The sequence below is a fragment of the Eschscholzia californica genome, unplaced genomic scaffold, assembly GCF_041429995.1.
Source record: "Eschscholzia californica isolate CP2 unplaced genomic scaffold, dmEscCali1.0.p SCAF_1, whole genome shotgun sequence".
Taxonomy (NCBI): Eukaryota; Viridiplantae; Streptophyta; class Magnoliopsida; order Ranunculales; family Papaveraceae; genus Eschscholzia; species Eschscholzia californica.
The window spans coordinates 84987561-85124041 of record NW_028238198.1 but is presented as its reverse complement, the minus strand read 5'-3'; the positions used below and the strand labels follow the sequence as shown (position 1 = coordinate 85124041).

Genomic DNA, 136481 nt, shown 5'->3' with positions numbered 1-136481 from the left:
TCAAGTTTTTGACCTACTTGATTTTATGTGTTGTTGAACATAAACACTAGCAATCATTCGATCTTGACCTTCCCACTTCTATTCTTCATTTATACTCTTTCTCATGTCTCCTTTTCTTTTGATCTTATAGAAAATATAATGGAACCAAGTAGCTTACTAAAGTAACGAACATTTGAGAGTTCTCATCTTGGATATAAGAAGTATGAGCAAATCAATTTAAGAGAATTAACTCTTTTGTCATAAAGGAACCCACAAACATGTTTTCAAAAACATCAAAAGAAAACCATCTTTGAGAATAAGCACGATTTCTTTGAAACATTCTATCAAACACTTCATGTGCATCATATTGTAAATCAAGATTTTGGACAACTATAAGTATAGCTTCAAGATAAAATTGGGGTATATAACTATTCTAATGAAGAAATCCATGAATTCTTTTCCCCCTCTCTAATAGCTTTCCAATTTCTCTCAAAATAAAACTTCATGGACCATTGATACACATAGATTTGATGTTGTGGAGAACTTGACATTTGAAATGCTTGAGATCATTGAAGAGTATATCATGTGATTTCTTCAACAAATCACTCTTGTTTGGATCTTTCATCTTCTTGTTAATCTTCATCATCTTCAAATACTATTGAGAAAAGTATTGAAGAATGATTAGATTTAAACAATAGAAGAGAACTACTCTTATTTGAAAAAAAAATACTAAACTTGAAGCATAAAAACTAAAAACCGATAAAAATCCGGCGGACGGTAGCCATTAATGGGACTACCGCCGCCGGCAAGCGGAAGACTCTATTGACTAACCCAAGAAAGAAACCTAGAAGCTCTGATACCATGAAAGAAAAGAGAATTGTAGTGATTTGTATTGATATTCATAGCTATTACATAAGATCATTATAAGGAGTAGTACAAGAGAAAAGTTTAAGCAATTGAACAATGTGGGACTATATTGGAATATATTTCTAATAAGGGCAATCACACACAAATGCTTAACACTCCAACCAAGGGTTCTCGGCACTGTGAGTTTAATTTTCTTTGCGACTAAAATTAAAATGTGTGAAAAAATACATACCTCGACTAAAATTAAAATGTGTGAAAAAATACATACCTCAGGTGGAGATAGTTGATACAGATTTGATGAAGTATAATTGGGGCCAAAAGTAAGAGTCGTGGGTGGATTATCTGGCCCATCATCAAATGTAAAGATACTGTCACCTCTCTGTCATTTTACAAAATCAATTTAAGAGTGATGGAATTATCATCTTACATAGACAAAATATTGGTGGATTAATACGCCAGACATTCTTCCTATGTAGTTTGCTGTGATTCGTGTTTTTTATGATTCTAATTCACTAGATAACGAATCACGGCAAGTCACATAAGATGTATGTCTAGCGTATGTCTGAATTTTCTTGTTCTCTATCGTTTCTCATAAGCAAAATATAAAGACCCCACTTGGTCCACTTGGTTTGGTGGCTCCAAATATAAGGACCCCCACTTGATTAGGTGGGCTAATACGCCAAAATATTGCATAGGTCTCTTTTGTACCTTTTGCACGTACACACCGTTTTATATATGAGTCCATGAAACTTTATGTATTATTATTAAGCATGTAATCCTAAAAATTATTTGCACATGACCCTTGACCCTAAAATTACCCTCTTTCGTTCTTTGGCCAGATAGAGAAGTCTTTTGTTCGTCGGGAACTTTTCTTCACCTAGCTTATAGCTGGAAGCTAAAAAATCCTCGTCAAGAGTATCGAATGGGACACTAATAGGATACGTTACATAAGACGGGTCGAAAATAAGAGATCTGGCGGTCAAGATAAGTTGCAGAAATAATATACGTGTGTAACACGTGTATGTACGTAACAGATCGAGATTACGAGATCCGACGATCAAGAAGAATTCAGAATATTGAAGATATATTGAAGATATGTGAAGTTTAGTTTCTTATATTCAGAATATCTCTTGTAACTATCTAATGGTAATATTAGGTAGATTTTGTATTATTCCCTAGTTTAGTAATCAGAAACTAGGAAACCCTAAACCCTAAGTCATCTATAAATAGGAGAAGGTTCTAGGAATCAAAATCATCGAGTTATGTATGACCAATCAACCCACATTTGTAAATGGTGATTATCAATAAAGAAATTATTCTCCGTGGATGTAGGTCTTGAGTATTCGACCGAACCACGTTAAATTATCGTGTCTTTATTTCATGTCCATATCTTCGATTATTTATATAATCATGAATTTAACAGACACTTTGTTCAGAGTCGTGATTGAAGGGGCGGACAGGGCATCCGCCCTGGCCCCCACTACAAAAGGGCCCATTTCCTCTAAGAGACTTTAAGTATTACATAACTAACAACATAACCTACAACGTGAAAAGTGAGTTAGCTCTATTAGTAGGCATGTAAACGGTAGTTTATCAGATCGGATAGGCATATCTGAATCCGAATCCAATAATTAACGGATATCGGATAATATCCGATATCCGAAACTTTAACACAATTTTTAACCATTATATCTAAATAATAAATCTCAAACATATATTTTATATATTATTATGAATAAATTTAATTTAATTTTTTTTTATATTACTTATCGAATACGGATATTTATCGGATCGAATATTAGTGTAGCCGATATCCGATAAGGAATATCCGATATCCGAAATTTCAGATATTTTGCTCGTAAACTTTTTTATTGTACCAATAGCCCAAAATCAAATTTCGTCCAGGGCCTTTAATTTGTCAGCCACGGCTCTTACTTTGTTGTCCCTGCCAAAAGGATTGTTGTCAATAGAAATAGAAGGAAAGAAGGCGATGTCAAGATGGTGGTGGTGGTGAAGAAGAAGAAGGAGACGACGAGGGAACTAAAAATCTCTGTAATGTAGAATGAGGAGAAAATTAATTAAGTTATGGTTTATTCTAGCCCTAGATAGAATTTTATTTACTAACTTCTTTGATCGGGACCTAACAACGAGCGGTGGTTTTGGGAAGTGAAGATATGACGTCCCGTGTAATAAGGGTAAAAGAGGTAATCAAGTCAAATATTCCTACCCAAGAAATTAAAAAGAAATATTCTCATATATATTTCCAAGATATGGATGCAATAGAATTAGGATTATTTCTATATTTACGTTATTTATTTTCATCCATTGTAATTCTTTTCTAGTATAAATAAATATGGAGGTATATGTTAGAGAGTCAATTCCACTCGGTCACAACCGAGTGGGTTGGTCTTCATTAATCCTAATTCTATTAGGATTACATTAGATAATCCTAATTCTATTAGGATTACATTAGATAAAGATAGAGTTTTAGTTTTTAGATTTTATAAGACTCCTAAGTTATAAACCTATAAATATGTATCTCCATAGACAATGTAATCAATCAAGTTGTAGTGTTAATAAACAAGGTATTTACCTAGCTCTCTCTCTCCCTCTCTCACGATCTACTGTTCACTAATCATCATCAATCATCCTCGGTTACAACCGAGAGCTCCATTCTTCTCTCTCTCGGTTATACCCGGGTATCCATACTATCACACTCGGCTTCACCCGAGAGTCGTCACATATCATCTCGGTTATACCCGAGACCATCATCCCTTCTCCATCTCTCTCGGTTATCAACGAGACGATCATCTTCTTCACCTCCACTCGGTTATATTCGAGTGTGTTTATCGTTCAAAGGTTTAACCTTTTCACATGGTATAAGAGCCATTATTTTTTTTTTTTTGAATCATGACTACTCCCGAAGCTTCCGAAACTTCTCAAGTTCACGATACCACTAAAGACCCCCACGTCAATCTTACAAGTAAGTACTATTCTTCTTTTCACCCTCCTTGGGTTATTGATTCCGGTGCCGCTAAACACATATGTTCCGTTTTATCACGGTTTTCTTCCTATTCTCTTGCTCCTCCGGATTTATTTGTTAGATTACCCGATGGATCAAGAGTTAAGGTTCTCCATATTGGTTCGGTCTATTTTTCCAATAGATTTTATTTACAAGATGTGCTTCATATTCCATCTTTTCAATTTAATCTCATATCTATATCTCAAATTTCTAAATCTCTTCGTTGTACCGTCTTATTTGACAATGACTTATGTCTTTTTCGGGACCGAACAACGAAGATGGAGATTGGGCATGGTAGTCTTCATGACGACCTTTACTTCCTTCGCACGGAGTGTCAAATTCTTTCCGTTTCCAATTTAGTTCGAGATACATCTAGTCATGAGTCTTTTTCTTTATGGCATTGCCGTTTAGGCCATCCATCTTTTTCTCGTTTTCGGTTTTTTAATTCTAGACTTCCATGTATGAATTTTAAATTCTTATCGAAAAAAGTGTCGTGCGATATATGCCCGCTTTCTAAGCAATGTCGATTGCCTTTTCCTACTAGCACTACTTCTTCCACTCATATATTTGAGTTAGTTCATGCCGATATATGGGGTCCTTTTCCGGTTCCCTCCACCTCCGGGTGTCGTTATTTTTTTACCCTTGTTGACGATTTTTCTCGTTGTACTTGGATATTCCTTCTAAGTTCTAAATCGGATTCTACTATGCTAATTAGGAATTTTTCTAATTACGTTCATACACAATTTAATTGTGTAATAAAAACAATTAGATCGGACAATGGTTCTGAGTTCATGAATCATTCTCTCCAAAGTTGGTTTCTTGAAAAAGGGATTACCCACCAACGTAGTTGCACTTATACGCCTCAACAAAACGGTGTTGTTGAGCGAAAACATCGCCACATTCTTGAAGTCGCTAGATCTTTACGACTTCAAGCTCACCTCCCTCTTTCCTTTTGGGGAGAATGCGTTTTAACCGCCGTCTATCTCATAAATAAATTACCCACACCAATTCTTGATGGGAAATCCCCTCATGAAATTCTCATGGGTGCTCCTCCGAATCTTTCACACTTACGTGTATTCGGATGCCTTTGCTATGCCCGTATCCCTTTGGTAAAAACCAAGATGGACGCCCGGTCCTCCGCCGGCATCTTTCTTGGTTATCCAAGTGGACAGAAGGGTTACCGTATCTACGATATCTCTACTCAACGTATCTTTATCTCACGAGATGTGTCATTCTTCGAGAACCGCTTTCCGATGGCCTCTCCGCCTCCGGCACAACCTCCTCTCACCGATCCATCCCCGTCCCTCTTTATCGATGACGACGGTAGTTTTAATTTTCCGGTGATTAACGAGTCTGCTCCTAACTCACTGTCCGACAGCAGCAGGTTCACCGATGAACCTACTGTTCCTGTCGTCCCTGCTACCGACTCTGTTTCAGGGGTGCCTCCAGACACCCCTGCTGACCCGTCTTCAGAAGCCCGGCCTCTTAATTCCCCTTCGGGGGTGCCGACAGAAAATTCTGACGGACTCCCCACTTCAGGGGTGCCGTCAGAACCTCCTGTCATCAATCCCAACTCGGTCCCTTCGCTGCCCCTGCCCGCGACCGATGTTCCCGCTTCCGACTCTTCCGTCGTTGATTCCGGCAGACCGGTTCGGTCACGCCATCCACCTAGTCACCTCAAAGACTATGTTTGCTCCAACACCACCACCGTCAAGTACCCACTTGAAAACTACTTTTCCATCAACTCTTTTTCTACTTCTCATCAACAATTTCTTTCCTCGGTCTTGTCCTCAACCGAACCCACTTCTTTCACCCAGGCAATGAAATCTTCTCATTGGAAGGATGCAATGGCCAAGGAAATTTCTGCCTTGGAAGAAAACAAAACATGGACTCTTACTAACTTACTACCCGCCAAGAAGCCTATCGGTTGTAAATGGGTGTATAAAATAAAATTCAAGCCCGATGGCTCCATAGAGCGCTATAAAGCTCGCTTAGTGGCTAAAGGCTACACCCAAATAGAGGGGTTAGATTACAATGACACTTTTGCTCCAGTTGCTAAACTAGTAACCGTTCGAGTTCTTCTTTCTCTCGCCGCCATTAAAGGCTGGTCTCTCCATCAGTTGGATGTTAATAATGCCTTCCTCCAAGGCGACCTACATGAGGAGGTTTACATGAAACTTCCCCCCGGATTTTCGTCTAAAGGGGAGTCTAAAGTATGCCGCCTTCATAAATCCCTTTATGGTCTCAAACAGGCTTCCCGTCAGTGGTTTTCCAAATTTTCCTCCGTTCTAATCGAACGTGGTTTCTCTCAATCTAAGAGCGATTATTCGCTTTTTACTTTTCGTTCCCACTCCACTCAGATTTATGTTTTAGTCTATGTGGATGATATCATTATCACAGGAAATAATGATCATGCTATTTCCCAGTTAAATTCATTCCTAAACAATGCTTTCTCACTAAAAGATTTAGGACGTCTCCAGTACTTTCTTGGTATTGAAGTATCTCGTTCTTCACAAGGCATTTTTCTATGTCAACGAAAATATGCACTTGACATTCTAAAAGATTCTGGACTGACCGCTGCACGTCCTTCGGAGTTTCCTATGGAACAAAAACTCCGCCTTCGTCCCACTGACGGTACACCATTGTCAGATCCGTCAGTTTACCGTCGCCTTATTGGCCGGCTTCTCTACTTAACAGTTACACGGCCAGATATCGCTTTTGCTGTGAATAACCTTAGTCAATTCATGCAAACACCTAGTCAGGTACACCTAGACGCCGCTCATCGCGTTCTACGATACTTGAAAGGTACCCTTGATAAAGGAGTATTTTTATCCGCAAACAGCTCTCTCCATATTACAGGTTACTGTGATTCAGACTGGGCTGGTTGTCCTTCGACCCGTAGATCAACTACAGGATATTTTACAATGTTGGGATCTAGCCCACTTTCATGGAAATCAAAGAAGCAACCCACCGTTGCCAAATCTTCGGCAGAAGCAGAATATCGAGCTTTAGCCATCCTCACATGCGAATTACAATGGCTCAAGTATTTATTACTTGATTTTGGAATCGATCACTCAGATCCGATGACAGTTTACTGCGACAACAAAGCCGCTCTCCACATTGCTGATAATCCCGTTTTTCACGAGCGTACCACACACATTGAGATCGATTGCCACATCGTTCGTGAGAAGATCAAAGATAACGTCATTGCCACGCGCTTTACAAGTTCAGATACTCAGCTAGCAGATATCTTCACAAAACCACTCGGGGCAGAACCGTTCAAGAACATTATTGGCAAGTTAGGCGTTACTTCCATTCCCGCTCTAACTTGAGGGGGAGTGTTAGAGAGTCAATTCCACTCGGTCACAACCGAGTGGGTTGGTCTTCATTAATCCTAATTCTATTAGGATTACATTAGATAATCCTAATTCTATTAGGATTACATTAGATAAAGATAGAGTTTTAGTTTTTAGATTTTATAAGACTCCTAAGTTATAAACCTATAAATATGTATCTCCATAGACAATGTAATCAATCAAGTTGTAGTGTTAATAAACAAGGTATTTACCTAGCTCTCTCTCTCCCTCTCTCACGATCTACTGTTCACTAATCATCATCAATCATCCTCGGTTACAACCGAGAGCTCCATTCTTCTCTCTCTCGGTTATACCCGGGTATCCATACTATCACACTCGGCTTCACCCGAGAGTCGTCACATATCATCTCGGTTATACCCGAGACCATCATCCCTTCTCCATCTCTCTCGGTTATCAACGAGACGATCATCTTCTTCACCTCCACTCGGTTATATTCGAGTGTGTTTATCGTTCAAAGGTTTAACCTTTTCACAGTATATGGTTTTCATCATCCAAAAAACCTAAATCTTTCACCGTGTTCCGAAATAGGCACGAACACGCCCCGAGCAATTCACAGACCAGACAGAAAATGATGGGCTAATGCTTGAGATGTCCGACTATCAATTGCCATAAGGAATATTAAGAGCAGAGAGGTAAGCTAACCTGTTGAAAGAGAAGAGGAATATTGAGAGCAGGGCCAGGCGTGATGGCAGTTAAGAAAACAGCAGCAGAGACCTTGTGAGGAAACTTGTCAATAACTTTAGAGATTGCCAATCCACCCAAACTATGACCTACAAGAATCACTTTCTCTTCTTCTTTAATTACTTCATCCATGAACTTCATTAATGGTTCAATATATTCAGAAATTGTTCCAATCTCTTTCGCTTGTTTCAAATTTATGCCTGAAGCTGCAAGATCTAGTGCCGTAACTTGATGACCATATGATTTTAACAGAGGTATCAGTTTATACCAACACCATGCCCCATGACAAGCTCCATGAACCAACACAAAATGCTTCTTTTTTGACTGATCATTCTTCTTCATCACTAGTTCTGTTTGATTTTCATCTTTCGTCTCCATCTTAAGTATTTTTCTTAACTAGTTCTCTTTAACGGAGAAGATGGGTGTATCTACTTAATCTTTTAGTTTTTATACTACTTTTAACCACAACAGACACTCACTATATCTATATTTGTCTCTTTTTCTATCTCATTTGTCATTACCTCTAATAGAAATTTTCACCTACTAGAAGTGGGCCGACTTTCAACTATTCACTCTTGGCGGAGCATAGAGAAATATTATTGGGTTTTTTCAATAATGATGGTGATGGTGGTGGAAGATATTAGATTTATAAAGTGATAAATGACAAACGATTTCTTCTTCTCCGTATATAAAACTAAAACATCATTAATAGTGGAAGTTGTTGGAAAGAAGAAGATATTGAAGGCATTAAAAAGACTAACAAATATAGTGAAATTCTATTTAGTTGAGCAAATGTGATTTCCATGTTGGAGCTAATTAGTATCGCATTAGTTAGAGGCATATGGCGGTGATCAATTCTTATCTAAGTGCCGGAAAAAAATTGACCTCTTGAGCTAACTTTTGGAGTGTGAAAGACACTGTACTCGCAAATGGTATTAGACCGAGATCCAAGATCACACCCACTAGGGTAATAGAAAGTGAATACACCATTAATGGAAGCTTTGCTATTTTTCATTAACTTAAGAAATGAAGAGAACTCAGCTATTTATAGAGCTATAGCTGAGTTGTTACAAAACAGAAAAATCTGTTACAAAGAGTTAGTTACAAATCAATATAGTTTAAGATTGTTAGAAAGTTTGTTGAGTTGATTATTATTCAAAAATCAGTTATGACTAAACCTAAGGGTGTGTTTGTTTCCCAATACCCTCCCTTAAGCTGAGGGGAGAGGAATGAACCGAAAGCTTAGCTCGAAGAATATTAAATCGAACAGAAGAGAGTCCCTTAGTAAACACATCAGCAACTTGATCTTGTGTGCACACATAGAGAATCTGAAGAAGTTTCGAAGTTACCAACTCTCTTACATAATGATAGTCTATCTCAACATGCTTTGTGCGAGCATGGAAAACAGGATTCGAGGCCAATGAGATAGCTGAAATGTTATCACATAAAATAGATGGAACATCATGGAGAAAAATTCGAAGGTCCTGCAGAAGATAAGTGAGCCAAGTAATCTCAGCGGCAGTGTGAGCCAATGATCTGTACTCAGATTCAGTAGAAGATCGAGCTACTGTAGATTGTTTCTTAGCACTCCAGGAAACTGGATTAGGACCCAAGTAAATTACATAACCCCCTGTTGATCTTCTATCATTATAATCACCAGCCCAATCAGCATCACTATAAGAATTTAGTGAAATGGGACCTTTAGTAAATTGAATTCCATGAGTGATTGTTCCCTTTAAGTACCTAAGAATTCTCTTAGCTGCAGTGAGATAAGGTACTCGAGGGCTATGCATGAATTGACAAACTTGGTTAACTGAAAAGGCTATATCTGGCCTTGTCCAAGTAAGATACTGAAGTGCACCAACCATGGATCGAAAAACTGTTGGGTCTTCAAGTAAAGAACCAGAATATGGATCAAGCTTCTCTGAGGTGGAAATGGGAGTATTACATGGTTTAGCCCCTTGCATATCTGTCTTTTTAAGAAGGTCCAGAACATACTTGGACTGAGACAGAAACATACCATTAGTATCTCTGAATACTTCCAGCCCCAAGAAGTAATGTAAAGAACCAAGGTCTTTCATGGCAAAAGATTGCTTAAGTTGATCAATGATATCTTGCTTAAGAGATAATGAACTACCAGTAATGAGTATGTCATCCACATAAACAAGAAGATAGACAATATCAGCCTTGGTTTTAAGAACAAAGAGGCTAGAATCCGATTTAGCTGTTTGAAAACCCAGGCCTAAGAGAGCTTGAACTAGTTCCTCATACCAGGCTCTTGGAGCTTGTTTTAAGCCATACAAAGACTTTTGAAGTTTGCAAATGTGATTAGGCTTATCGGGATCAATGAAACCTTGTGGCTGCATCATGAACACTTCTTCCTTGAGAGTTCCATGAAGGAAAGCATTGGTAACATCCAACTGTGTGATATCCCAATCAAAGTGAAGAGCAAGAGATAAAATAACTCTTATTGTTGATGGTTTAGCCACAGGACTAAAGGTATCATTGTAATCAATCCCAGATTGTTGATGGAAACCCTTTGCCACCAACCTAGCCTTATATCTCTCAATTGTACCATCTGCCCTTTGTTTTATCTTATAAACCCACTTGCAGCCCACAAGATTTTCATTACCAGTAGAAGGAACCAATGTCCAAGTCTTAGTTTGTAATAGAGCATTAAATTCAGTTGTCATAGCTGCTCTCCACTTCTCCTCTTTGGCAGCTTGAGTATAGCAAGAAGGTGTAATTTTAGAACATTGAGAAAGTAATGCCATTGGGAGAGGGTGTTTGGTTGCAGTAAATAGGTTGATTTTGGGTTTAAAGATCCCTCTCTTTGCTCTTGTTTGCATTGGATGAGTATTTTGTGGAAAAGAAGAATCAGGCTGAGAAGCAGAAGAGGACATATTAGGTGAGGAAGTAGTATTAGAACCAGGAGAGTTGCATTGGGTGTGGAGTTGAACATCAGTGGGAATAGGGGTGGATTGTTCTGAAGTAGGTAGATTAGGCTGAGAATTATCAGTTGTGGATAAAGGCAAAGAGGAATTTGATGTAGTAGGAATGGAGGGATTTGATGTAGTAGGAATGGAGGGATTTGATGTAGTAGGAATGGTTGAATTATCAACCAAAGAAGGAAGTGGAGTAGTTGTTGACTCAGAAAAATCTGAATAGAGTGAAGAGGGAATAGGAGAGACCACTGTATCTGAATTGACTTTGTGTGATGAGAATGGAAAGCACTGCTCATTGAAAGTAACATGTCTAGAGGTATAGACTCTTCCTGTTATTGGGTCAAGACATCTAAAACCCATGTGATTGAGACTGTAACCTATGAAAACACAAGGTATGCTCCTGGGTTCTAGCTTATTGTGAGTGTAAGGTCTTAACCAAGGAAAACAGAGACACCCATAAGCTCTAAGATAACTGTAATTGGGTGGACTCCCATATAGTTTCTCATAGGGAGAGATATTATTCAAAGTAGCAGTTGGCAGTCTATTGATAAGGAAGACAGAGGTCTGAAAAACTTCAACCCAATATGATGTAGGAACATGAGAATGAAAAAGAAGAGACCTACTTGTTTCCAAAATGTGTCTGTGTTTCCTTTCAACAGTGCCATTCTGTTCTGGTGTGTGAGGACACGAAAATTGGTGGGTAATGCCTTGAGAAATAAGAAATTCTTCAAGAGCATTACTAGTAAATTCCCCTCCTGAATCAGTTCTAATGAATCTGATTTTAGTTTTCAAGGCAATTTCTATTCTTTTACTGAAATTAACAAAAGAAAGATAGAAATCTGATTTATTAATGAGAGGTAATATCCAACAGTACTTGGTAAAATCATCAACAATAGTAGCAAAATATCTAAAACCACTTATTGAAGCAGTTGGTGAAGGACCCCAGAGGTCAATGTAAAGCAAATGCAATGCAGAAGTGGTCTTGCAAGAAGAGGGTTGAAAAGGAAGCTTCTTAGCTTTAGCTAATTGACATTCACTGCAGAAGAATGTGAAGTCTTTATTGTTGAGAGGAAGATTACTTGTGTTGATGATACTTTGAAGAGTTGAGAGAGAGGGATGTCCAAGCCTTTGATGCCAAAGTGATGGTGAAGTAGCTTGAGATACAAAGGCAACAGGATGTAGAGAGGCAGCCTTGTGAGTAGATGAAAAGGCAGCTTGATGAAGTGACAAGGGATAGGTTCCATCTTTAGGTTGCTCTTGGAAAAGAGTCTTCCCTGATTTCTTGTCCTTCACAGTGAGTTCAGTATCAGTAAAGGTAAGAGCACATTGATTATCTTTAGCAAATTGAAAAACAGATAAAAGATTTTCAGAAATATCAGGCACATGATGTATGTTATTAAATTTGAAGAGATGATCATGTGAAGTAAAACAAGAAGAACCTATGTTAGAGATAGGCAAACCTTGTCCATTACCAATGTGAACTCTGTCAGTTCCTTGATATTGAGTTGCAGACTGAATGTTAGAAAGATCAGCAGTCATATGAGTAGATGCACCTGTGTCAGCATACCAATAGCTAGGAGACTGATTAGAAGGAGCAGCATACTTAGCATGAAGCTTAGCAGGTGGTGTTTTCCCAATATAGCTGAGATTCATTCTATTAAAGCAATCAATAGCAAGATGCCCAATTTTCTGACATATTTGACAAATTGGTCTATCTGAAGATGATGAATCTTGAGAACTTTGTGAATGATGGCCAGATGAATACTGTGGTTTACCTCTACCCCTGCCTCTATTAGATTGATATCTTCCTCTGTTAGAAGATTGGGATGGAAAATGGGACACATTTTGAGCAGTATAGGCTTGTGGAGAAGAGGATGAACCTTGAGCCATATAAGCTTGATTTGGTGTCTCAGTAAGAAGAGAATTTTGAACATTTTGTGATTCAAGAATAGAAACTTCATGACTTAACAGAAGACTATGAAGTTCATCAATAGTAACAGGAGGAGTTCTTATAGAAACTGAAGTTTTAAAAGATTCATACTCTGATGTTAATCCTTTTAGAGTTAAAACCACAAGATGTTTATCAGGAAATGGAGCTCCTGCAGCAGCAAGTTGATCAGCAATTTCCTTGATTTGTTGGAGATAAACACTCATAGATGAAGAACCTTTCTTAAGTTGTTGTAGACGAGATTGTAATTGTAATACATGAGATGTTGAAAGCCATGAAAACTTGTGTTCAAGAGATAACCAGAGCTCACGAGAAGAAGATACTCCAACAACATAAGGAAGAAGTTTTTCAGAAAGTGAAGAGTTTAACCAGATTAGAAGTGTTTGATCTCGTTCGATCCATTCAAAATAAGCAGGATTGAGGATTTCCATGCCATTAGTATCAATAATAACCTTTTCTGGACAAGATGAAGATCCATCAACAAGGTTTAAGACACCATACCTTCGTAACACAGGTAGAAACAGAGATTTCCAAGTGATGTAGTTGTCAGATGTTAATCTAATTGGGACTAGATTCACGATCTGATGAGGCGCTGGAAGCGAAATAGAAGTAGGAGATGAAGAAGATGAACAAGAATTCGACATTGTTCTTGTTATTATCAGACAAAATGAGAAGAAAAAAAGAGATCTTATTTGAAGAAGATCGAATAACCAGAAGCTTAAGAGCTTTGGCTCATGATACCATAATAGAAAGTGAATACACCATTAATGGAAGCTTTGCTATTTTTCATTAACTTAAGAAATGAAGAGAACTCAGCTATTTATAGAGCTATAGCTGAGTTGTTACAAAACAGAAAAATCTGTTACAAAGAGTTAGTTACAAATCAATATAGTTTAAGATTGTTAGAAAGTTTGTTGAGTTGATTATTATTCAAAAATCAGTTATGACTAAACCTAAGGGTGTGTTTGTTTCCCAATATAGGGCATAACACAGTCTTTAAGGTCTTATTGTGGAGGAGGAAAATTGTCTTACACTGTTAATGCTAAAATGCTCAACCCCCAAACTAGGGCAGCAGCTCTGATTAAATAGAAGAAGAGATGCAAAATTACAGTTGAGTCCTTATAAGTGTAAAACCTAAAGAGGAGACCCTAACCGAACACAAAGTGAAAAACACACCCATAACTAACTATTATCTCTTTACATTAACACCCCCCCTCAAGCCGAACGGCCATTAACGAGTGAGAGCTTGAACTTCAGGTCGATAAACCTTGGGGATGACAAGCCTTTGGTGAAGATGTCTGCAACTTGTGATTCTCCTGGCAAATAATGAACTTTGATATTACCAGCTTTGACTTGTTCTCGAACAAAGAAGAAATCAATGGCAGCATGCTTGGTTTTCGAATGTAGAACAGGATTGAGAGAGAGATAGGTGGTGCTGATGTTATCACAATAGATCACTGGAGTTGATGAAGATTTAATCCCCAATTCGAGTAGCAAATTTGTCAACCATCGAATCTCAGCACAAGTATGAGAGACAGCACGAAATTCAGCCTCTGTTGAAGATCTCGCCACAGTTGGTTGAGTTTTGGATGTCCACATGATGAGATTGGGTCCAAGAAATACACAAGAACCAGTTGTGGATCGTCGATCATCCGGTGATCCAGCCCAATCAGCATCGGAAAAACCAAGAATCTGGTGACTTGTTGCTCGCCGGAAGCAGAGACCATCAGAAATAGTACCTTTTAGGTATCTAAGAATTCGTTTAGCTGCAATTAAGTGGATTGAAGAAGGTCGACTCATAAATTTAGATACCTGATTGACTGCATAAGCAATGTCTGGTCTTGTGATTGTTAAGTACTGAAGAGCACCTACTAGACTTCGAAAAGAATGGGGATCTTCCAATGGCTGTCCATCTGACTTAGAAAGCTTTGTACCAGTGATTGCAGGAGTCGATACTGGTTTTGAAGTTTGAAGCCCAAATCGATGAAGAAGATCATTGATATATTTTGTTTGAGTTAAGATAATTGAGTTGCTATCTCGAATTGCTTCCAAACCTAAGAAGTAGTGCAGATTACCCATATCAGTCATGTCGAATTGATTCATAAGTTGTCGAATTAGAATTCGAATTATTGAAGAAGACGACCCTGTGATGATTATATCATCAACATACAGAAGTAGTATAGTGATTGAATTCGAACTTCGAAGAAAGAACATCGAAGAATCAGAGATGGATTGAATGAACTTTAGCTGAAGAAGACAATCACTAAATCTCTTATGCCAAGCCCTAGGTGCTTGTTTAAGCCCATACAAGGCTTTATGTAGTTTACAGACATGAGTTGGTGATGATTGAGCGACAAATCCCTTCGGTTGACTCATGTAAACACTCTCTTCCAAATCCCCTTGCAGAAATGCATTCTTGACATCCATTTGATGGATTCCCCAATTTTCCGAAACAGCTAGAGAGAGAACAGTACGAATTGTCTCAGGTCTAACCACTGGACTAAACGTCTCAGCATAATCAATCCCAGGCTGTTGAGTGAATCCTCGAGCGACCAGGCGAGCTTTATAACGAAGAACAGATCCATCTGGTTTCTGTTTGACTTTGTAAATCCATTTTGAGTCAACAATATTCATAGAAGGATCTCTTGGAACAAGGGACCACGTTTGATTCTTATGTAGGGCTTGAATTTCTTCTGCCATTGCTTGATTCCAGTGAGGAATTTTTGATGCCTGATTAAAAGTAGAAGGTTCCTGAAACTTAAAATCCAAAGAAGAAGGGTCAGTAGTAAAAAGGATTTTGGGCTTTCGTGTTCCATCTCGACTTCTTGTGATCATGGGATGAGTAGAAGAAGTGGGTAAGGAAATAATTTGGGAATTAGGGTTTTCTGATTGATTCGGTGAAGGAATAGACGAAGAAGAAGACGAGGAAGAAGACGAAGTTGTAGTGCCAGGTGGCGGGACCACCACAGTAGGCGTGACAAATGGGACAGACTGGGAGTGAGTAGTGGAGACAACGGGAGCAGTCTGAGGTGGGTCGATTTGTCGAGGGACCACTGACACATGGGAAGCAGGAGGACGTTGAGGTGGAGAGACGGCTGATCCCGTACGATGTGGTCCAAAAGGAACCACGTTCTCAAAGCCAGGTGGAATACTAGGAGTGGTCGAAGGGACAGAACCGTTAGAAGATAACGACTGAGAAGGACGGTTCAGATTAAAAGATGGTGGATTGGGATCAACGGTCCAATTTAAAATTAGGGATTTAGAGGAATTGGGCGGAAATGTGGAATTGGGTGAAGAAGACGATGAACAGTGAGACGAGAAAGAACAGGGAAAGAGATTCTCGTCAAAGATTACATTTCTAGAAATGTAGATTCGAGAAGATTTCTCATCAAGACAAAGATAACCCTTGTTATTAGGGCTGTATCCTAAGAAGATACAAGGAAGAGTTTTGTTGTCGAGTTTAGAGGTTCGATAAGGACTTAATAGAGGATAGCATCTGCAGCCAAAGATTCGAAAAATTGAGTAATCAGGTTTAGAGTGAAATAAGACTTCATAAGGGGATTTGTAATTTAGTACCGAAGAAGGAAGTCTATTGATGGTAAACACAGAGGTCTGAAAAGCTGCAGGCCAGAAGGTTTTGGGAAGAGAAGAGTGATGGAGAAGACAGAGAGAGGTTTCGACAATATGCCTGATTTTGCGCTCAGCAACCCCATTTTGTTGTGGGGTGTGAGGACAAGATCTTCTGTGATGAATGCCATTATGAATAAGAAAATTCGAAAACTCTTTACTAATGTATTCTCCTCCACCATCTGATTGAAGTGTTTTAATAGGTTTGGAGAATTGATTTTCAACAAAGACTTTGAAATTCTTAAAGTGAGTGAAGACCTCTGACTTGTGTTTCATAAAATAAACCCAAGTGAATCTCGTATAATCATCTATTAACAATAACATAAAACGAAAACCAGAAGATGAAGAAACTGGTGATGGCCCCCAAACATCACTGTGAATAATTTCATTAGGGTGGGCAGAGGAATGAGAAACAGAACTAAAAGGAAGAGCATGATGCTTTCCTGAAATACATCCAATACAAATTGAGTTGTTTATCTTAGATGATTTTACAGGGATTACATCAGTACTAATTAGGTAATTTAAACATTTTTGATGAAGATGAGCTAATCTTTGATGCCAGACATCAGGAGATGCTTTAGGACTAGCAGACATTGTCTGAGCAAAGAGAGAGAGAGGTGAAACAGGGACTGAGGAAAGACGAAATAATCCGTCTTCAATCGTGCCTGCGAGCAGAGTCTTCCTTGTGAGAAGATCCTGGACATAAAAACCACGTCGATTAAAAACAACCTCACAGTTGAAATCACGTAAGAGACGAGAGATTGAGATTAGATTCTTTTTGAAGGAAGGAACAATTAGGACATTTTTAAGAGTTAAAGAAGGAGTAAGTTTAAAATTACCAACACCAGAGACAGATGCAGCTGAACCATTACCAACAAACACATTCTCAGGAGGATGAACATCAGATCTTGAGGAGAGAGAGGCCGTATCAGATGCTATGTGAGATGTAGCTCCTGAATCCACATACCAATGAGGATCAGGAGAGAGAGAATCGATCCCAAGAGCAGCAAAAGATGATGATAAGTCATTTTGTCGAGTCAAATGATAACATTGACGTGCCGAATGACCAACACGACCACAATATTGACAAACCAGAGGAGGACGATCTGGTGGTCGACCAAGAACTGATGAGGAATAGCCTCGACCACGACCAAAGTAGCTGCCTCGACCACGGTTGTTCTTAGGATATCCTCCTCGACCTCTACCTCGATAGTTGTTAGGGAAAGGAGAAGGAGAAGAAGAAGGAGAAGAAGATGGAGAAGGGGAAACATTGGTCTGAGAATATAGGACAGTAGGTTGAGTAACATTGGATTGAAGAAGTTGAAGACGAAACTCATGTGTTAGAAGTTGAGAGTGAAGTTCAGAGAAAGTTGGAGGTATCAACCTTGTGGTAATGGAGGTCACAAAACCCTCATATTCGGGACCAAGACCAGAAAGAACAATTAGGACCAGCTCCTCATCATTTACTGGATGACCTATAGCAGCAAGAGAGTCTGTAATTCCTTTCAAACGAAGAAGAAACTCAGAAACAGAGAGAGAGCCTTTCTTAGAGGTTTGGAGTTGAAGCTTGAGATTCATTAATCGAGCAGAGTTGAAAGAAGAAAAAGAACGTTCTAGTGAATCCCAAACAGCTCGAGAGGAGTTGAGTCCAAGAACTTGAGTGAGTATTGGCTCGGTGAGAGTTGCATTTAACCAAGAAAGGAGCATTTGATCAACTCTATACCAATAAGCATAGTCAGGATTTGGTAGAGAAACAGAGGTGCCTGAATCAGATGCTGAAGGAATGAACTCAGGTGGGGGAGGATAGCTACCATTAACGAATTTGTAGAGGTCCTGAGAATGTAAGATTGGAAGAAGCTGACTCTTCCAGAGAAGGTAATTAGTATTGTCCAATCGAATGGAAACAAGATTGGATATGTTGGTGAGGGTGGGAAGAGTTGAGACATTAGAGAAGGGTGATGAAGAAGAAGCAATAGGAGAAGAAGAAGCTTGAATAGGGGTTTCGGCCATTGAAGAAAAGAAAATGAAGAAGAAGAAGAGGATGAAACACAAGACCCAAAAAGGATTTAGAGGAAAGGCTCTGATACCATGTTAATGCTAAAATGCTCAACCCCCAAACTAGGGCAGCAGCTCTGATTAAATAGAAGAAGAGATGCAAAATTACAGTTGAGTCCTTATAAGTGTAAAACCTAAAGAGGAGACCCTAACCGAACACAAAGTGAAAAACACACCCATAACTAACTATTATCTCTTTACATTAACATACACAACACAATGAGTAATAGAAAATTTTTGGTCCGGGGTGGGGTGAGTGGTCACTTCAAATGTGAAGCTTGGGCTAGTTATTTTCAAGTGAGTGTGTGGTGGTTACTAACTTATTTTCCATTGTCAATGTCGTCTTTGTCAATACAAATAATCTAGTAAATCCACCTCCATGAACAGCCACTTGAACTGCTCCTCTCGCGTGTTTCGTCACATCTCATCACATGCCGTTAGTGCCGTTTACGTGTTTAGTCTTGTTCTTGTCAATGTTGACATCGTACTTAGTTTTGTAAGTGCCGGAGTTATTAAGTGTACAAGGGTTTTAGAATTTCAATGACTACTGACTCTCATCCGGATAAAAGAACAGTCTAGATCGTAATCAAACTCTAAAAGACTTTGTCTTTTAGTAAATTAAATAAAAATTCTATGTACTTGTGGTATTTCACTTTTTTGTTGTGCTTGCACAGCTTGACATACCTTGTGATCATTCTCGCGTTCCGCTTAAAATTTTTGTATCTTCTAAGTGATGGGGACAGGGATTACGTTATTGGTTGGAGATTTTAGTCATAATCGAGATGGGATCTTTCCACCGAGAGACTTACACGAAAGTTTGATTCATATTCGTACTACACATATCACTATATTTTAAGACTTCCAAGCCTTCAGATAATTTGAGGAAAAACTAACAATGAATGGCTTCTAAAAAGGCCTTTGATCACTAGAGGCTTATTTGTAATTAATTTGTATACAGTTACATTATATTATACAGTAAGAAAGAAAGAAAATCAATACAACAAATTCAAGAATTGAAGGAGGAGGTGGGAGAGAGAAATAGAGTGTTGTTTGTGTATGAAAATTTAAGAGATAGAATTAAGGGAAACTAGTGTTGCTTAATTAGTAGCCTGGGAACATTGGTGGAGGAGGTGATGAGTATTGGAATCCAATTTCTGGTGGGAGGATGACATCATCCACAGGTGGTGGTGCAGGGGTGGAGACAGGAGCAGGAGGTGGAGGAGGAATTGGAGATGGTGGTGGAGGAGAGTGTACTGGTGGTGGTGGAGAGTGTACTGGTGGTGGGGGAGAGAAGACTGGTGGAGGTGGCGGGGAGTGAACGGGCGGTGGTGGAGAATGAACTGGTGGTGGTGGGGAGTGAACGGGTGGTGGTGGGGAGTGAACGGGTGGTGGTGGGGAATGGACGGGTGGTGGTGGTGGAGAGTGAACTGGTGGAGGGGGAGAGAAGACTGGTGGTGGTGGGGAGTGAACTGGTGGAGGGGGAGAGAAGACTGGTGGTGGTGGAGAGTGAACTGGTGGTGGAGGAGAGTGTACTGGTGGAGGTGGTGAGTGGACAGGTGGAGGTGGTGAGTGGACTGGTGGAGGAGGTGAGTAAACAGGTGGTGGAGGAGGAGAATGTACTGGTGGAGGTGGTGAATGCACTGGTGGAGGTGGAGAATGCACCGGCGGGGGTGGTGAGTGAACAGGTGGGGGTGGTGAGTGCACTGGTGGGGGTGGTGAGTGAACCGGTGGAGGAGGTGATTCAACCGGTGGTGGAGGAGATCTTCGTCTATTAACTGGGGACAGTGTATATGGTGATGGAGCTTCTGCTTCAGGTACATCTGGTGATGAAACCGGAGACGAGGTTGGGGATGAAGGAGTTGGTTCAGACTCAGGTGAAGCACTAGGAACTGAAGACGAAGGTGAAGGCGATGAAGATCCACCACCACTACCACCACCATCACCCGCACCGGCACCACCACAATTGAACTTACTACAATCAACCTCTTTACTAACAGCAGACTCACAAACACTATCCTTCTTCTGTTTAGGCCTATCAGGCAAACAATTATCGGCATCATCGAAAAACACAGCTTCCGCCCCCTCCGAATTCGGCGGCAACAAACACTCATTTCCTTCTTCCTTGAAATAATTATCAGAAAATGTAAAATTCTGCAACGTTGGCAAAATACAAATATCACCTGAAACACAACCTGTAAACTTATTTCCTGACAAATCCAAAATTTCGACGCTTTTCAATCCTGAAAGAGAGCTAGGCAAATTCCCAACCAACATATTTGAACTAGCATCAAATACTGTCACATTTTTTAACAACCCAACTTCATTAGGTAAACAACCCGAAAGATTGTTGTTCAAGAACGAAATCTCGTTCAAAGTATTCCCCATTTTACCTATACTCTTAGGAATGCATCCACTAAACTTGTTATTAGCAATCACTATAGCCGAAACAGGTAGATTACCTAATGTTTCGGGTATTTTACCTTCGAATCTATTATTGTTTACGAATAAGGCGTCTAAATCTTTGTCGAATAGTTCGTCAGGTAAACAACCTTCGAAATCGTTGTATCTTATGTCTAAGAATTTTAGTTGAGGAATCGATAAGACAGGTTTCGGGAAGGAACCAACGAAACGATTGTTACTAGCATCGAATTCATGAAGTAGGACTAATCTTGAAATACTCTTAGGTATGATCCCACAAAATCGGTTCGTGTTAATGTGGAAGAGAGCTAAATCAGTTAAGAGGCCAATTTCAACAGGAAGGAAACCAGCTAGATCAGCACCATTAACATCAAAACCAGCTACAACATCAAGTTCTGGCTCATCCAATGCTGGTGCACAAAATACACCAGTATATGAACAAACATCAGGACCAACCCAATTCTTTGTTGTGTCAAAAGGATCCGAAATTATCGCGTCCTTCAAAGCTTGAAGACCGATGTAGGCTCTCCGAAGCCTCGAATTAGGAAAAGTTAGAGTTAGATTGACTAGGAATTCATAATCGTCGGGTAAGTCTCCATTCTCGGGGAGAGAAAGGATCTGTCGACGAGCTATACTAGAGACTTCATCGTGGGAAAGAGCAAGAGAGAACGAGGCGAAAGAAGATAAAAAGAGAAAGACAGAAATAATGAGGCAGCAGCCAGAGGCATGCATTTTTTTTTCAAATCACCACCACCAGAACCAAAACCACCACCACCACCACCTTGAAGGCCCAAAATTATAAAATGGGGTTTTTTTGGCTAGAGAATTGCAAGTGTTGTGTACTTCAAGAATTTGAATTTATTGGTTTGTGGTGATTCAAGTTTTTGTTGCACTTAAGATGGAGGGAATGAATTGTTTTTGAACCATCAAAAGTAAAACTTGCTTGAATTAGATGTGGTTTTGAATTCATGGGTGGGTTTCTTTAAAAACAATTGACTTGACTAAATTTAGACATAACTAACAATTATGACCAAGTCTTTTGTTTATTTTCAAAATTTCAACCATATGTCTTTAGAAAAAGACTTTGAATTCGATGGACATAAAGAGTAACTACCAAACTTTTAGTTGTTGTCGTTCAACTTGTTAGTCTTATCAAACGGAATTACTATAACTCGATGATGAAATCTTTTATGATCATTTGTGTAAATAAAAACGTCTCTTTACATAGAACAAATAAAAATACAATTTCAAATGGCAGAGTAGTGGAGCGGAGCACAAATATTTTGAGCTTATTTGTGATTACTTTTTGCTTAATATATGTTGTGACAAAATCAAGTAAACCAGAAAAAACAATAAGAAATTAACAATCACACAAAAACACAAGAGATATGTGTTTTGGATTGTGAGATTCACTCAAAGCGACAATGGGGCAATGATTTTCACTACGATAAACGAACAAGTCTCCAATCAGATATCGTTAGGATTTTAGTTTATATAACCACTAAAACTTTAATTTCACCGACACACCGCCTCACTGATTTTTATTTCTAATTTTCGAAATACACATGGATACGGCTAATTTTAATAACCGACATAAATAAGCCATGCTCCACGTACCAATTCTATATTGGAGTAATGTCTTAAACACCAGCTCTGCCTTGGTGTTCAGTCCTGCTAACAAGTCCAAAATTCCGCATCGAGGTCCTGTTAGCATATTGGCGGATCGCAACTCAGATTAGATACTAATCCATATTCAAGACACTTTCAACAATCTACATTAAAAAATCCACCAATATTTGAACTTTGTGATTTTTTTTTTTACTTAATCTACATAAAAGAGTTTTGGAAACTGAATTATAAAGTTACAAGACTAATTATGGCTCGTCGCGAGCTTCTAAGGCTAACAAAGATGTTTAGGTCGACAACATCTGAACGGGCCCTCTCTCGAGTAGTGTATCTGAGTCCAACTTACCTTTTTAGATAGTGTAAATTCGAGCATCGGAGTCCGAACTTCTCAATGCCTTTTTAGATAATGTAAATCTGAGCATCCCAATCTGAACTTCTCAATATCCTTCTAAATAATGTAAATCCGAGGTTGAACTTCTCCACACTAGGATTTTAAAACGAGTCCACCCAATTACAATGACTCTATCTCACCGAAAAAAATATTACAATGACTCTAAATGACATACGATCCAACCCAACCAGAGAGTGAGCCCGTGGCGCGACCTGACCCGAGCAAGCCCTAATGCCCCCACTACATAAATTCATTCTTACTTTAAAGGGTTATTTCCCTAGAGACCCCCTATTTCGTGACTAGCTTCTCGTGAAGCCTCTTACTTTATCAAAAGGCCAGCGCTTTGGGGAAAGCTAAATAGTTTCCGGGGTGTGAAATTTTAAAGGGAATATGCAAAATTTTGAAAAGTTTCCGGGGAAACATATTTTATGGGGAATATGGTTCAAAATAAAAATAAAAAACTCTCCACCTCACCTCTCTCCTCCATCTCATCTTCTATCTCTGCCACCTCACCATCTTCACCGACGAAGGTCGCCGGCCGGTCAATTTTCCGGCCGGCTACCTTCAAACATTAAAAAAAAAAGTTTTCTCTCTCCTCTCTCTCTCCAAAAAAAAAAAAAAAATTTTTTTTTTTTTTTTTTAAGACCTAGATCTGGTCTGTTCTTGAAGAACAGACCAGATCTAGGTCTGTTCTTCACGAACAGAACTGGTCTGTTCGTGAAGAACGACCAGATCTAGGTCTGTTCTTCACGAACAGACCAGGTCTGTTCGTGAAGAACAGACCAGACCTTGGTCTGTTCTTCAAGAACAGACCAAGGTCTGTTCGTGAGGAACAAATCTGTTCCTCACGAACAGATCTGTTCTGTTCGTGAGGAACAGATCTGTTCCTCACGAACAGAACAGACCTAGATCTGGTCTGTTCAGACCAGATCTAGGTCTTAAAGTAAAAAAAAAATTTTTTTTTTTTTTTGTTAGAGAGAGAGAGGAGAGAGAAATTTTTTTTTTTTTTTTAATGTTTTGAAGGTCGCCGGCCGGAAAATTGACCGGCCGGCGACCTTCGCCGGTGAAGATGATAAGGTGAGGTGGAGAGAGAGAGGTGAGGTGGAGATTTTTTATTTTTCCCCCTAACAATTTACAAAATAAAATTGTCAAACAAAATTGACCAATTTTTGACCAAGTCTTCACACCCCGGAAACTATTTAGCTTTCCCCAAAGCGCTGGCCTATCAAAAATACCGAGAAGGTTCATTTTTCTCCGTTAACGTTTAGGCCATGTTTGGCGCGCGGGAATGGAATGTCATTCCCGGGAATCACATTCCCGTAATGCGATTCCCAGGAATCAGATTATTTTGGTTTAATGTTTGGTTCAACCAGGAATAGGAATTCCATTCCCGATGGATTCCTAACTTGTTGTTTGGTTTGTGTAGGAATAGGAATGTAAATTTTACGAAAGTCCTGTTATATCCTTTTACTCAAACTACATAAATTATAGGTCAACTTTGTTATATATATTTTAAATAGTATTGTCTATTCAAATTTATAGATATGAAATAATAACGTAATACACTAATTTAAGTTGTATTTAAAGATTTATTTAAAGTAAATAAGGTCTCGACTAATTTTTTTAAACATTATGAAATCGATTTTTAACGAACAAAGAGCAAGAGAGAAGAAAAAAAACTAGAGATATGGAGAGAGAGTTACGTTTGAGCGAGAGAGGGGGTGGGAGAGAGAGTGTGTGTTGGTATGGTGGTAGTTGAAACCCTAGATTTTTAAATTTTTTTAGTAAAAATATTATGAGAATTCTAATATTTTATCAAGGATTATTTTGTCCAAAAATATTAAATGAAATCATTCCCGGGAATGGGAATCACAAACCCACCCCCGTCCCTGGGTTTGCTATTACTCCATTTCGGGGGAATCCCGTTCCTCCGGGAATAGGATTCCCCCTACATTCCCGCGAGCCAAACAATAGTCGGGAATGTGATTCCTGGGAATCACATTCCATTCTCACGCGATTCCCGCGTGCCAAACATGGCCTTAGTGTCTGTTACTCTCTCCTCCATCTCATCACCTTTCTCTTTCCGTCAACTCTCTCGTTACATCATCATCTTCTCCGATAGGGTCGCCTGCCGGTCAAAAATTCTGGCGACCGGTCGGCGACTCTGTCAGAGAAGATGATGTGACAAGAGAGTTGACGTGACAGAGAGAGGTGGTGAGATGGAGGAGAGAGAGTACCGGACACTTAACATTAACGGAAAAAAAAAAAACAAAAAAAAAAACAAAAAAAAAAACAAAAAAAAAAACCTTCTCGGTATTTTTGATAAAGTTAGAGGAGCCTGTCACAAAGTATGGGGCCTCTAGGGAAATAACCCTATTTTAAAAGGAAAGAAATAAGAAATGGTACAATCAATCAACTCTTAAGTTAATTATTGATAATTAAAATTGGTATTAAGCTAACAATATATATGTCCTTTTTATTGAAAATTACTACAAATAACCTAACCCAATATTTACAAGAATTACTTAACCTAAACACTACTTACTAATTGAACACAAGAACATATAATTAATCAAGGGAAGTTTTATAAGGCCTCCCCAATTTTGTTAAAAGGCCTCCCCATGAACCATTTTACTTGCTAAATTATCACTGAGGGGAGGCCTTTTAACAAAAATGAGGGGGCCCTATAAAATCTCCCATTAATCAATCAGTTTCATGATCTGGTGCTTCAGAAAACCAAGCTGGAAATTTTCCTTTACTTCTAAGAAGCTTAGTAAAAGAAGAATCAGGCATTTTATTTTTTTCTTCTTCTTCAATCTCTTCCTTTGTTCTTGGCAATCCATCTGGTACTGGAAATGGTTGTGACTCTTTTTTCTTTTCTTGATCATTTGATGATGATGTTTTTTCTAGGGTTTCGTTTTTCTTCTTCTGATTAATGGTTGTTGATATACCATGAACACAATCTATTAATGACTTCACTCCTCCTGTTTGAAGAATTAACATTTCCATATCTTCTTTTGATAAATCTTTCTGAAATTTGGGGAAAAAATCAACAAAATCTAGTAAGTATTAATTTAGGGTTATCAAAATTGAAGATTTAGAAAAAGTAAATCAAGAAAAGGAAATTACTTCAAGATCTTTAAGTTCAAAATAAGCTCTCCAACATCTATGAGCTTCATCTCCTTCAAGTGTTGAACAGTAATCTGAAACAAATCATCATAGCTGATGAGAGTTAGAGAGAGAAAGAGATCTATATATATATAGAGAGAGAGAGAGTAAAGTAAAGAAAGATACTACTGACCAGAGAGTTGTTGTTCTGATTTCTGAAGCAAAGGGAGTTCTTTAATAACTCGATCGATTTTACTTCTATTGCTAAAAGGTTCAAGTTTTGGAATAAAAGGATTATTACTTCTTGACGAACAAGAAATAGTTGAAGATGATAATTTCAAATTCTTTGATTGAATAACATCAAATGATTCAAAGATCATCATCGAAGATGAAGAAGAAGGAAGACGAATCGAACTGATCATGATTCTGGAGTTTTTTTTTTCTGATCGAGATTTTGTGAAAAACCGGAGGCGTTTGTCGCAATAATATCTGAAAATGAATAAAGTCCAAACTAAAGGATGATGATTTAGTAGTAGCTTCCTCGAGAGTCTAAATAACCAGATGGATGGATAAGGATCGAGAAACGAGGGCAATTAACATTAATATACTTGTAATTAATTAGTCTTAAAATAGTTTAATGAACTAATAATGGTGGTTTCAGTAATGGATAAGAACATAAAACCATGGTCCCACGTTCGACAAAACGGTGGGCTTGTTTACTTGGGCGCGTCAAAAGTGGTCCTAAAGGGTGACCCATGAAGCTGCCCACCAAAAATGACCAAACAAGCGTAGCCAAAAGTGACAAAATGGGTAGGAGAAAAAGCAACACTAGGAATAGTCCAGTGGTGAAAAGTGTGGTCGAACTGATACAAAAAGGTTTCGAAAGTGACATTTCAAGGCGACGTAAGAAGCGACAAAAAGAACTTCGCCGAAGTGACACAAAGCGATGCGAAAAGTGTGTTCCTAAAAGCAAAACTGAAAAAGTTATCAAAAGCGAACCAAGGTGTCCCTAAATGATAAATGAAAGTATCGTCAAAGTCACCACCCACATCATAAGTGTTACTAAGGTTAAGTGATACCACAAAACGTCAAGTGATCACAAGTTGTCGACAAAATGACCCTAAAAGACGTTGCCAAAAGTGACTTCAAAAACTTCACCGAAAAGGAAGCCAAGAGCACATTGTGGAAAAGTGACACCAAAAGGGGTCCTCATAAAGTTCTAGCAAGTGTTATTGGGTTGGTGGGGGGGGATGTTTTTGCCTATATTCATCAGACGGCTAAGCCCAAGCCTAATGACAGAGACGAAATAAGGGGGCAATCTCACCCTATATAGAAGACCAAATCCCCCCCATGCCCCATCTGTTAGGCCGTTAAACTCATCTCCTTATCAGCTGGAGAGATATGAACGGGAGTAAGTTTCACCCACGTTATTTGTAGGTCAAGGATACACAGACATGAGATTTAGCAACTGCCACGTGAAGTTATTACCACGTCACCGAAAGTAAACCAGTAAGATAATAATATATCATATTGAAAATTACCACTAGTAGTAGTGGAAGACTGATGATATCACTCTCTCTCTCTCTAAAAATGGTAGTGGTGGTGGCAGTGCTTCTTCTCCCCCCTTCTTGTATAGAATAAAGAAATGCCAGTTCCAGATGTAAATAGACATTGATGTAGTAGCTGATATAGTATTACTTCTCTCTCACTCTTTTTCTCATAAAAATGGTTTTCCACCACCACCACCATTTTCTCTCTCTTAATTAGTAGTTCCATTGATAGATAAAAAAAAAGGGAAAAATACAGACCCAAAGAGGAGGAGGAGGAGGGAGGAATGTGAAATAGGGTTTCTTAGTTAAATCAAGATTTAGGGGTTTTGATATTACTAATTGAGTTTCAAGTGACAAAAAATGGACAAGAGTAGTAGTAGATGGAAGAGCAATTCTGGAGGAGGAGGAGGAGGAGATATTATCTTTGACAAAATTCTGTTTGAAGGTTTTGAGAAGTGTCTGGTAATACTTATAACACTTTCTTTCTTTCTTTCTTTCATTGAAACCCCCATTTCTTAAAAATACTATCTATATATGTGCCTTCATTTTAATTTCTACCCCCCAAAAAAAAAAGAACATATGGGTGGGTTGTTCAATTTAATCACTATTTCTTGAATTTATTTATGTCAATCTGATTTCTTTGTTAGTGCATCAAGTGTTGTTGTTTATAAGTACTAGATTTAGGTCAAAATCACTTAGTATGAGTCACCAAATTCCATCTAATATTTTCAAAATCTTTCATTATTCATGTTTTTACTGTCTACTGATTACAGATGAAGTCAGGCAGTCATAGCCTTGTTAACATTGTGCTGCCCTTTTTTCCCTCACAGTCTGAATCTGATTCGTCTGAATCAAATGAACCGAAATGGGTCATCTAGTCTACTAAGACGAGTCGAGCATTTCAAAGTTTGAGAAAAAACATATAGCATCTAATTTGACTCGAATCAATCCTGACCTCAAGTCAGATTTCAGATCTGACTTACGAAAAAAACAAACACTACAGTAGACTTTGAAGTTGATTTGAGTAGTATCCGGAGACGAAGTTGAAATGATAATGTTTTAAAAAGTTTTGTTAGTCATGCTAATATTCAACTGTTAATTGATGTTTTGACGTAGCGGATACCTCGGTCCATATTTATCGAGAATTTATCGGAAGAATCATCTCAACTGGCATCACTGAAGGGTCCTAGTGGTAATTGTTGGCATGTCAAATTAGATGTAACTCCCCATGGCTTATATCTTCAAGATGGTTGGGCAACTTTCTCAATAGACCACTCTTTACATAAGTATGACTATCTATTGTTCAAATATGAAGGCAATATGCAATTTAGTGTAAAAATCTTCGACAAATTCGCCTGTAAACGAGAGGATGCTTTTAATGTCAAACCCTCCCAAGATTCGATTTTGAAAGGAAGACAGAACACTAGCAAACCTCTAACAGGTTTAGTGACAGAGAAACTTGGTACAACAAATTTGAGCCATCTCCCTCACCCTCTCCATGTTGAGAAGCCTCAAACGCCTTACGCTTTTGAAGCGAGAAGTCCTCATCGATCTGATCAGTTGAATTTACCTCGAGGTAATAGTAATCAGACTAATCTTTCTAATTTTACCCAAAAAACAGGAGTATTTTTCGTTTCTTTTTAATATGAGAATAGACTGATCTAATAGCTTTATACCAATCTATTTCTTGTATAGATTATGTGAATGCAGTTACAATATCGATTATGTTTCTTCTTTTTGAGCTCTCCGTTCCATGGATAAATTGTTATCTTTGCTTTGAGTTCGAAAAATGGGGATACAAATTTAAATCGTAAACATGTCTTTTTATACTTGTGCCTCTAAAATATTTCAAATAACTAAATTGTCTATATCGTACAGGTGAATTGCCATCGTCTTCAAAACTTCATAGGCAAATGATAACTTCAGAGATTTATGTGAAAGAAAAGTCTTACACTTTTACTTCTTACTTTCCACATTTTGTGACTGATATGAAGGCATCGTGCGTGGTTAGGCCATTTAATATGGTGAGTTTTTATAATTAACTTACAGTTTCCCACGTCATTATACCATAATGGGTCTATAAACGACGAAATTCTCTTACGAACTGAATTTTATGGTATGGAACTACAATAGCTTGAGAACTCTATATTGGTAAACTACCCACCTTTTTTCTTCTAATCGAGTTTCTTGATGCTTTGGTTTTGATTGTTTTTGTTCTTTTATACAGACAATACCAGCGGAATTTGGAAGACTACATCTCCCAAGCACATCGATGATGTTGGAGCTGCGAAATGGGAAGGGAAAGAGATGGAAAGTGTACTGCTCTATTTCAGATCGATATCGTCTCAGTGGAGGATTTAGATCGTTTGCTTGTGACAATCAGCTTAAGCAAGGAGATGTTTGTGTGTTTGAACTAGTTGATAAACTAGCCCTGAATGTGAATATCTATAGATGCTAGAACTCAGAGTTATCATTGTATATACACGAAAGGTATGAGATTTCAGTTACAGTATGTTTCGTTTTCACTTCCGTCTGTTAGATTATCAAGAGGGTTGGTTATATAATCTTTAAGATCGGAATAAACCTCATAAAGACAGTACTGTCGGAGATTTTTATCGCACAACATCGTTTTATCCGTGCGTGAGATAGCCCCTGAATCCTCCTGATTTATACAACAACTCGAGACTTCTATCGCACAATCCTGTTTGGTAAAGCAAACGAGAGATGATATCCCAATACATGAATCACAACTGTTAACAGTAGCTATTACATGAAGAAGGAGCTAGGGTTTCGAACAGAAGAGAAGGGAAGTTTCGCACAGACGAGAGGCTAGGGTTTCTAATAGATGAGAAATGAGTTAGGGTTTTCTAACTCATCCTTTTATATGTGGACCAGTCAAAGCATCTTGACTATAAGTCAAGTCCTGGTCAAGTCCTGGTCGTAGTCCTCTTGGTTCTCCTGGTCAAAGTCAGTCATGTCTGAAGGCAGCCACAAGTCAGCAAAGTCAGCAAATCCATTTATCTGAAAGCTCTCTCGAGTCAGCTAAGTTGAAATAATAAAACAACAAGATTAGTTACTAAACTGTTTTAGTTTGTTAAAACTAAATCTGTTATTATAACTAAATCAGTTATAATAACAGATCTTATTTCTTTCTCTCTTCTTCTTCTTCATTACTAGTATAAATAGAAGTTGTAATCACAATTTAGAATTGATTGAAATAAAATAGGGTTTGGAATTTCTTACATGGTATCAGCTTCAGGCTAGATCTTCATCAAAGTTTTCTTCCAAACTCAACAACAATCTCAACATTAAGATCAAACATCTCGCAAAATCAAACATTTCAAAGTTAAAATTCGTTACTACAACACAAAAATCATCAAAATCTCAGTGATTATCACAGAAAACTTACTGTTTTTTCAGGCCTTTTCATGGCTTCCGCAACTCAAAGTAATCTTCCTCCAATTTCAGCAGTAACCAGCTTCATTACTGAAAAATTGGATGACTCCAACTATATCATGTGGAGAGATCAAGTCGAGACAATGCTTAATACCTATGAACTCATAGGTTTTGTTAATGGTTCCATTGAAGAACCACCTCAGTTGAAAGTCATTCATGGAGTTGAGCAAGTGAATCCAGATTATCAGCAATGGAGGACAAAAGAGAGTTTTGTCAAATCTTATCTCAAAAGCACACTTTCAAAGTCAATCTATTTTGATATCTATGGTCTTCAATCAGCTCAAGAGATATGGAATTACCTTGATCTCACCAACAATGAAGGCTTAGAATCAAGGAAAGATCAACTTAGAAGAAAACTTCAAAACATTAAAAAAGGTGATGCTTCTATAGCTGAATATCTTAGAGAAATCAAGCTTATTTCTGATTCACTTTTGTCTGTTCATGATAGAGTAACTGAGTCTGAGCTAGTTAGAATAGCTATTCATGGTCTGTCTTCAGAGTATGACCAATTTGTTATAGCCTTAAGGGCTAATAATGAATCTCTTTCTTTGGCTCAACTTAAATCAAGGCTTGGTCAGCATGAACAATGGTTATCAACCAAAGATTCTGCTCATGAAGTCTATTATGTTAATAGATCAGGATATAGACAAGGGCAGAAACAAAAACCCTCTCCTACTTTCTATAAGAATCAAGCTATTATTAAAAAAGAAGGTACTGTTCTTAATAATTCAAACAATCAATATAGAAATCAAAAGGTAGAAGACTTTGATTTCTCTACAGTACCATGTGGGATATGTAAAAGATGGGGTCATGCTGCTGGAGTATGCTATTTTAGGTATAGACAACATAAAACTCAAAATGGATATCATACTGAAGACATTCAACAAATACCTCAAGATGCTGAAAATATACACCATGATTCTAAATCCTATCCATATGAGGAAGAATCATTGCTAGAATGTAACAATGCAACAGTTCAAAATCATACTTTTAGTGATGAAGATGATGAGTTTCAAGAGTGTCATACAGCTATAGTTTCTGATGAGAATGCAGATGAGTTTCATGATTGTGAAAACTTTCTTATAGATATGGAACTATCAACTGAAACATGCTATACAACTAGTAATCTGCCCAATACTACTGCTATCAAAGAACAGTCTTGGCTGGCTGACACAGGAGCCAGTAGTCATATGACTCATACTTCTGAAAATATATTATCTCCTCAACTTTATCAAGGAACTGAAGCAGTTATGGTGGGAAGTGGTAAATTTTTACCAATTGCAAGTACAGGTACATCAAAGTTATCCACTTCTAATTGTGTCTTTGATCTCAATAAGGTTCTTTGTGTGCCTAATCTCAAAAGAAATTTATTATCCATCTCAAAATTCACAAAGGATAACTCTGTTTCAGTTGAGTTTATGCCTTGGGGATATAGTATTAAGGATATTTGGTCCAAAAAGATCTTAGCTGAAGGGCCAGTTAAAAACAGTCTATATCCTATAGAAGTACAACAGAATATGATTCCACATAGATCAATAGAAGCACATATGACACAAACTGCTACAATTTTTGATACATGGCATGCTAGATTAGGTCATTCTCATCATGGTATTGTGAAACAACTTCATAAAGAAAACAAAATCCAGCTATCTACAAACAGTGACAAGTCATTTTGTAACTCATGTGAACTAGGAAAGAGTAAATGTTTGCCTTTTGACACATCTCATACAACCACTAATACACCCCTTCATTTAGTTCACTGTGATATATGGGGGCCTTCTCCTATTACTACTCCAAATGGTGCTAGATATTATATCTTATTCTTGGATGATTTCAGCAAGTATAGTTGGATTTATGCTATGAAGTTAAGGTCTGACAGCATCAAGTGCTTTCAACACTTCAAATCTACAAATGAGAATCTACTCAAGGTAAAGATTGTTTATTTTCAATCTGATGGAGCCCCTGAATTACAGAAAGGGGATTTCAGATCCTTTTTAGACTCTAATGGCATTATCTTTAGGAGTTCTTGCCCATACACTCCCCAACAGAATGGGAAAGCAGAAAGAAAACATAGACACATAACAGAGTTAGGAAATACTCTATCTTTTCATTGTTCTTTACCTAAGTCTCTTTGGTTTGATGCATTCAATACTGCTGTCTATATCATAAACAGACTGCCTACTCCAACTCTTCAAGGTATGTCACCATTTGAAGTATTGTTTCATGTTGTTCCTGATTATTCCAACTTGAGGATCTTTGGGTGTGCTTGTTATCCTCATCTAGGAGAGCTTAGAAAAGACAAGCTCAGTCCTAAGAGTGTGAAATGTGTCTTTTTGGGGTATAGTAATGAGCACAAGGGATATAGGTGCTTTGATCCTACCACCAAAAGACTATATATTTCTAGACATGTTACTTTTAATGAAGGTAGTTTTCCATACACCAACATCCATAAGAACAAGTCTAGTTGTGATCAGAGTTCAGAGCCTTTCATTTCATTACCTCTGCCCTCTCTTATCACTACTCAGTCCTTACAGCCTGAATTAGGTACATCTAGTCCTAGTACTAGTTCACCAGCTAATTCAAACTCAAGGGAGTTGTCTGCTCAAGAGATAGGGACACCTAACAATACTATTAGTACACCAGCTATCTCTCAAGTTCAACCACAAACTGAGCAAATAATAACTAGAGGTAGAAATGGTATTATCAAGCATAAAAACCTACCCACTGATTTTGTGGCTCACTACTCATCATCTCACACTCTCAATGTAGCCTATCTCTCCATTCTAAAACTACCCACTGAACCAACCACATATAAAGAGGCAGCCAAACAGAAAGAATGGTGTCAGGCTATGCAAGAAGAATACATGGCATTGCAGGAAAATAAAACTTGGTCATTAGTTCCATATCAAAGTACAATGAATGTATTAGGCTGCAAATGGGTATACAAGCTCAAACAGAAAAGTGATGGCACTATAGAAAGATATAAAGCAAGGTTAGTAGCAAAAGGATTTCATCAACAAGAAGGTGTGGATTTCTCAGAGACCTTTAGTCCTGTTGTCAAGGCTACCACTATAAGATTGATTCTCTCTTTGGCAGTAACAAAATCATGGCATATAAGACAATTAGATGTGTCAAATGCATTCCTTCATGGAATTTTGGATGAGGCAGTGTTTATGGTTCAGCCTCCTGGCTTTGTGCAACCAGATAAAGAGTCTCATGTTTGTCACCTTCATAAAGCCTTATATGGCCTTAAACAGGCTCCTAGGGCATGGTTTAATAGGTTTGCCACATTTCTCTACCATTATGGCTTTCACAAAAGCAGGACAGATCATTCCATGTTCATACTTCATAAAGATTCAGAGATGATAGTACTGTTATTGTATGTTGATGACATTATTCTCACAGGCAGCTCACTGCCTCTCATCAACAAGTTAATCAGTGATCTTAGTGGTACATTCAAGATGAAGGACTTAGGACCTCTAGCTTATTTTTTGGGTATTGAGGTCTCTCAAGGGTCTTCTAAACCAGGTATACTATTAACACAACAAAAATATACATTACAACTTCTTCAAAAGGCATCTTTACTAGATTGCAAGCCATCTAAGCTACCTGTTTCTAGTGGTCAGAGACTTTCAATTTCAGATGGTGATGAACTACCTAGTCCTACTGAGTATAGGAGCTTGGTTGGTGCTCTTCAGTATCTAACCTTAACAAGACCAGATATTTCATATGCAGTAAACTATACAGCTCAGTTTATGCATAAACCCACATCTTCTCATCTGGTTCTAGTCAAAAAGATTTTGATATACTTAAAAGGGTCTGTGGGTTCTGGTATTCGATTAGCCCCTAGCAATATTACTCAACTTACTGCTTACTCAGACTCAGACTGGGCTGGGTGTCCAGACTCTCGAAAGTCTACAGGTGGTTTTTGTGTTTTTCTAGGTTCTAACCTAATATCATGGAGTTCAAAGAAACAGGCAACTGTTGCGAAATCATCTACAGAAGCAGAATATAAATCTTTATCTACCACAGCCACAGAATTAGTTTGGGTTTCATACCTGATGAATGAACTCAAATGTTCATTACAAAAGCCCTTTCAGTTGTTCTGTGACAACATCAGTGCCAAATATCTCGCTTCGAATCCCATTTTCCATGCTCGCACCAAGCATATTGAGGTTGACTTTCATTATGTTCGAGATCTAGTGGCTGATGGATCAGTTCAAGTTCTTCATGTTTCCACAACAGAACAGCTTGCGGATATCTTTACAAAGGGGCTATCACTCGAAGTTTTTGCTCGTTTACGAAGCAAACTCATGGATCATCTTTCATCTTCACCATGAGTTTGAGGGGGGCTGTTAACAGTAGCTATTACATGAAGAAGGAGCTAGGGTTTCGAACAGAAGAGAAGGGAAGTTTCGCACAGACGAGAGGCTAGGGTTTCTAATAGATGAGAAATGAGTTAGGGTTTTCTAACTCATCCTTTTATATGTGGACCAGTCAAAGCATCTTGACTATAAGTCAAGTCCTGGTCAAGTCCTGGTCGTAGTCCTCTTGGTTCTCCTGGTCAAAGTCAGTCATGTCTGAAGGCAGCCACAAGTCAGCAAAGTCAGCAAATCCATTTATCTGAAAGCTCTCTCGAGTCAGCTAAGTTGAAATAATAAAACAACAAGATTAGTTACTAAACTGTTTTAGTTTGTTAAAACTAAATCTGTTATTATAACTAAATCAGTTATAATAACAGATCTTCTTTCTTTCTCTCTTCTTCTTCTTCATTACTAGTATAAATAGAAGTTGTAATCACAATTTAGAATTGATTGAAATAAAATAGGGGTTGGAATTTCTTACAACAACCATCACTCTTTCAAATAGGTTTGAAGTATACCCTTTCGAAATTCAAGTATATGTTCATTCATAAACAACACTTATTAGAATTTAGAGAATACTATGAGAGATCGAAATTCGAAGGTGATCTTGCTGCATATTTCATCCAACAAATGCTACCATATACCCTCGAGTCATACTCCAAGTGTTCAAGAGAATCAAATGAGACAGAATCGAAAAAAATCTTCAAGAATTTAACACCCAAATTGTCGATCAAAAAATAAACACCCAAAGCTTGTAAATGAATATGAGAGAGAATCCGAAAACAGGATGAATTACCAGGACGTACTGGGAAAATGGAGTTGATGCTGCTGTTAAGTGTGAGAAGAGAGATTTGATCAATTTTGAGTCTAAATACTGCAAGTTGAGCACCATTGCTTTAGAGGGGAAAGTCAAGTATCATCTATTATGTCTCTAAACTTTAGTATCCCATCTATTTTCGTTTTTTCCATTTGGAGTATAAAATGAGTACCTGCTGATATTCGGCTCTCACTGTTAATTCTATAACTGTCCAAATTACATTTCATGCACAATAAGAACGCCTATAATAACAGAAGTGACCGAAGAGTGTTACCGAAAGTGAAAGCTCCCTAAAGAGGCACCACAAAAGCTTTACAGAGGCGTTACAGAGAGTCAGCACCATAACATTGTCAAAACAGACATCAAAAGGGTGAGGAAAAGTTACATAAAAAACATTGCCAAAGCTGAGTCCAACAGGTCGCGAAAAGTGGGGCTCAAAACCGTCGCCGAAGTGATATTAGAATTGTTACTCTAAACAGCCAGAAGTGACATCAACATCTTTGTCCAGATTGATCAGAAAAGCACAACAAAATGCAACTGGGAAAGTGTTGCAAATGAGACCAAAAACGTTGAAATTGTTTATTTTTGCGGGTACAAATTTCTATTAACATCTAAGTATGAATCCTTCATTCAAATTGTAAAGGCTTAGGATCCCAATTAGCCTCATTTTTATATACCTAACAATGAATTACATAACCCTAATGGCATTAACAAAAAATGGTTACTCAATTTTCGATTTTTGAACATGTGATTTAGGCCCATATTTAACAGGACCAAAATTATTAATGGCAAGAATTACTAGTCAATAAGATTTCAGCTTTAAGTGACCTATTTAATATTTCAGTCATGCCCGGAGAATATGAGAGGTAGTTGTTAGGTAAGCATTTTCTTCTTCTTCTTCTTCTTGTTTATAAATACAGTAAAAACCAACCTCTAATCAGATTTACAGCCTTCTGAAACTATTTCAATACTCATTTTGAAGTAACAAAATGAGAGAATCTAGTAGTAGTACTAAAAATCCATCTTTCTTCAAAGTGCTAATAGCTTCAGATTTTGATAAGAAACTAGTAAGTAGTACTTCTAATTTACTCTTTCCAATAGTTCAAGTTTTTTTCTTATTTATATATTGATTTATGTTAGACTAAATTATTTATATCTTGTATAGCGAATACCATCGGCTTTTATGAAGCATTTCGATGGAAAGTTACCTTCTCAATTCATCCTCAAAAGTCCAAGTAAAAGATCTTGGAGAATACAAGTGAAAGTGGTTGACAAGGACTTGTTCCTGTGTGATGGTTGGGAAGACTTTGTGGATCAACATTCTTTAGAGTTAGGGGATTTTGTAGTTTTCAAGTACTACGCGTATTCAAAATTTAGAGTCAAAATATTTGGAAAAAATGCTTGTGAAAAAGAGTTGAATTTGAAAGACGAAGCACCAATCTCTCATGCCAAGAAAGGAAAAAGAGGTAATTATCTGAAAATTTAAACTCTAATCTTTTAAGTACTATTTTGATTCTGATTTTAGCCCTATGTTTGAGGAATGCAAATCTTAAGCTAACTACTGTGGGCATGGTAGGAAAAGTAGGAGAAGTTCCGAAAGATAACACAAAGCGTCTTCCAAATTTTAGTGGTAAATATACGGATTCGAGAAAAAATCGTATGGTGAGTTTTATTTTTGTTAATGTCAGATTTCTCCTTCTTGACTTGATGTTAGATTAATACTCGGGATTATTGAAATTTTTGTGATTTTGTTTGAATAAATGCAGACTATTCCAAGGGCTTTTGGTGAAGAGACTGGTCTTTTCACTAACAATTACAAATTGGTGCTTGAGGATCCCAAGGGGAACAGATGGCCTGTTAAATTAACAAAAAGAAGAGACAGACGTCTTGATATGACCATTGGATGGGTTCAATTTTGCAGAGGAAATAATGTAGAAACGGGCGATAAATTTCTTTTCGAATATAATGGAAGAAAAGGCAATACGGTTTACGTCTGTGTTAGCATCTTTCGAGTAAAAGGAACGGTGAAACCAACAGAAATGTTTACTAACAAGGATGAATGTAGTCAAGTCCATAAGAAGACCTCTACTCATGATAGTTGTCATGACAAAGATTTTGGTAAGAAAATTGAATCGCATCGAATTTCATCTAAAGGAGGAATAAATTTTACTACTTTTGACGATGAACTCAACGTAATTTCAATTCATTCTGATAGTGAAAGTTCTAATGAATATGGTAAGTTTTCTTCGACAATCTCGTCTCATGCTTATATTGTTTTGGTCACCGTCTTGCCGTTTGATTGAAGTATAAGAGAAGTGCAGGTAGAGATGGTTTTTTCAATCAAGAGAAGGAAACAAATGGAAGTGTTGGTGTTACTTGTGGAAAGATGAGGGAAGTCAAAGAAAGAGAATTTGAATCATCTAAAGCTTTTGTGTCCAAGTATCCTTTCTGCATGATTACCATGAGGCCTTCTTATGTGTCTAACAGATTTAGTCTGGTAAGCCTTTAACTTCAAAACCTAACCCCTTCCTCTACGAGAGTTGGGCCCAAGGGGCTTTGAATGGTTTAGAGCACGTTTTGTTAGGACCGTCGAGTTATCTTCAGCCTCGTGTGGTGGGGGTGCTAGTTTCGAACATTATATCTTGCTAAGTGTATGTCTCTTAGTTATGTGATAACGAAGTTAAATAATACCAACATATAGTTTATTAAAGAGGGAGATACAAGGATGGAGCCAGGATCCAAAGTTATGTCTGGCTCAGAGGCGTAGCCAGGATTTAGAGTAAACCCGGGCTGAAAATCAGTGTTCAAAAAAAAATATCTTTTGTATTAAGAATTCAAAAAAATATGAAAATGGTGACACATATCGACGAGATTACGACATCATTCAAACTAGACAAACTACATGGAAATATTAGATAGTTATAGCTGGAACTGAAATTGTATATCCGTAACAAGAGAAATTTTTAAATTTAGTATAAGAAAACTTAAAATAAGAAAAGTTGTCGGAAACCTCATTTTCGTGTAAACAAAAAAGTTCATATAATTACATTGGATATGTGTAAAAAGAAGAATTACTTTAGAAAAGATTTGTGTTAGCTTCAAATAAGATTTAATCTAATTTCTAAGAAAAAAATATATATTGTACATACATAAATCATCCCAAAACAAACGCACCCTTATATTCAATAAAATAATAAGTTTCTGATTCAAAGAAGAAGAATGGTGGGACCGAAACTCCTCAATGCTATTAGCAATGACAGTTGAGAGGTATTTGATCACTTCAACCAAACCAAACAAATGATATAAGGTAGGTTTTCTTTAGGATGTTAGTGGGTTGACCCGGGCTGCAGCCCGGCTCAGCCCACTAACAGCTCCGCCTCTGGTCTGGCTCTGGCTAGCTTGTAACGTGAGCATGAAAAAAAACTAGTGAGAAAACTCGAACTAGCAGTATCCTATTAGGACTAGGAGGACTACATAATGTTGGACCAGCTAAGCTACACAAATCTTATTAGCTCATGTTTGTGATATTGAATCTAACCATGCTAGAGCCATGATTAGTCTCCCTGTAAATATGCCCATGGGGAGATATGTTAGCCTATCTCTCGACTACAGTTTATCTTATAAACATATTTCCTTCTAGTAAATTTATGAAAAACATATTGTTTTGTTGGCAGCGAATACCTAGTCACTTCGCCAACCTCTACCTGTATCATAAGAACCCGTCCAGTCTCATTCTTCAGGTTCCTGATGGAAGAATGTGGTATGTCCGTACGAATTTTGCAATGTATGCTTGTCATCTAACAAGGGGCTGGACTCAATTTGTGCTAGACAATCATTTGGTTGAAGGCGATGTATGTATTTTGGAGATGGTTGATATCAAAAATTTCAAGATCAATGTTTCTATCATTCGAGTCTCAGAAGATGAAGAATTATAGCTTATATAATTGTAAAAGTATGTCAGCTTACTAGAAGATAGGATATAATTTCTAGCTCAATAGTTTGTTTTCGTAATTAAGCTTTTCTCGATAGATGTTGATGTAAACCTAAAGTTGACATAAAATAGTCATTACCTTAGGAAGTTATTTCTACGATTTTAGGTCGGATGACCAACTATGTTTTCAGATCGTCGAGGCATCAAACTATAATAGGGAGATATTCCACCCTCAAGTTAACTCGCATGTGCGACTTGATGCATCTAATTTTTGACAAAACAAAATGTCATCAAAAGTCACTCCAAAAGCGTTGCCAAAAGTGACCTAAACCATGTTGACAAAAGCGATGGCAAAAGCGTGGCTAAAAGTGGCCAAAACAATGTTAATTAACAAAAGTCACTACAAAAGTGTGCCCAAAAGTGCCCTAAACAATGTTAGCCAAAGTGATGGATAAATTGTCTAGAAATGAACCACTTGGCCCAAGCCCCAAGCCAAAAATCACTCCCAAAGTATAACCAAAGGGCTAAAGTTCATTAGTATACCATAATTAAGATATTAATAGAGACCAAATAGAACCTGATTTCTCGGGAATCAAGGTATTAAATAAGATAGTAATACCTTCTCAACAACTTTCATTCAGGTCGAGAAGAAGAAGAAGAGTCAAAAGATCACATCAAGAACCCAAAGTATATGAACTCATCATTGCCTTCATACCTAAAGTAAAACCCAACATCTCATCAGATTTACAGCCTCCTATAACTATTGTTCCAATTCTCATCTTGAAGTAACAAAATCTAGTAGTAGTAGTAAAACCCCATCTTTCTTCAAAGTGTTAATTGCTTCAGATTTTGATAAGAAACTAGTAAGTAATACTACTTTTAATTTACTCTTTCCAATAGTTCAAGTTTTTTCTTATTATCAGTTGATTAAACTACATATCTTGTATAGCGAATACCGTCGGGTTTTATGAAGCATTTCGACGGAAAGTTACCATCTCAATTCACCCTCGAAACTCCAACTAAAAAATCTTGGACAATACAAGTTAAGGAAGTTGACAAGGACTTGTTCTTTTGTGATGGTTGGGAAGACTTCGTGGATCCACATTCTTTAGAGTTTGGAGATTTCTTAGTTTTCAAGTACTACGCGTATTCGAAGTTTAGAGTCAAAATATTTGGAAGAAATGCTTGCGAAAAAGAGTTGAATTTGAACGACGAGACACCAATCTCTTGTGTCGAGAAAGAAAAAGGAGGTAATCTGAAATGTTAAACTCTAACCTATTAAGTAACTATTTTAATTTTCATTTTAGCTCTACATTTGAGGAATGAAAATCTTGAGCTAACTACTGTGGATAAAGAAGGAAAAGTAGGAGAACTTTCGAAAGATGAAACGAAACGTCATCCAAATTTTAGTGGTAAATCGAGGGATTGGAGAACATGTCGTATGGTGAGTTTAATTTTTGTTAATGTCCATTTCTCCTTCTTGACTTGTGTAAGATTAATACTAGGGACTATTGAAATTTGTGATTTTGTTTGAATAAATGCAGACTATTCCATGGGCTTTTGGTAAAAAGACTGGTCTTTTCACTAAGAAGTACAACTTGATGCTTGAGGATCCCAAGGGGAATCCATGGCCTGTTAAATTGATAAAAAGAAGAGACAGTCGTCTTGATATGTCCGATGGATGGGCTCAATTTTGCAAAGGAAATAATGTAAAAGCGGGCGATGAATTTCTTTTCGAATATGATGGAAGAAAGGGCAATATGGTTTATGTCCGTGTTAGCATCTTTCGAGACAAAGGAACAGCGAAATCATCAACAACAATGTTAACGGACGAGGATGAATGTAGTCAAGGCCTAAAGACAAGCTATACTCATGATAAGAAGAATGAATCGCATCAATTTGACTCTAAAGGAGTAATGAATTTTACTACTTTTGAAGATGAACTCGAAGTAATTTCAATTCATTCTGATGATGAAAGCTATAATGAATATGGTAAGTTTTCTTTGACGATCTCGTGCTTTAGTCGTTTTGGTTAACGTCTTGCCGTTTAATTAAAGTACAAGAAAACTGCAGGTAGAGATGGTTCTTTCAATGAAGAGAAGGAAACAAATGGAAGTGTTGGTGTTACTTGTGAAAAGATGAGGGGAGTCAAAGGAAGAGGATTTGAATCATCTAAAGCTTTTGTGTCCAAGTATCCTTTTTGCATGATTACTATGTGGCCATCTTATGTGTCTAAAAACTTTAATCTGGTAACTAGCTTTTAACTTCAAGACCCAACTTCTTGTGTGTGCTTCTTAGTTGTGTGATCTTGAGGTTAAATGATACCAAAATATAGTTTATACACGAGGGAGATAGGCTCGTCTGTGATAGCCTATCTCTATATTACAGTTCATCTTATACACATACTTCCTTCTAAAAATTTATGAAAAATATCTTTGTTTTGTTGGCAGCGTATACCTAGTCACTTCGTGAACTTGTACTTGTATCATAGAAGACCGTCCAGTCTCATTCTTCAGGTTCCTGATGGAAGAACTTGGTACATCTATATGAACTTTGCGAGGTATGCATGTTGTGTAACAAGGGGATGGAATAGTTTTGTGCTAGACAATCGTTTGGCTGAAGGCGATGTTTGTATATGGGAGCTGGTTGATATCAAGAACTTCAAGATCAATGTTTCTATCATTCGAGTCTCAGAAGATGAAGAAGTATAGCTTATATTAGTGTAAACATATGGAAGCTTACTAGAAGAAGACATGATGTAATTTCTAGCTTAATTGTTTGTATTTCGTATTTAAGCTTTCCTCAAGAGATGTTGGTTTAGAGCTGAAGTTGCATAAAAAAAATTACCTTAGGCTATTTCTAAATCTCTGTGTCCGATGGCCTACAATGATTTCAGACTAGTCAAATATCTAACTATAATAAGGAGATATCCCACCCTCAAGTTGTTGGTTTCGGTGTACCGATTCAACGAGTTGACTCAGCGAGTCTATAACCGAATCACTGGTGAAACTGGTTACTACTTTGATTTTATTTGTAAATTAATCAAAAACACTTTCTTTCCAAATTAATGGAGAAAAACTAAGGAATAAAACAACTCAATATCTTTCGTATTTCTAACCGATAATGTCTGTTATCCAGAACAGATGATTCGTAGTCGAATCTCACTATCGATTTAAGATCGGAAAGAGGAATTGTATCCTTTCTGTGTTTACTGATTTATTACTTTAAAAAATCAACACACTTCTGATTTGGAAAATCAGAATGTCTTTGATTAAGAAATCAGATAGACTAAAAAGAAAAAGAACATCGGAGGATTAGAAGAAGAATAATTTTTTTTTAATCGAGGCGAGGTATTCCTCTTTCCTTAAGACAATTGACGCCCTGTATAGTACCAAACAGTTACCGGCGTTTGTCTCCCAGGATACAACGATTAACCTTTCGATTCAATGGTACTTCGAATCAGAAAGCAGTCGAACTTGAAAGTATACTAACATCTGACTTATGCAAATGGACCAAACTTCTTGTCTTATGAAACTCCTTGAAAACTCTGCTAAATCTTTCTCTTAGATACTCTAATATGATCTTCTAACAATGCTTGACACTCTGGAAAAAACCGGATCGGAATTTGGAGTTGATTTGGGTCCTATAAATAGGTTTCGAATAGATGCATTCATAAGGGACACTTCTGTTGGGTTTTAGGGACGCATCTGTTGGAAAGTAAAGTGACGGGTTACTTCTTTAGCAACAGACGTGTCGGCTGGGATTTGGGCCCTCTGATCTGGACGTGTCCTCTTTGCGTAAATAGCCCGCAAACCAACTTTTCCTTATTGCGATTTAGTCCCTAAATCAACCAAAAATCGATCAAACTTTAAACTTGAATATCTCATTCATCCGGAATCGGATTTGAGTGATTCTTGAGTCTAAACTTAAGAGCTCGACAACACGAACGCAATGGTGTGCTTCGTTTCTGAGTTTGACGACTTGAACCGATCCAAAATCGGCTCCGATTCCAACAATCCCCCACATGAATGAATATTCGAGATTTCCTATCATGTAGACTTACTAGACTGACACACTGACATTGACAGAGGTTAGAGGCGCAATTTCGCTGCATCGGGATAGATAGCTTGCGGCTTTGAATCTTCCGTAGTGAGTAGCCATCGGGTTTACAAAGACCTTAGTGAACTATGTCTTGAACTGGGTCCCATGAGTTGTAAACCAACGAGTAACTATCACACAGCTAGTTCCTTACTTTCAAAAGTTCTCGGTTGTGTTCATTTCGGCCCTGAACAACCTGGTATTCATGTGTGCTCTAGAGAAGTCGGCCATTACGACCTTTTCATAGAACCGGCATCAGTTCGCACACATATAGGTTATCCATAATAAGGTATTCTGCTATACCTCACGTTAGACTCAAGTTCTAAATTTTCGGATTCATTAAAAGCTTAACGCTTAACCTCTCATTGCAGACAACACTGATGTCATCCTAGGAATGGGTAAGAGATAAATCTCTTTCAGTGTTCCGTTCGAGTCAGTATATAACTTCAGTTTTCCCGTTGAACCTACATCTTGGGATCTCCAGTCACATAGGTTGGGTTTCCGTTATGACTTTACTCATTTACTTTAGGCAAAAGTCCCATTCCCCTTGATGAAGCAATTACTAACTCTCTAGTAACCCTTTTGTAAATGGACCCGCTAGGTTATCCTTAGATTTGACATAATCTACTGTTATGACTCCTTTTGAGAGTAATTGCTTTACGGTGTTATGTCGTCGACGAATGTGTCGTGACTTACCGTTATACATTTTACTATGTGCTCTTGCAATAGCTGCCTGATTATCGCAGTGTATTTTTATTGCAGGCACCGGCTTAGTCCATATAGGAATGTCCTCCAGGAAGTGTCGCAGCCACTCTGCCTCTTCTCCTGCTTTATCCAGAGCAATGAATTCGGAATCCATTGTCGATCGAGCTATGCATGTTTGCTTTGAGGATTTCCATGATATGGCCGCCCCACCCAGTGTGAATATGTATCCACTAGTTGACTTGGTATCATCAGTATCTGAGATCCAGTTGGCATCCGCATATCCCTCTAATACTTCTGGATATTTGGTATATAATAGCCCATACTCTTTAGTCTGTCTCAAATACCTGAGTACCCTTACTATCGCCGTCCAATGTTCTTTACTTGGATTGCTAGTAAACCTACTCAATTTGCTAACAGAATAGGCTATGTCTGGACGTGTACAATTCATCAAGTACATTAGACTTCCAATAATCTTTGAGTACATTAACTGGTTTACTCCTTGACCACGATTTTCCATCAAATGCACGGTCGGATCTATCGGCGTCCGAGCTAAACTCATATCATTCTTGCTGAATTTTCCTAGAATTTTCTCAACGTAGTGAGTCTGAGATAATTTTATCCCAGAAGAGCTTCTAGATATTTTTATTCCGAGAATGACTTCAGCCCTACCTAAGTCTTTCATGTCGAAATTCTTCGACAACATTTGCTTAGTTGTTTTTATGACATCTATATTATCTCCCATAATAAGCATGTCATCTACGTACAGACATAGGATTACACATCCTTTAGCAGTGACCTTAGTGTAGACGCACTTGTCACACTCATTTATTTTGAACCCATTTGATAACATTGCTTGATCAAATTTCAAGTGCCACTGCTTAGGAGCCTGCTTTAAACCATAAAGCGACTTTACTAACTTACACACTTTATTCTCTTGGCCGGGTACCACAAACCCTTCTGGTTGAGTCATATAGATCTCTTCTTCCAGTTGTCCATTTAAGAAAGCTGTCTTTACATCCATCTGATGTATTTCTAGATTGTGGATAGATGCTATCGCGATTAGCAATCTTATTGACGTGATTCGAGTAACAGGAGAGTAAGTGTCGAAATAATCTAGACCTTCTCTCTGTCTGAATCCTTGAGCCACAAGTCTAGCTTTATACTTGTCGATTGATCCATCCGTCTTCAATTTCCTTTTGAAGATCCATTTGCAACCTAATGGTTTGCAACCTATCGGGAGATCTACTAACTCCCATGTGTGGTTATTCATAATGGACTCAATCTCACTGTTCACTGCCTCTTTCCAAAAAGGATCTTCTAGAGTTGACATAGCTTTTTTATATGTTAGAGGCTCACTTTCTAACATGTAGGTTAGAAAATCAGGACCAAAGGTTTTTTCTACCCTTGCCCTTTTACTCTTTCGAGGCTCTTCCGACTTGTCCTCTACTAGATTTTTATCTCTTTAAGAGATTTCTGTATTTTCTTCGTTTCTAACTCTTTTCAGAGATTTTTCCTCTGATATAGATTTACATGGAAATATATTTTCAAAGAATTCGGCGTCCCGTGATTCTAAGATTGTATTCACATGTATATCTTCTATATCAGACTTGTGAACCAAGAATCTGTATACACTACTGTTTTCTGCATATCCAACGAAAATACAGTCTATTGTCCTTGGTCCTATTTTGACCCGTTTAGGTAAAGGCACCAGGACTTTGGCTAGACACCCCCACACTTTAATGAATTTAAAGGATGGTTTTCTGCCGTTCCACAACTCATAAGGTATCTTACCTGTTTTCTTGTGAGGTAACTTATTTAATAAGTAGTTGGCCGACAATATTGCCTCCCCCCACAAGTTCTGAGGTAATCCAGAACTGAGTAATAATGCATTCATCATCTCCTTCAGAGTTCGATTCTTTCGCTCTGCTACACCATTTTGTTGAGGTGTATAAGGAGCAGTAGTCTGATGAATGATGCCGCTTTCGGCACAAATTTCAGCGAAAGGGGATTCATACTCTCCGCCTCTATCGCTTCTCAAAATCTTAATTTTTCGATTAAGTTGATTTTCAACTTCATTCTTATAGATTTTGAATTTCTCTACTGGTTCATCTTTACTTCTTAGCAAGTAAACGTGACAGTATCTTGTACTATCGTCTATGAAGGTGATAAAATACTTTTTACCTCCTCTAGTCTGAACCATTTTTAAATCACATGTCACTGTGAATTAACTCTAATGGTTCTGTATTTCTTTCCACAGAATGAAAAGGAGTCTTTGTCAATTTAGACTCTACACACGTTTGACATTTTTTCGAAGAATTAATATCAAACTTCGGTATTAAGTCCATGTGCATTAACTTTCTCAAAGAGTTATAATGAACATGACCTAGTCTCTCATGCCAAATATTACAAGAATCAACAACATAAGCTAATGCTTTTTCTTTATTAATAATATTTGGAGTTACAGTTGCAACATTCAATTTAAAGAACCCCCCACATAAGTACCCTTTTCCCACATACATTCCGTTTTTGGATAAAACAAAATTATCGGAAACAAATACAAGTTTGAATCCGTTCTTGCTAAGGAGCGATCCAGACACAAGATTCTTTCGAATGTCTGGTGCATGCAGGACGTCATTTAGGGTTACTTCTTTTCCTGAAGTGAACTTCAGGATTACTTTCCCTTTACCCTGAACTTGACTTGTTGCGGCGTTTCCCATAAACAGTGTCTCGCCTTCTTCAAGTTTGGTATAAGTGGAGAACATGGCTCTATCTGCACAAACGTGCCTCGTGGCTCCAGTGTCGATCCACCATTCTTTCGGATTTCCAACTAGGTTAACTTCAGAAATAACCGCACAGAGGTTCATATTCTGAAACTTTTCAGCCACATCTTCGATTCCAGTAACCATTGCACACAGGTTCTGGACATCTTCATCTTCAACAAGAGAAGCCTGATGCTTAGCTTTCTTTTTCTTGTTGATCTTGTCATTTTTAGAACGACAATCTTTGGCAAGATGCCCCTTCTTGCCACAGTTGAAGCAGTTGCCGTCGAAACTCTTCTTCGTCGGCTTTCCTGAGCCTACTTCACGGCCCGAGCGTTTCCGCTTTAGTTTTGGTCCCCCTTCGATGACGTTTACTTTTGGAGTATTTGAAGACTTCTCTGTCTTCTTCTCTGCAGTACGACTATCCTCTTCTATTCGAAGTTTGAGGATAAGTTCTTCAAGGCTCATATCTTTATTTTTATGACGAAGGTAATACATGAAGTCTTTCCAACCCGGAGGCAATTTTTCAATCATTGCTCGGACTTGAAAGGCTTCATTTGTTACCAATGATTCGGCCTTTAATTCGTGAAGAATTATTTGGAATTCTTGAACTTGGGTTATGACTGGTTTAGAGTCAACCATTTTAAAGTCCAGAAACCTTCCGACGATAAATTTCTTCACTCCTGCAGTTTCTGCTTTATATTTATTGTGTAGTGTGTTCCACAATTCTTTTGCACTATCAATAACACAATACACATTATAAAGCCCATCATCCAACGAATTCAGAATGTAATTCTTACATAAAAAATTACTATGCTTCCAGGCCTCTACGGCCGAAGTATGTTGGATATCTCTGTCTTCTCGAAGGACTGGTTGGTCTTCAGTCAGATATTTTACTAACCCTAAAGTGGTTAGATAAAACATCATCTTTTGTGCCCATCGCTTAAAATCGATGCCCTTAAACTTCTCCGGTTTTTCGGCATGGACAGGACCAACACTTTTCGTTATGGCTTCACCAGTTGTTGCCATCTCTATTTCTCTGACTTAGAAAATTAGTTCAGTATACCAAAGTATTCAATTGTCTTAAGATTGTTGGTTTCGGTGTACCGATTCAACGAGTTGACTCAGCGAGTCTATAACCGAATCACTGGTGAAACTGGTTACTACTTTGATTTTATTTGTAAATTAATCAAAAACACTTTCTTTCCAAATTAATGGAGAAAAACTAAGGAATAAAACAACTCAATATCTTTCGTATTTCTAACCGATAATGTCTGTTATCCAGAACAGATGATTCGTAGTCGAATCTCACTATCGATTTAAGATCGGAAAGAGGAATTGTATCCTTTCTGTGTTTACTGATTTATTACTTTAAAAAATCAACACACTTCTGATTTGGAAAATCAGAATGTCTTTGATTAAGAAATCAGATAGACCAAAAAGAAAAAGAACATCGGAGGATTAGAAGAAGAATAATTTTTTTTTAATCGAGGCGAGGTATTCCTCTTTCCTTAAGACAATTGACGCCCTGTATAGTACCAAACAGTTACCGGCGTTTGTCTCCCAGGATACAACGATTAACCTTTCGATTCAATGGTACTTCGAATCAGAAAGCAGTCGAACTTGAAAGTATACTAACCTCTGACTTATGCAAATGGACCAAACTTCTTGCTTATGAAACTCCTTGAAAACTCTGCTAAATCTTTCTCTTAGATACTCTAATATGATCTTCTAACAATGCTTGACACTCTAGAAAAAACCGGATCGGAATTTGGAGTTGATTTGGGTCCTATAAATAGGTTTCGAATAGATGCATTCATAAGGGACACTTCTGTTGGGTTTTAGGGACGCATCTGTTGGAAAGTAAAGTGACGGGTCACTTCTTTAGCAACAGACGTGTCGGCTGGGATTTGGGCCGTCTGATCTGGACGTGTTCTCTTTGCGTAAATAGCCCGCAAACCAACTTTTCCTTATTGCGATTTAGTCCCTAAATCAACCAAAAATCGATCAAACTTTAAACTTGAATATCTCATTCATCCGGAATCGGATTTGAGTGATTCTTGAGTCTAAACTTAAGAGCTCGACGACACGAACGCAATGGTGTGCTTCGTTTCTGAGTTTGACGACTTGAACCGATCCAAAATCGGCTCCGATTCCAACACAAGTCAATTGTGATTGTGCATGTTCGACGCTTCTGACTTTGGTGCACCTAAGTTTGACTCGTCAAAATGTCATCAAAAGTATGAACATAAGTGTCATCAAAAGTGACAGCATAAATCACTAAGTGTCGTCAAAAGTCACTACAAAAGCGTGGTCAAAAGTGACCTAAACAATGTTAGCTAAAGTGATGGATAAATTGTCGAGAAATGAACCCATTGGCCCAAGCCAAAAGTCACTCCCAAAGTATAGCCAAAAGGCCGGAGTTCATGTGGCGCCATATGTTACCTAAGAGAACCTTGTTAAAGTTTTCAATAAAAAGAATAATGGGTTGATGCTTCACTCTGTCCATTTTAAAAACTACTACTCAACAATCTCTGAATGAGTTAATGGTGTGGACAAGCAAAGAAATGGGTAGAGGTATAGCACATAAATTGAATGAATTAAAAATGGCGGCCTGATTTCTCGGGAATCAAGGTATTATAAATAAGATAGTAATACCTTCTCAACTACTTTCATTCAGGTCGAGAAGAAGAAGAGTCAAAACCCACAGATTAGATAGAGATAAAACCCAAAGTATATGAACTCATCATTGTCTTCATACCCAAAGTAAAACCTAACATCTCATCAGATTTGCAGCCTCCTATAACTATTTTTCCAATTCTCATTTTGAAGTAACAAAATGAGAAAATCTAGTAGTAGTACTAAAACCCCATCTTTCTTTAAAGTGTTAATTGCTTCAGATTTTGATAAGAAACTAGTAAGTGGTACTTATTACATTCTAATTTATTCAATTTTTTCCTTATTTATATATTGATTTTATGTATATATCTTGTATAGCGAATACCATCGGGTTTTATGAAGCATTTCGACGGAAAGTTACCTTCTCAATTCATCCTCAAAAGTCCAACTAAAAAATCTTGGACAATACAAGTGAAAGAAATTGACAAGGACTTGTTCTTATGTGATGGTTGGGAAGACTTTGTGGATCAACATTCTTTAGAGTTTGGGGATTTCGTAGTTTTCAAGTATTACGCTTATTCGAAGTTTAGAGTCCAAATATTTGGAAGAAATGCTTGCGAAAAAGAGTTGAATTTCAACGATGAACACGAAGTCATTTCAATTCATTCTGATGGTGAAAGTTACAATGAATATGGTAAGTTAACTTCAATGTGCTTCTGTCGTTTTGGTTACCGTCTTGCCTTTTAATTGAAGTATAAGAAAACTGCAGGTAAGGATGGTTCTTTCTATCAAGAGAAGGAAACAAATGAAAGTGTTGGTATTACTTGTGAAAAGATGAAGGAAGTCGAAGAAAGAGGTTTTGAACCATCTAAAGCTTTTGTGTCCAAGTATCCCTTTTGCATGATTACTATGTGGCCATCTTATGTGTCTAAAAACTTTTATCTGGTAAATTGAAAACCTAACTATGCTTTATAGTACTTACCCTCTCCTAGCAAGTTGCCCCAAGGGCCTTTATTAAGTGGTTTAGAGCACATTTTAAGCCTCCTATTGTCACATTGTATCTTCCTATCTGTATGCTTCTTAGTTGTGTGATCTCGGTTAAATATTACCAACGTATAGTTTATAAACGAGGGAGATAGGCTCGTCTGTAATAGCCTATATCTCTGTTACAGTGGTTTATCTTATAAACATACTCCCTTCAAGTAAATCTATGAAAATATCTTTGTTTTGTTGGCAGGGTATACCTAATCACTTCACCAACACGTATTTGTATCCCAAAAAACCGTCCAGACTTATTCTTCAGGTTCCTGATGGAAGAACGTGGTACGTCTATACGAACTTTTCAGCGTATGCATGTCGCATAACAAAGGGATGGAATACATTTGTGCTTGACAATCATTTGACTGAAGGCGATGTTTGTATTTTAGAGCTGGTAGATGTCAAGAATTTCAAGATAAATGTTTCTATCATTCGAGTCTCAGAAGATGAAGAAGTGTAGCTTGTATTTGTGTAACTAGAAGATAGAAGATAGGATGTAGTTTCTAGCTTAATAGTCTGTTTTGGTATTTAAGCTTTTGTCGAGAGATGTTGGTGTAAACCTAAAGTTGACATAAAATAGTCATTACCTGAAAAAGTTATTTCTACCATTTTATGTCCGATGGCCAACTATATTTTCAGATCGTCCAGATGCCAAACTCTTTTTTTTTTTTTTTTGTTGAACTTCCAGATACCAAACTTACAAACTATAAGAGGGAGATATTCCACCCTCAAGTCAATTGGCATGTGCCACTTGGTGCATCTAATTTTGACTAATCAAAATCAAAATGTCATCAAAAGTGGCAATAAAAGTGTCATCAAAAGTTACTGCAAAAGTGTTCCCAAAAGTGACCTATACAAAGTTGACAAAAGCAATTGCAAAAGCGTGCCTAAAGTAAAGGTGACCAAAACAATGTTAACCAGTCACTACAAAAGTGTGGGCAAAAGTGACCTAAACCATGTTAACAAAAGTAATGGATAAAGCGTCGCTAAATGAACCCCTTGGCCCAAACCAAAAGTCACTCGTTAAGTATAACCAAAGGGCCAAAGTATAGTCCCTTGGCCTAAATGTTCAATAAGAAGAAGAAGAATATGTTAGATGCTTCATTCTGTCCATTCTAAAAACTAACAACCTCTGAATGAGTTAATGGTGGACATGTAAAGAATTGGGTAGATATATAACATATTTAAGAAGGACATTAGTAAAATCCTCCCTCTCTCTCACTCTCTCTCTCTTCTTATTCAGTCATCTCTCTCCAACCGTTTTCTCAGATCTGAGTTTTTCCTCCGGTGAAGGGTCTTCCCTTCGCCGAAACCCTTTTACCTTTCTTTAGTAGTTTGTTATCTTTCTATATGTAGTTTCTAGGAGGCAGACCGTGAGAAACTGAAAAATCGTCCTGCAATTTCTTTATTATATACTAGATTACTAGGTATATGAAGTTTGTTGATTGTTCTTTCTGTGCTTGCCAATGAAACTTGGGTCTCTCTAAATGTGGTTTCATAGACAATGAAACCCTATATTATAACCTCTGGAAGTTTGATCGAAACCCCAACAAGATTCAAACAAACTCGGAATAGATCTAAACACTAAGGGTTAGGGTTTCCACTTACTTGGAGTTCAACCGAAACTACAAGAGATGTTGTGTTGCTTGCATTATAATCATAGTCCCTAAGGTTTCGATCTTCTCTAGGTCTGTTTCTAAGAAACAGTTTCAACAAATACAAGACGCATATGGGTATGGAAGGAGGATCGGATACTAATACTTTTTATTACTCAACCCAAGGTATTCGTAAAGGAGCATCCTTCTCTGAGATCAAATCCGCTTACCGGAAACTTGTGATTGAAATGTTATCCAGATAAGTGTGGAACAAATCCGTCGGTTACAAGAGATGCTAAGAAACGGGTTCAACTAATACAAGAGGCATATTCAGTTTTCTCTGATTAAGGAAAAGGATCAAATGTATGATGATGGATTATACGATTCGTTTGAAGAAGAAGAAGAGGGATTTGCTGAGTTCATGCAAGAGATGTTATCTATGATGAACAATGTCATGCTAGGAGAGAGAGTGTTTTCAGTTTTTCTATATACTTAGTACAATAAAGGTTATGCTTCTTTATTGGTCTTTTGGGCCTGTTTTGTTGGTCTTTAGGACCCTTTTGTTATTTTCGTTTTTAATCAGACCTAGTGTTTTGATCATGGACTACTAGTGGGAGTTTCTTCATCAACTTACAACTCTCTCTACCAATGTGTCTGATTCAGAGGCGCATATCGAAGATCTGCATGCCGACGGTTGACGGCGAGGTGAAAGAAACATCGGTGTTAAAACTACCATCAGATAATTAGAGGCGACTGCACCAGAAGTAGCCCACCAGTTAGATCAGACAGCTCTAGAGGCACCCCAAATAGGCATAACTTGTCTTGTTTGTCCGGTTTTGGTTGTGTCTTTGTTTTTCAACTTCATCATGTATATGTCATTAGCCTTTTGGCCTTTAAATGAAGTTTGATTTCCAAAAAAAAGGGTCTTTAGTAAAGGGACCTGTTTCTAGTGTTAAGAAACTGTTTGTTGAGTTTATCCCCTCAACCTATTAAATAGACCATTAGAAACCTAATACTACTCCCTAACTTGAATAACTAAAAAATGGCCGCTTCAATTCTCGGGAATCTAAGGCATTAATTAAGATAGTAATATCTTATAAACCACTTTCTTTCAGGTCGAGGAAGAAGAAGAGTCAAAATTCAAAAACCCATAGAATAGATAGACAATCAAAGATTACATCAAGAAACCAAAAGTACGTGAACTTTCTTACCTTCTTGGTTACTCTGTTCAAGAACCACCAACAGATGCTCTGATTTCCCAAGATGAACAAATCATCATCTTCATTACTTCATTTCTTCAAGATAATCCTCCCTTCCACCATTCAAGATAAAAGACTGGTTAGTCTCTCTCTCTCTCTCTCTCTCTCTCTCTCTCTCTCTCTCTCTCTCTCTCTTTCTCTCCCTCTCTCTCTTTCTTCAATCTATTTATGTTTCCTTTTGACAGGGGCTTCCAAGAAAATTTACTAACAAGTATGGAAGTGAATTGGGTGAGTTTGCCTTTCTCAAGGTTCCAATTCAAAGTGGTAAAGTCTGGCATGTGAAATTGATGAAAACCCATGATCAAATTTCATTTCAAAATGGTTGGAATCAATTCATGGAATACTACTCGATTCGTATTGGACACTTTTTGGTATTCAAATATGATGGTAACTCACACTTTCAAGTTTCTATTTTTGATATGAGTGGTTGTGAGATTGATTATCCTTATTACACCACCAAGCATTTAGAAAAACAACCTGATTACCCGAGCGAGAGTGGAACTCTTGCACAAGATGAAAATGGGTGTGGAGAAAATTCGAATGTCATTGATCAATGTGATCAAGGACAGAGGACAACTAAGAAACCTTATACAAAGAACGATTTGAATCGATTGAAATCGAAAGGAGGGATAAAAGTTAGTAGTTTCAATGATGACTCCAAAGTAATTTCAATTGATTCTGATAATGAAAGCTATGATGAATATGGTAAGCTTTCTTCGATAATCTTATGATATTAGACTTTCGTATCGGTTATTTTATTGCCCGTTTAATCGAATAAAATTTGCAGGTAAAGATGATGAAATGTCGATACAAGATGAGGAGGTGAAAGAAAGAGGAGTTGAATTATCTAAAGGTTTTAAGTCCAAATATCCTTTCTGCATGATCACTATGATGCCATCTTTTGTGTCTAAGAGATTTGGTCTGGTATGCTTTTAAATCTAAAATGTTAGTTTCATTATGTAGTTTCTTTGCATATGTAAATTAGATAAGCCTTGGACGATCATTTCCTTACAAGTCTAGTTTCAGTCGGAGTTAGATCCAATGGCCTTAACATTGTGTCAGAGGTTTTCTCAGGGGTTGATATCATCCCACATTCGGTCGGCACTTTATGTTCAGGAAGTGTATAACCCATTTGTCTTGGTTAAATTTTCTATTAAATTTATAAAAGAAATATTTTTTTGTTCGTGTAGGTTATACCTAGTAAATTTGCGAAGAGGTACTTGAATTCCTGCAAACCGAAAACTTTAATCCTTCAAGTTCCTGATGGAAGAGAGTGGCACGTAGGACCTTACTTTTCTAAGTATCAGAATCGTTGTTTCGTATCAAAGGGGTGGAAGCAATTTGTGTTAGACAATCATTTAGTTGAAGGCGATGTTTGTGCTTTGGAGCTCATTGATATCAAGAATTTCAAGATCAATGTTAACATTTTCCGAGTCTTAGAAAACGAAGCAAAATAGCTTGTATCAGTGGGAAATATGTCTTGCTTAATATTTTGTTCTTTTGTTTAAGCTTTCCTTAGAGATGTTGTATGGCTTCTCGCATATAGCTCGTGAAGAATGGATGTCTAGACATGAATGACTTTGCTATTTTGTCCGCCATTTCATTTCCTTCAATTTTGGATGCCCACGAATAACCTCATTGGGTCGTCTACATCTACTTTTCCTATTCTTAAACTTCGAATACTGAATTGGTTTTCGTGTTAGCGAGGAACGACCTCCTTTCATTTTGATTTCTTGAGCTGCATTTTCCTTTCTACTTTCACAAGGAGAGTAATCATCAAGATTAGGCTCTTCATGTTGTACACAATGTATAGATTTAGGGATTTCGACATCAAATACTGAATCACCGAAATAATGTATAGATTTACTCGTAGTCTTAACAATATTTGATGTTAAAATGTACCGGAAAAATAGTTGGGAACTAGATTTGCCACATTTTGAAATACCCATTCATGTGGAGAAGAAGAGAGAGTGTGTGTCTGACAGAGAAAGAGCACTTACAAGCTCATCGGTGAAATCAGAAAGCAAAACCTTGAGAAATGAAGGTTTATTGGTTTCCATGATAGATCTGCCCGTCTTCGCGAACAAATTTATCCGTCCTCACGATCATGTTTGTTAGTGAAGAAGCGAACATATCCAAATTTGGTTTCTTCGACTTTAGTCTATTTGTGAAGAACATGAACAAAAGTCGATTAAGGGTATTATTTTCTTCCATGGATCATCTGAAAGACTGAAATGCCAGGATTTTAGCTAATAAACTAAGAATCAATCATGTCCGGAGATGTAAAAAAAGATCTTTGATTTTCAAAAGACCCTTTAATTTAACTAATGATTCTTAATTCAGATTATTGTTCGATCTTCAGGTGCAAAATGTTGTGGGTTCCACAGCGTGTTGGTTGAAATTTCTAAAAAGTCTATACATTTGCATCAATAATGGAATGTAATAACAAATGACCTAAGCGCAACTCCAATGTGGGGCTCGGGCTCCCAATTTTGGGAGCCCTTGAATTTGGGAGTCCCGGGCTTTTCTCGATTCCAACGTCGGGCTCCCAACCGGGGCTCCCAAATCAAAATAATATACGCGTACGAAGTACGTGTGCGAAATTTTAATTTTAAATTTCGACTATAAATTATTAGATTTCGATTATGAATTAAAATGTGATATTATTCCGTCGAGATAAAAACAAAAATAAACACAAAAAAACAAAAAATTAGAAAAAAATACTTAAAGAAGTAGTTAAAATAATAACAAAATTAAAAAAATCAATTAAAACAAAAATTAAAAAAAATAAAACAAAGTGGGGTGGATTCCCTTTTTAGGGAATCCACCCCAAATGTGACCGTTGGGAACACCCCAACGGTCACATTAGGGGCAGGGAGCCCCCCAGCCCAGGGGCTCCCGGGTTGGAGTTATGGGGCTGGGGGGCTGGGGCTCCCAAATTTGAATTTGGGAGCCCCATCGCCTATACATTGGAGTTGCTCTAATACCAACTGACTTATGTACTTAATTGATTTGATGCTTATTAGTGAGTTCCTATTCTTGGTAACATGATAGGATGATGAAGATGCCCAATATGATGATTACAATGATGAATAAATGAAGATTGGCGGTGGAAGATCCTCTCACCGTCGCCAAAATTCGATTATCGAGTCCCATCTCCCTCTTTCTCTTTTTAATATTTCATTATCTTCTTTCTAACAAGTAAATTTTTATTAATTTTTGAGTCTATAGACCAAAAATAGGGTCCTAATAGGAGATTTAATCCTCTATAATCCTATAAAGGATTTCAAAACCTAAATAATAATTTTAATAGATATCTAGTCCTTTTGGTCTCATCTAGAGAGATTACACAAATCCATATAATACTTATTATATATTTAATACCTATATTAACCTTCTTTAATATCTAAACGTGATTCTCATTCTAAACCGTAATAGATTTTTTTTCCATATTTATCTCAACTTTCTCTCCCCAATCACGTTTGTTTTGTAACTAACTTCTCTCTCTCTAAAATTCCGTAACCGAAATCCAGTAAGTTTCCCTCTCTCTCTCTCTGAAAATGAAATCTTCATTAAACATACATTAAACTCTCCCCCAGCTGTAAAAAACTCCATTGATTAGTATTCAATCAAGAGTTATCATCAAAACCTCCATTGTTATTTAGGGTTTTTACTGATTATCTCTTTATTCTAGCCACAACTAATCAGGTTTAAAATCTTATCTCTATTGGTTTATAGGTTAACGATTCATATTGAAGATTTGATAAAAATCAAATGTTCTTCTTTTTCATTTCATTTACTCTGAATCTGTTTTGCTTTAATCTTCTATATCTAAAGTGTTCTTACATGTATTTGATATTTCTTTTTCATTTTCATTGAATCCATGTAATCTAGATTTGATGTTTTCATTCAATTATTTAGATGTTTCAGATCTTTGATTACCTTAAGATCAAATTGAACTGATAGTACAGATAATGATGGATGTTAGATTCCAGTATGTGATCTCAGAACTGTATGGAAAAAATTTGTAGTGTAATATACATTATGTATACTGTATGTTCCATATCTTTTACTTTTTCAATATTATGGTGTTGAAAAATATCTAAACATATTTAAAATTCATTACAAATTATACATACTTGTGACATTGTGTTGTAAAGAAATTTGTAATAGGCATAAATTAAAGTTTTACTTGCTACAAATTATGGGTACTTTTTTACACTTGACTGCTAATCTCATACATACACATAAAGTACGTAATTTGTTCTGTACATATTAAATTGTTTACATATTTGAACAATTGGTCTGTATTGAAATATATGCTTAATTATTAAATCAATATCAATTAATTTAATATTATGTTTTACACAACAGATGGAGATTCAAATAGATTCATCAATTCAAAGCAAGAAGACGATACTAAAATCGGATGGTTGGGATAAAATGTTTACTGAACCTGGTCAATTATTTCCCGGGGGTGCTAAAGCCTTTCGATTTGCTCTTCGGCAATATAGTATAAATATTGGTCATGATTTTAAATTTATTAAAAATCATTCGAAGCGGGTAACTGCTGTATGTCCTGTTGAAGATTGCAAATGGAGAGTACATGGATGTGCGCCATTGAAATGCGAATCTATGTTTATTTTGAAAGACATGGAAATGAAACATGACTGTGAAGATTTCATTAAGAAGACCAAGAAACCAAAAATAAACAGTTCATTTGTTGGGAAACTTATTTTAGATGAGGTTACAAGAAGCCCAGATCGTTCCACAGCAAGTCTGAAGAAAGATTTCTTGAAAGATTACACTGTCCAACTTCCATATTACTACACTTATGAGGGGAAGAAAGTAGCAATGAATGAAGCATTTGGTCAAGAAGGAGATTCCTATGCAAAACTTAGATGGTATGTTGATGCCTTTTCACGTACCAACCCAAACAGCATAGTACAACTTGAAGTTGACGATGTGTCTCGGAGATTTAAAAGAATTTTCATTGCACCACATGCTTGTATAGTTGGCTTTCAATATTGTCGACCAGTTATATATGTGGATGAGACATTTTGCAAAACTCGTTTTAACGGGTGCATACTCACTGCTGTGGCTAAAGACGGTAACAATGGTATTTTCTGAACATTATTAAATTTCTCATAATTAATTTTAAAAGTATTGCCTTTTTCAACATCATATTACATCTTTTTATGTACATGATTGTAAATTTACCATAAATTATGACAACTTTACAGACCATTTTATATACATTTTAAAGAAGTATGCCTGTTGAATGTTTAACTTTTCATACTTTCACTAAAATATTTTCAATTTACAGGTCTATTTCCGTTAGCATATTCTGTGGTTGATGTTGAGAATGACCAAAATTGGGACTGGTTTCTAAGGCATTTGCGCAATGCTCTGAATATGGAAAAGACGTATCTTTATTTCAGACCTTCACAATGGTATAATCAACGGTGTTAAGAACATTTGCCCGACAGCACACCATTCCTTTTGTGTTTGGCATCTAAGGAACAATCTGAATTTAAGATTGACAAATAGAGCTAGAAAATCAAAATTCTTCCAAACATTGATTTTCAAGGCTGCTAGAGCTCTTCCCGAGTCTGAGTATCACGCAACTATTAACCAGATGATACAGATGGGTGGTTCAAAAGTTGCTGCATTTTTTCAATCCTTAGACCCTGCTTCTTGGGCAGATGCTTTCTTTCCCGGTATAAGGTACGATCATACAATATTGTATTCATTTCATTATCTATGTTGATTTATTTTCTGAACATTATGTAGTTTACCTTATAAAGTTTTGATATTGTATTAAAAATAACATGTACTTTACACAGCATAATTAGGTTATTTACTGTACATTATCGATTTTTCTTAGAAAAAATTATCGATATTTTAACAAAATATAAAAAATTTATATACGATTTTTTTCATACAGATACACAACGATATCATCTCAACTATCAGAGTCCTTTAACAATCAGATTCGACATGCTCGTGGACTACCAATTACAACAATGTTGGAGGCAATTCGTATTCATATAATGAACAAAATGAACACAGCACGCGAATTGTCTAAAAAATGGACGACCTTCTTGTGTCCAACCATCACTGATCTGTTGAAAGCAAAATATGATAGTGCCGCAACTTGGAATATTGCCCAGGCAACCCCATTCATATTCGAGGTTTACTCGGAACCTTCTCATTGTGTTAATCTTCTTCTTATTTCTTGTACTTGTAGAAGGTGGCAAGTTGATGGTGTTCCTTGTGAGCATGCAATGTTGTGCATTAAAAGCTTGTCTGACGACCAACAAGATTGTTTTTACGATCCTATTTGGACAACTGAGTCTTATGTGAAGACTTACCAGGAACATATAATGCCTATATCCAATGTTGATGAACCAAGGACTTATGATGAAGCTACCAAAATTCTCCCACCGTTGATTCGTCGTAGACCAGGTCGTCCAAGAACAGTACGGATCGAGAGCTCGGGAAACATGCCAAGGAAATTAAGGATATGTGGTAGGTGTAAGCAACCTTCTTACCACAACCGCAAAACATGTAGGGCAAACATTTGATGTATTCACATATGTTACATTACAATTTCAATTCAAATAAATAAGAAATTTGCAATGTTTGAATTATACGTTTTGTTTGACTATTCTATTTTTATACTTTATCAAAAGTTCGTACTTTAGCGGTTATGGTATGAACCTTGCTTAACATATGTGAATATTGATAAAGAACACCAAATACCTCTAATACTGTATATCGTAATATTATATATTTTTTAGGATTTCATTGGAAATTTTTTTCAACATTAGCCATCATTTTTTTAACAAAGTAAATGTTTTGCACATTTAATTCATACTTTCATGTAAATTTCACAATTTTCATGTTGTTCATTTCATAATTGTATCAAAAAATAAAGGAAGAAACTTGATAAATTTCAGTAACTTTTTCAACAAATATGATATTTATAATTAAAAATTACATGTCCCATCCAAACATGTTTTACTTCAAACAGTCAAATAAAATTCATTACAACTACTTTCAAATCGAAAAAATAAAACCTTACTTAAATTAAAACTATATTAAAGTTTTTTTCCACAGATCTCTTGTTTCATACAATAGCTCGTACGTCACTTCCGCTCTTTTACGCTGAGCTAATTCAATCCAATCGTCCGCAAGATATTCATTTGGTACTCCCCATTTGTAATGTTTCATGAATACTAAATCCATATGAAGCATAACAAATAGTCCACAATCCGCACTGTCAATCATTGATATAATATTTATTATGAAACCACCAAATAATTTTTAAACTATAAAACTATCTGTATGTATTACAGTAATCACAAAAGTAATAAATATTTTGTACTTACTTTTCTCCTTGTTGATGATCATACGGCGTCTTCGAAACCTTACATTTTTTCTTAAATTCAGGACTCACATATTTAGTTTTGTGAAGCACATCTAATATGTATTGTCCATACTTTGCAGCATTTTCTTCACATTATTTACGGAGCTTTGTGTCAAAGAATAATGAGTTGTAATGGGTCCAAGACTGATCAAAGTAATCAAATACTAACAAAGTCCAATGAATACCCCTACTAACATCTGTAATCATCGAATGACACATTGGAGCAACTATATAAGATATTAGCCCTCTTTCAGCCTCATTTATTAACCGATTTGATAGGTGGGGGTCTATGTTTGCCTGAGCTGACTTGCAATTTATCATTGTCTGTCAAATAAAAACAACATATTGTACATTTCAGTATGAATACTTCTTAATAAAGTATATATAATTTTTGACAGACATATACATATATTGTATAATTTACTGGCTAAAAAGATACATTCAGTAAATTATACATACTTTACTACTCATTCTAAATCTTTCATCAATATAAAAAATGTAATGTATGACTTAAAAAAAGATCTATGGTGAAATTATGAATTCTTTAAATAGAACTTACCCATAATTCAGACGCGAGAACGAACACTTGTCCAGTTCCAACCAAAACTTGGGAAGATAGATGCTTTGACCACCAATTTATAATCTGAGCATCGGTTTCACAGTTCATCATAAGCCAATTCACCTCTCTTCCTCTAACATCACTCGTCAGATTGGATTCCCATACAATTGTTCTGCATGTTAATTGTTGTTAGTTTAAAAAACTGAATTTATAGCAAAATAGTTATATTATATTAGAAATAACAGATTATGTTTGTTACAATCATCATAATGTAACACAAACAACAAAACATTGCAAAACATAGACAACGACAAGGATTTAAACTTCTATTTCATTACTTCATCTTCACTCCTTGGTTAAACTCCTCAAGCAGACCTTTCTCATTATCTTTCACTTTCTTCCAAACTTTGCTTTTCTTCCAGTTGCTAAGTTTTTCATCATCCTCAATTGAAACTCCCTTCCCCTTTTTATCCACTTCTTCAACATTCACTACTTCCTTTTTCGCAATTTCCTTCTTTTTGTCTTTCTCAGCCTTTTCTTTTGGCTCGGCTTTTTCAGTTAGTTTCCTTGTTCTGGGAGCTTGTTTGATTCTCTTAATAAGAGAATTCTGTTTTGGTGTTTCAACAGGATCAACTGTTTTATCCGATCCACCCTTAACAGCTTTTGATTTTGTTCTCTTCTTCTTCACTGTTGTTGGAGTAGTCTGGACAAAGTCATCATCTATGATAGTGTATCTGTTTCAGCATTCTCTTGATAGGTTTTTGCATCTTGAACAACGTCGGAGAAGTCGGGTGGATTTGTGAAATCTATTCCCAAATCAAAATTGGGAGTTGAACTATAATTCTTCTCTTCCTCATTAGGCACCAACACAATAACTGTGCATGGCACGTTTCCATTTTCATCTGCCAACAACAATCATGTAATAAAATATCATTTATCATAACATTTACAAAAAATTATATATCATTTTTCCTGTAATAATAATAGTATCTATAAAGTATGTGTCATTTACCATAAATTGTACTTGAAAACAGTAAAAGTATTTATAATTACTAACCTTCCTGTTGTTGTTCTTGAACATTTTCTTCTTCCTGAACCTTATCATCAGGTTGTCCTCCATCAATCTTCTCATCATTGACATTATCTTTCTCCCCAACATTATTTTCCTCCTCATTCTGGTCCACATTAACTCCACCATTTCCTTCATTATAATCCTTATGAATCAATGATTCATCCCTCTGTTCAGACTTTAAAAGTATCTTCAGTTGTATTACTTCATTTCTCAAACTTTCAATTTCCTCGTCCTTTTTCTTCAATTCTTCTCTTTGTTTATTCACTTCTCTACTCAGGGCTTCCATCATCTCCATGTTATTCAACTGTTCATCAAAAGGTATTTCCACTACTACCTTTTCAGTAACCTTAACATTTCCTTCTCTTCTTCACTAACATCATCCACAACATCCTCAAAAACCTGTACATAAAAAGTTACATAAATTATAGAGTCTTCTGTACATGCATACAACAAACCTTCTGAAATTATATGTAATGTACGATAAATTACATATACTTTTCACAAAAATATAACATAGTTATAAAAAATTTAAACTTTCATTAATGAAAAAACACATAAAAAGTTAATTATACCTCCTCGGGTATCTTGTTGCATTCAGTGCATTTTTCGGATACAGATTAGTATGCATGCACACCCAGAACTGAAGAAAAAAAGAAATTGTAAACAACTCATACTTTATATGAAATAATATGTAATTTATATAAAAAGTGGTTCTAAAAAAGTTACTCACTGGCAAAAGTAACAAGCAACCAGATGCTTTGGTTGGGTCTTCTGAATGTTTGTCGATCGTGTCCATCATATATGAGTGTATGGCTCTTGGCCATGACACCCTGTTGATAACTCTTCTAGATTGGATGTTCTTATAAATGCTAGGCAATACAGTGAAACCGGCCAAAGTCGCAAACAGGAAGCTCGCCGATAACATCATTATTAGAAGACCAACAAATTCTATTGCTGGTTCACTATTCCTCACGCATTTCTGAAGTGCATTACCAACAACAGCACTAGAAAGACCCATATTTTTGTTCCTTGATGCTTCAAGTGTTTCCTTGAAATATTTGGTCAAGAACGCACACTTCAAAGGATCTATATCATTTTTCTTTGGGAATGTCTCATATTCAGAACCCTCCATGGGCATTCCCAACAACAAAGAGACATCTTCAGGTTTGAATTCGTCTCAACACCCCCAATAACAAATTTCTTAGTCGATTTTTTATATCGACAAAGAACATCCAAAATGGCAGTAGTTGGACGAGTAGTATAATTCTCCCTTAATATAGTACCTTCTGCCATAGCATCAAATAGTTGGCAGAAAGGAGTTTTGCTTATCTCCTCCTTCATTTCTTCAGTCATATAGCTATGGATGCTATTTATCAACTCTATTGGTTTACTAAGGGTGTATCAGAATAGAGCCGATGTCTTTTGCTCCGGAATTAGCTTCTGTTCCCCTACAATATCAACCCATTTACTCCCACTTCCTTTATCCTTCAACTTCAAACTTTTAGAACTCACACCAACCTGTACAATAACACAAAAAAACAAAATTGTACACTGTAACATAAATCATGTAAAGTACGCATAGTTTACTTAACATTATGAAACAATCTATATACAGAATGTACATTTTAATGTATATCCCAAATTTGTATATACAAGAAGGGAGAAACTCTTAAAATATTAACACAGATATGTAAATGATTTATAATTTATCAATATAGCTTTACAATATCAATAAATTATATCATCTTCCATACACATTACCTCAGAAATTGATGTTTCTTTACTTTTGGATTTCTTCTTACCAACAACTTCTTCAACAGTTGCTTTTCTTTTCATTGGACTCCTTCTTACTGATGTTGTTTCTTCCGTAACATTCGATTTAGATTTACCTTTAGGTGCCATCTTCAACCTTTTGCTGCAATAAACATCATTTTCATTAAACCCTAAACCAAAAACAAAATTTTCATTAAACCCTTAAACAAAAATAATGGTTTCATTTTCAAGAAATTATAGGTTTTTTTTAGGCCAGCGCTTTGGGGAAAGCTAAATAGTTTCCGGGGTGTGAAGACTTGGTCAAAAATTGATCAATTTTGTTTGACAATTTTATTTAGGGGGAAAGCAAAATAGCTTCTCCACCTCAGCTCTCTCTCTCTCTCCACCTCACTTCTCTCCCTCCACCTCATCTTCTCTCTCCACCTCATCTTCTCTCTCTTCTCCGATAGGTCGCCGGCCGAAAAATTTTCCGGCCGGCGACCATGAAAAAAAAAAAAAAAAATTTCTCTCACATCTCTCTCTCTCTAAACTTCGGCGAAGGGGGTTTCCCTTCGCCGGAGTTTAGAGAGAGAGAGATGCGAGAGAAAAAAAAAAAATTCATGGTCACCGGCCAGAAAAATTTTCCGGCCGGCGACCTATCGGAGAAGAGAGAGAAGATGAGGTGGAGGGAGGTGAGGTGAGGTGGAGGGAGGTGAGGGGAGAGTTTTTTATTTTGAACCATATTCCCCATAAAATATGTTTCCCCGGAAACTTTTCAAAAATTTGCATATTCCCTTTAAAATTTCACACCCCGGAAACTATTTAGCTTTCCCCAAAGCGCTGGCCTTTTTTTAACACAAAAGTATCTTATTTTTAGACAAAAATAAAAGTTTTAAAAGAAGAATTAGGTTTTTCAAGTAAAACTAAAATTTTAATGTCGAGATTAACTTCAAAAAAAACCAAAGATCTATTATTCATGAAACAAAACCGATTTTGTACCCTGTTTTGTTAAAAAAAATGAACGAAAAAACCCTAAACGATTTCAACATCCATTAAACCGAAAAGAAACTTCCTATTTACATAGAAATCTTTACCAAAATCAACAAATCCTCTTCAATAGAAAGTGAAAAGGACATGCAACAACAATTTATAATGATTTCAATGAAAAGAAACACACGTTTCGTTTTAAACCGTTTTGATAACGAAAAGGGGTTTATGAACCAGCTTACCTTTTCACCTGAACAGGTTCTTCAATGGAAAAGATGAATGGAGAAGATGAAAGGATGCAAACGTTTTGTTTCCAACGATCTCTTTAGGGTTTTTCTTCGACAAATCATAAAGATTTGGTGGAAAACCCAAATCGAGTAGGTTTAGAGAGAGAAAGTGTCTTTATGAAGAGTGAGATCCACAATCTGTTTCGGCTGCATAAAGATACTCCACAAATCACGCCCACGGGTTTTGGGAAAGTTTCCTAAAACCCTCGGAAATTCAAAAAACCCGGGGTTTTTTGAATTGGGATACATTTGGTATTACCCAATAAATTATCCATACTTTATACCCTTCCTGTAAAAGGACCAAAAATCCATAATCTGAGAAGAATGGTTTATAAACCTATTATCAAATTATTTTTGGTCTATATACCCATGGACTCTATTTTTATTGTCCATTAACTGATCAAATATCTAAATCCGACAAAAGAAGACAAAAAGAAAAGAGGGGGCAAATTTGGAAGTGAAAATACAAGAATATGACAAAGATGTTGTTCAAGGGAAGCTGGTCATCTTTAGGGGGCCAAAATAGAACTAACGCAAAATGTTATTCAATTACAACAAATGGGCCTCAAATAGGTTTTTTTTTTGTTGAACTAAGGCCTCAAATAGGTGATGAAGCAAAAAGATTATGTGAGGTCAGCAATTTTATCTTCTCGTGTTATTTGCGGGCCCTAAAATTTGGTTTGTTTTTGTCAAACTTTAATTTTGTGGGAGTAAATAAAAAAAACAGGGTCCTTTCATTCAACTGCTAGGGAACTAAGACAAAAAAAAATTGATCTTACACCAATTTGGTTTAAAATTTACTTTGAAAAAGGAACCTCTTTTTCTTTGTCTTTTGGTCAGTCAGTCAGCCTGATTTATTTTTCTTCTTGTGTAGTACTAGTAGATTTTCCTCTTTGGTGCAAAGAGCTATAATGTCATTGATATGTTGATTAAAAACTTGTATGAATAAAAGATGTCATTGTGAGTCCACCATCAACTTCATTGTGAGATGAGATCTACCCCTCAAATCCTCAATGACAAACTCAAGTACAATAACCAAAGGATGTTGGTATTTACAGCCAGGGCATTTAAGTGCAATTTACAAAGAGTTTTTAGACCATCCTTGAATTATTGATCAGTTACAAATGAGGGCTTAATTCTTGTTGAATTAATAACTCACAAACCCAAAAAACTTCCCACTGAAAAAAAAACCTAGAAACTTTGTCTCTTCTTCTCCGGGGCAGTCGCCTCCTCCCGTCACAATCTCTGGTGATCCCTCTCCCCTTTTCTTCCTTTCTCTTTTTCTCCCTCTTTATCTATTTCTATTCCTTTTCCCTCTTCTCTCAATGTGCTCTGTAAATACCAGCGGTCCTTTAACAATTCCAAATTAGAAGACCTAAACCTTCCCTTTCATTCTCTAAAGGGAAATGATAAGTGTACAAAGAATCTTTGACAAGATTCTTGACAAAATTCTAAAACAACGGTCCGTATCAAAGTCAAACTTTGAAAAACTTTGATCAGCTTTTGTCTTTTAATGAAAATGAGTCATTAATTCGAGAATTTTGTCAAAAAAATCTGTACATATAGCACTCCCGTTCTCTGAATAGAGGTTTTCGGTTGGAGAATACAGGCCGAGCCACTACATCCACGCGTAGTATCTTCCTAAAATCCAAGACCGTTAGTATTTGCCAACATCACATGTTTGTTAAATGTCTGCTCCATCAAGAATTGGGAGTTAATAGAAGTGGTTTGATTTTTTTTGTTTGAAATTGTCAACGGGTTGAAGGGCCCGACCGTTTACAAAGAAAGAATGAAAAAATTAACCAATGAAAAGTTCGAATCAACTAAAGTTAACCATATAAATTCAAAATCAAGATAAAAAAACAGAGAAACTAAGGATGACGGACTCTGATAACACCCCTTTTATCATCCCTCAAAATCTTTTTCAGGTCTTTTGTTAAATGTCTGCTCCATCAAGAATTGGGAGGTAATAGAAGTGGTTTGATTTTTTTTGTTTGAAATTGTCAACGGGTTGAAGGGCCCGACCGTTTACAAAGAAAGAATGAAAAAATTAACCAATGAAAAGTTCGAATCAACTAAAGTTAACCATATAAATTCAAAATCAAGATAAAAAAACAGAGAAACTAAGGATGACGGACTCTGATAACACCCCTTTTATCATCCCTCAAAATCTTTTGTAGGTCTTCCGGTAATTCTGTTGGTAACAACTCAATAGTCCCACTAGCAGGTCGCATCTTCGAGAGGTAGTCGGCTGCCTGATTTATCTCTCGAAAAACATGTGCAATGGAGCACTCCTCAAATCGTTCCCATAGCGTCCGGATCTCTCGAAATAGTCGCATAACATGCCATGGAGGATCTTTCCCAGTATTAGTTACGATAGTCACAGTTAATAGTGAATCAGTGGCTATTCGAACCCGAGACCTGCCCATTTTTAAGGCTAGTTGAAGACCCATTTTGACCCCCTGCATTTCATGTGCAAGGACCGAAATTCTTTTCCTCATGGAAGTTGCTGCTATTATTGTTTCCCCTCGCGAATCCTGCAAAATAGCTCCATATCCAGCAAAAGTGGGATCGTATGCTCCATTAGTGTAAAAGAAATACCATGTTTAGATGACTTTCACTTATAATGGTAGAACTTCTCGATTTTCGTTAAGTTCAAGTAATCTACTGGGCCTTTGCATTAATTCTAACTTGACGGATTTGGAGGGATTTTGGACACTAGGATTTTAAAAATAACGTGTCTGAGCCTGCCCGATAACTTTAATGTGTATAAAGTCTTAGAAACAGACTGACCCAACCCCATGAGGGACAACTTTAATGGGCATAAAATCCTAAAATCCCACATGTCCGACCGGATGGTGTATTAAGCAGGTGGCACCCGATCCGACCAGATGGGAGCATCTATAGGTGCCTCCCAAAATTGTTATAGGGGCCTTCCTTCTTTATCCGCCTCCCAAGCACCTTCTTCTTCTCCTTCTTCTTTATTGTTTCATTCTCTCTTTTTACTTTCTTTCTCTAATTTTAACCTGGAAATCAATTAAAAATTAAACCATCAAAAACCCGTAAAGAAAATAAAAAATCTATCAATAAATATTATCGTTAAACACCACGAAAGAAATCAAAAACATAGATTTGGTTTAAGGTCTTCAATCCTAAGGACATAAAAAAAAAACTCATTTATCTTCAAGCTTAAGATCTCCAGATTTTATTGATTTTCTTAGGAGAGATAGAGAGATGGGAGAGCCCGAGCTTGAAAAGAGACAAAGAAAGAACTCTAAGGGTCGAACATTCACGAAGGGCGCCTATAGCAATTTTGGAAAGTGCTTTTAAACTCTCCCCAACCTGATTGCCACACCTACAACACAAGTGTTGTCAAAAGTGAAACAAAAAAGCATGTCCGGAAACGATCCCAAAACATCGTCATTACCTGAAAAAGTTGACATAAACCTAAAGTTGACATAAAATAGTCATTACCTGAAAAAGTTATTTCTACCATTTTATGTCGGATGGCCAACTATGTTTTCAGATCATCCAGATACCAAACTCTTTTTTTTTTTTTTTGAACTTCGAGATACCAAACTTACAAACTATAAGAGGGAGATATTCCACCCTCAAGTCAATTGGCATGTGCCACTTGGTGCATCTAATTTTGACTAATCAAAATCAAAATGTCATCAAAAGTGGCAATAAAAGTGTCATCAAAAGTTACTGCAAAAGTGTTGCCAAAAGTGACCTATACAAAGTTGACAAAAGCAATTGCAAAAGCGTGGCTAAAAGTGACCAAAACAATGTTAACCAGTCACTACAAAAGTGTGGGCAAAAGTGACCTTAAACCATGTTAACAAAAGTAATGGATAAAGCGTCGCTAAATGAACCCCTTGGCCCAAACCAAAAGTCACTCCTTAAGTATAACCAAAGGGCCAAAGTATAATCCCTTGGCCTAAATGTTCAATAAGAAGAAGAATATGTTAGATGCTTCATGCTGTCCATATTAAAAACTAACAACCTCTGAATGAGTTAATGGTGGACAAGTAAAGAATTGGGTAGATAATATAACATATTTAAGAAGGTCTTTAGTAAAGGGACCTGTTTCTAGCGTTGAGAAACGGTTTTTTGAGTTTACCCTTTCAGTTATAATTAGTAATTGAGTTTACCCCCTCAACCTATTAAATAGACCATTAGAAAGTAACTAATACTACACCCTAACTTGATTAACTAAAAAATTGCCGCCTCAATTCTCGGGAATCTAAGGTATTAAATAAGATAGTAATATCTCATCAACCACTTTCATTCAGGTCGAGGAAGAAGAAGAGTCAAAAACCCATAGATTAGATAGACAATCAAAGATCACATCAAGAAACCAAAAGTACATGATCTTTCTTACCTTCTTGGTTACTCTGTTCAAGAACCACCAACAGATGCTCTGATTTCCCAAGATGAACAAATCATCATCTTCATTACTTCATTTCTTCAAGATAATCCTCCCTTCCACCATTCAAGATAAAAGACTGGTTAGTCTCTCTCTCTCTTTCTCTCCCTCTCCATCTTTCTTTCTTCAATCTATTTATGTTTCTTTTCGACAGGGGCTTCCAAGAAAATTTACTAACAAGTATGGAAGTGAATTGGGGGAGTTTGCCTTTCTCAAGGTTCCAATTCAAAGTAGTAAAGTGTGGCATGTGCAATTGATGAAAACCCATGATCAAATTTCATTTCAAAATGGTTGGAATCAATTCATGGAATACTACTCGATTCGTATTGGACATTTTTTGGTATTCAAATATGATGGTAACTCACACTTTCAAGTTTCTATTTTTGATATGAGTTGTTGTGAGATTGATTATTCTTACTACACCACCAAGCATTTAGAAAAACAACCTGATTACCCGAGCGAGAGTGGAATTCTTGCAAAAGATGGAAATGGGTGTGGAGAAAATTTGAATGTCATTGATCAATGTGAAGAACATAGGACAACTAAGAATCCTCATACGAAGAATGAATTGAATCGATTTAAATCGAAAAGATTAGGGCTAAAAGTGATTTCAATTGATTCTGATACTGAAAGTTACAACGAATATGGTAAGTTTTATTCGATAATCTTGTGCGCTTCTGTCGTTTTGGTTACCGTCTTGCCGCTTAATTGAAGTATTAGAAAACTGCAGGTAGAGGTGGTTCTTTCAATCAAGAGAAGGAAACAAATGAAAGTGTTGGTGTTACTTGTGAAAAGATGAGGGAAGTGAAAGAAAGAGGATTTGAATCATCTAAAGCTTTTGTGTCCAAATATCCTTTTTGCATGATTACTATGTGGCCATCTCATGTAACTAAAAACTTTAGTCTGGTAACTATATCTTAACTTCAAAACCTAACTGTGAATCTAGGGTTTTTACAGAGAAATAGAGAGAGGCCGAAATGAGGGATTAGGGCAAATCTTTGCCTTTTATATCTAGGTCATGTTCTGACCAAAGACTTAGTCAAGAAGACCAATGTCAAGTCAAGCTAAGAAGACCAATGTCAAGTCAAGTCAAGAAGACCAATGTCAAGTCAAGCCAAGATGCTCTCTGGTCAAACCGAGTCAAGGAAGTCTTCTGACTAAGTCAACCTGCAACAAGAATAACTAACTAAAGTTAGTTACAACTAAAATCTGTTTAGTTAACTAACTACTTTTCTAATCTTTCTTTCTCTTCTTCTTTAGATTCTCATTAGTATAAATAAACTTGTAATAAACCTTAAGAATGATTGATTGGAAAATAAAATAGAGTTCTTAGAATTTCTTACATGGTATCAGTCTAGGTCTTTTGTGATCCAAAAGCTAGGGTTCTTCGAGCTCAATAACAATCATCATCATCATCTCGCAACAAAGAAAACATTCAACATTCAGAAAATTCAACATTCAATATCAAAATTCAGAAAATTCAACATCAAAATTCAGAAGATTCAAGATTATAGTCAAGATTTCAAAGATTTTGATCAAAATTACAACAAATTACAACTATACTTACTGTTTTTCCGGGCTTTTCTTCAAGCTTTCTTCAGATGACTTCAATTTCAGGTAATCTGCCTCCAATTTCATCAGTTACTAGTTTCATAACTGAAAAGTTAGATGATTCTAACTTTCTCATGTGGAAAGATCAAATAGAAACCCTTCTTAGTACTTATGAGTTACTAGGGTTTGTCACTGGCACAATAGAAGCACCTCCACAGCTTACTTTCATTCATGGAGTTGAACAAATCAACCCAGATTTTATACAGTGGAGGAGTAAAGAGAACTTTGTGAAATCTTATCTCAAAAGTACTCTTTCCAAATCTATTTACTATGATACTTATGGCCTTCAAACTGCTAAGGAAATTTGGGATTATCTTGTTCTTACAAACAATGAAGGCCTTGAATCTCAAAAAGACCAATTGAGAAAAAAATTGCAAAATATAAAAAAGGGAAACTCTACTATATCTGTTTATCTCAGGGAATTGAAACAAATTTCTGATTCTTTACTATCTGTTAATGACAAAGTAAATGAATCAGAACTAGTAAGAGTTGCTATTCAAGGGCTAAGTGTTGATTATGATCAATTTACTATTGCTGTGAGGGCAAACAATGAGCACTTAACATTTGCTCAATTAAAGTCTAGGTTAATACAACATGAACAATGGTTATTATCAAGAGAAGTTGATCATGAAGCTTATTATGTAAGGAGATATAATCAACAACAACAAACTAGACAGAGTTATAAACCCTCTCCTTCTTATTATAAGAATCAACCCATGGTAAAAAAAGATGAGAATATATCATCCCCTCAAGTCTCAGGAGGATCAAATCAACACTATAAAGGAAAAAGGGCAGATGACTTTGATTTCTCAAAAGTCCCTTGTGGAATTTGTAAAAGATGGTGGCATTCAGCAGGTGTCTGTTATTTTAGATATCAACAAAACAAGAATCATATAGGCTACCACTCTGAATCACAAGATAAACAAGATAAACAAGATCTTCCCTTAGAAAATTCTACACATATGCAAGATTCACAGTCTTATCTTTATGAGGATGAAGTCTTATTAGAATGTAATAATGCAGAATTATATGATTCTAATGTGTTTCAAAGTTATCATAGTTCAAATGATGATGATATTTTTCAAGAGTGTCACACTGCTATTGTTCAAAATATGGAAGAAGATGTGTTCTTTGACTGTGAATCATCTGATATTACAGCAGAAGAGTGTCATGTTGTTACTACAACTACAACTGATCAAAATACAGCATGGTTAGCAGACACAGGAGCAAGCAGTCATATGACTCATAGTGCTTCTATATTAAAATCAATTCAGACCTATAAAGGGACAGAGGCTGTCATGGTAGGCAGTGGCAAATTTCTTCCTATTACTGACACTGGGTCTTCTGATTTATCCACTGCCACTCATTCTTTTGAACTAAACAAGGTGCTATGTGTTCCAAATCTCAAAAGGAACCTCTTATCTGTGTCAAAGTTTACAAGAGATAACTCATGCTCAATTGAGCTTCTACCTTGGGGCTATACTATAAAAGATTTATGCACAAAGAAGATATTGGCTGAGGGTCCTATGAAACAAAATCTATATCCCATAGAGGTTCATAACAAGATATTGAAAGATAGGATCATCTCAGCTCATATGGCTCTCACTGCAGTTCAATATGACATATGGCATGCAAGATTGGGTCATTCCCACAATGGTATTATTACTCAACTACACAATGAACAGAAGATAGCATTATCAACAACTCATGAGAAGACTTTGTGCAAGTCTTGTGCTTTAGGCAAGAGCAAATGTCTGCCATTTGAGGAGTCTACTACTACCACTAATACTCCCCTATACTTGGTTCACTGTGACATATGGGGACCAGCTCCTGTTTCAACCCCAAATGGAGCAAAGTATTATATTCTCTTTCTAGATGATTTCAGCAAGTTTAGTTGGATATATGCTATGAAAGCTAGATCTGACAGCACAAAATGTTTTATTCATTTCAAGGCTGCAGCTGAGAATCTATTAAAAGAAAAGATAGTATATTTTCAATCTGATGGGGCTCCAGAATTGAAACATGGAGATTTCAGAAAGTTTTTGGACACAAATGGGATAATATTCAGGTGTTCTTGTCCATATACTCCACAACAGAATGGCAAGGCAGAAAGAAAGCACAGACATATCACAGAATTAGGTAACACTATGTCTTTCCATTGTCATTTACCAAAATTTCTTTGGTTTGATGCTTTCAATACTGCAGTTTATATCATAAATAGAATACCCACAAAAACTCTTCAGGGTATTTCTCCTTATGAGTCACTATTCCATGTGCCTCCTGATTATACTCAATTTAGGATCTTTGGATGTGCCTGTTTTTCCAATTTAGGAATACTAAGACAAGATAAACTCAGTCCAAAGAGTATCTCTTGTGTATTTCTTGGTTATAGCAATGAACATAAGGGTTATAGATGTTATGATCCTTCTACCAAGAGACTTTATATATCTAGGCATGTAGTTTTTGATGAGCATAGTTTTCCTTTCATGCTCATCTCTCAAACCCAGCCTAGTAGTGATCAGCAAACATCACCACACATATCATTACCTTTTCCCTCTATGTTTCCTATCCAGTCTTCTACTGAATTAGGGACACCTAGTATTTCTACTAGTTCACCAGCCAATTCAGTACCTAGAACACAATCTCCAAGTGAGATGGGCATTGCTAATCCTAGAACTAGTACACCAGCATCTCAGCTTGGTTTGGTTCCTATCCAACAGCCTAGACAGGTCACTACTAGAGGGATGAATGGTATAATCAAAAGTAAAACTCTTCCTTCTGATTTTGTGGCACATTTTACATCACCTCACAATATCAATGTTGCATATTTGTCTATTCTACAATTACCCACTGAGCCAACTACTTACAAAGAGGCAGCCAAACACATTGAATGGACAAAAGCTATGCAAGATGAATACCAAGCTCTTTTGGACAATAAGACTTGGTCACTAGTACCATATCATAAAAGTATGAATGTTCTAGGCTGCAAGTGGGTTTTTAAACTCAAACAAAAGAGTGATGGTACAATAGAAAGATATAAAGCCAGACTTGTGGCTAAGGGTTTTCATCAACAAGAAGGAGTTGATTATGCAGAAACTTTCAGCCCAGTGGTCAAATCAAACACCATTAGAATAGTACTCACTATTGCAGTTACTAAATCATGGCACATCAAGCAGTTAGATGTCTCAAATGCTTTCCTTCATGGAACTCTTGATGAAGATGTTTTTATGGTCCAACCATCTGGTTTTATTCAGTCTGGAAAAGAATCTTATGTGTGTCATTTACACAAAGCCCTATATGGGCTAAAGCAAGCACCAAGAGCATGGTTTAACAAATTTGCTAACTTTCTATACACTTATGGTTTTCACAAGAGCAAAACAGATCACTCCATGTTTGTATATCACTCAAGTGCAGGCAACATGATCTTATTATTATATGTGGATGATATCATCCTAACAGGAAGCTCTGACTCCCAAATAAATTGTCTCATCAAGGAGTTGAGTTTGGTTTTCAAAATGAAGGATTTGGGGTCATTAGCTTACTTTCTGGGCATTGAGGTAACTAATTCTCCACAACAAGGGTCTATCATTCTCACACAGAACAAATATGCACTTCAATTACTTCAAAAAGCAGACTTATTGAATTCAAAACCATCAAGACTACCAGTATCAGATGGTAAAAGAATCTCACTTACAGATGGAGAAGAGCTACCAAGTCCAACAGAATACAGAAGTCTAGTGGGGGCTTTACAATACCTCACTTTGACTCGTCCTGATCTTTCATTTGCAGTGAATTGTGCCGCTCAGTTCATGCACAAACCAACAAATACTCATTTAGTATTGGTAAAGAAGATCTTGCGATATGTAAAAGGGACTTTGGGTTCAGGTCTGTTGATTTCTCCTACTGACTTAACAACATTAACAGCCTATTCAGACTCGGATTGGGCTGGTTGCCCTGATTCTCGTAAGTCAACAGGAGGCTATTGTGTGTTCTTGGGTAAAACCCTAATTTCTTGGTGCTCGAAAAAGCAAGCAACAGTAGCCAAATCCTCAACGGAAGCAGAATATAAAGCTTTATCGAACACTGCTACAGAAATGGTTTGGATTACGTACCTCATGGATGAACTTGGTTGTTCATTGAAGAAACCTTTGCTTCTCTACTGTGATAACATTAGTGCGAAATATTTGGCCTCAAATCCAATATTTCATGCTAGAACGAAGCATATAGAGGTCGATTTTCACTATGTCAGAGATCTAGTTTCGAATGGAACTTTGGTGATTCACCATCTCTCAACGAAGGAGCAACTCGCTGATATTTTTACCAAGGGGGTTTCATTTGATCTCTTCTCTTATTTTCGAAGCAAACTCATGCTTCATCGCAGCTCCTCACCATGAGTTTGAGGGGGGCTGTGAATCTAGGGTTTTTACAGAGAAATAGAGAGAGGCCGAAATGAGGGATTAGGGCAAATCTTTGCCTTTTATATCTAGGTCATGTTGACCAAAGACTTAGTCAAGAAGACCAATGTCAAGTCAAGCTAAGAAGACCAATGTCAAGTCAAGTCAAGAAGACCAATGTCAAGTCAAGCCAAGATGCTCTCTGGTCAAACCGAGTCAAGGAAGTCTTCTGACTAAGTCAACCTGCAACAAGAATAACTAACTAAAGTTAGTTACAACTAAAATCTGTTTAGTTAACTAACTACTTTTCTAATCTTTCTTTCTCTTCTTCTTTAGATTCTCATTAGTATAAATAAACTTGTAATAAACCTTAAGAATGATTGATTGGAAAATAAAATAGAGTTCTTAGAATTTCTTACACTAACTTCTTGTGTATGCTAGCTTCTTAGTTGTGTGATCTAGAGGTTAAGTGATACCAACATATAGTTTATAAAAGAGGGAGATAGGCTCGCCTGTGATAGCCTATCTTTATAGTATTACAGTTCATCTTATACGCGTACTTCCTTCTAGTAAATTTATGAAAAATATCTTTGTTTTGTTGGCAGTGTATACCAAGTCACTTCGCCAATACGTACTTGAATAAGAAACCGTCCAGTCTCATTCTTCAGGTTCCTGATGGAAGAACGTGGTATGTCTATACTAACTTTCAGACGAATGCATGTCGTGTAACAAAGGGATGGAATAGATTTGTACTAGACAATCGTTTGGCTGAAGGCGATGTTTGTATTTGGGAGCTGGTTGATATTAAGAACTTCAAGATCAATGTTTCTATCATTCGAGACTCAAAAGATGAAGAAGTATAGCTTATAGTAGTGTAAAAGTATGGAAGCTTACTAGAAGACATGATGTAGTATCTAGCTTAATAGTTTGTTTTTCACATTTAAGCTCTCGTCAAGAGATTTCCATTTAGAGCTAAAGAAGCATAAAAAAAATATTTCCTTTAAGCTATTTCTACAACTCTAAGTCCCACTATATATGTTTTCGGACTGTTCAAATATCAAACAATAATAGGGAGATATCCCGCCCTCGAGTCAATTGTGATTGTGCATGTGCGACACTTCTGACTTTGGTACACCTAAGTTTGACTCGTCAAAATTTCATCAAAAGTGACAGCATGAATCACTAAGTGTCGTCAAAAGTCACTACAAAAGTGTGGCCAAAATTGACTTAAACAATGTTAACAAAAGTGATGGATAAAGAGCTGCGAAACGATCCCCTTTGCCCAAGCCAAAAGTCACTCCTAAAGTTAAAAGTTTAACCAAAGGGCCAAAGTTCATGTGGCAAATGCTACCTAAGAGAACCTTGTTAAAGTGTTTAATAAGAACAAGAAAATGTTGATGCAATTCATTCTGGTCATTTGAAGAACTACTAACAATCTCTGAATGAGTTAATGGTGGACAAGCAGAAAATTGGGTAGGTATTGCACATAATTAAGATACTCCTTAAAGAGACTAATAACTTGCATGCATTAAAAATGGAGGTTTGATTTCTCGGGAATCAATGTATTAAATAAGATACTAGTAGTAATACCTTCTCAACTACTTTCATTGAGGTAGAGGAAGAAGAAGAAGAGTCAAAACCCATAGATTAGATAGACAACCAAAGATCACATCAATAACCCAAAGACATCATTGTTTTCTTACCTTCTTGCTTGGTAACTCTGTTCAAGAAACACCAACAGATGCTCTGATTTCCTAACATGAAGAAGATGAACATACCATTACTTCATTTCTTCAAGATAATCCTCCCTTCCACCATTCAAGATAAAAGACTGGTTAGTCTCTCTCTCTCTTTATCTCCCTCTCTCTCTTTCTTCAATCTAATTATGTCTACTTTTGACAGGGGCTTCCAAGAAAATTTACTAACAAGTATGGAAGTGAATTGGGTGAGTTTGCCTTTCTCATGGTTCCAATTCAAACTAGTAAAGTCTGGCATGTGAAATTGATGAAAACCCATGATCGTATTTCATTTCTAAATGGTTGGAATCAATTCATGGAATACTACTCAATTCGTATTGGACATTTTTTGGTATTCAAATATGATGGTAACTCACACTTTCAAGTTTCTATATTTGATATGAGTGGTTGTGAGATTGATTATCTTTACTACACCACCAAGTATTTAGAAGAGCAAACGGATTACCCGAGCGAGAGTCGAATTCTTGCAAATGAAGGAAATGGGTGTGGGGAAAATTTGAATGTCATTGATCAATGTAAGGAGCAGAGGACAACCAAGAATCCGGGTACGAAGAACGAATTGAATCATTTGAAATCGAAAGGAGGGATAAAAGTTAGTAGTAGTTTCAATGATGACTCCAAAGTAATTTCAATTGATTCTGATAATGAAAGCTATGATGAATATGGTAAGCTTTCTTCGATAATCTTATGATATTAGACTTTCGTATCGGTTATTTTAGTGCCCCTTTAATCGAAAAAAATTGCAGGTAAAGATGATATGTCCATACAACAAGATGAGGAGGTGAAAGAAAGAGGAGTTGAATTATCTAAAGGTTTTAAGTCCAAATATCCATTCTGCATGATCACTATGATGCCATCTTTTGTGTCTAAGAGATTTGGTCTGGTATGCTTTTAAATCTAAAATGTTAGTTTCATTATGCAATTTAGTATATGCCAGTACCTTTATAATATATCTCAGTATTGTCCCGTACATGTAGTTTCTTTGTATATGTAAATTGGAAAAGCCTTGGACGATCATTTCCTTACAAGTCTAGTTTCAGTCCGAGTTAGATCCAATGGCCTTAACATTGTGTCGGAGGTTTTCTCAGGGGTTGATATCATCCCACATTCGATCGGCACTTTATGTTCAGGAAGTGTATAACCCATTTGTCTTGGTTAAATTTTCTATTAAATTTATAAAAGAAATGTTTTTTTTTGTTCGTGTAGGTTATACCTAGTAAATTTGCGAAGAGGTACTTGAATTCCTGCAAACCGAAAACTTTAATCCTTCAAGTTCCTGATGGAAGAGAGTGGCACGTAGGACCTTACTTTTGTAAGTATCAGAATCATTGTTTCGTATCAAAGGGGTGGAAGCAATTTGTGTTAGACAATCATTTAGTTGAAGGCGATGTTTGTGCTTTGGAGCTCGTTGATAACAAGAATTTCAAGATCAATGTTAACATTTTCCGAGTCTTAGAAAACGAAGCAAAATAGCTTATATCAGTGGGAAATATTACTTGCTTAATATTTTGTTCTTTTGTTTAAGCTTTCCTTAGAGATGTTGTATGGCTTCTCGCATATAGCTCGTGAAGAATGGATGTCTAGACATGAATGACTTTGCTATTTTGTCCGCCATTTCATTTCCTTCAATTTTGGATGCCCACGAATAACCTCATTGGGTCGTCTACATCTACTTTTCCTATTCTTAAACTTCGAATACTGACCTGGTTTTCGTGTTAGCGAGGAACGACCACGTTTCATTTTGATTTCTTGAGCTGCATTTTCCTTTCTACTTTCACAAGGAGAGTAATCATCAAGATTAGGCTCTTCATGTTGTACACAATGTATAGATTTAGGGATTTCGACATCAAATACTGAACCACCGAAATAACGTACAGATTTACTCGTAGTCTTACATTATATGGGTAATTCAATATTTGATGTTAAAATGTACCGGAAAAATAGTTGTGAACTAGATTTGCCACATTTTGAAATACCCATTCATGTGGAGAAGAAGAGAGAGTGTGTGTCTGACAGAGAAAGAGCACTTACAAGCTCATCGGTGAAATCCGAAAGCAAAACCTTGAGAAATGAAGGTTTATTGGTTTCCATGATAGATCTGCCCGTCTTCGCGAACAAATTTATCCGTCCTCACGATCATGTTTGTTGGTGAAGAAGCGAACATATCCAAATTTGGTTTCTTCGACTTTAGTCTATTTGTGAAGAACATGAACAAAAGTCGATTAAGGGTATTATTTTCTTCCATGGATCATCTGAAAGACTGAAATGCCAGGATTTTAGCTAATAAACTAAGAATCAATCATGTCGGAAGATGTAAAAAAAGATCTTTGATTTTCAAAAGACCCTTTAATTTAACTAATGATTTTTAATTCAGATTATTGTTCGACCTTCAGGTGCAAAATGTTGTGGGTTCCACAGCGTGTATGGTTGAAATTTCTAAAAAGTCTATACATTTGCATCAATAATGGAATGTAATAACAAATGACCTAATACCAATGACTTGTGTACTTAATTGATTTGATGCTTATTAGTGAGTTCCGATTCTTTGTAACATGATAGGATGATGAAGATGTCTAATATGATGATTACAATGATGAATAAATGAAGATTGGCGGTGGAAGATCCTCTTACCGTGGCCAAAATTCGATTATTGAGTCCCATCTCCGTCTTTCTCTTTCTAATATTTCATTATCTTTTTTCTAGCAAGTATACTTTTATTGTCCATTAACTGATCAAATATCTAAATCCGACAAAAGAAATTAAAATGAAAAGAGGGGGCAAATTTGAAAGTGAAAATACAAGTCACTAAAAGAAATAGGACAAAGATGTAGTTCAAGGGAAGCTGGTCATCTTTAGGGGGGCAAAATAGAACTAACCCAAAATGTTATTCAATTACAACAAATGGGCCTGAAATAGGGGATGAAGCAAAAAGATTATATGAGGTCAGCAATTTTATCTTCTCGTGTTATTTATTCTCGGGCCCAATTCCATTCTCATTGTCAATAAACTCCCCAGTATATTTCATAAGGTCGATGTTTTGGAGAAATAAAAAAGTTTTTCGGGATACAAAATTTTGGGTGGTAACAAATATTTTTTGTTTCTTCCAAACAATATTTGGTGAAATAAAAAAAAAAATTTCTTCTTCCTCCCTCTTCCCTTCACACCACCATAAACTCCGGCGACCCTCCAACCCTAATTTCGGCCGACGACTCTCTTCCTCTTTATGTTTTCATTCCTTACTCTGATTCCCTCTCTCTTCTGTCTCTATCTTCTACGTCTCTCTCTTCTGTTTCTCTCTCTAAATTCCAGTGAAGGGAATTGTCCCTTCGCCGGAACCTTCGTCTGGTTTTTCAGACGAAGGTCGCCTGGATCTGAAATTGAGGGAGGGACCAAAATGGAGGGATGAATAGAATTTCTCAAAAACAAAAATTCTAAAAACATAGTTATCCAAAGCCCAACATTTTGCGGGCCCTAAAATTTGGTTTGTTTTTGTCAAACTTTAATTTTGTGAGAGTAAATAAGAAAAAACAGGATCCTTTCATTCAACAGCTAGGGTACTAACACAAAAAAGAGAGGATCTTACACCAATTTGGTTTAAAATTTACTTTGGAAAGGGAACCTCTTTTTCTTTGTCTTTTGGTCAGTCAGCCTGATTTATTTTTCTTCTTGTGTAGTACTAGTAGATTTTCCTCTTTGGTGCAAAGAGCTATAATGTCATTGATTTGTTGATTAAAAACTTGTATGAATAAAAGATGTCACTGTGAGTCCACCATCAACTTTATTGTGAGATGAGATCTACCCCTCAAATCCTCAATGACAAACTCAAGTACAATAACCAAAGGCTGATGGTATTGACAGCCAGGGCATTTAAGTGCAATTTACAAAGAGTTTTTAGACCATCCTTGAATTATTGATTAGTTACAAATGAGGGCTTGATTCTTGTTGAATTAAAAGATAACTCACAAACCCTAAAAACTTCTCACTGAAAAAAAAACCCTAGAAACTTTGTCTCTTCCTCTCCGGGGCAGTCACCTCCTCCAGTCACAATCTCTGGTGATCCCTCTCCCCTTTTCTTCCTTTCTCTTTTTCTCCCTCTTTATCTATTTGTATTCTTTTTCCCTCTTCTCTCAATGTGCTCTGTAAATACCAGCGGTCCTTTAACAATTCCAAATTAGAAGACCTAAACCTTCCCTTTCATTCTCTAAAGGGAAATGATAAGTGTACAAAGATTCACAAAGAATCTTTGACAAAATTCTTGACAAAATTCTAAAACAACGGTCCGCATCAAAGTCAAACTTTGATCAACTTTGGTCTTTTAATGAAAATGAGTCATTAATTCGAGTATTTTGTCAAAAAATCTGTACATGTAGCACTCCCGTTCTCAGAATAGAGGTTTTCGGTTGGAGAATACAGGCCGAGCCACTACATCCACGCGTAGTATCTTCTTGAAATCCAAGACCGTTAGTATTTGCCAACATCACATGTTTGTTAAATGTCTGCTCCATCAAGAATTGGGAGGTAATAGAAGTGGTTTGATTTTTTGTTTGAAATTGTCAACGGGTTGAAGGGCCCAACCCTTTACAAAGAAAGAATGAAAAAAATTAACCAATGAAAAGTTCGAATCAACTAAAGTAAACCGTATAAATTCAAGATAAAAATTAGAGAAACTAAAGATGACGGACTCTGATAACACCCCTTTTATCATCCCTCAAAATCTTTTGTAGGTCTTCCGGTAATTCTATTGGTAACAACTCAATAGTCCCACTAGCAGGTCGCATCTTCGAGAGGTAGTCGGCTGCCTGATTTATCTCTTGAAATACATGTGCAATGGAGCACTCCTCAAATTGTTCCCATAGCGTCCGGATCTCTCGAAATAGTCGCATAACATGTCATGGAGGATCTTTCCCAGTATTAGTTAAGATAGTCATAGTTAATAGTGAATCAGTGGCTATTCGAACCCGAGACCTACCCATTTTTAGGGCTAGTTGAAGACCCATTTTGACCCCCTGCATTTCATGTGCAAGGACCGAAATTCTTTCCGTCATGGAAGCTGCTGCTATTATTGTTTCCCCTCGCGAATCCCGCAAAAGTAGCTCCATATCCAGCAAAAGTGGGATCGTATGCTCCATCAGTGTAAAAGAAATAACATGTTTAGATGACTTTTACGTATAATGGTTGAACTGAAGGAGTTCAAGGAGATGTCCTTCGACCAAGGTGACAATGCGAACAATTTGTCGGATAGGATAATTGATGTGGAAGATCATCAAGTCCGATTGATTTAGGGATCGTAGAGTTGTAGCTAGAGACCAACTACGATCGTCGAATTACGAAGTAATTCGCGGCTAACTTCGATCGGATCCTACAACGGGTTACACATAAGAGTGACAAATTGATCTAGGATATGACTAGTGGGAGTGAGATATAATCATGGGAGTGTCCCATAAACATATCTCATAGGCCTAAAAAGGAATTAGGCAAAGATAGTACAAAAAGGCCAAAAACAGGGTTTTTGGGCCTTAGCCGATTCGGGCACTTCTAGGGCTCGGATTGGGCTGATTTTTGGAGGGACGTTTCCTTATGTTATGAACATTAAATCTGACAATTTTGGCTGGGTTTGGACGTCATATCCTTAGGGAATTGAGAAAATACCAATAGTTGCTATTTTCGACTATTTCCCTAAATCTTATTCTAAATGGTGTTTTGGGAAACCTAAAAGGAGGTGGATTCTTATTAGGGTTCTATATAAACACTCTTAGGGCAGAGAATAAGGTGTGGAATTTCTCTCTAAGCTTTCTTACTCTACCACATCAAGTAGAGAGGAGAAAGTGAGCTAATTCCCATTACTATCAATCTAGTCAAAGAAGAAGGTGTTCTTCTTTCCAATCACCATTGGTGTGCTAGCTATACAACAAGGTGGGAGATCAAATTGATTGCTCGTGTCCCAAGTAGAGGAGCTACACTTGAAGCTCTTGGTCTTCTTTAATCAATTCAACTAGTTCGAGGGAAAAGCGATTAAGGTAATCTACTATCTCCATTAGTTTAATTACTAGTTTTGCATGTGATCCTGGGGATACTAGTGTAGACATTAGATGTCTTATTTCCGCTATAAACACTAGTATAAGGGTTTAATTCCCAACACGAACTTCTCAATTTTTGTTAAGTTCAAGTAATCTACTGGGCCTTTGCATTAATTCTAACTTGACGGATTTGGAGGGACTTTGGACACTAGGATTTTAGAAATAACGTGCCTGAGCCAGCCCCATAACTCTAATGTGTATATAAACCTGAAAACAGACTGACCAACCTCCACGAGGGACAACTTTAATGGGTATAAAATCCTAAAACAGCACATGTCCGACCGGATGGTATAATAAGCACGTGGGACCTGATTCGATCAGATGGGAGCATTTATAAGCGCCTCCTAAAACTGTTATAGGGGCCTTCCCACTGTGTCCGCCTTCCAAACACCTTCTTCTCCCTCTTCGTTATTGTTTCTTTCTCTCTCTACTTTCTTTCTCAATTTTTAATCTGGAAATCAATAAAAAATTAAACCATCAAAAACCCGTAAAGGAAATAAAAAATCCATCAACAAATATTATCGTTAAACACCACGAAAGAAAGCAAAAACATAAATTTGGTTTAAGGTCTTCAATTATAAGGAAATAAAAAAAAACCCATTAGTCTTCAAGCATAAGATCTCCAGATTTTGTTGATTTTCTTAGGAGAGATAGAAAGATGGGAGAGCCCGAGCTTGAAAAGAGACAAAGAAATAACTCTAAGGGTCGAACACTCACGGAAGGCGCCTATAGCAATTTTGGGAAAGTGCTTTTAAACGCTCCTAAACCTGATTGCCACACCTACAACACAAGTGTTGTCAAAAGTGAAACAAAAAAGCGTGTCCGGAAACGATCCCAAAACATTGTCAAATTATCCCGAAAGTAATACTAAAGCGTCACCAAAAGTGGCTCCCAGAAGCTTCACAAAAAAGTGACCCCCACAATAGCCTGGTGAAAAATGGTTTCAAAAGCGTCGAAAAAAGTGATTTTGAAAAGCGTGGCCGTACTCACTAAAATTACAACGAGCATGGAAGTTGGGCTTAGTATGCGGGTAGGGTGCTCATAGGACTTCCCAAACCCAAAATCAACCGTTAGAAAGCGCGGGAAAACAAGCATCTTTCAATTGCTTGGAAACAACGCAAGAACATTAAAATAAAAGCATAATTCAAAGATTAAAGCGATTCTATTTTTTCAATAACAACTCTCTCTCTTCTCACATTTTCACGATTCCAAATCCAAACGAGGGTTTCTTAATCAAGTAAGTATCTCTCTTCTGTTAACAAATCCTACTAGCTAGGATTCATATTATAAAACCCTAGTTCTTCTTTATTGTTTTCTTCTCCAAAATTGGCAAATAAAATTGAAATACTCAAAATGGAAGTTCTTAAAGGATTTCTAGGTTTTCTCTGGAAATTTCTCATCTTTTTTCCTATTTTTATTCTTCTCTTATTTCTTGGAATCACTAAAGGTATTCAATTTCATTTTTTTAGGTTTTTTCTTTATCCTCAATTGCCCTAGATTTTTATGTTTCTTTTTGTTAACTTTGATCTGTGATTGTATGTGTAGCTGTTCTTACTGGTCCGATCGTATTTTTCGTGATCGTGTTGGGGAACTCTGCTGTTATTTTAGGGTTATGGCCGTTACATGTGATTTGGACTTACTATACTATACTCAAGTATGAATACTCATCACCCATTTCATATGTTAATTCTATCTCTTGTTTTAGTTTCATTAGCTAGATGAATGAGAAAACTAGGGTAAAAAGAAATGTGGGTCGTTTTATTTGATTGCAGGACGAAGAAATTTGGTATAATTTTGAAAGGACTTTTGTGTCTCAACCTACCCATCCCATTATTCCTATGGCCTCTGGTTGGATTCATAGGAAGTTTTCTTGTTGGTTTAGTCTATGGATTATTTTGGCCTCTGATGTCAACTTTCGAGACGATGGACGAAGAGGTTCGAAACAAGTTAGTCAGGCGCTTCACGGTATATACATATATATATATATGCATTTTCTTCTACTCTTCCTTCTTGTTGATTTTAAACAATCTTGTTTGTTATTCTCCATTTTGAAGAAAAACTTCAAATTTGTCTTAATGGAAAGATGGTTTAATGTTTACGATATAACGTTTGCAGAATGGTACTTGGAGCTCCGTTTTGGGTGGATGCACAATTGTACGTGACCTTGCAGATGTTTGCTTCCATTCTTATTTCTCCGTGATGGATGGCATGCTTGAGTTGAAAACTGATAAGCCTACTGAGATAAAGTATTTCCATGCTTATTTTTGTGATAGTTTTACTTTTATTACTCGTGATTCTTAAATCTAATAACGAGTTCATCTTCTTGTAGGATATCTCAGGTACCAGGGTGCGCATTAGCAGGCATATTAGGGGCTTTGATCGATGTGCCTATTATTACTGGAATAGTGATCATCAAATCTCCGATTTTGCTATTCAAAGGATGGAACCAGCTTGTAAAAGATCTTATAGGAAGATCAGGTCCCTTTCTTGAAACTCTTTGTGTCCCTTTTGCTGGGATCTCGATATTATTGTGGCCAATTGCAGTTGCTTTAGCTGCTTTAGTCGGAATCAGTTCAAGCATTTTTCTCGGGTTTTATGCCGCTGCTGTTGCATATCAGGTATAATTTTCAATCATTTGATCATCTCTTTAGTAGATTCTAGTGAGTTTACTTCCAAACTTTATGCTTTAAGAACTTTGCTATCATTAGGGTAGTAACCGTACGTTTATTTTTGTGTTTTCCTCGTTCTGCTAGGAGAACTCGACAAGGAGAGGATTGCTCTATATTATCGCCGTCTTGTCGTTGTTTGATGAGTACACAAATGATTTGCTAGACCTCCACGGCGGTTCCTGCTTTCCTAGGTAACTTTTATATTCTGCGAAGGTCCCATTTTGGACTTCCCCCAAAAAATGTTTAAGATCTTATCATAACATTTGTTAATACGATCTTCCAGGCCTAGATACCGGGAAGGAGTTGATTCCGATTTGCTCTTGGTGCCGGTCAAACAACCAGAGCAACCTGAATTTGTTCAGCCAAAACAACATCCAGTAAGAACACCTTCCATGAAAATGCAAGCACTGAAGGCCGTGGCAGTAAGTAAAATAGAACCAAAATTGATATCAAAATGAATTGGTATGAGTAGAAACTAACGGTCTGATTGAATATCAGATATGGGATAATCTCTTCAAAGCTTGCGAGTATACTGGTAAAGAGCTTGTTAATGCTGGAGCCATAAGTTTAGAAGACCTGGAGCAATGGCAATACTCGAAAAACGAAATAATTAACATCGGAATTCCTTCATGTATGTTTCTTCAATGCTTCTTCCGCTCTATCAGGAGTGGTTCCACTGGCTTTCTCATGCGTACGTATAATAGCAAGTTACTAAATTTTATATTATTTTCGGATCTCGCATCTCACTACATCTCTTCTTGACTTCTTTTTCTTCATTGATAATTTCCTATGAATGAACGAGTTGAATGTACTATCTCTAACGTCCACTTTTTTCATGCCAATTCAGGTGACAACGTTGAATTGACACTTGAGAATAGGCCAGAGGGTAGAGTATTTGACTTTCTTTACGAACCGATGTCTATCATGAAGGACCAAATAAAGCTTCTCGATTTACAAGAAACAGAGGAGCTCTATCTCTACAAATATTCTCTCTACTGTGGTGTTTCACAGAGAGTTGAAACCTGTAAGAATGGTGGATTTCCTCCGGACTATGGCATTCGAAAAAGCTCAAATAGAAGGCATAAGCAGAAGGTAATCTAATTGATGTCTACAACATTTCATTCGTTCAAGCTTATTCAAACTTGAATTTTTACCCTAACTTTGCTAAAGCTAAACAAGTAATTTTATGCCCATGACTTCTTTCATGCTCTGGGACTGATCATGCTTTGTGCTGGTCAGGTTGCAAGGGTTTTGCTTGACACTATCAAGACTTCCTACCTTTCGACGCCGATTTCATGAAGTTGTAAAAGCTTTAGTTCAAGAAGCAAACAGGAAAAGAAACCCAACGGAATCGGAAACCAGTATAGAGCCATAAACAATACTATTGGAATTGGAAACCAGTACCGAGCCATAAACATTACTACATATAAAGTCATTCACATACTAAAAGTTCTCACATTCATCTATATGTCTAAGATTAAGCTTGAAAAGAGTAGGAAATATCACATTAAGACCTTCTAATCCAATCATTCATTAAAGAACTTTTACGCATGAATGACGCTAACCTTCATGATTGCAATACTTTTCCTAATCTCAATCAACTCGAAGATACAGACATCGCCTTCTACCACGCCAATTTCTTGTTTGCATGTTGACCACCCTTTCGATAATTGAACTGCAAAAGCTCTTTCATGGTATCCCACTTGCCATGTTTTCTTGTTGGGTCCTTGGAGTGTGACCTTCTCTATGCCCTTGTTCTTTAGATATGTCTTTGCAAATTTGGCAGGAACGTGCTACACATCACAAGAAAAAGTTTTTGCATTTTAGAAACCAATTACATTAAAAAAAATGTTAAATTACATATTAAGTTTAAGAAAGAAAAAAGTGAGGTTTTAGATTGAAAATCGTCACCAGATATCCGCAACAATACGCTTCTCGCATATATAAAACAAAGTAAGGATGATTAGACTTGAATTTCTTAGCTTCTGCCTTCGCCTTTTTGTTTCCTTCACTTCTGGACGCATGCGAGTAAACTGGCCTACTTGATTTCTTCGTGTTCCCTTCATCTTCTTCTTCATCTTCTTCTTCTTCTTCTTCTTCTTCTTCTTCTTCTTCTTCTTTAATGGTGGGCTCTTGTGTTTCTGCATTGATATCAAGTTGTTAAAGACTAAGGAAACAGAAAATTTCATTTCATAGCCAAGGGCCATAGTTGTTAAGAATGTGACTGGGCCCAAAAATTAGTGGCCTACTGTCTTATAGGAATTTACAGTTCTGCTGGGTGGTTCTATTGGGCCTCAAGTAGAAATGTTTGTACACTAGACATCAAGGGCTGAAGTTTATGCCCATGTCCATGGCCAGGCATAGGCATTGCCCTAAAAAAGTGAAGAAAATATATAGGGAGTTCACCTTCATGATCAACTTTTTGTTTTCCATGAACATCTAATCTTGTACTTGTGCCAATATGATCCTCCTCCATAGTGGTTTTAAACTTCTTCCCTTGATCTGTGTTTATCTTGAATTGTTAAGATCATCAAGACTATGCATTTTGAAGATAGAGGGAGTGAGTGAGAGAGAGTGAGAGAGAGAGAGAAAACTTACATGTTTTCTTATGGGTATTTGAGTTGTTTTCAGGCAATGGCAACTCTAATCTTCCGGCATGAATACCGTATAACCCAACTTCAAACATAGAGGTATCCACATAGTAGAACACTAAAAGATCAGCAAATCTCAACGAGTGAGCTATAACAAATTCTGACCAACCACCACCTTGGAAAAACAGATCTTTGTTTTTCATCATTAGTTTTACGTTCCAAGATCTCCCTGATGGATTTCTAAAAGTTACTTTGGAAGGGAAGCTATCTTTGAAGTTCTCCTTAACAAAAACAGTTGGTATCCTCTGCACAAGAAATAAAATGTTTAGTAAGTAATTTAATTATGAGAGAAATAGAGAGAGAGAGAGAGAGAGATAGATAGGTAGATAGAGAGAGAGAGGGCTACAAGTTGATTCATGAAATCACCACACATGATCTTGAAAAAGGAAGGTACTTGATTGAGTATCATAGTCATCTTTCCACCAAAACCTCTAACTTGAAAAAACTCAAAGAAACTGTGGAGAGAGAGAGAGAGAGAGAAAGAGATGAAGAAAGCATAGAGAGAGAAGGTGGTGTGGGGGAGTGAGGAAGAAACTCTGAAGAGAGAGAAAGAGATGAAGAGAAGGTGGTGTGGAGGGAGTGAGGAATTGTAGTCAGTGACATCTCTCATGGGTGTTCTCAAATGTTTGCTTTAAAAGTCACAACTTAGTACTGTTCATTTGACCAAATTGCTAATGTATAGGATTATTCTTTCATTATTAAAATAAATTATATTGACAATGTGGTAGATAAAATTAATTACCAATTTGAGTTATACATCAGATGATGAAGTAATGGTACTAGTACTTGACTATGTTATTTTGTCATTGTCATCATGATATGTTATCAGAGTATATTGATGAATATATGATACAAATATCCCTTTTCATCAAAGAGGAAAAAAGAAAAATTGACCAACCAAAAGCATGGTTCATTTAATTCCATGTTGGTTGGCCTCAATTTTTTGAACAATTTAACAAATTTTATCCCTACATTTGTTCAAATTTTGTTTGCACATCCAAAATTGAAATCATCAATAGGAGATAGACTTTTTCTTATGACATAATTTAGATGAATTTGCAACAACACAAAACCCAGTGTTGATGAATAAATGAAACTATAGACTTTTTGGACCAAAGAGAGAAAATGAATCAAATAAAAAGGGGGAAGTGATGAGGTGGAATAAAATTCATGGATCAATGTTCTATACGCGTCCCACTGTTTTGCTTTAGGTTCGTCTTCTATAAGTGTACTAGCTTTTTTTAGGCACTCTGAGTACTCCTTGATTTCTTTTTCACCTTCTCTTCTTCCATTTCTATTTTGTTTTCTTCCAAAATCTTCACCAAAACTCTTAGATTTCTTTGTGTTTTTAGATGGTATCAGTTGTACTTCGTTCATTGGAGAATGAGACTGAAGAAAGATTTGAAAAGTCTCAATTTCTTAATTTTTCTTTATATGATTTATGTTTAATCTAGCGTTTGAAAAGTTTTTAAAGTGGTAAATCTTTGAAAAGTATTTGTCATCACTTTTGGATTGATTTTGAGAGGTTTTAGAACAATTTTAATTGATTTTCTCATGTCTGAATGGTCTCAGTTTCGTACCAATGCGAGAGATCTCAGACTACACAGTCAGAGAACCTAAGCCAAATCTTGGATTATAGCCGTTCCAATAGTATATCTACTCTCCCAAACTAGACAATCCGAGAGAAGTGCTCTCATAGAGTCATCGTTCTTGGAATAATCTTGTACATACCTTGTGCATACATAACTTTAAATCTTTCACTCATGAAGATAACTTCAAATCTCAATGCAAAAAACACTAACTCCAAATCTTTCTTTCATGGTTTTCTTTATGGGGATTTGAAAATATTTGTGTGTTAGACTGTGACAATGGGGGATGATCAATGGTGGAACAATAGTTATAATGGTGATGGGAGACTGTGGTGGTGAAGATGCCTACTAGGATAACTAGTCGAGGCACCTCTAATCTCACCCGGTCACTTTACCCTATTACTATTTTCTTTTTTGTTGTAACACCTTATCTATACCATCATTATACATACCTTTTTTTACTAGTCACGTCTGTGAACTTGGAAAATAGTGATTTGTTTGTAACTATTTTTGTGTGGGGATGGTAAAATAATCTCGTGGGCTTCTAAAATTTCCCTCTTTCATTTTATTTAGTGACATTTTGCAATTTGGGGGAAAGATAGAGCAAGGGTTTAGGAATCAGGACTTTAGGGTTTAAGCTATCTCATCCCCCAGTAGCTAGAGAAGCCTGAAATGGAGTTACAATCCGTTTGTAGTTGCCGTTACTTCAACAACCCATCTCGATTTTCCACTCTTAATCTCCCTTCTTACCCAATCGTAAGTCTCTCTCTCTTCAATCCCTCTCTAGAAATTCAATTGTTGTTGTTATGTTTTTAAATATTCTCTTTCTACTTTGGTCAAACAGAAGAAGATGATATCATCAGGAACCAGTAGTATCAGATGGAAGAGAAATGAGGGAGTTCAATTAGAGAGAAAAAGACCTAATTTTGGAATAAAAGCCAGTTCTCAGAAAACCAATTCATTTGATAAACCAGAACCATTTGCTGGTAAATCAGGTTCTATTTCATTTTATGGATTAACCCATCAAGTGATTGAAGAAGGGAAATTGGTTTCTTCTCCTTTTAAAGATGAAAATTCAACTTCTCTCATTTGGGTTTTAGCTCCTATTGCTCTTATTTCATCTTTGATTCTTCCACAGTTTTTTCTTAGTGGTGCCATTGATTCTATCATCAAGGATGATATCCTTTCAGGTAAATTATGTCTCTTTATACATGTCTAATCAATAGTTAAAGATAATCTAATCCATTATAATTTTTGCTTCATGCTTGTATAATACCTTAATTTCCAAATAAAATCTTCGATAACTTAATGCAAACATATTAGGATTTGGGCATGATGGCAATGCCATTCTCAAAATTGGGTCTGCCCAAAGTTGAACTCGGAGTCCTTTTCTTCGCGTAAGTACGAGCATTAGTGCACCGAATACCGAATGTTGGTTGTGAGACACTCTCTTCCTTTTTGACGTTTAGTAGGTAATGTTGGCTCACGTTAAAATTGTTTTCAAGTGTCACATATCCCCTATGCAACATTGAATAATGGACACTGATACGAGTATTGGTATGATGGTATTTGACAGCAGTATGAGATATCGGATATCGCGAGCGACAAAGGCCAAAAAGGGGATACATATATACGCGGTTTATTCTGTCATTTGTTTCATATGCTAGTAAAAACGATATGCACGTACAAATATCACGTTATACTCATTAAGATGAATGTAAGTAGTCGATAAGAGTAGGCGAGTATTTGATGTATCATAAGAAATAAAGAATGAATGACATATCCCAATTTTATAAAGATAACGACCACCATGCTCCAATGGAGTAATTTGCAAATTTACTCAGCCATTGTATATACTTACAAAGTATCGACGACAAAGTTTCTCTGCTTGTGGATGGTCTGGTTTAATCGACCTAGTAGTTTGAAGCAGTTTGGTACTTGTGCTAGATCCGTAATAGAAGTGAGTCTTGTATACGAAAATATTTAGATGTCATTATCCATAAGTTTTAGTATGATTTTTCTAACTAATTCACGATGTTGTCGTAAATTTGTAATGTGCATCGGACTGCTTTTAGCTTATTGATGTTTGATTGCATGAGTATTCAGAATCTGATTCTCTAAAGTAACTTGATACGTATCAATTTTCATGCCAATTGCAGAAATCGCGATATCGTTTTTGTCCGAGATCATGTTTTATTTTGGTCTAGCTACATTCCTCCGTGTAACAGATCAAGTGCAGAAACCATATCTGCAATTTAGTGCAAAACGATGGGGTCTCGTTACGGGTCTCAAAGGATACTTAACATCTGCCTTCTTCACTATGGGCGTGAAAGTCTCCGCCCCTCTTCTAGCTGTATTTATAACATGGCCAGTGCTCGGCTTGCCAGCTCTCGTTGCAGTACTTCCATTTCTAATCGGATGTGCTGCTCAATTCGCATTCGAAGTGAAGCTAGACAAGCGTGGATCATCTTCTTGGCCTCTGATTCCTATCATTTTTGAGGTACAGATTAAAGAATCCTTTCCCACAATGGTGGTTCTTTTTCAAATTTAGGTTTGAAATCTGACTTGGTATCTGAATGGACTCGAGTTAGATTTCAAAATGTTTTTTTTTTTTATTTGACTCGTCTAAATGCCCGGCCCAGAGTGATTTTTCGGTCCATTTGAGTCAGACACTAAAAAAGAAGATTCCATTGTCTCGAATAACCTGAAACAGCTATTGAGTTTCTGACAAATACCAGTCAGGTTTCCGTCATGTTAGATTGAGACGAGCAAACTCAGGCAAATAAGATTCAGATAAGTCGAGGTTCATTGACTTATTAGAGTTATTAATTTTTCAGGTTTACCGACTTTACCAATTGAGCAAAGCTGCAAATTTTGTCGAAAGATTGATGTTCTCGATGAGAGGAGCTGATGTATCTCCTCAACTAATGGAGAAAAGCGGAGCGTTGGTTTCGATGTTGGTGTGTTTTCAAATCCTTGGTTTGGTCTGCCTCTGGTCATTGGCTACGTTTCTTCTTCGGCTCTTCCCATCTAGACCTGTCTCTGAAAAATATTGAAATTTTGTAAGTTTTACTGTACATTTACCTTGCGTAGCACACAGTAGATTTTCGTGTTACCCATCTAACCGTTGAATTGGCACCAATTTTATTTTTTTATTTTTTTGCTTCATCAATTTCCTCATCATCATTCAAAAATCATTGTCCATAACAAAAATATCACCGAATTATATCTGTAAGTGGCCAACTAAAAGATAGTCCCTAGTATTAAAATGAAAAAGAAAATGTTTTGTGGTAGATTTGAAAGTTCAATTTAAAAAGACAAAATAACAATTAAAATTATTGAGAGTTGCAAAAAACTTTTGAAAATATGTAGTCAGAGAGAGAAAATACATTTCTAATGACTATGAAGAATCGGGCAACTTTTCAACAAAAAAAAATGAAGAATCGGGCAACCGTGATTACAAACTGTACTTAAATATCACGTTGGATAGAAGTCTTTTTTTTTTTTTTTATGAAAGGAGGTTGGATAGAATTTAAAACAATAAAATCTCAATAAAAATATAAGAAAAATAAATAAATAACTCTAAAAAAATTTACCTGCTACTCAAAACTTATAAGATTGAGTGTGTTATTGGGGTGATCTCAATATAAAGAGATATGTATCCTTGAATTTTGTAGTGTTCTTGATTTGGGTGTGTGAGTACCAATCTCAAAGATTTAAAGCCTTTTGTTGATCCATGTTTTAACCTAGCATGATAACCTCCTTTTTGCAAATTGATGAAATGTACCCTTTTATTAACTCACTAATTTGTAATTCCTGAAAAGAATGACTTAAGACAGAGAAGAAATAATTTGATGAATTGGTCATGTTAAGTAAGGCCACAATAGAATTAATTAATTAGTTTATTATTATTATTATTATTATTATATTATCCACCTTAGTTTACTTTAATCAAAATGTGATCTCTCCCCTAAACAACCCAATACAATAATAACAACGTGGACGAACGTGGCTGTATATAAATATATATGAACGGTGGATGGGTTGAGAAGTCATATTCTTGTTGTAACTCACGTAACGTTCACATTTATATTTATTATGTATTTTTCGTCTGGTCCATAATTTATTTTAGACATTTAAACAATATATTTCTTTATCTTTTCAATAGATTAATTAGAAAGTTAATTTTTCACTTTACAATAGTTTGCTTTTTTGACTCTTTTTGTTTTATTTTGTTCTTTTTGTTTCTTTCTCTTGCTTCTTTACAATCTTAAATGGAAATGGAAAATTTTCTTCCAATCAACATATTGTTGTTTAATCTTCTTTGAATGATCTTAGGCATTACATATGTAATTTCATTTTGTTCTTAATTATATTTTAAAGTAATTTAATTCAAATTTTTGAAAAGAAAGAATTTCACAATTTCAAATGGAAATATAAAGAGAACGGAAAAACGACACTTACTTTTTAGTGTACAAAATTTATATTTGATCAACATTCTAAAGGTGAATATAAACATATTCGCGATCTTGTTTCTTGTTTGATTTCTAAGGGGATTGACTATCTACAATCACGTTTTTTTTTTCAAAAAAGTTTTACATTTTATTTGATAAAAATTTAGTTACAATCTTATATAAATGAATAATCAAGCTACGTAATTAGTGTAACACTAAATACTTTAAAAAAATGTAAATGTAAATGTAATGCAAGAAAACAACAACCTTATCTTAAAGAGGAGACTGTAAGAAAAAATTAATTTACTCAAGGTTCACCAAGAAATTTAATTACAAAAGCACACACTGATATATATCATTTCACGTATGAAGAATGAGATTATAGCGAGGTCGGTACATTGGAGAAGTGACTTTCTCTTTAACAACTAGATGATGGGTTTCCAAAACAAACAAAAAATGGTGGACTTCTTGCAAAGAGATAAAAAAACGAAAAAAGAATAAAAATTAAAAAGTAGAGTAGATTTGATTTTGGAGTAATTTTAAGGAGAGGTCTTTAGAGCCTGCAAAATCACGTGCCCCACATGCCCTATACTAGCCTCGCCCTGAAAGGCGGGTAAAATGGCCTCACAGAGCAAAATTGATGATGCCACCTTGGGGCTTGGGCCAAGCATCATTTTTATATATTTTGTAGTACTTTTTTTGATATATAGAAGCAAGACTATCTATAGAGTAAGTAAGGCCAAAATAATCTCATCAAAAAAAAAAAAAGCCCAAAATAATTTCATCAAAAAGAAAATAAATAGGATTAACCTTCTTTTTTTATTATTATTATTAATATCCCCTTAAGTTTGCTTTCAATGGTGGTTGGATTCAGAAGTCATAGGTTTCCAGCAATTGAAACTTGAGCCCACTGGTATGGGGGGGGAAGCAAGACACTATCTATATATAGTAAGCCAGGTTCTTCTCCTTAAGCTCATTGTGGGTGCAATTCAAGATGGAGTTTCACTTTCTAGATCTCATGAAACAATTTCAACCAATTTCTATGTTTGCTCTTCTATTAGTTTCAATTTTCCTCTACAAACTCTATAATTATCGAAACCCAAACACCAAAAATGATAAGAGAAAAGCACCACAAGCATCTGGAGGAAGACCAATAATGGGTCATCTTCATTTGTTCAATGGAACTGAGTTAGCTCACAGAACACTCAGTTCTATGGCTGATAAATATGGTCCAGTTTTCAGCATTCAATACGGTTCGCATAAAACACTCGTGGTGAGTGGCTCGGAGATTATTAAAGAATGTTTCACTACAAGTGACAGATTCATTTCGAATCGGTCAGGTAGTTTAGGACTAAAACTCATGTTTTATGGTGTTGAGGCGGTTGGGTATGCGCCTTATGGACCGTATTGGAGAGAACTCCGTAAAATTTCAACTATTAAACTTCTTTCGAATCATCGTTTAGAAACTTTGAAACATTTGAGAAATTGTGAAGTTGAATCTTGGTTTAAACAACTCATGAATTATTGTGTACAAAATAGAAAAGGGGATTCTGATTTTGCTCTGGTGAGGATGGATGACTGGTTTGGGGATTTAACACTTAATGTTATAGCAAGAACGGTTACCGGAAAAAAGAATTTTGTGGGAGCAGCAGCTAGAGGTGACGTCGGAGCTCAAAGATATAAGTCAGTCATAAATGAAGCAATGAGGTTGATGACAGTGTTTGCATTTTCAGATGTGATTCCATTTCTTAGCTGGTTAGATAATTTGAGAGGATTAGTTGGAGATATGAAACGATGTCAGTCTGAAATCGACTCAGTAGTTGGGAATTGGATTGATGAACATCGATCGAAAAGGAAGAATGTCAAGGAAGGAATAGGAAGTGAAGTTGATGATGATATTGAACAGGATTTCATTGATGATTGTTTGGATATTATGGAACATTCTTCTACGCCTTTTGATGATCCTGAAACTGTCACCAAATCTACTTGCTTGGTATGTTCTTTTCTCTTTTAAGTTTATCTTACTCTCAAAAAACCATATTTCCAACTAGTAGATATGACCTAGGCATTATATATCTCGTTGTTCATTCTCACGCGCCCCTCACTTAGGAGTTTTTTTTTTCAAGTGACGTGGAGCATGTGTGGTTTGTAAACCAATCATGGTATTACTGTTCCGATACAATGTTAAATTTAGTTAAACTTGCAACATGTTGCGACAGTTCTGCAATAATTTTGCGACACTTTGCAAGACCTTGCGACAATTTTACGACACCTTGCAACAATTTTCAATAATTTTACAACACCTTGCAACAACTTTCCAAAAAATATTAAGTTTTAACTAAAAAAATAATAAAAAAAAGTTTGGATTTTAAATTAAAAGGAACGTAACTTGTCTTTTTAACTTAAAAAAAAAGTTTAAAAGGGATTTTCGACCAATTTTCTATTTAACTTTGTAAGTTTAATGATCTCTTTGGTTTTTGCCTTTCTATACTCTAATATTGCTATGTCACCTGACAGAGGTGGCATAGTAATAAAACCGACTCCACCTACAAGTGAAAGTAGAAGGGAAGTTTTATATAGGACCTCTACAATTTTGTTAAAAGACCTCCCCACCAACCAATAATAGTAACAAAAATGAGGGCCCTGTAAAATCTATCAAACATTCAAAAGTCACGTGCTCATGTGGGTGTGGTGGAAGAACTACGTAAAATTAAATATAAAATGAGGTCCAAATCTAAGCACTCTTACCAATAATAAAAATAAAGTGGAAGTGGGCTGGCATTTTGATTTTAAAATGTAATTTTTTTTCTTCTAATTCAACTGCACATAAAATAAAAATAATTAATGATTCATCTACTCTAGAGGTCCCAAATTCCATCTAATGACATTATCTATAATTTATTGAATTTAGGTTTTAAGAATATAAATAATACTAGTCTATAGGACAGTTTATATGATTTTTATGAGTCTAATTAAAATAGTCAACTATAGACATATTGCATCTCTGAATCTATTAAAGCCATAAATGAAATGTAATAACGTTAGGAGAAAGATAATTTGTTTCAACAAAAAAAAAAAAGAGAGAAAGATCATTTGATTAAAAGAAAAAAACAATTTCATTAGTAAATGGTGGAGGTGAACAAATTTCTAATTGGCTATGTCTTTTACGTAATATGGTAAGATCCAAATGTTGGTCTCTGACTTCACATATAGGGGTGAAGTAAAATAACTAATTAATAGTTTAGGAGTATACGAAGTTAATATGTAATTGTTGTAGAAATGTATTTTCATTTCATTTTCCCCATACATGTCCAACTATCTTTAATATATAAAAGAGTTAATTCCTATATGGCCTCCTACTTTGTGACCAGCTTCCTTTATGACCCCTTTTATTTTCGTAAATTCAAATATGACCCCCTATTTTCAAGTAAATGTCATTACTACCCTTCTTAATTCTAAATTTAAAACATTTAAAAAAAGTTATTTCCACCTCACCCCTCTCTCTCTCTCTCTCCACCTCATCTCTCTCTACAACTCACCCCTCTCTCTCTCTCTCCAATTCGCCTCTATCTCTCTCCAACTCACCTCTCTCTCTCTCTCCAACCCACCTCTCTCTTCTCTGGCAAGGTCGCCGGCCGAAAATTTTTCCGACCGGCAACCTTGCCGGAGAAGAGAGAGGTGAGTTGGAGAGAGAGAGAGAGGGGTGAGTTGTAAAGAGAGAGATGAGGTGGAGAGAGAGAGAGGGGTGAGGTGGAAATAATTTTTTTAATGTTTTAAATTTAGAATTAAGAAGGGTAGTAATGGCATTTACTTGAAAATAGGGGGCCATATTTGAATTTACGAAAAAAAAGGAGTTATAAAGGAAGCTGGTCACAAAGTAGGGGGTTATAAAGGAAGCTGGTCACAAAGTAGGGGGCCATATAGGAATTAACTCTATATAAAAACATTTTCACATAATGTGCTCAAAAACAAATAAATTTAGATCTTTAAACACTCGAAATTAAGTTTTAAAAGGAGAGTTCTTGCAATTTTCTGTTCATCTAAATGAGGCCAGTAAGTTTTTAAGTATTCAATTCAAAATCGATTGACAAAATAAATCACAGATAAAAGAAATATTTCTTTCGAAAAGATATTCTTATTTGTTTAAGGTTTTTAATCTTCGAAAATTTCCATAAACAAGACAATTTAATTGTTAAAAATTTATTGAACTTTTTACGGTGAGTATATGTTGTCTTCTATATATCTCATATTTTTCTAAGTTTTTTTGATGAGGCAAAATAGTATATTACTCATTAAAACACAACCATACAAGTTTGCAACCAACAATACAATCGAACAACACTTGCAAGTTGCAACATCTAATTAATAATTTTATAGTATCTATTTTTTTAAAGTATACATTACCGTTTATCTATATCAAACTTAAAAGATAGGTTTACCGTAGGGGTAAGAATCAGTTCGGACGGGCGGGAAACGAACACTAAGTCAACCGGTCCGGGCGGAACGGGCATAAGTCTTAAGTGTCCATTCAGACATCTGGACAAAACGGGCGGGCATTTCGGATTTTTTTCTAACAAAGTGCCCGTCCGTGACCGTTTTGATAGTCGGGCAAATCGGGTATCGGTCGGTCGGACACCGGTTACTAATGAACAAATAAAAAAAAATTTATCCGAAATTAAAAATGTTTAGTAACTAAATACAACTTTCTAAACTCCCACTTTACAATTCCAAAAAGTATATGAATACAAAATTAAAAGATAATCATTGAAATTTCTCATGGATTACGATCGGTTGTATTCTTCTTTACATGGATTACGATCGGTGCATTGTGAGTTCTACGGTGTATTGTGGGTTCAAGGGCTACTGATGAGATATTGAGATTTTGGTGGAGAGAGAGACTAGAGAAGTAGAGAGGTGAAGATAAGATTAAGAAAAGTGAGTTCTATGGTTATATATTTTTACTCTTGAAAACTAACGGTTGTAGCTAATCCTACAAATCTAAAGGCTTAAAATCAATCATATAGGCGGGCGGGTATAACGGGTAGGATAAACGAACGGGTATGGACGGATTCGGTCGGACGGACAATATAAGTGGGCGGATTCGGTCGGACCACCGGGTAAAGACCTATGCCCGCGTCCGTCCGCTTAAGCTCTTTCGGTCCGGCGGGTACGGACCGATTCAGGCAACGAACGGTCACAGACCCTTCGGACTCGGGCGGATTCCGGGTTTTCGGACCAAAATCCCACCCCTAGTTTACCGTCGAGACTCGAGAAGTACTGGCCTATCAAATAGGACAAAGGATGAAACAGTAATTTCACAGATTAAAAAAACCATTTTACCCCTCGTCGTTTTGATAATGTCAAGAAGATGTACCTCTTCACATTTAAAATTGATGAGTGTGTTTAAAATTTATTTACTTATTTGGTTCTTTACAATTTCTTGGTTCTGAAACATAAATACTGTTTAAGTTCTAAATCTCTTTAATTATCGATTACGTTTGATTACCTATTTGATGGTTTGGATAAAAATTATTGTTAGCTTGTGTTCTTGATCGACTATGTAACTTTTTTGTCCTCCTTTGAATGATGGGTTTTTGTTTGCAAGTGTAGGATATGATAATGGGTGCAAGTGACGGCCCAGCGGCAGCCCTAACATGGGTCCTATCCTTGGTTTTGAACCATCCCCAAGTGTTGAAGAGAGCCAAGGAAGAATTAGACAACCAAGTTGGAAAAGAAAGACAAGTAGAAGACTCTGATATGCCTAACCTTCCTTTCATCCAAGCCATTATCAAAGAAACAATGAGATTGTACCCTGCCAGCCCACTCATGGAACGACGAACAACGGATGATTGTAAGATAGGTGGGTTCCACGTACCGGCCGGCACTCATCTATTGGTCAACGTTTGGGAGACGCAGAGAGACAAGGAAGTATGGAAAGAGGAACCATTAGAGTTTAGACCAGAGAGATTCTTGTCAAACACCACAGAAGTTGATCTCAAAGGACAGCATTATGAGTTGATACCGTTCGGAGCAGGTAGAAGGATATGCCCTGGTGTTTCTTACTCACTGCAATTGATGCATTTGGTGCTGGCTCGTCTCCTTCATGGCTTTGAGATAAGGACACCAACGGGTGTGAAGGTCGATATGACAGAAAGTCCAGGATTTATTAGTCACAAACTTACGCCACTTGAAGTTCTTATTAGACCACGATACCCTAACACATAAGCTTCATGGGGTTGTTGTAAAATCGGGTTGCCTTTTGCTTGATTTCGTTCTTCACTTCTCATTCCTCGGTACCTTTTTATGTACCGCGTACCAGTATTTTGTTTTTCTTCCCAAAATCTAAGATGTTTTTGTCTCATCCACTCTTCTTGGAGGTGACAATTTACCTTCTCGAATAATACTCGCAATTTATGGTGCAAATAAAGTAAAAGCAGTATTCTTGGTTGCTAAATACTCATTCTCCTGTGGGACTATTCTCATACGCCCCCTCACGTATGGGGTTCTTTGAGCAACATGTGTATTTCTTTCGGGTGACGTGGAGCACATGTGATTTTTAAGCCTATCACATGTGGACTTAGTTTTGATACCATGTTAAGTTTGTGGTCATCCAACTCAAAACCAATTGGCAAGAAGTGGATAAGACTTATACCTTATATTCTTGGTTGCTAGATACCCATTCTCTCATGTGAGACTATTCTCATAGTATGTACGCTTTTTTTAGGCAATTTATGTAGTAGTAAAACGACATATGATTCTATGGTTTTTAAGGATCTAAGTACCAAAGTTATGGTTTTATTTATATGTGTGTATTCAGTCAAGTTGTATTCTCATAGTGTATCGACTCCATGTACATAATGGCTTGTTGGGCCATTGCAAAAATTAAGCAGAACAATGCTAGAAGAGGCTACAAGTCAAAACCCTACTCTAAACCTACACAAAATCAGCCGTCTCTCTTTTCGAGTCAGTGTTTTGATGGGTTGGGCATTTTCACTTTCGTTGGACGATTGATCCTATTTAGATCCGTAGAAAGTATACTTTTGTCGCTTCTTATATCGCTTTTCAAAAGAAATTGTTTCCTTCCACTCACTAAGCCTAAATGATGGGTCTGGGCTTCGGTCAACAAATCACAGTTAAGTAATACATGTGTCGCTAGAGCCTGCGGCCCATGACAAACCTACTCTTTCTTTATAGAGCCTGCGGCCCATGATTTAAGGCTGATTAATGTAACCGATTAAACTCACGAAATTAATATATTTTAATTGGTAATTTAAATGTCGCCGGGAATGAAATAATTGTAACTGGTAATTTAGTGTCTGGAACCCACGACACTCGTCTCAATGCCATTATTTCTCCCTCCCCAGACATCTCTCAAGGTCCAAGAATCAAGTGTTTAATAATTGATTCTAAATCAATCCCCATAATTCATCTCTACCAATCAGGTACTAACTATGAAAGATTACTTCTTTTATTACATTCGGTTCTTGATTTATTATTGTCTAATCATGTATTTCGATTAATTGCAGGAGAATAAACTACCCATTTGATGAATTAGGGGTTCAATCTTGAGATTCTGGGTTGATTGATTTGAGATCAGAAAAGATGAAGATGGTAAATTAGAAGATGAAGAAACAGAGGAAACCTTCATTAAAGGAGAGAAGAAAGGAGAGAAGAAAGGAGGGAGAGAAGAAAGGAGAGAGAGATTTATTTTTATGTTGAAGGTCGCCGGCCGGAAAATGTGTGGTGGAGAGACATGTGTGGTGGAGAGGGAAGTGAGGTGGAGAGAGATATTTACTAATTAAGTTTATTTTGAAAATATATTAATGGGAAGGGTAGTTGTGGCATTTACATGAAAATAGGGGGCCAAATTTGATTTTACAGAAAACAGGGGGCCATAAAGGAAGCTGGTCACAAAGTAGGGGGCCAAATAAGAATTAACTCAAACAATTATTTCTCTGTTGGTGTAGGCCGTGAGTATCCGACAGAACCACGTTATATTATCGTGTCGTTATTTCAATGTCTATCGCCGATTATTACATATTCGTGAATTTAAGAGTTTGACAAGTTAGATTGAGACTAGCAAACTCAAGCCAACAACATTCAAAGGGTCAATTCTGACCTTGATTAATTACCTGTAAATTAGAAAGTAATGAGAATCAGAGTTGGTATCAATTTTATTTCTTATTCAAAGGAAACTAGCGTTCAAGCGGAGCATTAATGAAATAAATCAACTACTTAAACACTTCATTCATCTTCGAGATGCGCATATGATCTCTCTCCACAAATTATTCAAATTTAGGTAAAAAACTTCATTTTTTCTTGAAGAGGATTTGAGAAAGCATCCATTCTTCACCTTCGTTGTATCCGAACATCTCAACCCCAAACATGCAGAAAATTCTCCAAAAATTAGTTAACCTTACTACTTCTTCCTCTGTCTTTGTTACAGATTTCAGTATTTCTTTCACTTCATCAATTTTTGCATCAATATTTTTTAACCATTCTTCACTGCAAAATGTCACCAATAGAAAAAGGTTAGGGGCTGAAATACATTCAAGCTTATTTTTGGACTCTTTATTGATCAAGTCTTTATTTCTCAAATACTATTTTAATTGCCCCAAATCCGCGACTTTTTTAAATCAAATTCTCAACAAGACTCTATTACAAAGAAGCATTTATAATGACAAGTTTGACAACAATCGTATTAAACAGTCCAGTTTGGGTGTCTATGATGTGAATCGGGTCAGTATGAAAGTTGTTAATATGCGTTGTTGGAATTTTTTCATGAGGAAGATAACATTCTCAAAGTTTAATAAAGAGGAGTATAAGCATAGGAACATTACTGTGTGCGAGAAAAATGTTTTTCACTCAAAGTCGAATGGTCAACGACTGATAAATCATCCTGCATATAAACAGATTAAGATACTAAACAAATTAATAATCTTCATTAATAATTTACTATATTGGTTATATTCAGAAGTGATAAGAGTCTGGGCTCACTTGGAAGTATAAAAGTGATGAAGCAGAGGGCATGGTTAGGGTTCCACCAGGGAAGATGTATTCACCTATCCAGTCTTCTTCATCAACAGGCTATGTATAGAATTCAATTATTAATCAAAAATTCAAATCTTTTAAACTTTTTTTAAAGTCAAAATGCAATTAATTAGATGTCAAAAATGAAAAGAAAAATGATTAATTAATTACCACAAGGGGGTAAGCCAAGGTTTTGTGACAGACATGTTGAATGAAAAGAAACCCATCATCTTTCAACCATTTTGATATCCTCCCAAGAAGCAGTCCATAGTTCTTCAAGTGCTGTGAAAAGAATTAAAACTTCAAACTAATTGAAAGATCAGTACGAATTGTTAATTTGTGGTTATTTAACTCAAAACTAATTGAAAATGATTGGAGATGATCTAGGCATTATATTCTTAGTTGGTGAATCGTTATTCTCCCACGTGGGACTACTCTCTCACGAACATAATAATCTTTTCAAATAACTTTATTTATGTACGGCTATATGTACCTCAATCAATCCAATAGCTAATATACGATCGAACCTTTCTTCCATTTCGTGAGTTGTGGCATCTCCTAGCACAATCTTAACGTTTGTCAACTCTTGTTCCCTGTGAAAATATCATAAAATAAGAACAATATACATTTCTATATCTATACGAAGGTGTTATGTGCACAAAGATTTTCACAAAATTCTTGACTTTCTGACTCACTTTCACTAGCAGACAAAGATTTTCCAGAAACACCACTTACTTGCATTTGCTTTCGATGAAGTCTTTATGCCATAGAGAAGCAGTAGTTCCAGTGACTTTGCAATTAGGATACTTATTGGCGACGTATAAAGTAAGAGAACCCAAACCACAACCAAGATCAAGTACACTTTGACCATCTTTTATTTGTGCCTTCTCTGTATATAATTCCATCATTGCAATCTCCCCCTCATCCAAGGTCGTTTCATCGTGCTTGTAGTAACAAGAACTATATACACATTATTTATGCCTTTAGAGTTATTAGTAATACGAAAAACCACCCGTTTGAGAGACAGAGTGAGAGAGAGAAAAAAAAAAATCGTAGTTGGGGAGTAAAAAAGGAGAAATTTAAAAAAGAAGTATTAAAAGTCGTCCGCAATGATAATTTTTCGAACGCCCATTAACTTTCGAAAAATGTCCTTTGTTTTCTAGATGGGGTGGCCATATGAAAATACACTTATACCTTCCTTTAAAAGTTCGGTACATAAATTTTGATGGATCCTATCGAGAATCACAGGCCTCATGTGCATCTTTAGTTCGTAACTCGAGTGGAGTAACGTTGGCTTCTCGAGCAATTGTGATTGAACCAATTTCTCCGATGAGAAGTGAAATCGCCGGCTTCGAATTAGGTTTAACCCTAGCTGAGGAGATGAATCTCTCCTCTTTTATAATAAAGGGAGAGGCTAGGATTTTGATCGACTTAATTGTGGCCGTGGATCCTGAGGTACCTTGGAGAATATCAGCCAAGATCAGCGGTATACGAGCGAGAATCAACGACAGGCCGTTGGATGTAAGATACTGCCCTAGAGTTCATAATAAGGACGCGCATTTATTGGCAGCATCAGTTATACCCAACCAAAATTAATGTTCCTAGTTTAGCCCTTCTGATGGTAAATTAGTTTCAATTTCGCCCCTTTTTTAACTTTGTTGTAATTTTGGGGTCTGAATATTATAACCTATTATTTATTATATTTGACTTTCAAAAAAAAAAAAAAAATTCGGTACATACATATCTAGGTCTAGGAGTAAGAAAGAGACAAGAGTTGACTTTTAATTTTTTATTTCCAAATTTACCCCTAATGTCTTTCTGTAATTTTTCGGAGCTGATACTATGCTCTATGCCTGGCCTGGCCAGATTTACTTTCTCTCTCCTCTATCCTCTGACCCTCCATATGAAGTTCAATTCTCTGTCACTCTCTCTAACTTAATTCATCTTTATTAACAACATTACTGTGAAAAAAAAAAGGACGAAATTGAAGCAGGTGTGGGGGGTCAAACGGGCGAATTGGCCAAATATATACTAACTTGAAAGTAGCTGGCCCTAAATTTTACCTTTCTTTGAGGGAGCTCCCAAGCTGGATTTTGTTGAAGGAAAATGGTGCTTCATACACCTTTATATTGAAACTTTCCACCTCATCTGCTGCTATTTTCATTCCCCTCAGAGCTGAAACACACAAATATCAAAAATATAAGTAGAAAGAATGAGATTACTATTAGTATTAACTATATTATAGTATACATACAGTGAACAAAGTGAAGAAGTTGAGCAAGTTGTTGTTCATGGTTGGATTTGTAACCCCATTTGAGTCTCTTTTCTAAATCATTTCTAATTAGTTCTCTTATCTCTTCAGCTCCAACTAACCCTAGTTCCATTTCATCTATAAGTTCCTTCTTATTATTCCATTTCTTTACTACCAAATCTGCCGCCATTATCTTAATTAATCACCTCAAGTTAATGTACTACTCAACACAAATATATATTGAGAAGATTGTAGTTTGTTAGAGATGATGAGAAGGAAAGGTAGCTCTCCTTTTGTATTTAAAGAGATATTTTACTACTATTACTACTACCCTTTAGGGGTTTACCAATCTACATATATATTTTTATTTTATTTTGATGGAGTGAATGGATCTCTCGGGTCGGGCCAAAAAACTTCATTCGTTGTCTGTGTGGGACTGTTCTCAACCTTACAAACATTTATTGATATACACGTGTGTCTCTAACACAAGTACTTTTTTTTTCTCTCTCTCTCTCCATGTAGTGTTTCCACAATTATCAAAAATTCTATTCGTCCTTCAATTTTGGTCCTTCTTTCAGCCTTCCACTGTTGCGGCGACATATCACTGGAGTATATTTTCTCACCATTCTATCTAATTGTTCCACACTCAAGTGATATATCGCCACATCAGCGGAAGTCCGGGGGAGAGACCAAAATAGAGGGATGAATATGCATATATCAATTAATTATGAAATTCACTTAAGTATAGTAAATTAGTAATAGTACATACATGCTTATTCAAATATTGTGTACGTGTGTATGTTAGCTTTCTTGGTCTAATATTAACATTGACACCATTTTCATGAGTTTGAAAACATAATCTTATATTTTATACTTATTTGAATTTTGGAGAGAAACTTACTACCTAATATGATTAGGTATCAATTTATATATTCATTAGACATGTGAATAATTGAAAGGACTCTATGAAAATAATTTTAAACTAATCTTCTTTGTAAAACGATCTTTTGGTAATCTCACAATAACTATTGTTTACATCAATTTTCTTATAGAAATGAATTTAATTTGCTACCTGTCCTTTTCATAAGTTGAAATCGAGTGTTTGGAGTAGTTAAAAATGACACGAAGCACTTTTTTTTGTCTAATTTTAACCGACAATAACAGATTCAAGAAATAAGAGTATGTTATTCTCTCTCTCTCTCCAAGCTAACTAACTTTCTCTTTGAAATATTGGTGAACCTTGTGTAACTAAAGATTGGGCTGATGTAATTAACCAACTAGTGATTTATCTTTTTCTTTTTTGCATAGAAAAACAATTTTGAATGATCATTGAAGTATTACCAAAATCGTCAAAAAATGTAACGCCATTACTAGATCCAATTAAACCAAAGGGCAGCGAAACTCAATACTCAACCAAACGTAATCGACCGCTTATTGGGTGAATTGTTCGTTGTTCAGCTTGGCTCAGTCAGAAAGATGACGAATTCAAATTAGTTCAGTATGGCTTGGCTCCAACTTGCGTTGTTAAAAACCATCCAAACCCAGTGATATATGTATATGAGTATTCATCCAGGGATCATTTTGGGAAGGTGCTCGTTTTTTTATGGCTATTACAGTAAGTTGGTCATTTTTAGGGGGGCAAGAATAAACAAAGTTAACCAAAAAAAGAATTTTGTTTTCAGTCTCTATTGCCTATAATTTCTCCATCATCTATCCTTTCTGCCGATGAAGATCTTCTGATGTCTTTGCTTAAATGAAAATGAACCACTGATTAAGAAAGAGATAAACCAAACTATTTTATTAGAGAGAAATAGTCGGCTCTTAGAAATAAACCAAACTAATTTATGATAAGACATCGTTTCTCTCTCAAACACAATCCACTAAAACTCTTGTCTCTGTCGAACACAATCCCCCAATTCGCCTCTTTTACTATGTATCTACTTTCTCGTTGGTTTTAAAAGAAAAAAAAAACATGAAAATGATATATGACCCTCACTGGACACTTGTACATTTTTATTTACTTAAGTGGTGAATGAGAGAATGAAAATTTTAGTCATTTCCACGTTGTGAAAACACCGAAATACTCCTTGTTTTGTTATGGACGTTGTACAAAAGAGAATACGAGAGAATCCTTGTATCAGTCTTTCCCGAAAAAAAAAAGAGAGTTTTGAGTGCGGCGACACCTGACAAGATAAAATGGAAGATTTTCTATAGCGCTCAGAAATCACACATGTGAAAGAGAAGTGGATTTTCACGCTCAAACAGTTGGTAGCTCAAGTGGTTCCAAGGTTCAAATCCCAGACAAGGTGGAATATTTGGTTATTTGATTTGAGATTATTAGGGTGTAAATAATGTAGTCGGGCTTTAGGCCATTGTCTTGTTGGGCTATAGGCCCGGTCTTGTTTCAGTTTGAATGGGCAGTTATTGACCGTATCACATCTTTGATGTATCAATGTCAAATGTAACGACACACGTAGTCGACTTCCAAAAAAAAAAAAAAAAAAAGAGATTGAGAAGATGACCGTATCTATAAAAGAGGTGCCTATAGAGAGCTTAATCGGCCGAATGTTGTAACACGTGGCCAACTCATAGTCGAAGTTTGTTTTGACAGGTGTCTTGTTCAATTACGAAAACGACGTCAAAGTAAAGGAAGAAGAAGAAGAAGTGGTGGATTAGCTAGCGTCGTTTTCTTTGGGGTTGTCAATCTCTCTCTCTCTCTCTAATAATTCTCCAAAATACTCCTCATCAATTCTCCACCTCCGTCTGTGTATACTGTATACAGATCTCTCACTCTTACTTAGAAGAATCAAATCAAAAAATGGTGAGGCCGGCAAATTACTTGGCGATGAAAACCGATCAGGCGATCGTCGTCGAATCGATTCATTCTGATATGAATGAGCTTCGAATTGCTGCTAAAAAGCTCCTCAACGATGCTATCAAACTTGGAGGCCACGGTTTTGTCACCACTTTCCTTCAATGGTTCGCTTCTTTCTCTGCTATGTAAGATCCCAACTAACATCCTCTCTCTCTCTCTCTCTAGATCTTTCCTTCAATTATATCTAACTTCGATCAAGGGAGTTAACTGATGATGGATGACCTTACTGATCTCCTGATTTTACGCTAATCTAGTAGATATATATTATATGTCCAATTACTTGAGACAACCAGATCTTCTGAATAAGAAATCCTTAACAGTCATGTATAGAACAAGAACTGACCTAATTTGTTTAGGATTTCAAAAAGATGGAGTAAATAAATTGACCTAATTTGGGGTTTCACAATGTAAAATTGATGCTCAATAAATTGACCTATTTGTTCCCTCCCATTTTTCATACCCATTCTTATTACTCTATGAAGGAATTGTGAAGAGTTTTATTCAATCACCTGAGAGGGCTAAATGGTTTCCGAGTTGGTTGTGCCATTCAACTAGCTTGGGAGTTTACCATGACCTGTACACATAGATTGGGTTAAACAAGAAGAACAAATGGAGAGACTGGTTTAAAGTAGTTATCCTCGGCCATTGATCTAACTTTCGAAGTTTTGATGAATGGTCTATTTATTCGGCGACAATTTAATGACACTTTCTTTAATCGACTAATATGAGTGGTCCTCTGATTCTCAGCTTAGTAAGTCAGAATCATCAAAAACACGAATCACAACAATCCACATAGGAGCCAAGAACTGGTAGTCCAGTTGGTCAGTGCATAAGCAATGCAGAGGTCCCAGGTTCGATCCCATGGAAGTGCAAATCCAGGAATATTGAACTTGTGTATAAATAGTGTAGTTTCTGTAGGCTTTAGGCCATTTCATTCGTCGACTATAGGCCAGTTAATTTCGTTAGGCTTTAGGCCAGTAGTAATTCGGCAGTTATCGTGCTCATCATATCATATTGATGTATTATTGCCTTTGTAATGACTATGTTGTCAATATTCAAAAAAAAAAAAAAACCCACATAGGATTCTGCCTAGAGTCTAGTTGGTTTTCTTGTTCCCTAGCATTTTTCTTACCTATTCTTATTACTCTACGAAGGAATTGTTGAGAGTTTTATTCAATCACCTAAGAGAGCTAAATGGTTTCCGAGTTGGTCGTGCCATTCAACTAGGTTAGTTGGGACACGATGACCCGTACACATAGATTGGGTTAAACAAGAAGAAAAAACGGGGAGCCTGGTTTAAAGTAGTTATCCTCATTCATCAATCTAACTTTCGAAGTTTTGATGAATAGTCTATTTATTCGGTAACTATTTAATGACACTTTCTTTAATCGCTTTGAGAACCTAAACTTATTTCTGCAAATGCTTGCTGCAGATATTTGTTGATCTTGGACCGAACAAACTGGAGGACAAATATGCTCACTTCACTTTTAGTGCCATATATCTTCTTTAGTTTTCCTTCAGTATTATTCAGCTTGCTAAGGTGATTTACTCTTAGTCGCTTCGTATTGTTTCCCTTCTTCGTTTTGCTCATTTTATATTAGTCACTAAGTTTATTAACTCGCCGAGCAGAGGAGAAGTTGGAAAATGGATTGCTTTTGTTGCAGTTGTATTGCGACTCTTTTTCCCAAAGCACTTCCCAGGTACGTAATTTAGCTTTTCTTCAAAATATCACACTCTCTAGGTTTTAATACTGATTACATGTATGCTGCCAAAGTTGTTGAAGTGAAACCCGTGTTTCGTGTAATCTAGGTAATGTTTATAGGTGTAGTCTTAGTTATTAGGTCCTTTTTCTTTACTTACTATAACTTTACCACCCATGAATCAAACCCCACCTTGACGCTTTAGACAACGATACACGTAACCATGGCTACCAAACAGGCTTCATTATTCCGCTTCGTTCTATCTATACTGTAATAGCTATTTAGGTGTTACTTTTCATCATTCCACTTCCGTTTACTTATCGACTAAAGTTTACCTAATAATATCAACGGCAACTGTGTGCAGACTGGTTGGAAATGCCAGGATCATTGATTCTTCTGCTGGTGGTGGCTCCTAGTTTTATTGCTCACACAGTAAGAGACGGCATAGCTGGTGTTATCATATGTCTTGTCATTGGATGCTACTTACTGCAAGAGCACATCCGGGCATCGGGCGGATTCAGAAACTCCTTCACCAAAAGCAATGGTATCTCCAATTCAATCGGTATCCTTGCTTTGATGGTTTACCCCGTGTGGTCCTTGGTACATTTCCTTTGATATCCTCTCGGCTCTCGTTTAATAGTAATCGATTGTTTGGTTGTGTATTTGTTAAGACCTTCAAATAAATTGTTGTGTGGTTGATTGATTTGCTTGCTTTGCTTGCTTTGCTATGAAACTGTACTCGGATTTCCAATTGAACAAGTGGCTAATGTCTGAACTTTTGAACTATATGAGTAAATGCATATATGAATTGGTCTTGTTGTTAAAGAGCGGGCTGGGTTTAGAAGAGGGCATCTTAAATGGTGAACAGGTTATATTGAAAATCTTAGTACTTTGTTATTTCAGCCCAATGATATATACTATACATAAGGGGATGCTTCTTAGACATTCTAAGCAATCGATGGAAGCAGAAAAAAAAAAAACAGATGTTATAGCCGTATATTTTTTACTATTGGATTGTTAAAAGACGGCTGAAACCGTTTAAGAAGAGTCCTAAGAAAATGAAAAGAATTTATAAATAGACCCAATAAGGTTGAGTAGAACAAATCATTGTTACAATATATGAGTAAAACAAATAATTATTACATAGATATATGCCTACTATATCACTTATATCAGTCTGGCCCATTAGCTCAGTTGGTTAGAGCGTCGTGCTAATAACGCGAAGGTCGCAGGTTCGAAACCTGCATGGGCCAAAAGAAAATTTAATATTTTGTGTGATCAAAATCAATCATATGCTAGTTTTCCGTTTGTATCCCTCAAGTATGATCATATTCTCCACCTTTTTGGACCTAGAAAAGAATTTCTTTTATATAATTATATGTATAGCGAGTTTCACGTTACTGCGTCGAAGGTATTAGAAGCCTAGATCTAAAAAGGTAAAAAGTAGAACTTCAAAAAAAAAGGAAGAAGCACATAAAGAATGAAGACTGTTGAATAGGCCACATATCCAAATTTCCTCTTATTATGAAGTCAAGTACATTATTCATCTTTTAGAGATTCTGAATTATTTGGACAAATCCATTGGTTATAAATGATGACACTCACTGATGAGTCATGCCTATGGGCAAAAGAATTTCCAAATTGTTGCTTTTAGAAATTCTTTGATGATCTTGTTCGATTCGAGTATCATAGTCTTTGATAATCACATTTAAGTTCTTCCCAGCCGAAGAGATTAATTGATAAACATTATTCAGTAATCAAATTATACTGCATTTGCGCTTGGAATAATTCTACCACATCATTATTCTTATCAAAGAAATATATCCCCCTTACCTTGCAAGCTCTTTAGTGGTGGCTCTTAGTGCTCATCCAAATATTCCCTTCTTTCGCTTTTTTTAGGTTATTTTAGTAGAGGAATAGATTCTGAAATTCTATGATCCAAATATTCCCTTCTTTCGCTTTTTTAGGTTATTTTAATAGAGGAATAGATTCTGAAATTCTATGATCCATATTATAGATTAGGAAATAAGAGCATCCATTTAAGTTTCCACATAATTAATTGATGTTTAGTAAGAAAGTCAAATTCAATATAAGATAAAGATTTCATGAAAAGTATATTACACCTCATATATGTTCTCCTATTTTTTTTATTTTATTCGCAATCATATTGATAGAAACTATAATAATATTCTCATTGAATTAGATTAGTATAACCATCCTAAACCATATTAATTAATACCTAATTAACCACTCAAATTTGAGTAATATTTATTAGCCATCTAACCTGAAATCTCCTCTGCAGTTTGTTTAATTTGTCTTGGTGCACTACATCACCATGTAAATTCATCTGCATTGCACATAGTTTATAGTTTAAGGACTCTTCAACTAATCAAGGAGTCCTAAAGTCTAACAACTCTGATACAGAGCCAAACCCATTTTCCAGTCGAATTTTGGTCGGGTGATGTGGTTGGACATGTTCTAGAGAGAAAGTTAATTCTACTCTTTCTAAATCTTGTTCCGACACATCAACCAACCGGGGTTCAGCCAAGAGATGGGCCGAGCATAACGTCATTTTCCATATCAACACAGTCGGATTGGTAGAGGGAACTTTTAGGTTATGTTATGACCTCATTGATGCTTAGGCCTCTTAAAGGAAGAAAAGACATATGATGCCCTAGCCCCTCTCAATAGCAACTACTATGAAGCACCCCACACACCCATTCTCTAAATATAGGCATCAATTCTTCCAACACCCATCAACTACAAGCCAAAACCCAACACCCTAATCCTTAAATGGTCAATCTTTCTAACTAATTATCTTATATAAACTTGTATGCTTCATCTTCTCATTCAATTCCCGTCTTATGAATTAATGAAGTTGGGAGAAATAGTCACTCACTTTAGCCACCCACACCACAAACTTCGATTCGAGTACTCTGAAATACCATTTAAATGTGATGGTTGCAAAGAAGTTGGTATTGGTTCGAGATACAAATGTACAAACCCTTCTTGTGATTTCGATTTACACACTCATTGTGCTCTTCCTCCGCTTTCCGTTTCTCACCCTTTTTACCCAAAATGTTTGTTTCAGTTTCACTCTCGTCCTCCAGGAAATACCCCGCGATATTGCAATGCTTGTGAAAAAGATGTTAGTGGATTTGTCTACCATTGCAAATTGTGTGGATTTGATCTTCACCCTTGTTGTGCTAAGCTTCCGCAAGTGTTAGACGATGGCGAAATTAAGTTGTACCTATATAGAAAGGTAAGTTCTCCATGTCATCGATGTGGGAGGAAAGGAAAGAGTTGGAGTTATCGTTCGTCGTGTAAGAAATATAATTTACATGTAGCTTGTGTTAGGGAAATGCTAGTAGAAAGTTGGCATGATATATATTGTGGGAATAGGAATGGAAGTAATACTACTACGACTAGTTCATCAATTACTACTACAACCACTACTGCCAAGAGGTTGGAAACTAGAATCCCTAGCTTGAAAGGAACACTTGAAAATCACCATAGAAGCAAGAGTAAAGTGAAGAAATGTTGTGAGATGGCAGGATTGGCAATTTCCTTTATCATATCAGCTGTTCTTGGAGATCCTACTGCTGTTATTGCTGGGGTAGTTGGGTCCTTAATATCTAAATAATAAACTTGATAAGATGGTTGAGTTATATATGCACACCCCCGAGGGACTCGATAAACCTTCAACAAATATTCACTATTCTACGATTATTTGGTTAATATGGAAAGCACGTTTCGACCATTGTTTCCAATATAAAATTTTTTTTCTCCCAAGGAAGCTATTAACCAGATTTAGCATAATCCAAAGAAGCAATTCCATTGGCACCTAAGGGTCAAATCCCAGGAGGTGCAGTTTTAACCTTGCAGATAATTTGTTTACTTTTTAGTCTACTTAACTACTCTAGCCGTTATTGTTGGACTAAGTTGTAACTTCCTTTATCAATGTATGACTTTCTCAAAAAAAAAATATCCTAGGAAATGGAGGACTTCTCAGTATATAAAAATTAATATTGATCCTTCGTTCATAAATGTTCAAACTAAATTAGGAATTAGCATTATTGTTCATGATCACTAACTTTATTTCAGCTTAATCACAAACATCGAGAGCTAGATCCATTGAAGAAAGTGAAACTAAAGCTATCATTTTGGAATTCAATGGGTTACCACCCATGATTATCAGTATATGTAAACATTGAAATAACTAGAAGATCATCCACCACCTACAGGATGATAATAACGAAGTTCGGGGGCAAGTTCTCCCACACATTTGGAAAATCAGAAGATATCTCAAACAATGTAGAAATATTATGTTTAAGTATATCAGCCGCTCTGAAAACCTTCCAACGGAGTCTCTGGCGAAATGATCTAAGAAGACCCAAAAATCGAACTCTTGGTAAAACGTTCTTCATTTGATTGCTACTTACTATTATAATAAAAACACTTATACCTCAAATATATCTTTCTATTCGACAAAAGAAAATGGTTGAGTTACGAAAATGTTAGTAAATAATATATCTTTTAACAATCAAAGCCCGGATAGTGCAAGTCTTTAAAAGAGCTTGTCGGGCCTATCGTCTCGAACTTTATCAAGGTCAAGGTTAAATAGTTCTGGCCTTATAAAGCAAAGGCAAACTTATTGCCCAACCGACTACAATCTAAGCTTGTCTTAAGTCTAGATGAGATTATTGCCCTCCTGACCTCAAGTGGGTTTGGCCTTGATAGTTGAGGCAGATTGACATCCCTGTCTTGACTTAACATGGGTGCCTGTATATTTGATAATTATACATAATTTATTATGCACTTTTTGTTAAGGCCCACGTAATGATTATTTGTGATATTTTGTGTTATGTTTTTAGCAAAGGGGAGGAGGAAGATGCACCATAGAATAGAAGAAAAAAACCTAATCTATCTAACAAGGAGAGGTAGAAGTTTCAATTATAATAATAATAATTGAATGCCACAGACACTCGGAGATTTGTAAATGTCTAGATTTGAATGCCTCAGACATTTCAAGATTTGAAAATGTCCGATTTGAATGCCTCAGACATTTCAAGATTCTCAAATATTTGGATTTGAATGCCCCACAATGTCTATAAATGTCTATAAATATTTGGACATTTCAATACTACTAATAATCCCGTCTTATGAATTAATGAAGTTGGGAGAAATAGTCACTCACTTTAGCCACCCACACCACAAACTTCGATTCGAGTACTCTGAGATACCATTTAAATGTGATGGTTGCAAAGAAGTTGGTATTGGTTCGAGATACAAATGTACAAACCCTTCTTGTGATTTCGATTTACACACTCATTGTGCTCTTCCTCCGCTTTCCGTTTCTCACCCTTTTTACCCAAAATGTTTGTTTCAGTTTCACTCTCGTCCTCCAGGAAATACCCCGCCATATTGCAATGCTTGTGAAAAAGATGTTAGTGGATTTGTCTACCATTGTAAATTGTGTGGATTTGATCTTCACCCTTGTTGTGCTAAGCTTCCGCAAGTGTTAGACGATGGCGAAATTAAGTTGTACCTATATAGAAAGGTAAGTTCTCCATGTCATCGATGTGGGAGGAAAGGAAAGAGTTGGAGTTATCGTTCGTCGTGTAAGAAATATAATTTACATGTAGCTTGTGTTAGGGAAATGCTAGTAGAAAGTTGGCATGATATATATTGTGGGAATAGGAATGGAAGTAATACTACTACTACTAGTTCATCAATTACTACTACAACCACTACTGCCAAGAGGTTGGAAACTAGAATCCCTAGCTTGAAAGGAACACTTGAAAATCACCATAGAAGCAAGAGTAAAGTGAAGAAATGTTGTGAGATGGCAGGATTGGCAATTTCCTTTATCATATCAGCTGTTCTTGGAGATCCTACTGCTGTTATTGCTGGGGGTGTTGGGTCCTTAATATCTAAATAATAAACTTGATAAGATGGTTGAGTTATATATGCACACCCCCGAGGGACTCGATAAAACTTCATCGAATACTCACTATTCTACGATTTTTTGGTTAATATGGAAAACTTCATCGAATACTCACTATTCTACGATTTTTTGGTTAATATGGAAAGCACGTTGCGACCATTGTTTCCAATATACATTTTTTTTCTCCCAAGGAAGCTATTAACCAGATTTAGCATAATCCAAAGAAGCAATTCCATTGGCACCTAAGGGTCAAATCCCAGGAGATGCAGTTTTAACCTAGCAGATAATTTGTTTACTTTTTAGTCTACTTAACTACTCTAGCCGTTATTGTTGGACTAAGTTCTAACTTCCTTTATCAATGTATGACTTTCTCAAAAAAAAAAAAAATCTTAGGAAATGGAGGACTTTCTCAGTATATAAAAATTAATATTGATGCTTGGTTCATAAATGTTCAAACTAAATTAAGAATTAGCATTATTGTTTTTTTTTTCTTTTTTGTAAATGTCAGCATGCTTGATGGGGTATGATTCCGTGTCTCGAACCCTTGACCTATAGGGTGGAAACCAACTTGGTGACCACTCCAACCAAAGGTTGTTGACGAATTAGCATTATTGTTCATGATCACTAACTGTATTTCAGCTTAATCTCAAACATAGAGAGCTAGATCCATTGAAGAAACCGAAACTAAAGCTATCATTTTGGAATTCAATGGGTTACCACCCATGACTATCAGTATATGTAAACATTGAAATAACTAGAAGATCATCCACCACATACAGGATGATAATAACGAAGTTCATCGGCAAGTTCTCCCTCACATTTGGAAAATCATAAGATATCTCGAACAATTTAGAAGTATTATGTTTGACTATATCAGCCGCTCTGAAAACCTTCAAACGGAGTCTCTGGCGAAATGATCTAAGAAGACCCAAAAATCGAACTCTTGGTAAAACTTCTTCATTTGATTGCTACTTGCTATTATAATAAAACATTTGTACCTCAAATATATCTTTCTGTTCGACAAAAGAAAATGGTTGAGTTACGAAAATGTTAAATGATATATCTTTTAACAATCAAAGCCTGGATAGTGCAAGTCTTTAAAAGAGCTTGTCGGGCCTATCGTCTCAAACTTTATCAAGGTCAAGGTTAAATAGTTCGGACCTTATAAAGCAAAGGCAAACTTATTGCCCAACCGACTACAATCTAAGCTTGTTTTAAGTCTAGATGAGATTATTGCCCTCCTGACCTCAAGTGGGTTTGGCCTTGATAGTTGAGGCAGATTGACATCCCTGTCTTGACTTAACATGGGTGACTGTATATTTGATAATTATACATAATTTATTATGCACTTTTTGTTAAGGCCCACGTAATGATTATTTGTGATATTTTGTGTTATGTTTTTAGCAAAAGGGGAGGAGGAAGATACACCATAGAATAGAAGAAAAAAACCTAATCTTTCTAACAAGGAGAGGTAGAAGTTTCAATTAATATAATAGATAGGATTTTTGAGTGGGAGACCCAAATTTTGGGAGGTTAAAAAGTTTTCCCTCCAACCAATACAAAAATTGAGAGGGAGGTCCAATATGCCAGAGAAGAGTACTTTTTTCTTTTCCCTTTTTTTTTTCTTTCCCATGTCACCCTTGCACGGTAAATTAGGCCTAAACTCATCCTTTTTTCAGTTTGCATTAAATAAGGGTCAAGTCATGGAAAGAAAAGCTGATATATTCCTCTTCTTTCTCTCTCTACAAGATCTTCTCTTCATCAACATACTCCGTCATGGCTGAATCTTTTTCATGGCTGGTGTGGTCTAAATTTTTTAAATTGTGAAGAAATACATGAGAGAGTAACATTAAAAAAAACTGGTATATCTCTTATGTTCTTCAAAGATCTATGTCTATTCTAATGGTGAAGAAATCAGATCTGGGATTATTGATTTTGTTAGGGTTTGATTTCTTGAACAAATTTGGTGAAAGTTTATTGGTAAGGAAATTAGACATGTTGGTCTTGTTGATTTGGGGAAGAAATATTGAGATTTTTGTTTATATTTTTGTTCTTCAACCTATTTTGCTTGCTTCTATTAGGAAGGTGTTTCGGTTCTCACATTTCCACGATTTAGATCCCTAAAATTGTGAATAAAATTAGATCTAAAATTGTGAATGAAATTAGATCTAAAATTGTAAATTTATCGGGATTTGACGAGATCTAAAACAACAAATCTGAATCTAAAATAACTTTTGGATTTGACGAGATCTCCAGTTCTCTTAGATATTGTACCCTTTTTGTTATATTTAACGTCATAGATGTACGTTTACGTGTTCAAATGTAGTGTACATTCATCTGTTCCCGCTACATTTTATCGCTCCTAATCAATTCCCACGTTTCCTTGTTATGTGGAAGTTTACTCTACATTTTTTAGTTTCCTTCGTCTTATATTTTTATATTTTTCCTTACTTTGTGAAGGTTGCAACGTGAAAGTTTTCTTCGAATATTTTACTGGTGTCTAATACATAACCAAATGGTCAGTACATAAAATAATTACTGATACACAAGAAAATTCTCAGCTCAAAAGTGTGCAGTATATAACCAAATGGCTAGTACACAAGATAATTCCCAATATACAAGATAATTCCCAGTACAAAAGTGTACAGTACAAAGAAAAATTTCTTATAAAATTTCCTTCAAAATAATTTACGTTTTGGCAGGAATGTCCTATAATTGCCCATCATATAAGGAGAAAATGTTTAAGAGAAGGAAAGAAGTTAGGATTGAAGAGAGAAAATATCTTTAAAAAGAAGAAGAAATACAGAGAATCAAATCAATGGGAAACTACCAAAAATATATGGAAATAAATCAATGAAAAACTACCAAAAATGAGGAAGATTTAACATTGACAAATTTGAACGATTTCTAAACTAAGCTAGGAGAAGTATCTTAACATTGAGAAATATACAGTACATAACCAAATGGTCAGTAAATAAAACAATACACAAGAAAATTCCCAGTTCAAAAGTGTCTACTACATAACCAGATGGCTAATACATAAAACAATTCCCGGTAAACAAGATAATTCCTCGTACAAAACCAAATGACAAATTTGAACGATTTCTAAACTAAGCTATGAGAAGTATCTTAACATTGAGAAATATACAGTACATAACCAAATGGTCAGTAAATAAAACAATTCCCGGTACACAAGAAAATTCTCAGTTCAAAAGTGTCTACTACATAACCAGATGGCTAATACATAAAACAATTCCCGGTAAACAAGATAATTCCTAGTACAAAAGTGTCCCGTACATAACCAAATAGATAGTACATAGAACAATTCCCGGTACAAAACAAAATTCCCAGTACAAAAGTGTCTGACACATAATCAAATGACCAGTACATAAAATAATTCCCGGTATACAAGAAAATTCCTAGTTCAAAATGGTCAGTACATATTTTCCAATGTATTGTTTATTTCCCAATGTTCTGCACATTTGCGAATGTACACTTTGAATGTTTTCTAAACTAAGTTACGAGATATTTCAAATTTTGCCCAAGAACCTACTGTTGAAGTTTCCCCAAAACATTATTATTCAGAAACATACATTCGTGTACTGTACATTACAGGTATGTTTTTGCATGAGCAAAAGTACATTAAATGTTACAAAAAGTGCTACTAAGCGAATGCGACTCGTGCATTTAAGACACTTCATCTTTAATTCTCATTCTCCATCTCTCTTGCGACTCGTGCATATCACGTTAGTCATACTGTTGTCGTGTTCTTTGGCTTACTCACGAAAGAGGTAGTGGACTCCTTATGTGCTTACTGTAAAAGAGGAAGATTTAGTGGTAAGTACATCTCTATTAGAACCATCCAATGAATTATGTACATTAAATACACCAAAAACTAACACACTTTCATTCATATTTCAAATATAACATACATAAAAATATTTCTCAGGAACAAACATGTGTACAGGGAAATAAACCTTTTAAAATCCTGTCCAGTGGACAAACTATGTACAAGGAACAAAAATATGTACATGAAACTGCCTAAAACACAATAGTTAGGCAGAAATTGTCAGGAAGAAAACAGTTTAACGGGAAGAAACCAGTTTACAGGACATGAAACAGTTTAACAGGAACGACTGGGTATATGTACATGAAACTGTTTACCGGAAAAAAAACAATTTACAGGACAGGAAACTAGGTACCGAAAAGATCTTACGAAAAATTTTTGTCGGATTTAGGTTTCTCCAATAAAAATGAAACAGAAAATTTTTGTCAGATTTAAGGTTCTTAAATTTAACGAGGACGAAAGTTTTTTCAGATTTAGGATTCTTAAAAATTCAAATTGAAATGTTTTTAAATTTAGGGTTCTTAAATAATAATCAATGATAAACTACTAGGAAATCAATGATAAAAACCGTAATGAAAATATAAAGTTAGTCATATTTACCTCTTTCTTCTTAGGATTTGTTCACTTTACCCTTTTGTTCTCCTAGGGTTTGTTATGAAACATGGAAACAAAGATTTCAATAAAAAAAAATTAGAGAGAGAGAGAAAGAAAAAAAAAATTTTGGTTTGATGTTGAGTCATTCAGATCTGTTATGAAATCTTGGTTTGAAGAAACAATAAAATTCTAGAGAGAGAGAGAGAAGAAGAAGAAAAGAAAAGTTGGAATTGAGAAGGAAAGTGATTTTGGGAAAGAACTTGCTTTTGGAAAGAGGGTGGTTGAGTGATTAATGGAGAATGGATGGTTTCCTTAATCAGTCACTTCCAAACTGAGTGGCATCAGACTTTAAAAAAAAAAATTGAATATTTTATGGGATTTTTCATTGGTATTTTTGTAAATACCGAAATTCAGAAGGTTGGTTTTGTCTTTTAAATGTGAAACCTGACACCATGGGCCTGCTCCTCATTTTTTTCCTGACCCGGATTTCGTTCTTATTTATGGGGTCATTTTGGGGCGTTTGCCCAACCCCTCTAATAGATATTGTATATTTTATAAAATGATATCCATCGATTGAATGAATGAATAAAGGGAGAGCTTGTTTTGTCCTGGTCGGGCTGGTGGGAAGGAGGTTGCTTGTTGGGGGGACCCTTTATTGAGAAATATAAGTGCCTATATAGTTCCACGTCTTCCTATCTTCCTGCATTATGACAATGGACCTGCATTTTCATCACCACTCACCATTTATTCAACCAATGTGTCTTTTTATTCTTTTTCATGTCACCACATATCCCTTTCTTTCAAATCAATTTCATTTACTTTTCAGGAGTGATGACATCATAATCTAATGATATTCAACAATGTTTAAAGAATGTTAATAAAACTCAAGTAAAGAAAATATTGACCATCTCATCAAAAGAAAAAAAAGTAAAGAGTTTCAATAGTTACCAAAATAAATCTACTATTTTGTAGGGTTGTGTTTGTACAAGTGAAACATGTTAGTTTGTAATTAATGAGGGCAAAGTGCCATCCATAGTCACAAAAATTCCAAATTCGACATTGAACTACATTTTAGACAACAAAAGTGTCAAAGTGTAACAATACTATAAATACGTCAATGGAAGACATTTTAGACAACAAAATGCAAAGTTTTTTTTTGCTACAAGTGTTTTTCAAAACTCAAATTTTATATGATTGGTGGATTCATTCATGTGAGATGGGGAGTACTTGTCAAGAAAATAACAAAAAGTATACTCAACCCGTCTCTTCGGACTCCTACTTGAACCGCCTGTGAGAGAAATAAGGATTTCTCGCTCCTCTCACATGCTCAGTCACGTATAGAGAAAAATTCTTGTTTCGTTCAAAGACGATTCAAGTGGAAACCGAGAGAGACGGATCGTGTAGATTGTTTGACAAAATAAATACAACAACAATAGTAAGTAATGGAACTTAAGAAAGTACAAATTGTAGTTACTACTACTTAGGGGTGGGAATTCTACCCGAAAGCCCGATACCCGTCACGTTTACCCGCGCCCGACAATGTTCATGGACGCCCGCGCCCGAAGATTGGTACTACCCGCCCAGCCCGATGATTTTTCGTGGGCGGGCTCGGGTGAAAAGCTCTGCCCGCCACCCCGCCCATACCCGAGCCCGATATGCTCACCCGACGGTTGCCTATAGATGCCAATCACTTTGAGTGTCGATTATACTTCACTATAAAGCCCAAAGTAGATTTAAGGTTTCTCCCAAGATATATAAACTACACATTGAAGCAACCCTAATAGTTTACCACATTGAATCTGAGAAATTCGGTAGCATAGAGAGAGAAAAAGAATCTACGTTGTCTCTCTAGCCGTTTCTCTCTTATTTACTAGACCTTCTTGTGCCAACCTTCTTCTCTATTAAATAAGTTATTGGGATCATCTTCCATCTCTATGTAGTGGTCAAATTTTAAGATTATTTTGATGCGAAGGAAGAACAAAGAAGAACTAATGAAACATACAAAGACAAGAAAAAAAAAGTGGAAGACAACCAAGTCTCATGTTTTGCATATATAGATCTATATCAGTTGTTGATTTCTTATGTTACGGAATCTGAGTATTTCTTTCATTCTTGATTTATAAGTTTTGTAAAGATTTGGTATCAATTTGTTTAGAGAAGCTTATTTGAACAATATCAAAATTCTATAGTTTCCTGATCTGGTAGAAAAATATCAGATAGAGAAACCCGATGCCCGATTTGCCCGATTTGCCCGAAGCCCGACTTGCCCGATGCTTTAGTGGGCATGGGCGGGCTTTGATCATAGGAGATTTCAGAAAAGCCCGCCCAAATCCGCCCGAGAACCCGAGTGGGCAGAGGAGAAACTTACCCGACCCGCCCGAGCCCGACTCAGAATTACCCGCGGGTGCCCATACCCGCCCGATTCCCACCCCTACTACTACTTGAAAAGCTTGGACCTCAAATACATATTACAACCTGTCGCCAACAAATTACAGGCTGGCATTTTCATGTCCAAATCTTCTCAAGTCCCAATAAACGACAAAATCACCAGTGGTAGTAGTAGTGGGGATCAAAAGTACCTCGATTCATACTATCATTCCCCCACCCACACACCTTTCTCACCTCTCTCTCTCTCTCTCTCTCTATATATATATATATATATATATAATAGTTAGTGCCCTCCATCCATTACTTGCCCTACTTCAAGCCTGCTTGGTGGTAGTAAGTAACTAGCTCTACTAAGGACTAGACTGAGTCGACTCAGTAGTTAGTCAAAACATATATACTAACTGAGAAATGGGAATTTGCAGTTCGAACGATTCAACCGGAGTTGCTACGACGACAAAGTTAATCCTCCATGACGGAAAACTTGAAGAATTTACATACCCAGTTAAAGTTTCATATGTATTACAAAAATATCCATCCTGTTTTATTTGTAATTCTGATGAAATGGATTTTGGTGAGTTAGTTTCACCCATTAATGGCGATCAAGAATTACAACTTGGTCAACTCTATTTTGCACTTCCATTAACTAGATTAAAAACACCTTTTCAACCTCAAGATTTTGCTGCATTGGCTGTCAAAGCTAGTTCTGCTTTAATGAAAAATGGGTACGGCAGTGGTGGCGCTGGTGGTGGCGGTGGTAGTGGTAGAGAGAAGTTGTTTATGTTTTCATCAAGTGAACTGATCAAACCCCATTCAAATGGTGGGTATACGGCAGCCAGGACGACGTCAGTGAAGAAGAAAGATAGAAGGAGAGAGAATGGTGGTGGTGGTGGAAGAAGAAGCTCACGTGATTATACGTCGGATTTGAGTGCCATTACTGAATAAGATCTAATTAGAGAAATGGGTAATTGTGATTAGTTTAGGATTAATTAATTAAGAGCATTGTTGTTAATTATGTGTAAATATATATTGAAATTTGTTTTTACAGAGTACTCTGATTAACTCTTCTAGTACTTTGGTTTAGGTCAGATTAATTATCAACGTGGATGAAGTATTTTGATTTCTGCATTATTTATCTTCCAAATATAATCAACCCACCTGCAAAAAATGCAAATTCAAATTATCAGTTTTTCTTTTTAATGAGAATAGGCTATTACCATAAATTGGAAAGGAATGAAAATTGGAAGGGGGATAACAAGAGAGGAAGATAAAATAATGAGATAGAAAAAAAATTTAACAAGAAAATAAAATGAGATGAAAAATGAAGAATGGGGGATGCTATAGCGAGAAAGGAACAAGAGAAAGAGTGGTGTGAGAAAAAAGAAAAAGAGCTTTATGTACCAAACTATATTTCTATTTTCCAATTAAGAAGATGACATCCTAATTAGCCATCTATTGGTCAGGACGATAACCTAATTTACCGAGAATAATTGTGAGGACATGACATTTATTGCACGTTTGAGAGTAGAGAGAACGAAAAGATGTATATGACAGATTAATACTACAATGAAAGGATATAAAAAGTCAAAAATACCCTTTATCCTAGTCAAAACGGCGAACACAAACTTATACACGGGAATGTATTTGTATCATTGTTGAATTTTCTTTCTGTATATTTGAATTTTTTACAAACGTTTTTTTTCTTTTTATTTGTCCTTTTACATATTTTTATCTTTCGTTCTTCCAAGAATATATCAGTCTTCTTTTGAAATTTTCTCTTACCATTAAAATACTAGTTTGTCATTTTTCTCGACAGATATATTAGTCTCACAAAATAACTGTTTAACACTTTGAGCATATACTTTATTTGTGGTGGATGTCACATAAATTTAATTGTCTTCAAATCTTCACACCTTCCCCTTTAGTATTACTCTAATCTCTCTCTCCCTCTCTCTCTCCCTCTCTCTCTCGCTATACATATATATATATATATATAAGTGTATGTGTATAGATAGGCTATAGCTACAGCTGTTTCCCCACATCATAATCTTCCAGTCCCCATGAAAACCATTTGATGAAACCCCACTATACTTATGATGGATGGTGCATCTAAATAAGTCAAGCTTTATTTGGAACTAGCTTGCCCTACCACAACTCTACCTCCAACTCCAAGCAAGTGGATAATAATATACTTTCCTTATTAACATCATTTAACCTAATAAAGTCCAAATTACTTTCATTTCAAGATTCCATTTTACTTACCCTAATTTCACTTATAATTCATTCAAGTTGGTCCCATCAAAATCCCTTTTTATCTTCATAGAGATAAGGACATAAATAATAGTATTGGTTTTGACAAAATCCTACCCTAGAAATATACTCTTGATATGGTTAGATATGTGATGTTTTTAGGCTTGCTCACTATTTGGCAGACTAAAATGTTCAATTAATTGGTGTTTTCGAGTAAGGACATGAGTTGTTGATTCAACAAGTAAATTTTTTTTTTTTTCAATTAATACTAATCAGAAGTAGTAAACAAATTAATGTATCGACGGTTGTAAGTTTCTACGCAGTGAGACATATTTGGGCTAATAAAACCTAATTTATTAGCTCTTTTGTAGTTATTGGAGTCTTCATTTTGGGGGTTGCTTCAGTAAAGTTGATCCTTAATATTTCTAGTATTTCTAGGGGGTGAGAGGTGGAAAATATTTCTAGTGCATTCTTTACTAGGATTTGCCTAAGGATTTTTGAGCTAGGGGTCCAAAAAGTGGGGGGTAAACCCAAAAAAAATCCACTCTTGCCCAAAAATTAGTTGCAGGTCCAAATGTCAGATTTTTTTTTTTATTCCCCTCTTGCCCTTGGACGGGACATGCTGACGTTTTCTTGAAAAAAAAAAATGTCTGGTAAATAAAATAATTTACCAGTATACGAAAAATTCAAAGTTTCAAAATTTTTTGAAAATTTGAAAACGAAATTTCAAATTCCCGCCCAGCAAACCATCTCTTCCCGGTAAATAAAATAATTTCCCTTACACAAAAAATTCCAATTTTCAAATTTTTTTGAAATTTTCAAACGAAATATTTTTTTCGAAATTTTCAAATTCCCGGCCAAAATTTCAAATTTCCGGGCAAATTTTGAAATTTTTTTGAAAATTTTAAATTCCCGCCCAGCAAAAGTGTCTAGTACAGAAAAAAATTTCCAGTAAATAAAATAATTTCCCGGTCTCAAATTTTTTTTTTCGAACTTTTGAAATTTTCAAACGAAATTTCAAATTCCCGCCCAAATTTTTTTTACGAATTTTCAAATTCCCGCCCAAAATTTCAAAATTTTTTGAAAATTTTAAATTTCCGGGCAAATTTTTTTGAAAATTTTAAATTCCCGCCCAGCAAAAGTGTCTAGTACAGAAAAAAATTTCCAGTAAATAAAATAATTTCCCGGTCACAAATTTTTTTTTCGAAGTTTTGAAATTTTCAAACGAAATTTCAAATTCCCGCCCAAATTTTCAAATTTTTTTACGAAATTTCAAATTCCCGCCCAGCAAAAATGTCTAGTACAGAAAAAAATTTCCAGTAAATAAAATAATTTCCCGAAAATTTCCAGTAAATAAAATAATTTCCCGCCCAAATTTTCAAATTTTGTAATTTCCAGTAAATAAAATAATCTCCCGAAAATTTCAAATTTCCAGTAAATAAAATAATTTTCAGAAAAAAAAATCGTTTCCCGAGAATTTTCGATGGCATGAACGGTAAATACTTTATTTTCTAAGGGCCCTTTACGTAATTTTGACCCCCAAACTGACACATTGGACCTCCCTTTCATTTTTAGGCAACTTTGGGTGAAATTTTCATTTTTGCCCCCTTTTTGGACCAATGGCTCAATCCCTCTTTGCCTAATAACAGTGGTGCCACTAACTAAGGCTACTATTTTTAGCTAAGTTGATCCTTAATCACCCCCAAACTACTTGGCCAAACTTTATAGGCGCCTCCACAATAGGTAGGCAAATTTCAACACTGTTACAGATGAAAATGGTGTGCCTGTATCAATTAGGCTGGGAACTTATATATTTCTTATATGAAGTTTAAAGGCGCTTGGAATATGTGATCGAATTCTATATGTACCCACAGAATATAGAAGGGAAATTTTAAATACACTCACCATTCCCGTTGACATCTAGGCCATATTTGGCGCGCGGGAATAGAATGTGATTCCCAGACATCGCATCCCATAACTGATTCCTGGGAATCAGATTACTTTAGTTTGATGTTTGGCATGACCCGGAATAGGAATGGAATTCCTGATAGATTCCTACCTTGGCGTTTGGTTCGTATAGGAATATAAACCTTTATAAAAGTCCTGTTATACATTGTTTACTTAAACTATATAATTATAGGTCAACTTTGTATACATACAGTACATTATTTATTGAAATTTGTAGATATAACGCGATACACTAATTTAATTTGTATTTAAATATTTGTTTAAAATAAATAAAGGTATCCGCTTTAATTTTTTTCTTCTTTTTAAACGTTATGAAACCGATTTGAATGAACAAAAAATGAGAGAAGAAAAAAACTAGAAATAAAGAGAGAGTGTGTGTGTGTGTGTGTGTGTGTGTGTGTGTGTGTGTGTGTGTGTGTGTGTGTGTGTGTGTGTGTGTGTGTGTGTGAGAGAGAGAAAGAGTTGTTGTGGCGGTGGATGAAATCCTAAGTTTTAAAAAAAGAATTAGTTAAATATGAAGGACGATTTTAATATTAGTCATTCTAATATTTTATTAAAGATAGTTTTGTCCATAAATAGTAAACTAAATCATCCACGGGAATGGGAATCACAAACCCACCCCGCGCCCTGAGTTTGCTATTACCCCATTTGGGGGGAATCCCATTCCTGGAGGAATAGGATTCCCCTGCATTCCCGCGAGCCGAACAATAGTCAGAATTGTGATTTCCGGGAATCACATTCCATTCCCACCTGATTCCCGTGCGCCAAATATGACCCTAGTGCATTTCTTTACAGAGAAATGTTACATACACTTATCATTTCTACGTGCCACAGAGCCACACTCACATCTCCTTTGACTTCAACCGAAATAACCTTAGTTGTGAGTGTATATAACAAAAATGGCGAGTGCACTAAAATTCCCCTTCTTTTAAGTTAGGAGAGATGCGAGTGTGCAGGGCCGGGGTCTAAGAGCATCTCTAATGCAAAACTCACAAAAATCTCTATTCATTTTATGTGTCAAGTTCCAATTGAGATTCTCACTCCTAGATCGCCTTAATAGAGGTCCTCAATTTTTTTTTGCCTCCAATGCAAAACTCTAAACTTATCTTATTTACTTACGTGGCATAGTTATTTTTGTCAATAAATAATTAGTTATTTTAGAAAATATAGAAGTCGATTTCTATTGGTTCAAAATCAAATATTGATGAGTTGGACAATTAGAGATATCTCAAGAGGACATTCTAGAAATAGTGTGTCCTCTTGAGATATCTCTATTCCACCCTCGACACGTCATTTTAGAGATCCAAATAGAGTGTTGCATTGGAGAGGAGTTTTAAGAAAAAACTCTAAAAATCCTAGGTAGCACTCAGAGTTTCTAAGATTGAGTGTTGCGTTGGAGATGCTCTAAAGCAAAGTTGAAATTGAGGCCCTTTTTTGTATGATGAGAAATAAAATAAAAAATCCTAATAGCCTTTGAAGAGAAATTGGAACTTTGAATGCTTGAACGTGAATCATATTTTTAATAGCTGAGCTACATTCTAAATTTTGCACAAATTTTGCTTAAAAATAGTATAAAAAGAAAGAGCCCAGACTAGTCTATAACTAAATTACTAACACACGTAGTATATCAATTAGGGACATATCTAACACTACAACATTTGTAGTTTTTTTTTTGATGAAATACATTTTTAGTTTATATTTGAGATAAATGTAAAACTTGTAAATGGCATGGACGAATTTTTTCTGACACAATCGCTTTTCAATCATGTGATTTAACCATATTTTAATCTTTTTTATAAATTCGCGACATATATAAAATTATGTTGTTTGAAGTGCGCATTGCGCTTCTTCAAAGATTGAAAATAATTTATTGTCAATTGGTTAGTTTGTTTACTACACTTTAAGTATAGATCACGAATGCACCAAAATTGGATGAGCCTAAATATTACTTCAATATACATATAAATCTAAAAAAAAAAAACTTTATCTGATATCCCTAGCTTAGGCCCTAGATCTATTGTAAACAACATTTTTATTGAAAATCAGTTATACTAGAGAAATTAGGTGCGAACAAATGATTTTTTTTAATTGATTTAGTTACATGGTATAACGAACAAAATCATAGAGCTTAGACACTTTATAAAATTCTTATATGGTGTGGACAACCTAATATTGCATATTTAAGTTTTTCAATGTCATAGTTCAACAAAAAAAAAAGTTTTTCAATGTCATGATCATTTAAAGTAGTATCCCATTGAAAGAACAAAGGACCATATGCGAACAAAATCATAGAGCTTAGACACTTTATAAAATTCTTATATGGCATTGCATATTTAAGTTTTTCAATGTCATAGTTCAACAAAAAAAAAAAAAAAAAAATTTTCAATGTCATGATCATTTAAAGTAGTATCCCATTGAAAGAACAAAGGACCATATGCAATACAAAACATATGAATATAATAATATAATAATATACTGAAAAGTGGAGGGTAAGAGGAGTCGAACCAAAGATCTCTTGAGTTGAGTTAAGGGTACTCGCAAGCAGAGCTTAACTGTTTACTTGTAATTATGTGTATCAGTGTATGGTTTTTATATGAAAGGCAAATATAGATTTGGGGCTCCAACAATTACCTTAGAAAGATGAGGCCCAAAGCCACCGCTTTGATGGCTTTGGGCCTAGGCCGGCCCTGCAAGTGTGACAGGTAGAAATGGATATAAAAAAACGATACTCATATTGGTTAGTTTCTAGATTTTAAATGCAAAAAGAAAAAGCAGGGGTTCTTTCAAAATTTCCCTCGCTTACGTTATAGTTTTGTTTTTACTAAGGAGTCTAGGTCTAAATTTGAGAATGTTATTCTTGTTTGACTCATGATGTCAATATGACTTGGTTGGGTCATTTGAGTCTCACAATTAAGATTCTTAAAGTCTTATTCAAACAACCGAACCAAAGCAAACGCATTTTTTGTATTTTCTCAAACACATACCCAAAACAAAAAACTTGGAAGGAGGGAAGAAGATTCAAATTGTGAAATGGAATAATCAATCCACCTCTGATCATGACTACTCTTTGAAAAACCTAGAGGTATGTTTGTCTGACATGGAGATCTATTTTTGTATTTTTGAGGAACTTTGTTTGTCCACAAGGTTCATGTCCATTGGAAGCTTGATTCTTCATCTTTCTTTTGATGAATGATCTTTTGTCATGGGTCATTGAGATAAATTATTAGTCATGTTTCATTTTCAATTCCTTGATTCTTCTATGGAAAATTCTAACAAAAAACACAGGTGATGTTTATTGGGGTGGTGGCTGATGTTTATTTGTAATATGAGTCAGATTCAGAATTTATGTGGCCACCAAAAAAAAAAAAAAGGTTTGTGGTTTTTAAGTATTCTTTCTTTAGAATTTGTAAACTTGGTGATATGAGTTTTATGAGACAGAGTCATATTTGAATGTCTTTCAAATTAGGCAGCAATATGTCTCTCTCTCTCTCTCTCTCTCTCTCTCTCTCTCTCTTTAACTAACAAACAAACATTTTAATGTTTCTTTTAGAATTCATTAGGATAATCTTCTTTGTCTATTGTCACCTCCAAAAGCTTGTGTGACATAAGCGGGTGACTCTATTAATACTCGGAATATATCTAAAAAAAATTTTATAAGCATTAGACTTTTCTGCCAAACACCTATTGACCACTATACATGAATGATGAATCTTCCAAACACCAAATAATTGGTTTGGAATTTGGGGAATTTGGCCAAAACTCCCTAAGAAATTATGACTTCGGTTAAAGAAGATTCATCAAAATTTTTTAGGCTTCACCTTCCTGGTGGCAATTATGTAATTTTCTATTTCAGTGAAAAGACCAACCTAACCCTAATCTAAGAAAATATCTTGCAAACACCTTGCACTGCCTTGCAAACACCTTCGATAACCTTGCACTGCATTGCAGAGCCTTGCAAATACTTTGCAGAGCCTTGCGAACGCCTAGCATGACTTCTGCAAACACCTTGCATAATCTTGCAGAGCCTTGCAAAGCTTGCAAACACCTTGCAGAGCCTTGCAAACACCTTGCATGGTTTTTATAAACACCTAGCAAGGTTTTTACAAACACCTTGGATAGCCTTCTAGACACCTTGCACTGCCTTGCAAACACCTTGTAGAGCCTTGCAAACACTCTGCAGAGCCTTGCGAACACCTTGCATGACTTTTGCAAACACCTTGCATAACCTTGCAAACACCTTGCAGAGCCTTTCAAACACTTTGCAGAGCCTTGCGAACACCTTGCATGACTTTTGCAAACACTTTGCATTAACCTTGCAAACACATTGCAGAGCCTTGCAAGTAACTTGTTAAACCTTGCAAATGGTTTGCAAATTAGTTTTCGAATTGATTTAACATGAAATTTGTTACAAATTGTTATATTAATATAATGTTTTATCAAAAAACTAGCTAAATATCTTAAAAATTCATAGTTGTCATTTTATCAACTCTAGCACCATCTTTTTACATTTCTTTTAAAAACTTCCATGAAATTCTTAATTTGAACATAAGTACCTATCATGATTGTTCAAGAGGAAGCATTTCTCAAAGGAATTTCATCAAACAACTTTAGAGCTATTTCAACCAACCCAAATTTTGTATAACCAACTAACATTGCGTTCCAAACAACAACATTTTTTTCAAACATTTTATCAAACACATTCCTTCCATCAACTATACTTCCATAACTTCCATATAAATTCAACAAATAAGTTTGAACATAAACATCAAAAATAACAAAACATCAAAACTAACATAGCAAAAAATTTACTTCAACCCTAAAGATTCGAAACTTGGAAATTGCAACTTTCTCTCTCTAGAATTTTTCACTAAAACTAACTCAAACCCTCCAAATCATCTTCTAACAACAAGTAAGAGATTCAATCAAAAAACCTAAAATAGATTGATGATCAAAACATAAGAAGATCGACCCTATAGAATCAGCTCGGAGAAATCCACCAATTTCCCACATTCATTTTTTTCATGAGTAGAAAAAAAAAACTTCCTAATTTATGAAATAATTGATTTTTTTTGGTATTTTTCATCACACAAAGGATATTTTTGACCCTGAAAATGAGAGTGCCTACAAAATTATCCTTCAAGAACATTTTGAAAAATTATATGGGGTCTAGCTCTTTAAAAAGATGACAAAAAATTAGGCTTCGGCCCTATTTCCTTATGGAAATATTTATATAACTCATTATAGATTTTACTTTGTTTTATTTTCTAAATTTTAGGACGCAAAAAGAATACTTAAGAACCTAAATGCTCATAAAGTGTTTGAGTCATTGTTTATTGACCCTAACCAAACTAATAAGCAGACTGCTTTTTAACACAAAATTCGGGTGTTTTTAGCGGCACCCAACTCTTAAATATCATGTCAAAATCAATGGATATCAAATAAGAGATATTTGACCAAAACTCTCTAATAATTTTGGTCTTCGGTTAAAAAAGATTTATCAACTTTTTATATGCTCCAACTTCCTGTGGCATTTTTGTAAATTATCTAATATAGGAAAAAGACGAAACTGACCTTATTGCAAACCAGTGCAAACCAGATTACAAAGTCAGTGCAACCCAAATTGCAAAGCAGTGCAAACCAGATTGCAAAGCTTTGCAAGGCAAACCAGATTACAAAGTAGTGCAAACCAGTTCGCAAAGTGTGCGCACAGCTTTGCAAAGTCATTGCAAAGCAAACCAGATTGCAAAGCAATGCAAACAGGATTGCAAAATTCTGCAAACCAGATTGCAAAGCTCTGCAAACGCAACATAAACCCTAACAAAATAAGTAACTAAGAAATAAGATTATACATCGAAATAATAGCAGATTGTCTTTCCATTATTGTTTATGAGTCCAGTTATGAAGAAAACAATGTATAAACCCTAACAAAAACGTCACATAATTGATCAATTTGTACTTTTTCTCTCTAAAGTTCTTTCTCAAAAACTAATTGGAAACCATAAAATCAACTTCAAACACCAAATAAAGAGATTCAAAAAGCTAAACCTAAACTAAATTGATGATTTGATAGACAAAAATCGATAGAAACTCTAGATACAAAAATCGGCTACCTCCCACTTTCACTCGTTTGTTTTCTCTGAACTTAGAAATTTTGGACAATTAATTTTCGGGTTTCTTGAAAATTGCTCTAGATTCAAAGGTTTTTAAGGTATACAAAATGAGGGGTCATTTAAAGTTGTCCTTGAAAGCTTATTTCTAAAATTTTCATGGTGCCTAGAAGAAGAAAAAATAATTTGTCTCTTTGACAAAAAAACACAGGAAATTAGGCATCCGACCCAATTTCGTGATTAAAAAAAACTATTTAATAAGGTTACTTGGAATATAGATGAGGTCAAAATAGTTTTGTGTATTAAAGAAAAGCTAATGAAATTATATATATATATATATATATATATATATATATATAACACAGACACATTTATGTAAATTATCATAAAACTTCTAAAATAAGTGTTTCTAAAACAAGTTTCAATTGTTTCGGGCACCAAAAAAAATTTTTCAATCTTTTCAGATAAATTGAGTAGATCTAAGTTAGTTATTAAATAAGGCCTAAAACCCAACCACATAGGGTCTAAAAACGGACAAATTTATTTTAATTGATAATTTTAATAACTCAAATTCAATAAACATATGGATTCCACCTCTTCAACATTTTTTTTTTAATTATCAACGTGCCTGGAACTCTTGACCTCTAAGGCGGAAGACTAAACATCTTACCACTCCAACCGTGGGTTATTTATGTAAACACTCTCAACCACTTGAAAAAGACTCCGTCCTTGTTACTTTCCACCTATCATTAAACTTTTTTTCTCCCTAAATTTATAATTAAATTTATAAATTTATAACACTAGTCTAAAAAACATAAAATCTATTTAGATTGCCATCTTTTTCTCTATTAGTATTTCTTTACTCCATGAAATTTCATCATGTCCTTAATTGCAGGTTTCTGGTCTATCTCCCAGTCACTTTCCTTCACCCACCAACGCCTTCCATCACCCACCGACGCTTCCTTCATTTAATTGCCAATGATTTTATTTATAAGAAAAAGTTTTAGAAAAAAAAATAACCGTATATTAGTATACAAAAACTATACTCAACTTGTCTCCTGAGACTCTCACTTGAACCGTTTGTCTCTCTCCTCTCACATGTTTAGTCACATGGAGAAAGGAATCCTTGTTTCTCTCACAAACGGTTCATCTGTTCAAGTGAGAGTCTAAAGAGGTGAGTCATGTAAACTTGTTGATTAATATATAACTCATATTTGACGAGCTTTCTGTTTAATATATTATGTAAAATGAAGAAATAGTTTAACATGCTCTGATTAGATTGCTAATAGCTTTTTATAATACGATGTGATTTCTGTAGTGGAGAGATATATCTATCATAATTATATAAGTCGGACGTATAAAAAGAATCAAAGATAGCATTGGTTAATAATTTGTTGAATTGGTGATCAAGATCAATGTTGAAACTAAAGTGCGGTTCATTTTCTAGTTAATTTGGTAATATGCCACTCTCACAAATTTGGTGGTGGTAATTCGTTTCAAACTTTAGTCTTTCCGGAACTCTTAGTATTAACAACTTTATGCATCTCATTATCATATGAAAAGAAAGAGTCT

The 136481-nt window shown here is 36.0% G+C and overlaps 20 protein-coding genes, 1 non-coding gene and 1 pseudogene across 22 annotated transcripts in view; 16 read left to right on the top strand and 6 right to left on the bottom strand.

The window, feature by feature from the left end:
* Window positions 1-8412, bottom strand: part of LOC147570386 (methyl jasmonate esterase 1-like) — a 9636-nt gene extending 1224 nt beyond the window's left edge. The window contains exons 1-2 of the mRNA XM_086656954.1: window positions 7888-8412; window positions 1115-1225 (exon numbers count right to left, since the gene is read on the bottom strand). Of these exons, the coding sequence (XP_086513080.1) occupies window positions 1115-1225; window positions 7888-8304 (528 nt within the window). The 5' untranslated portion in view covers window positions 8305-8412. The remainder of the gene's footprint in view (window positions 1-1114; window positions 1226-7887) is intronic.
* Window positions 8413-19401: 10989 nt separating this feature from the next.
* LOC147570385 (pollen-specific leucine-rich repeat extensin-like protein 1) lies at window positions 19402-21873 on the bottom strand. Its single transcript, XM_086656953.1, has one exon. The coding sequence runs from the start codon at window positions 21649-21651 to the stop codon at window positions 19603-19605; it is 2049 nt and encodes a 682-aa protein (XP_086513079.1). The 5' UTR covers window positions 21652-21873; the 3' UTR covers window positions 19402-19602.
* Window positions 21874-25639: 3766 nt separating this feature from the next.
* LOC147570384 (CCG-binding protein 1-like) lies at window positions 25640-26582 on the bottom strand. The gene is made up of 3 exons (XM_086656952.1): window positions 26238-26582; window positions 26066-26139; window positions 25640-25966 (listed from the first exon to the last, which is right to left on the bottom strand). Exons 1-3 carry the CDS (start codon window positions 26464-26466, stop codon window positions 25640-25642), a joined length of 630 nt encoding a protein of 209 aa, XP_086513078.1. The 5' UTR covers window positions 26467-26582.
* Window positions 26583-27588: 1006 nt separating this feature from the next.
* Window positions 27589-30126, top strand: LOC147570383 (B3 domain-containing protein Os01g0723500-like). The gene is made up of 4 exons (XM_086672722.1): window positions 27589-28056; window positions 28711-29170; window positions 29473-29618; window positions 29822-30126. The coding sequence occupies exons 1-4, from the start codon at window positions 27955-27957 to the stop codon at window positions 30050-30052; spliced, it is 939 nt and encodes a 312-aa protein (XP_086528848.1). The 5' UTR covers window positions 27589-27954; the 3' UTR covers window positions 30053-30126.
* Window positions 30127-37220: 7094 nt separating this feature from the next.
* LOC147570382 (B3 domain-containing transcription factor VRN1-like) lies at window positions 37221-40305 on the top strand. Its single transcript, XM_086664446.1, has 6 exons — window positions 37221-37298; window positions 37397-37697; window positions 37757-37893; window positions 37998-38466; window positions 38553-38728; window positions 39906-40305. Exons 1-6 carry the CDS (start codon window positions 37221-37223, stop codon window positions 40164-40166), a joined length of 1422 nt encoding a protein of 473 aa, XP_086520572.1. The 3' UTR covers window positions 40167-40305.
* Window positions 40306-40791: 486 nt separating this feature from the next.
* Window positions 40792-43024, top strand: LOC147570381 (B3 domain-containing transcription factor VRN1-like). The gene is made up of 6 exons (XM_086656942.1): window positions 40792-41025; window positions 41112-41412; window positions 41521-41606; window positions 41707-42154; window positions 42236-42411; window positions 42613-43024. Exons 2-6 carry the CDS (start codon window positions 41130-41132, stop codon window positions 42871-42873), a joined length of 1254 nt encoding a protein of 417 aa, XP_086513068.1. The 5' UTR covers window positions 40792-41025; window positions 41112-41129; the 3' UTR covers window positions 42874-43024.
* Window positions 43025-50432: 7408 nt separating this feature from the next.
* On the top strand, window positions 50433-55692 carry LOC147570380 (B3 domain-containing transcription factor VRN1-like). The gene is made up of 5 exons (XM_086664434.1): window positions 50433-50641; window positions 50722-51037; window positions 51113-51288; window positions 51581-51775; window positions 55426-55692. Exons 1-5 carry the CDS (start codon window positions 50564-50566, stop codon window positions 55690-55692), a joined length of 1032 nt encoding a protein of 343 aa, XP_086520560.1. The 5' UTR covers window positions 50433-50563.
* On the top strand, window positions 54087-55737 carry LOC147570379 (uncharacterized). The gene is made up of 3 exons (XM_086656945.1): window positions 54087-54314; window positions 54421-54940; window positions 55023-55737. Exons 1-3 carry the CDS (start codon window positions 54240-54242, stop codon window positions 55169-55171), a joined length of 744 nt encoding a protein of 247 aa, XP_086513071.1. The 5' UTR covers window positions 54087-54239; the 3' UTR covers window positions 55172-55737.
* A 3352-nt stretch (window positions 55738-59089) lies between these two features.
* Window positions 59090-60500, top strand: LOC147570378 (uncharacterized). The gene is made up of 5 exons (XM_086664422.1): window positions 59090-59354; window positions 59562-59661; window positions 59774-59962; window positions 60183-60270; window positions 60486-60500. The coding sequence occupies exons 1-5, from the start codon at window positions 59090-59092 to the stop codon at window positions 60498-60500; spliced, it is 657 nt and encodes a 218-aa protein (XP_086520548.1).
* Window positions 60501-68447: 7947 nt separating this feature from the next.
* LOC147570377 (uncharacterized) lies at window positions 68448-68777 on the bottom strand. The gene has a single exon (XM_086664411.1). The coding sequence runs from the start codon at window positions 68775-68777 to the stop codon at window positions 68448-68450; it is 330 nt and encodes a 109-aa protein (XP_086520537.1).
* Window positions 68778-70521: 1744 nt separating this feature from the next.
* Window positions 70522-77697, top strand: LOC147570376 (B3 domain-containing transcription factor VRN1-like). The gene is made up of 4 exons (XM_086656943.1): window positions 70522-70835; window positions 70908-71400; window positions 71484-71659; window positions 77364-77697. The coding sequence occupies exons 1-4, from the start codon at window positions 70761-70763 to the stop codon at window positions 77619-77621; spliced, it is 1002 nt and encodes a 333-aa protein (XP_086513069.1). The 5' UTR covers window positions 70522-70760; the 3' UTR covers window positions 77622-77697.
* Window positions 77698-78426: 729 nt separating this feature from the next.
* Window positions 78427-80106, top strand: LOC147570375 (B3 domain-containing transcription factor VRN1-like). The gene is made up of 4 exons (XM_086656944.1): window positions 78427-78592; window positions 78661-79180; window positions 79262-79398; window positions 79722-80106. Exons 1-4 carry the CDS (start codon window positions 78518-78520, stop codon window positions 79986-79988), a joined length of 999 nt encoding a protein of 332 aa, XP_086513070.1. The 5' UTR covers window positions 78427-78517; the 3' UTR covers window positions 79989-80106.
* Window positions 80107-85945: 5839 nt separating this feature from the next.
* Window positions 85946-88842, top strand: LOC147570374 (putative membrane protein At3g27390; annotated as a pseudogene). The gene is made up of 10 exons (XR_015231414.1): window positions 85946-86039; window positions 86138-86246; window positions 86365-86557; window positions 86708-86838; window positions 86922-87210; window positions 87346-87452; window positions 87545-87683; window positions 87760-87952; window positions 88109-88353; window positions 88501-88842. The product of XR_015231414.1 is annotated as a putative membrane protein At3g27390 (transcript).
* Window positions 88806-90327, bottom strand: LOC147570373 (B3 domain-containing protein REM9-like). Its single transcript, XM_086664398.1, has 4 exons — window positions 90307-90327; window positions 89860-90157; window positions 89576-89763; window positions 88806-89054 (listed from the first exon to the last, which is right to left on the bottom strand). Exons 1-4 carry the CDS (start codon window positions 90325-90327, stop codon window positions 88806-88808), a joined length of 756 nt encoding a protein of 251 aa, XP_086520524.1.
* Window positions 90328-91537: 1210 nt separating this feature from the next.
* Window positions 91538-94669, top strand: LOC147570372 (tRNA-processing ribonuclease BN). The gene is made up of 4 exons (XM_086656951.1): window positions 91538-92257; window positions 92346-92691; window positions 93661-94001; window positions 94339-94669. Exons 1-4 carry the CDS (start codon window positions 92174-92176, stop codon window positions 94555-94557), a joined length of 990 nt encoding a protein of 329 aa, XP_086513077.1. The 5' UTR covers window positions 91538-92173; the 3' UTR covers window positions 94558-94669.
* A 2160-nt stretch (window positions 94670-96829) lies between these two features.
* Window positions 96830-102409, top strand: LOC147570371 (methyltetrahydroprotoberberine 14-monooxygenase-like). The gene is made up of 2 exons (XM_086656950.1): window positions 96830-97948; window positions 101566-102409. The coding sequence occupies exons 1-2, from the start codon at window positions 96950-96952 to the stop codon at window positions 102178-102180; spliced, it is 1614 nt and encodes a 537-aa protein (XP_086513076.1). The 5' UTR covers window positions 96830-96949; the 3' UTR covers window positions 102181-102409.
* Window positions 102410-104117: 1708 nt separating this feature from the next.
* LOC147570370 ((S)-coclaurine N-methyltransferase-like) lies at window positions 104118-107569 on the bottom strand. The gene is made up of 8 exons (XM_086672720.1): window positions 107240-107569; window positions 107049-107160; window positions 105721-105945; window positions 105479-105578; window positions 105157-105267; window positions 104953-105042; window positions 104796-104854; window positions 104118-104460 (listed from the first exon to the last, which is right to left on the bottom strand). Exons 1-8 carry the CDS (start codon window positions 107424-107426, stop codon window positions 104265-104267), a joined length of 1080 nt encoding a protein of 359 aa, XP_086528846.1. The 5' UTR covers window positions 107427-107569; the 3' UTR covers window positions 104118-104264.
* Window positions 107570-109795: 2226 nt separating this feature from the next.
* LOC147570369 (cold-regulated 413 plasma membrane protein 2-like) lies at window positions 109796-112636 on the top strand. Its single transcript, XM_086656949.1, has 4 exons — window positions 109796-110236; window positions 111544-111651; window positions 111741-111811; window positions 112176-112636. The coding sequence occupies exons 1-4, from the start codon at window positions 110055-110057 to the stop codon at window positions 112424-112426; spliced, it is 612 nt and encodes a 203-aa protein (XP_086513075.1). The 5' UTR covers window positions 109796-110054; the 3' UTR covers window positions 112427-112636.
* A 354-nt stretch (window positions 112637-112990) lies between these two features.
* On the top strand, window positions 112991-113064 carry TRNAI-AAU (transfer RNA isoleucine (anticodon AAU)). Its single transcript has one exon. It is a non-coding gene; the product is annotated as a tRNA-Ile (tRNA).
* Window positions 113065-114418: 1354 nt separating this feature from the next.
* LOC147570367 (protein VACUOLELESS GAMETOPHYTES-like) lies at window positions 114419-115858 on the top strand. Its single transcript, XM_086672719.1, has one exon. It carries the CDS (start codon window positions 114645-114647, stop codon window positions 115452-115454), a length of 810 nt encoding a protein of 269 aa, XP_086528845.1. The 5' UTR covers window positions 114419-114644; the 3' UTR covers window positions 115455-115858.
* Window positions 115859-116981: 1123 nt separating this feature from the next.
* Window positions 116982-117849, top strand: LOC147570366 (protein VACUOLELESS GAMETOPHYTES-like). The gene has a single exon (XM_086672718.1). It carries the CDS (start codon window positions 116982-116984, stop codon window positions 117750-117752), a length of 771 nt encoding a protein of 256 aa, XP_086528844.1. The 3' UTR covers window positions 117753-117849.
* Window positions 117850-124890: 7041 nt separating this feature from the next.
* On the top strand, window positions 124891-125636 carry LOC147570365 (uncharacterized). Its single transcript, XM_086672717.1, has one exon. It carries the CDS (start codon window positions 124996-124998, stop codon window positions 125527-125529), a length of 534 nt encoding a protein of 177 aa, XP_086528843.1. The 5' UTR covers window positions 124891-124995; the 3' UTR covers window positions 125530-125636.
* Window positions 125637-136481: the final 10845 nt, after the last annotated feature.

Excerpts from the sequence above, each read along its gene's own strand:
- LOC147570385 (XM_086656953.1), bottom strand. The coding sequence starts at position 21,651 with ATGCATGCCTCTGGCTGCTGCCTCATTATTTCTGTCTTTCTCTTTTTA.
- LOC147570384 (XM_086656952.1), bottom strand. The coding sequence starts at position 26,466 with ATGATCAGTTCGATTCGTCTTCCTTCTTCTTCATCTTCGATGATGATC. Across the intron at positions 26,140-26,237 it reads ATCAGAACAACAACTCTCTG|ATTACTGTTCAACACTTGAA; the intron begins GTCAGTAGTATC and ends GATTTGTTTCAG. Across the intron at positions 25,967-26,065 it reads TTGAACTTAAAGATCTTGAA|AAAGATTTATCAAAAGAAGA; the intron begins GTAATTTCCTTT and ends CCCAAATTTCAG.
- LOC147570383 (XM_086672722.1), top strand. The coding sequence starts at position 27,955 with ATGGACAAGAGTAGTAGTAGATGGAAGAGCAATTCTGGAGGAGGAGGA. Across the intron at positions 28,057-28,710 it reads AAGGTTTTGAGAAGTGTCTG|CGGATACCTCGGTCCATATT; the intron begins GTAATACTTATA and ends GTTTTGACGTAG. Across the intron at positions 29,171-29,472 it reads TCAGTTGAATTTACCTCGAG|GTGAATTGCCATCGTCTTCA; the intron begins GTAATAGTAATC and ends TATATCGTACAG.
- LOC147570382 (XM_086664446.1), top strand. The coding sequence starts at position 37,221 with ATGAGAGAATCTAGTAGTAGTACTAAAAATCCATCTTTCTTCAAAGTG. Across the intron at positions 38,467-38,552 it reads TGAAAGTTCTAATGAATATG|GTAGAGATGGTTTTTTCAAT; the intron begins GTAAGTTTTCTT and ends AGAGAAGTGCAG. Across the intron at positions 38,729-39,905 it reads TGTCTAACAGATTTAGTCTG|CGAATACCTAGTCACTTCGC; the intron begins GTAAGCCTTTAA and ends TTTTGTTGGCAG.
- LOC147570381 (XM_086656942.1), top strand. The coding sequence starts at position 41,130 with ATGAAGCATTTCGACGGAAAGTTACCATCTCAATTCACCCTCGAAACT. Across the intron at positions 42,155-42,235 it reads TGAAAGCTATAATGAATATG|GTAGAGATGGTTCTTTCAAT; the intron begins GTAAGTTTTCTT and ends AGAAAACTGCAG. Across the intron at positions 42,412-42,612 it reads TGTCTAAAAACTTTAATCTG|CGTATACCTAGTCACTTCGT; the intron begins GTAACTAGCTTT and ends TTTTGTTGGCAG.
- LOC147570380 (XM_086664434.1), top strand. The coding sequence starts at position 50,564 with ATGAGAAAATCTAGTAGTAGTACTAAAACCCCATCTTTCTTTAAAGTG. Across the intron at positions 50,642-50,721 it reads CAGATTTTGATAAGAAACTA|CGAATACCATCGGGTTTTAT; the intron begins GTAAGTGGTACT and ends TATCTTGTATAG. Across the intron at positions 51,289-51,580 it reads TGTCTAAAAACTTTTATCTG|GGTATACCTAATCACTTCAC; the intron begins GTAAATTGAAAA and ends TTTTGTTGGCAG.
- LOC147570379 (XM_086656945.1), top strand. The coding sequence starts at position 54,240 with ATGAACAAATCATCATCTTCATTACTTCATTTCTTCAAGATAATCCTC. Across the intron at positions 54,315-54,420 it reads CCATTCAAGATAAAAGACTG|GGGCTTCCAAGAAAATTTAC; the intron begins GTTAGTCTCTCT and ends TCCTTTTGACAG. Across the intron at positions 54,941-55,022 it reads TGAAAGCTATGATGAATATG|GTAAAGATGATGAAATGTCG; the intron begins GTAAGCTTTCTT and ends TAAAATTTGCAG.
- LOC147570378 (XM_086664422.1), top strand. The coding sequence starts at position 59,090 with ATGAATGAAGCATTTGGTCAAGAAGGAGATTCCTATGCAAAACTTAGA. Across the intron at positions 59,355-59,561 it reads GGCTAAAGACGGTAACAATG|GTCTATTTCCGTTAGCATAT; the intron begins GTATTTTCTGAA and ends TTCAATTTACAG. Across the intron at positions 59,963-60,182 it reads GCTTTCTTTCCCGGTATAAG|ATACACAACGATATCATCTC; the intron begins GTACGATCATAC and ends TTTTTCATACAG.
- LOC147570377 (XM_086664411.1), bottom strand. The coding sequence starts at position 68,777 with ATGGGTCTTCAACTAGCCTTAAAAATGGGCAGGTCTCGGGTTCGAATA.
- LOC147570376 (XM_086656943.1), top strand. The coding sequence starts at position 70,761 with ATGAACAAATCATCATCTTCATTACTTCATTTCTTCAAGATAATCCTC. Across the intron at positions 70,836-70,907 it reads CCATTCAAGATAAAAGACTG|GGGCTTCCAAGAAAATTTAC; the intron begins GTTAGTCTCTCT and ends TCTTTTCGACAG. Across the intron at positions 71,401-71,483 it reads TGAAAGTTACAACGAATATG|GTAGAGGTGGTTCTTTCAAT; the intron begins GTAAGTTTTATT and ends AGAAAACTGCAG.
- LOC147570375 (XM_086656944.1), top strand. The coding sequence starts at position 78,518 with ATGAAGAAGATGAACATACCATTACTTCATTTCTTCAAGATAATCCTC. Across the intron at positions 78,593-78,660 it reads CCATTCAAGATAAAAGACTG|GGGCTTCCAAGAAAATTTAC; the intron begins GTTAGTCTCTCT and ends TACTTTTGACAG. Across the intron at positions 79,399-79,721 it reads TGTCTAAGAGATTTGGTCTG|GTTATACCTAGTAAATTTGC; the intron begins GTATGCTTTTAA and ends TTGTTCGTGTAG.
- LOC147570373 (XM_086664398.1), bottom strand. The coding sequence starts at position 90,327 with ATGACTATGATACTCAATCAA. Across the intron at positions 90,158-90,306 it reads TGACTATGATACTCAATCAA|AGGATACCAACTGTTTTTGT; the intron begins GTACCTTCCTTT and ends TTTCTTGTGCAG. Across the intron at positions 89,764-89,859 it reads AAATACCCATAAGAAAACAT|ATCAAGGGAAGAAGTTTAAA; the intron begins GTAAGTTTTCTC and ends AGATAAACACAG.
- LOC147570372 (XM_086656951.1), top strand. The coding sequence starts at position 92,174 with ATGGAGTTACAATCCGTTTGTAGTTGCCGTTACTTCAACAACCCATCT. Across the intron at positions 92,692-93,660 it reads CAAGGATGATATCCTTTCAG|AAATCGCGATATCGTTTTTG; the intron begins GTAAATTATGTC and ends TGCCAATTGCAG. Across the intron at positions 94,002-94,338 it reads TGATTCCTATCATTTTTGAG|GTTTACCGACTTTACCAATT; the intron begins GTACAGATTAAA and ends TTAATTTTTCAG.
- LOC147570371 (XM_086656950.1), top strand. The coding sequence starts at position 96,950 with ATGGAGTTTCACTTTCTAGATCTCATGAAACAATTTCAACCAATTTCT. Across the intron at positions 97,949-101,565 it reads TCACCAAATCTACTTGCTTG|GATATGATAATGGGTGCAAG; the intron begins GTATGTTCTTTT and ends TTGCAAGTGTAG.
- LOC147570370 (XM_086672720.1), bottom strand. The coding sequence starts at position 107,426 with ATGGCGGCAGATTTGGTAGTAAAGAAATGGAATAATAAGAAGGAACTT. Across the intron at positions 105,946-107,048 it reads GGGAGCTCCCTCAAAGAAAG|TTCTTGTTACTACAAGCACG; the intron begins GTAAAATTTAGG and ends ATGTGTATATAG. Across the intron at positions 104,461-104,795 it reads AAACATTTTTCTCGCACACA|TGAAGAATGGTTAAAAAATA; the intron begins GTAATGTTCCTA and ends GACATTTTGCAG.
- LOC147570369 (XM_086656949.1), top strand. The coding sequence starts at position 110,055 with ATGGTGAGGCCGGCAAATTACTTGGCGATGAAAACCGATCAGGCGATC. Across the intron at positions 110,237-111,543 it reads TTCGCTTCTTTCTCTGCTAT|ATATTTGTTGATCTTGGACC; the intron begins GTAAGATCCCAA and ends TGCTTGCTGCAG. Across the intron at positions 111,812-112,175 it reads TTTCCCAAAGCACTTCCCAG|ACTGGTTGGAAATGCCAGGA; the intron begins GTACGTAATTTA and ends AACTGTGTGCAG.
- LOC147570367 (XM_086672719.1), top strand. The coding sequence starts at position 114,645 with ATGCTTCATCTTCTCATTCAATTCCCGTCTTATGAATTAATGAAGTTG.
- LOC147570366 (XM_086672718.1), top strand. The coding sequence starts at position 116,982 with ATGAAGTTGGGAGAAATAGTCACTCACTTTAGCCACCCACACCACAAA.
- LOC147570365 (XM_086672717.1), top strand. The coding sequence starts at position 124,996 with ATGGGAATTTGCAGTTCGAACGATTCAACCGGAGTTGCTACGACGACA.